This window comes from Hypanus sabinus, chromosome 22 (assembly GCF_030144855.1).
Source record: "Hypanus sabinus isolate sHypSab1 chromosome 22, sHypSab1.hap1, whole genome shotgun sequence".
Lineage (NCBI taxonomy): Eukaryota > Metazoa > Chordata > Chondrichthyes > Myliobatiformes > Dasyatidae > Hypanus > Hypanus sabinus.
This window is the reverse complement of record NC_082727.1, coordinates 612,322-756,500: the sequence shown is the minus strand read 5'-3', so window position 1 is coordinate 756,500 and position 144,179 is coordinate 612,322.

The window sequence follows — 144,179 nt, the reverse complement described above, 5'->3', positions numbered from 1 at the left end:
GCTACCTAAGGTTTAGAAGTTACTTTCAGTAACATCACATTATCTACTCAGTGTAACATTACAGTTTGCTGAAGTAAACCAACTCAATGGCTGTTGCAGTGTAAATGGTACCTGTTAAGTTACTGAATTCAGCTTGCATTAAAGTATTCCATGGCACTGAGCACTCTGCATGCAATATCCATAGTTCCAATGCACCCTGTGTTGTTATGAACACAACCTGATCACAAAATGCTTTGAATAGAAAGCAGAGCATTCAACTCAAAGGAGTGTACAGTTCAATTTTACCTAAAAGTAGTATGTGCTAACATGATGTAAACCTTATTATTATACTCACAATATGAATTAGAGTAATCTGCAATCAATAATATGAATGTGCTACCTAAGGTTTAGAAGTTACTTTCAGTAACATCACATCATCTACTCAGTTTAACATTACAGTTTGCTGAAGTAATCCAAGTCAATGGCTGTTCCACTGTAAATGGTACCTGTTAAGTTACTGAATTCAACTTGCATTAAAGTATTCCATGGCACTGAGCACTCTGCATGCAATATCCATACTGTTCCAATGCACCCTGTGTAGTTATGAACACAACCTTATCACAAAATGCTTTGAATAGAAAGCAGTGCATTCAACTCAATGGAGTTTACAGTTCAATTTTGCCTAAAAGTAGTATGTGCTAACATGATGTAAACCTCATTATTATACTCACAATATGATTTAGAGTAGTCTGCAATCAATTATATGAATGTGCTAGCTAAGGTTTAGAAGTTGCTTTCAGTAACATCATATTATCTACGCAGTGTAACATTACAGTTTGCTGAAGTAATCCAAGTCAATGGCTGTTCCACTGTAAATGGTACCTGTTAAGTTACTGAATTCAGCTTGCATTAAAGTATTCCATTGCACTGAGCACTCTGCATGCAATATCCATACTGTTCCAATGCACCCTGTGTAGTTATGAACACAACCTTATCACAAAATGCTTTGAATAGAAAGCAGTGCATTGAACTCAAAGGAGTGTACAATTCAATTTTACCTAAAAGTGGTATGTGCTAACATGATGTAAACCTTATTATTATACTCACAATATGAATTAGAGTAATCTGCAATCAATAATATGAATGTGCTACCTAAGGTTTAGAAGTTGCTTTCAGTAACATCATATTATCTACGCAGTGTAACATTACAGTTTGCTGAAGTAATCCAAGTCAATGGCTGTTCCACTGTAAATGGTACCTGTTAAGTTACTGAATTCAGCTTGCATTAAAGTATTCCATTGCACTGAGCACTCTGCATGCAATATCCATACTGTTCCAATGCACCCTGTGTAGTTATGAACACAATCTTATCACAAAATGCTTTGAATAGAAAGCAGTGCATTCAACTCAATGGAGTGTACAGTTCAATTTTGCCTAAAAGTAGTATGTGCTAACATGACTTAAACCTCATTATTACACTCACAATATGATTTAGAGTAGTATGCAATCAATAATATGAATGTGCTAGCTAAGGTTTAGAAGTTACTTCCAGTAACATCTCATTATCTACTCAGTGTAACATTACAGTTTTCTGAAGTGATCCAAGTCAATGGCTGTTCCACTGTAAATGGTACCTGTTAAGTTACTGAATTCAGCTTGCATTAAAGTATTCCATGGCACTGAGCACTCTGCATGCAATATCCATACTCTTCCAATGCACCCTGTGTAGTTATGAACACAACCTTATCACAAAATGCTTTGAATAGAAAGCAGTGCATTCAACTCAATGGAGTGTACAGTTCAATTTTGCCTAAAAGTAGTATGTGCTAACATGATGTAAACCTCATTATTATACTCACAATATGATTTAGAGTAATCTGCAATCAATTATATGAATGTGCTAGCTAAGGTTTAGAAGTTACTTCCAGTAACATCACATTATCTACTCAGTGTAACATTACAGTTTGCTGAAGTAAACCAAGTCAATGGCTGTTCCAGTGTAAATGGTACCTGTTAAGTTACTGAATTCAGCTTGCATTAAAGTATTCCATGGAACTGAGCACTCTGCATGCAATATCCATAGTTCCAATGCACCCTGTGTTGTTATGAACACAACCTTATCACAAAATGCTTTGAATAGAAAGCAGTGCATTCAACTCAAAGGAGTGTACAGTTCAATTTTGCCTAAAAGTAGTATGTGCTAACATGATGTAAACCTTATTATTATACTCACAACATGAATTAGAGTAATCTGCATCAATAATATGAATGTGCTACCTAAGGTTTAGAAGTTACTTTCAGTAACATCACATTATCTACTCAGTGTAACATTACAGTTTGCTGAAGTAAACCAACTCAATGGCTGTTGCAGTGTAAATGGTACCTGTTAAGTTACTGAATTCAGCTTGCATTAAAGTATTCCATGGCACTGAGCACTCTGCATGCAATATCCATAGTTCCAATGCACCCTGTGTTGTTATGAACACAACCTGATCACAAAATGCTTTGAATAGAAAGCAGAGCATTCAACTCAAAGGAGTGTACAGTTCAATTTTACCTAAAAGTAGTATGTGCTAACATGATGTAAACCTTATTATTATACTCACAATATGAATTAGAGTAATCTGCAATCAATAATATGAATGTGCTACCTAAGGTTTAGAAGTTACTTTCAGTAACATCACATCATCTACTCAGTTTAACATTACAGTTTGCTGAAGTAATCCAAGTCAATGGCTGTTCCACTGTAAATGGTACCTGTTAAGTTACTGAATTCAACTTGCATTAAAGTATTCCATGGCACTGAGCACTCTGCATGCAATATCCATACTGTTCCAATGCACCCTGTGTAGTTATGAACACAACCTTATCACAAAATGCTTTGAATAGAAAGCAGTGCATTCAACTCAATGGAGTTTACAGTTCAATTTTGCCTAAAAGTAGTATGTGCTAACATGATGTAAACCTCATTATTATACTCACAATATGATTTAGAGTAGTCTGCAATCAATTATATGAATGTGCTAGCTAAGGTTTAGAAGTTACTTTCAGTAACATCACATTATCTACTCAGTGTAACATTACAGTTTGCTGAAGTAATCCAAGTCAATGGCTGTTCCACTGTAAATGGTACCTGTTAAGTTACTGAATTCAGCTTGCATTAAAGTATTCCATGGCACTGAGCACACTGCATGCAATATCCATACTTTTCCAATGCACCCTGTGTAGTTATGAACACAACCTTATCACAAAATGCTTTGAATAGAAAGCAGTGCATTCAACTCAAAGGAGTGTACAGTTCAATTTTGCCTAAAAGTAGTATGTGCTAACATGATGTAAACCTCATTATTATACTCACAATATGATCTAGAGTAATCTGCAATCAATAATATGAATGTGCTACCTAAGGTTTAGAAGTTACTTTCAGTAACATCACATTATCTACTCAGTGTAACATTACAGTTTGCTGAAATAATCCAAGTCAATGGCTGTTCCACTGTAAATGGTACCTGTTAAGTTACTGAATTCAGCTTGCATTAAAGTATTCCATGGCACTGAGCACTCTGCATGCAATATCCATAGTTCCAATGCACCCTGTGTTGTTATGAACACAACCTTAACACAAAATGCTTTGAATAGAAAGCAGTGCATTCAACTCAATGGAGTGTACAGTTCAATTTTGTCTAAAAGTTGTATGTGCTAACATGATGTCAACCTTATTATTATACGCACAATATGAATTAGAGTAATCTGCAATCAACAATATGAATGTTCTACCTAAGGTTTAGAAGTTACTTTCAGTAACATCACATTATCTACTCAGTTTAACATTACAGTTTGCTGAAGTAATCCAAGTCAATGGCTGTTCCACTGTAAATGGTACCTGTTAAGTTACTGAATTCAGCTTGCATTAAAGTATTCCATGGCACTGAGCACTCTGCATGCAATATCCATAGTTCCAATGCACTCTGTGTTGTTATGAACACAACCTTATCACAAAATGCTTTGAATAGAAAGCAGTGTATTCAACTCAATGGAGTGTACAGTTCAATTTTGCCTAAAAGTAGTATGTGCTAACATGATGTAATCCTTATTATTATACTCACAATATGAATTAGAGTAATCTGCAATCAATAATATGAATATGCTACCTAAGGTTTAGGTTACTTTCAGTAACATCACATTATCTACTCAGTTTAACATTACAGTTTGCTGAAGTAATCCAAGTCAATGGCTGTTCCACTGTAAATGGTACCTGTTAAGTTACTGAATTCAGCTTGCATTAAAGTATTCCATGGCACTGAGCACTCTGCATGCAATATCCATACTTTGCCAATGCACCCTGTGTAGTTATGAACACAACCTTATCACAAAATGCTTTGAATAGAAAGCAGTGCATTCAACTCAAAGGAGTGTACAGTTCAATTTTGCCTAAAAGTAGTATGTGCTAACATGATGTAAACCTCATTATTATACTCACAATATGATCTAGAGTAATCTGCAATCAATAATATGAATGTGCTACCTAAGGTTTAGAAGTTACTTTCAGTAACATCACATTATCTACTCAGTGTAACATTACAGTTTGCTGAAATAATCCAAGTCAATGGCTGTTCCACTGTAAATGGTACCTGTTAAGTTACTGAATTCATCTTGCTTTAAAGTATTCCATGGCACTGAGCACTCTACATGCAATATCCATAGTTCCAATGCACCCTGTGTTGTTATGAACACAACCTTATCACAAAATGCTTTGAATAGAAAGCAGTGCATTCAACTCAATGGAGTGTACAGTTCAATTTTGTCTAAAAGTTGTATGTGCTAACATGATGTAAACCTTATTATTATACTCACAACATGAATTAGAGTAATCTGCAATCAATAATATGAATGTGCTACCTAAGGTTTAGAAGTTACTTCCAGTAACATCACATTATCTACTCAGTGTAACATTACAGTTTGCTGAAGTAATCCAAGTCAATGGCTGTTCCACTGTAAATGGTACCTGTTAAGTTACTGAATTCAGCTTGCATTAAAGTATTCCATGGCACTGAGCACTCTGCATGCAATATCCATACTGTTCCAATGCACCTTGTGTAGTTATGAACACAACCTTATCACAAAATGCTTTGAATAGAAAGTAGTACATTCAACTCAATGGAGTGTACAGTTCAATTTTGCCTAAAAGTAGTATGTGCTAACATGATGTAAACCTTATTATTATACTCACAATATGAATTAGAGTAATCTGCAATCAATAATATGAATGTGCTACCTAAGGTTTAGAAGTTACTTTCAGTAACATCATATTATCTTCTAAGTGTAACATTACAGTTTGCTGAAGTAATCCAAGTCAATGGCTGTTCCACTGTAAATGGTACCTGTTAAGTTACTGAATTCAGCTTGCATTAAAGTATTCCATGGCACTGAGCACTCTGCATGCAATATCCATACTGTTCCAATGCACCCTGTGTAGTTATGAACACAACCTTATCACAAAATGCTTTGAATATAAAGCAGTGCATTCAACTCAATGGAGTGTACAGTTCAATTTTGCCTAAAAGTAGTATGTGCTAACATGATGTAAACCTCATTATTATACTCACAATATGATTTAGAGTAGTCTGCAATCAATTATATGAATGTGCTAGCTAAGGTTTAGAAGTTACTTCCAGTAACATCACATTATCTACTCAGTGTAACATTACAGTTTGCTGAAGTAAACGAAGTCAATGGCTGTTGTAGAGTAAATGGTACCTGTTAAGTTACTGAATTCAGCTTGCATTAAAGTATTCCATGGCACTGAGCACTCTGCATGCAACATCCATACTCTTCCAATGCACCCTGTGTAGTTATGAACACAACCTTATCACAAAATGCTTTGAATAGAAAGCAGTGCATTCAACTCAATGGAGTGTACAGTTCAATTTTGCCTAAAAGTAGTATGTGCTAACATGATGTAAACCTCATTATTATACTCACAATATGATTTAGAGTAATCTGCAATCAATTATATGAATGTGCTAGCTAAGGTTTAGAAGTTACTTCCAGTAACATCACATTATCTACTCAGTGTAACATTACAGTTTGCTGAAGTAAACCAAGTCAATGGCTGTTCCAGTGTAAATGGTACCTGTTAAGTTACTGAATTCAGCTTGCATTAACGTATTCCATGGAACTGAGCACTCTGCATGCAATATCCATAGTTCCAATGCACCCTGTGTTGTTATGAACACAACCTTATCACAAAATGCTTTGAATAGAAAGCAGTGCATTCAACTCAAAGGAGTGTACAGTTCAATTTTGCCTAAAAGTAGTATGTGCTAACATGATGTAAACCTTATTATTATACTCACAACATGAATTAGAGTAATCTGCATCAATAATATGAATGTGCTACCTAAGGTTTAGAAGTTACTTTCAGTAACATCACATTATCTACTCAGTGTAACATTACAGTTTGCTGAAGTAAACCAAGTCAATGGCTGTTGCAGTGTAAATGGTACCTGTTAAGTTACTGAATTCAGCTTGCATTAAAGTATTCCATGGCACTGAGCACTCTGCATGCAATATCCATACTGTTCCAATGCACCCTGTGTAGTTATGAACACAACCTTATCACAAAATGCTTTGAATAGAAAGCAGTGCATTCAACTCAATGGAGTTTACAGTTCAATTTTGCCTAAAAGTAGTATGTGCTAACATGATGTAAACCTCATTATTATACTCACAATATGATTTAGAGTAGTCTGCAATCAATTATATGAATGTGCTAGCTAAGGTTTAGAAGTTACTTTCAGTAACATCACATTATCTACTCAGTGTAACATTACAGTTTGCTGAAGTAATCCAAGTCAATGGCTGTTCCACTGTAAATGGTACCTGTTAAGTTACTGAATTCAGCTTGCATTAAAGTATTCCATGGCACTGAGCACACTGCATGCAATATCCATACTTTTCCAATGCACCCTGTGTAGTTATGAACACAACCTTATCACAAAATGCTTTGAAAAGAAAGCAGTGCATTCAACTCAAAGGAGTGTACAGTTCAATTTTGCCTAAAAGTAGTATGTGCTAACTTGATGTAAACCTCATTATTATACTCACAATATGATCTAGAGTAATCTGCAATCAATAATATGAATGTGCTACCTAAGGTTTAGAAGTTACTTTCAGTAACATCACATTATCTACTCAGTGTAACATTACAGTTTGCTGAACTAATCCAAGTCAATGGCTGTTCCACTGTAAATGGTACCTGTTAAGTTACTGAATTCAGCTTGCATTAAAGTATTCCATGGCACTGAGCACTCTGCATGCAATATCCATAGTTCCAATGCACTCTGTGTTGTTATGAACACAACCTTATCACAAAATGCTTTGAATAGAAAGCAGTGTATTCAACTCAATGGAGTGTACAGTTCAATTTTGCCTAAAAGTAGTATGTGCTAACATGATGTAATCCTTATTATTATACTCACAATATGAATTAGAGTAATCTGCAATCAATAATATGAATGTGCTACCTAAGGTTTAGGTTACTTTCAGTAACATCACATTATCTACTCAGTTTAACATTACAGTTTGCTGAAGTAATCCAAGTCAATGGCTGTTCCACTGTAAATGGAACCTGTTCAGTTACTGAATTCAGCTTGCATTAAAGTATTCCATGTCACTGAGCACTCTGCATGCAATATCCATACTTTGCCAATGCACCCTGTGTAGTTATGAACACAACCTTATCACAAAATGCTTTGAATAGAAAGCAGTGCATTCAACTCAAAGGAGTGTACAGTTCAATTTTGCCTAAAAGTAGTATGTGCTAACATGATGTAAACCTCATTATTATACTCACAATATGATCTAGAGTAATCTGCAATCAATAATATGAATGTGCTACCTAAGGTTTAGAAGTTACTTTCAGTAACATCACATTATCTACTCAGTGTAACATTACAGTTTGCTGAAATAATCCAAGTCAATGGCTGTTCCACTGTAAATGGTACCTGTTAAGTTACTGAATTCAGCTTGCATTAAAGTATTCCATGGCACTGAGCACTCTGCATGCAATATCCATAGTTCCAATGCACCCTGTGTTGTTATGAACACAACCTTATCACAAAATGCTTTAAATAGAAAGCAGTGCATTCAACTCAATGGAGTGTACAGTTCAATTTTGTCTAAAAGTTGTATGTGCTAACATGATGTAAACCTTATTATTATACTCACAATATGAATTAGAGTAATCTGCAATCAATAATATGAATGTTCTACCTAAGGTTTAGAAGTTACTTTCAGTAACATCACATTATCTACTCAGTTTAACATTACAGTTTGCTGAAGTAATCCAAGTCAATGGCTGTTCCACTGTAAATGGTACCTGTTAAGTTACTGAATTCAGCTTGCATTAAAGTATTCCATGGCACTGAGCACTCTGCATGCAATATCCATACTGTTCAAATGCACCCTGTGTAGTTATGAACACAACCTTATCACAAAATGCTTTGAATAGAAAGCAGTGCATTCAACTCAATGGAGTGTACAGTTCAATTTTGCCTAAAAGTAGTATGTGCTAACATGATGTAAACCTCATTATTATACTCACAATATGATCTAGAGTAATCTGCAATCAATAATATGAATGTGCTACCTAAGGTTTAGAAGTTACTTTCAGTAACATCACATTATCTACTCAGTGTAACATTACAGTTTGCTGAAATAATCCAAGTCAATGGCTGTTCCACTGTAAATGGTACCTGTTAAGTTACTGAATTCAGCTTGCATTAAAGTATTCCATGGCACTGAGCACTCTGCATGCAATATCCATAGTTCCAATGCACCCTGTGTTGTTATGAACACAACCTTATCACAAAATGCTTTAAATAGAAAGCAGTGCATTCAACTCAATGGAGTGTACAGTTCAATTTTGTCTAAAAGTTGTATGTGCTAACATGATGTAAACCTTATTATTATACTCACAATATGAATTATTGTAATCTGCAATCAATAATATGAATGTTCTACCTAAGGTTTAGAAGTTACTTTCAGTAACATCACATTATCTACTCAGTTTAACATTACAGTTTGCTGAAGTAATCCAAGTCAATGGCTGTTCCACTGTAAATGGTACCTGTTAAGTTACTGAATTCAGCTTGCATTAAAGTATTCCATGGCACTGAGCACTCTGCATGCAATATCCATACTGTTCCAATGCACCCTGTGTAGTTATGAACACAACCTTATCACAAAATGCTTTGAATAGAAAGCAGTGCATTCAACTCAATGGAGTGTACAGTTCAATTTTGCCTAAAATTAGTATGTGCTAACATGATGTAAACCTCATTATTATACTCACAATATGATTTAGAGTAGTCTGCAATCAATTATATGAATGTGCTAGCTAAGGTTTAGAAGTTACTTCCAGTAACATCACATTATCTACTCAGTGTAACATTACAGTTTGCTGAAGTAAACCAAGTCAATGGCTGTTGCAGTGTAAATGGTACCTGTTAAGTTACTGAATTCAGCTTGCATTAAAGTATTCCATGGCACTGAGCACTCTGCATGCAATATCCGTAGTTCCAATGCACCCTGTGTTGTTATGAACACAACCTTATCACAAAATGCTTTGAATAGAAAGCAGTGCATTCAACTCAATGGAGTGTACAGTTCAATTTTGCCCTAAAGTAGTATGTGCTAACATGATGTAAACCTCATTATTATACTCACAATATGATTTAGAGTAGTCTGCAATCAATTATATGAATGTGCTAGCTAAGGTTTAGAAGTTACTTCCAGTAACATCACATTATCTACTCAGTGTAACATTACAGTTTGCTGAAGTAAACCAAGTCAATGGCTGTTGCAGTGTAAATGGTACCTGTTAAGTTGCTGAATTCAGCTTGCATTAAAGTATTCCATGGCACTGAGCACTCTGCATGCAATATCCGTAGTTCCAATGCACCCTGTGTTGTTATGAACACAACCTTATCACAAAATCCTTTGAATAGAAAGCAGTGCATTCAACTCAATGGAGTGTACAGTTCAATTTTGCCTAAAAGTAGTATGTGCTAACATGATGTAAACCTCATTATTATACTCACAATATGATTTAGAGTAGTCTGCAATCAATTATATGAATGTGCTAGCTAAGGTTTAGAAGTTACTTTCAGTAACATCAGATTATCTACTCAGTGTAACATTACAGTTTGCTGAAGTAAACCAAGTCAATGGCTGTTGCAGTGTAAATGGTACCTGTTAAGTTACTGAATTCAGCTTGCATTAAAGTATTCCATGGCACTGAGCACTCTGCATGCAATATCCATAGTTCCAATGCACCCTGTGTTGTTATGAACACAACCTTATCACAAAATGCTTTGAATAGAAAGCAGTGCATTGAACTCAAAGGAGTGTACAATTCAATTTTACCTAAAAGTGGTATGTGCTAACATGATGTAAACCTTATTATTATACTCACAATATGAATTAGAGTAATCTGCAATCAATAATATGAATGAGCTACCTAAGGTTTAGAAGTTGCTTTCAGTAACATCATATTATCTACGCAGTGTAACATTACAGTTTGCTGAAGTAATCCAAGTCAATGGCTGTTCCACTGTAAATGGTACCTGTTAAGTTACTGAATTCAGCTTGCATTAAAGTATCCCATTGCACTGAGCACTCTGCATGCAATATCCATACTGTTCCAATGCACCCTGTGTAGTTATGAACACAATCTTATCACAAAATGCTTTGAATAGAAAGCAGTGCATTGAACTCAATGGAGTGTACAGTTCAATTTTGCCTAAAAGTAGTATGTGCTAACATGACTTAAACCTCATTATTATACTCACAATATGATTTAGAGTAGTATGCAATCAATAATATGAATGTGCTAGCTAAGGTTTAGAAGTTACTTCCAGTAACATCACATTATCTACTCAGTGTAACATTACAGTTTTCTGAAGTGATCCAAGTCAATGGCTGTTCCACTGTAAATGGTACCTGTTAAGTTACTGAATTCTGCTTGCATTAAAGTATTCCATGGCACTGAGCACTCTGCATGCAATATCCATACTCTTCCAATGCACCCTGTGTAGTTATGAACACAACCTTATCACAAAATGCTTTGAATAGAAAGCAGTGCATTCAACTCAATGGAGTGTACAGTTCAATTTTGCCTAAAAGTAGTATGTGCTAACATGATGTAAACCTCATTATTATACTCACAATATGATTTAGAGTAGTCTGCAATCAATTATATGAATGTGCTAGCTAAGGTTTAGAAGTTACTTTCAGTAACATCACATTATCTACTCAGTGTAACATTACAGTTTGCTGAAGTAATCCAAGTCAATGGCTGTTCCACTGTAAATGGTACCTGTTAAGTTACTGAATTCAGCTTGCATTAAAGTATTCCATGGCACTGAGCACACTGCATGCAATATCCATACTTTTCCAATGCACCCTGTGTAGTTATGAACACAACCTTATCACAAAATGCTTTGAATAGAAAGCAGTGCATTCAACTCAAAGGAGTGTACAGTTCAATTTTCCCTAAAAGTAGTATGTGCTAACATGATGTAAACCTCATTATTATACTCACAATATGATCTAGAGTAATCTGCAATCAATAATATGAATGTGCTACCTAAGGTTTAGAAGTTACTTTCAGTAACATCACATTATCTACTCAGTGTAACATTACAGTTTGCTGAAATAATCCAAGTCAATGGCTGTTCCACTGTAAATGGTACCTGTTAAGTTACTGAATTCAGCTTGCATTAAAGTATTCCATGGCACTGAGCACTCTGCATGCAATATCCATAGTTCCAATGCACCCTGTGTTGTTATGAACACAACCTTATCACAAAATGCTTTGAATAGAAAGCAGTGCATTCAACTCAATGGAGTGTACAGTTCAATTTTGTCTAAAAGTTGTATGTGCTAACATGATGTCAACCTTATTATTATACTCACAATATGAATTAGAGTAATCTGCAATCAATAATATGAATGTTCTACCTAAGGTTTAGAAGTTACTTTCAGTAACATCACATTATCTACTCAGTTTAACATTACAGTTTGCTGAAGTAATCCAAGTCAATGGCTGTTCCACTGTAAATGGTACCTGTTAAGTTACTGAATTCAGCTTGCATTAAAGTATTCCATGGCACTGAGCACTCTGCATGCAATATCCATAGTTCCAATGCACCCTGTGTTGTTATGAACACAACCTGATCACAAAATGCTTTGAATAGAAAGCAGAGCATTCAACTCAAAGGAGTGTACAGTTCAATTTTACCTAAAAGTAGTATGTGCTAACATGATGTAAACCTTATTATTATACTCACAATATGAATTAGAGTAATCTGCAATCAATAATATGAATGTGCTACCTAAGGTTTAGAAGTTACTTTCAGTAACATCACATCATCTACTCAGTTTAACATTACAGTTTGCTGAAGTAATCCAAGTCAATGGCTGTTCCACTGTAAATGGTACCTGTTAGGTTACTGAATTCAACTTGCATTAAAGTATTCCATGGCACTGAGCACTCTGCATGCAATATCCATACTGTTCCAATGCACCCTGTGTAGTTATGAACACAACCTTATCACAAAATGCTTTGAATAGAAAGCAGAGCATTCAACTCAATGGAGTTTACAGTTCAATTTTGCCTAAAAGTAGTATGTGCTAACATGATGTAAACCTCATTATTATACTCACAATATGATTTAGAGTAGTCTGCAATCAATTATATGAATGTGCTAGCTAAGGTTTAGAAGTTACTTTCAGTAACATCACATTATCTACTCAGTGTAACATTACAGTTTGCTGAAGTAATCCAAGTCAATGGCTGTTCCACTGTAAATGGTACCTGTTAAGTTACTGAATTCAGCTTGCATTAAAGTATTCCATGGCACTGAGCACACTGCATGCAATATCCATACTTTTCCAATGCACCCTGTGTAGTTATGAACACAACCTTATCACAAAATGCTTTGAATACAAAGCAGTGCATTCAACTCAAAGGAGTGTACAGTTCAATTTTGCCTAAAAGTAGTATGTGCTAACATGATGTAAACCTCATTATTATACTCACAATATGATCTAGAGTAATCTGCAATCAATAATATGAATGTGCTACCTAAGGTTTAGAAGTTACTTTCAGTAACATCACATTATCTACTCAGTGTAACATTACAGTTTGCTGAAATAATCCAAGTCAATGGCTGTTCCACTGTAAATGGTACCTGTTAAGTTACTGAATTCAGCTTGCATTAAAGTATTCCATGGCACTGAGCACTCTGCATGCAATATCCATAGTTCCAATGCACCCTGTGTTGTTATGAACACAACCTGATCACAAAATGCTTTGAATAGAAAGCAGAGCATTCAACTCAAAGGAGTGTACAGTTCAATTTTACCTAAAAGTAGTATGTGCTAACATGATGTAAACCTTATTATTATACTCACAATATGAATTAGAGTAATCTGCAATCAATAATATGAATGTGCTACCTAAGGTTTAGAAGTTACTTTCAGTAACATCACATCATCTACTCAGTTTAACATTACAGTTTGCTGAAGTAATCCAAGTCAATGGCTGTTCCACTGTAAATGGTACCTGTTAGGTTACTGAATTCAACTTGCATTAAAGTATTCCATGGCACTGAGCACTCTGCATGCAATATCCATACTGTTCCAATGCACCCTGTGTAGTTATGAACACAACCTTATCACAAAATGCTTTGAATAGAAAGCAGAGCATTCAACTCAATGGAGTTTACAGTTCAATTTTGCCTAAAAGTAGTATGTGCTAACATGATGTAAACCTCATTATTATACTCACAATATGATTTAGAGTAGTCTGCAATCAATTATATGAATGTGCTAGCTAAGGTTTAGAAGTTACTTTCAGTAACATCACATTATCTACTCAGTGTAACATTACAGTTTGCTGAAGTAATCCAAGTCAATGGCTGTTCCACTGTAAATGGTACCTGTTAAGTTACTGAATTCAGCTTGCATTAAAGTATTCCATGGCACTGAGCACACTGCATGCAATATCCATACTTTTCCAATGCACCCTGTGTAGTTATGAACACAACCTTATCACAAAATGCTTTGAATAGAAAGCAGTGCATTCAACTCAAAGGAGTGTACAGTTCAATTTTGCCTAAAAGTAGTATGTGCTAACATGATGTAAACCGCATTATTATACTCACAATATGATCTAGAGTAATCTGCAATCAATAATATGAATGTGCTACCTAAGGTTTAGAAGTTACTTTCAGTAACATCACATTATCTACTCAGTGTAACATTACAGTTTGCTGAAATAATCCAAGTCAATGGCTGTTCCACTGTAAATGGTACCTGTTAAGTTACTGAATTCAGCTTGCATTAAAGTATTCCATGGCACTGAGCACTCTGCATGCAATATCCATAGTTCCAATGCACCCTGTGTTGTTATGAACACAACCTTATCACAAAATGCTTTGAATAGAAAGCAGTGCATTCAACTCAATGGAGTGTACAGTTCAATTTTGTCTAAAAGTTGTATGTGCTAACATGATGTCAACCTTATTATTATACTCACAATATGAATTAGAGTAATCTGCAATCAATAATATGAATGTTCTACCTAAGGTTTAGAAGTTACTTTCAGTAACATCACATTATCTACTCAGTTTAACATTACAGTTTGCTGAAGTAATCCAAGTCAATGGCTGTTCCACTGTAAATGGTACCTGTTAAGTTACTGAATTCAGCTTGCATTAAAGTATTCCATGGCACTGAGCACTCTGCATGCAATATCCATAGTTCCAATGCACTCTGTGTTGTTATGAACACAACCTTATCACAAAATGCTTTGAATAGAAAGCAGTGTATTCAACTCAATGGAGTGTACAGTTCAAATTTGCCTAAAAGTAGTATGTGCTAACATGATGTAATCCTTATTATTATACTCACAATATGAATTAGAGTAATCTGCAATCAATAATATGAATATGCTACCTAAGGTTTAGGTTACTTTCAGTAACATCACATTATCTACTCAGTTTAACATTACAGTTTGCTGAAGTAATCCAAGTCAATGGCTGTTCCACTGTAAATGGTACCTGTTAAGTTACTGAATTCAGCTTGCATTAAAGTATTCCATGGCACTGAGCACTCTGCATGCAATATCCATACTTTGCCAATGCACCCTGTGTAGTTATGAACACAACCTTATCACAAAATGCTTTGAATAGAAAGCAGTGCATTGAACTCAAAGGAGTGTACAATTCAATTTTACCTAAAAGTGGTATGTGCTAACATGATGTAAACCTTATTATTATACTCACAATATGAATTAGAGTAATCTGCAATCAATAATATGAATGTGCTACCTAAGGTTTAGAAGTTGCTTTCAGTAACATCATATTATCTACGCAGTGTAACATTACAGTTTGCTGAAGTAATCCAAGTCAATGGCTGTTCCACTGTAAATGGTACCTGTTAAGTTACTGAATTCAGCTTGCATTAAAGTATTCCATTGCACGGAGCACTCTGCATGCAATATCCATACTGTTCCAATGCACCCTGTGTAGTTATGAACACAACCTTATCACAAAATGCTTTGAATAGAAAGCAGTGCATTCAACTCAATGGAGTGTACAGTTCAATTTTACCTAAAAGTAGTATGTGCTAACATGATGTAAACCTTATATTACACTCACAATATGAATTAGAGTAATCTGCAATCAATAATATGAATGTGCTACCTAAGGTTTAGAAGTTACTTTCAGTAACATCACATTATCTACTCAGTTTAACATTACAGTTTGCTGAAGTAATCCAAGTCAATGGCTGTTCCACTGTAAATGGTACCTGTTAAGTTACTGAATTCAGCTTGCATTAAAGTATTCCATGGCACTGAGCACTCTGCATGCAATATCCATACTGTTCCAATGCACCCTGTGTAGTTATGAACACAACCTTATCACAAAATGCTTTGAATAGAAAGCAGTGCATTCAACTCAATGGAGTGTACAGTTCAATTTTGCCTAAAAGTAGTATGTGCTAACATGATGTAAATCTCATTATTATACTCACAATATGATCTAGAGTAATCTGCAATCAATTATATGAATGTGCTAGCTAAGGTTTAGAAGTTACTTCCAGTAACATCACATTATCTACTCAGTGTAACATTACAGTTTGCTGAAGTAAACCAAGTCAATGGCTGTTCCAGTGTAAATGGTACCTGTTAAGTTACTGAATTCAGCTTGCATTAACGTATTCCATGGAACTGAGCACTCTGCATGCAATATCCATAGTTCCAATGCACCCTGTGTTGTTATGAACACAACCTTATCACAAAATGCTTTGAATAGAAAGCACTGCATTCAACTCAAAGGAGTGTACAGTTCAATTTTGCCTAAAAGTAGTATGTGCTAACATGATGTAAACCTTATTATTATACTCACAACATGAATTGGAGTAATCTGCATCAATAATATGAATGTGCTACCTAAGGTTTAGAAGTTACTTTCAGTAACATCACATTATCTACTCAGTGTAACATTACAGTTTGCTGAAGTAAACCAAGTCAATGGCTGTTGCAGTGTAAATGGTACCTGTTAAGTTACTGAATTCAGCTTGCATTAAAGTATTCCATGGCACTGAGCACTCTGCATGCAATATCCATACTGTTCCAATGCACCCTGTGTAGTTATGAACACAACCTTATCACAAAATGCTTTGAATAGAAAGCAGTGCATTCAACTCAATGGAGTTTACAGTTCAATTTTGCCTAAAAGTAGTATGTGCTAACATGATGTAAACCTCATTATTATACTCACAATATGATTTAGAGTAGTCTGCAATCAATTATATGAATGTGCTAGCTAAGGTTTAGAAGTTACTTTCAGTAACATCACATTATCTACTCAGTGTAACATTACAGTTTGCTGAAGTAATCCAAGTCAATGGCTGTTCCACTGTAAATGGTACCTGTTAAGTTACTGAATTCAGCTTGCATTAACGTATTCCATGGCACTGAGCACACTGCATGCAATATCCATACTTTTCCAATGCACCCTGTGTAGTTATGAACACAACCTTATCACAAAATGCTTTGAATAGAAAGCAGTGCATTCAACTCAAAGGAGTGTACAGTTCAATTTTGCCTAAAAGTAGTATGTGCTAACATGATGTAAACCTCATTATTATACTCACAATATGATCTAGAGTAATCTGCAATCAATAATATGAATGTGCTACCTAAGGTTTAGAAGTTACTTTCAGTAACATCACATTATCTACTCAGTGTAACATTACAGTTTGCTGAACTAATCCAAGTCAATGGCTGTTCCACTGTAAATGGTACCTGTTAAGTTACTGAATTCAGCTTGCATTAAAGTATTCCATGGCACTGAGCACTCTGCATGCAATATCCATAGTTCCAATGCACTCTGTGTTGTTATGAACACAACCTTATCACAAAATGCTTTGAATAGAAAGCAGTGTATTCAACTCAATGGAGTGTACAGTTCAATTTTGCCTAAAAGTAGTATGTGCTAACATGATGTAATCCTTATTATTATACTCACAATATGAATTAGAGTAATCTGCAATCAATAATATGAATGTGCTACCTAAGGTTTAGGTTACTTTCAGTAACATCACATTATCTACTCAGTTTAACATTACAGTTTGCTGAAGTAATCCAAGTCAATGGCTGTTCCACTGTAAATGGTACCTGTTAAGTTACTGAATTCAGCTTGCATTAAAGTATTCCATGGCACTGAGCACTCTGCATGCAATATCCATACTTTGCCAATGCACCCTGTGTAGTTATGAACACAACCTTATCACAAAATGCTTTGAATAGAAAGCAGTGCATTCAACTCAATGGAGTGTACAGTTCAATTTTGCCTAAAAGTAGTATGTGCTAACATGATGTAAACCTCATTATTATACTCACAATATGATCTAGAGTAATCTGCAATCAATAATATGAATGTGCTACCTAAGGTTTAGAAGTTACTTTCAGTAACATCACATTATCTACTCAGTGTAACATTACAGTTTGCTGAAATAATCCAAGTCAATGGCTGTTCCACTGTAAATGGTACCTGTTAAGTTACTGAATTCAGCTTGCATTAAAGTATTCCATGGCACTGAGCACTCTGCATGCAATATCCATAGTTCCAATGCACCCTGTGTTGTTATGAACACAACCTTATCACAAAATGCTTTGAATAGAAAGCAGTGCATTCAACTCAATGGAGTGTACAGTTCAATTTTGTCTAAAAGTTGTATGTGCTAACATGATGTAAACCTTATTATTATACTCACAATATGAATTAGAGTAATCTGCAATCAATAATATGAATGTTCTACCTAAGGTTTAGAAGTTACTTTCAGTAACATCACATTATCTACTCAGTTTAACATTACAGTTTGCTGAAGTAATCCAAGTCAATGGCTGTTCCACTGTAAATGGTACCTGTTAAGTTACTGAATTCAGCTTGCATTAAAGTATTCCATGGCACTGAGCACTCTGCATGCAATATCCATAGTTCCAATGCACCCTGTGTTGTTATGAACACAACCTTATCACAAAATGCTTTGAATAGAAAGCAGTGCATTCAACTCAATGGAGTGTACAGTTCAATTTTGTCTAAAAGTTGTATGTGCTAACATGATGTCAACCTTATTATTATACTCACAATATGAATTAGAGTAATCTGCAATCAATAATATGAATGTTCTACCTAAGGTTTAGAAGTTACTTTCAGTAACATCACATTATCTACTCAGTTTAACATTACAGTTTGCTGAAGTAATCCAAGTCAATGGCTGTTCCACTGTAAATGGTACCTGTTAAGTTACTGAATTCAGCTTGCATTAAAGTATTCCATGGCACTGAGCACTCTGCATGCAATATCCATAGTTCCAATGCACTCTGTGTTGTTATGAACACAACCTTATCACAAAATGCTTTGAATAGAAAGCAGTGTATTCAACTCAATGGAGTGTACAGTTCAAATTTGCCTAAAAGTAGTATGTGCTAACATGATGTAATCCTTATTATTATACTCACAATATGAATTAGAGTAATCTGCAATCAATAATATGAATATGCTACCTAAGGTTTAGGTTACTTTCAGTAACATCACATTATCTACTCAGTTTAACATTACAGTTTGCTGAAGTAATCCAAGTCAATGGCTGTTCCACTGTAAATGGTACCTGTTAAGTTACTGAATTCAGCTTGCATTAAAGTATTCCATGGCACTGAGCACTCTGCATGCAATATCCATACTTTGCCAATGCACCCTGTGTAGTTATGAACACAACCTTATCACAAAATGCTTTGAATAGAAAGCAGTGCATTGAACTCAAAGGAGTGTACAATTCAATTTTACCTAAAAGTGGTATGTGCTAACATGATGTAAACCTTATTATTATACTCACAATATGAATTAGAGTAATCTGCAATCAATAATATGAATGTGCTACCTAAGGTTTAGAAGTTGCTTTCAGTAACATCATATTATCTACGCAGTGTAACATTACAGTTTTCTGAAGTAATCCAAGTCAATGGCTGTTCCACTGTAAATGGTACCTGTTAAGTTACTGAATTCAGCTTGCATTAAAGTATTCCATTGCACGGAGCACTCTGCATGCAATATCCATACTGTTCCAATGCACGCTGTGTAGTTATGAACACAACCTTATCACAAAATGCTTTGAATAGAAAGCAGTGCATTCAACTCAATGGAGTGTACAGTTGAATTTTACCTAAAAGTAGTATGTGCTAACATGATGTCAACCTTATATTACACTCACAATATGAATTAGAGTAATCTGCAATCAATAATATGAATGTGCTACCTAAGGTTTAGAAGTTACTTTCAGTAACATCACATTATCTACTCAGTTTAACATTACAGTTTGCTGAAGTAATCCAAGTCAATGGCTGTTCCACTGTAAATGGTACCTGTTAAGTTACTGAATTCAGCTTGCATTAAAGTATTCCATGGCACTGAGCACTCTGCATGCAATATCCATACTGTTCCAATGCACCCTGTGTAGTTATGAACACAACCTTATCACAAAATGCTTTGAATAGAAAGCAGTGCATTCAACTCAATGGAGTGTACAGTTCAATTTTGCCTAAAAGTAGTATGTGCTAACATGATGTAAACCTCATTATTATACTCACAATATGATTTAGAGTAATCTGCAATCAATTATATGAATGTGCTAGCTAAGGTTTAGAAGTTACTTCCAGTAACATCACATTATCTACTCAGTGTAACATTACAGTTTGCTGAAGTAAACCAAGTCAATGGCTGTTCCAGTGTAAATGGTACCTGTTAAGTTACTGAATTCAGCTTGCATTAACGTATTCCATGGAACTGAGCACTCTGCATGCAATATCCATAGTTCCAATGCACCCTGTGTTGTTATGAACATAACCTTATCACAAAATGCTTTGAATAGAAAGCACTGCATTCAACTCAAAGGAGTGTACAGTTCAATTTTGCCTAAAAGTAGTATGTGCTAACATGATGTAAACCTTATTATTATACTCACAACATGAATTAGAGTAATCTGCATCAATAATATGAATGTGCTACCTAAGGTTTAGAAGTTACTTTCAGTAACATCCCATTATCTACTCAGTGTAACATTACAGTTTGCTGAAGTAAACCAAGTCAATGGCTGTTGCAGTGTAAATGGTACCTGTTAAGTTACTGAATTCAGCTTGCATTAAAGTATTCCATGGCACTGAGCACTCTGCATGCAATATCCATACTGTTCCAATGCACCCTGTGTAGTTATGAACACAACCTTATCACAAAATGCTTTGAATAGAAAGCAGTGCATTCAACTCAATGGAGTTTACAGTTCAATTTTGCCTAAAATTAGTATGTGCTAACATGATGTAAACCTCATTGTTATACTCACAATATGATTTAGAGTAGTCTGCAATCAATTATATGAATGTGCTAGCTAAGGTTTAGAAGTTACTTTCAGTAACATCACATTATATACTCAGTGTAACATTACAGTTTGCTGAAGTAATCCAAGTCAATGGCTGTTCCACTGTAAATGGTACCTGTTAAGTTACTGAATTCAGCTTGCATTAAAGTATTCCATGGCACTGAGCACACTGCATGCAATATCCATACTTTTCCAATGCACCCTGTGTAGTTATGAACACAACCTTATCACAAAATGCTTTGAATAGAAAGCAGTGCATTCAACTCAAAGGAGTGTACAGTTCAATTTTCCCTAAAAGTAGTATGTGCTAACATGATGTAAACCTCATTATTATACTCACAATATGATCTAGAGTAATCTGCAATCAATAATATGAATGTGCTACCTAAGGTTTAGAAGTTACTTTCAGTAACATCACATTATCTACTCAGTGTAACATTACAGTTTGCTGAACTAATCCAAGTCAATGGCTGTTCCACTGTAAATGGTACCTGTTAAGTTACTGAATTCAGCTTGCATTAAAGTATTCCATGGCACTGAGCACTCTGCATGCAATATCCATAGTTCCAATGCACTCTGTGTTGTTATGAACACAACCTTATCACAAAATGCTTTGAATAGAAAGCAGTGTATTCAACTCAATGGAGTGTACAGTTCAATTTTGCCTAAAAGTAGTATGTGCTAACATGATGTAATCCTTATTATTATACTCACAATATGAATTAGAGTAATCTGCAATCAATAATATGAATGTGCTACCTAAGGTTTAGGTTACTTTCAGTAACATCACATTATCTACTCAGTTTAACATTACAGTTTGCTGAAGTAATCCAAGTCAATGGCTGTTCCACTGTAAATGGTACCTGTTAAGTTACTGAATTCAGCTTGCATTAAAGTATTCCATGGCACTGAGCACTCTTCATGCAATATCCATACTTTTCCAATGCACCCTGTGTAGTTATGAACACAACCTTATCACAAAATGCTTTGAATAGAAAGCAGTGCATTCAACTCAATGGAGTGTACAGTTCAAGTTTGCCTAAAAGTAGTATGTGCTAACATGATGTAAACCTCATTATTATACTCACAATATGATTTAGAGTAGTCTGCAATCAATTAAATGAATGTGCTAGCTAAGGTTTAGAAGTTACTTCCAGTAACATCACATTATCTACTCAGTTTAACATTACAGTTTGCTGAAGTAATCCAAGTCAATGGCTGTTCCACTGTAAATGGTACCTGTTAAGTTACTGAATTCAGCTTGCATTAAAGTATTCCATGGCACTGAGCACTCTGCATGCAATATCCATACTGTTCCAATGCACCCTGTGTAGTTATGAACACAACCTTATCACAAAATGCTTTGAAAAGAAAGCAGTGCATTCAACTCAATGGAGTGTACAGTTCAATTTTGCCTAAAAGTGGTATGTTCTAAGGTGATGTAAACCTTATTATTATACTCACAATATGAATTAGACTAATCTGCAATCAATAATATGAATGTGCTACCTAAGGTTTAGAAGTTACTTTCAGTAACATCACATTATCTACTCAGTGTAACATTACAGTTTGCTGAAGTAATCCAAGTCAATGGCTGTTCCACTGTAAATGGTACCTGTTAAATTACTGAATTCAGCTTGCATTAAAGTATTCCATGGCACTGAGCACTCTGCATGCAATATCCATAGTTCCAATGCACCCTGTGTAGTTATGAACGCAACCTTATCACAAAACGCTTTGAATAGAAAGCAGTGCATTCTACTCAATGGAGTGTACAGTTCAATTTTGCCTAAAAGTAGTATGTGGTAACATGATGTAAACCACATTATTATACTCACAATATGATTTAGAGTAGTATGCAATCAATTATCTGAATGTGCTAGCTAAGGTTTAGAAGTTACTTCCAGTAACATCACATTATCTACTCAGTGTAACATTACAGTTTGCTGAAGTAATCCAAGTCAATGGCTGTTCCACTGTAAATGGTACCTGTTAAGTTACTGAATTCAGCTTGCATTAAAGTATTCCATGGCACTGAGCACTCTGCATGCAATATCCATAGTTCCAATGCACTCTGTGTTGTTATGAACACAACCTTATCACAAAATGCTTTGAATAGAAAGCAGTGTATTCAACTCAATGGAGTGTACAGTTCAATTTTGCCTAAAAGTAGTATGTGCTAACATGATGTAATCCTTATTATTATACTCACAATATGAATTAGAGTAATCTGCAATCAATAATATGAATGTGCTACCTAAGGTTTAGGTTACTTTCAGTAACATCACATTATCTACTCAGTTTAACATTACAGTTTGCTGAAGTAATCCAAGTCAATGGCTGTTCCACTGTAAATGGTACCTGTTAAGTTACTGAATTCAGCTTGCATTAAAGTATTCCATGGCACTGAGCACTCTTCATGCAATATCCATACTTTTCCAATGCACCCTGTGTAGTTATGAACACAACCTTATCACAAAATGCTTTGAATAGAAAGCAGTGCATTCAACTCAATGGAGTGTACAGTTCAAGTTTGCCTAAAAGTAGTATGTGCTAACATGATGTAAACCTCATTATTATACTCACAATATGATTTAGAGTAGTCTGCAATCAATTAAATGAATGTGCTAGCTAAGGTTTAGAAGTTACTTCCAGTAACATCACATTATCTACTCAGTTTAACATTACAGTTTGCTGAAGTAATCCAAGTCAATGGCTGTTCCACTGTAAATGGTACCTGTTAAGTTACTGAATTCAGCTTGCATTAAAGTATTCCATGGCACTGAGCACTCTGCATGCAATATCCATACTGTTCCAATGCACCCTGTGTAGTTATGAACACAACCTTATCACAAAATGCTTTGAAAAGAAAGCAGTGCATTCAACTCAATGGAGTGTACAGTTCAATTTTGCCTAAAAGTGGTATGTTCTAAGGTGATGTAAACCTTATTATTATACTCACAATATGAATTAGACTAATCTGCAATCAATAATATGAATATGCTACCTAAGGTTTAGAAGTTACTTTCAGTAACATCACATTATCTACTCAGTGTAACATTACAGTTTGCTGAAGTAATCCAAGTCAATGGCTGTTCCACTGTAAATGGTACCTGTTAAATTACTGAATTCAGCTTGCATTAAAGTATTCCATGGCACTGAGCACTCTGCATGCAATATCCATAGTTCCAATGCACCCTGTGTAGTTATGAACGCAACCTTATCACAAAACGCTTTGAATAGAAAGCAGTGCATTCTACTCAATGGAGTGTACAGTTCAATTTTGCCTAAAAGTAGTATGTGGTAACATGATGTAAACCACATTATTATACTCACAATATGATTTAGAGTAGTATGCAATCAATTATCTGAATGTGCTAGCTAAGGTTTAGAAGTTACTTCCAGTAACATCACATTATCTACTCAGTGTAACATTACAGTTTGCTGAAGTAATCCAAGTCAATGGCTGTTCCACTGTAAATGGTACCTGTTAAGTTACTGAATTCAGCTTGCATTAAAGTATTCCATGGCGCTGAGCACTCTGCATGCAATATCCATACTGTTCCAATGCACCCTGTGTAGTTATGAACACAACCTTATCACAAAATGCTTTGAAAAGAAAGTAGTGCATTCAACTCAATGGAGTGTACAGTTGAATTTTGCCTAAAAGTAGTATGTGCTAACATGATGTAAACCTTATTATTATGCTCACAACATGAATTAGAGTAATCTGCAATCAATAATATGAATGTGCTACCTAAGGTTTAGAAGTTACTTTCAGTAACATCACATTATCTAAGTGTAACATTACAGTTTGCTGAACTAAACCAAGTCAATGGCTGTTGCAGTGTAAATGGTCCCTGTTAAGTTACTGAATTCAGCTTGCATTAAAGTATTCCATGGCACTGAGCACTCTGCATGCAATATCCATAGTTCCAATGCACCCTGTGTTGTTATGAACACAACCTTATCACAAAATGCTTTGAATAGAAAGCAGAGCATTCAACTCAAAGGAGTGTACAGTTCAATTTTACCTAAAAGTAGTATGTGCTAACATGATGTAAACCTTATTATTATACTCACAAAATGAATTAGAGTAATCTGCAATCAATAATATGAATGTGCTACCTAAGGTTTAGAAGTTGCTTTCAGTAACATCATATTATCTACGCAGTGTAACATTACAGTTTGCTGAAGTAATCGAAGTCAATGGCTGTTCCACTGTAAATGGTACCTGTTAAGTTACTGAATTCAGCTTGCATTAAAGTATTCCATGGCACTGAGCACTCTGCATGCAATATCCATAGTTCCAATGCACCCTGTGTTGTTATGAACACAAACTTATCACAAAATGCTTTGAATAGAAAGCAGTGCATTCAACTCAATGGAGTGTACAGTTCAATTTTGCCTAAAAGTAGTATGTGCTAACATGATGTAAGCCTCATTATTAAACTCACAATATGATCTAGAGTAATCTGCAATCAATAATATGAATGTGCTACCTAAGGTTTAGAAGTTACTTTCAGTAACATCACATTATCTACTCAGTGTAACATTACAGTTTGCTGAAATAATCCAAGTCAATGGCTGTTCCACTGTAAATGGTACCTGTTAAGTTACTGAATTCATCTTGCTTTAAAGTATTCCATGGCACTGAGCACTCTGCATGCAATATCCATAGATCCAATGCACCCTGTGTTGTTATGAACACAACCTTATCACAAAATGCTTTGAATAGAAAGCAGTGCATTCAACTCAATGGAGTGTACATTTCAATTTTGTCTAAAAGTTGTATGTGCTAACATGATGTAAACCTTATTATTATACTCACAATATGAATTAGAGTAATCTGCAATCAATAATATGAATGTGCTATCTAAGGTTTAGAAGTTACTTTCAGTAACATCACATTATCTACTCAGTTTAACATTACAGTTTGCTGAAGTAATCCAAGTCAATGGCTGTTCCACTGTAAATGGTACCTGTTAAGTTACTGAATTCAGCTTGCATTAAAGTATTCCATGGCACTGAGCACTCTGCATGCAATATCCATAGTTCCAATGCACTCTGTGTTGTTATGAACACAACCTTATAACAAAATGCTTTGAATAGAAAGCTGTGTATTCAACTCAATGGAGTGTACAGTTCAATTTTGCCTAAAAGTAGTATGTGCTAACATGATGTAATCCTTATTATTATACTCACAATATGAATTAGAGTAATCTGCAATCAATAATATGAATGTGCTACCTAAGGTTTAGGTTACTTTCAGTAACATCACATTATCTACTCAGTTTAACATTACAGTTTGCTGAAGTAATCCAAGTCAATGGCTGTTCCACTGTAAATGGTACCTGTTAAGTTACTGAATTCAGCTTGCATTAAAGTATTCCATGGCACTGAGCACTCTGCATGCAATATCCATAGTTCCAATGCACCCTGTGTTGTTATGAACACAACCTTATCACAAAATGCTTTGAATAGAAAGCAGTGCATTCAACTCAATGGAGTGTACAGTTCAATTTTGCCTAAAAGTAGTATGTGCTAACATGATGTAAACCTTATTATTATACTCACAATATGAATTAGAGTAATCTGCAATCAATAATATGAATGTGCTACCTAAGGTTTAGGTTACTTTCAGTAACATCACATTATCTACTCAGTTTAACATTACAGTTTGCTGAAGTAATCCAAGTCAATGGCTGTTCCACTGTAAATGGTACCTGTTAAGTTACTGAATTCAGCTTGCATTAAAGTATTCCATGGCACTGAGCACTCTGCATGCAATATCCATAGTTCCAATGCACCCTGTGTTGTTATGAACACAACCTTATCACAAAATGCTTTGAATAGAAAGCAGAGCATTCAACTCAATGGAGTGTACAGTTCGATTTTGCCTAAAAGTAGTATGTGCTAACATGATGTAAACCTTATTATTATACTCACAATATGAATTAGAGTAATCTGCAATCAATAATATGAATGTGCTACCTAAGGTTTAGGTTACTTTCAGTAACATCACATTATCTACTCAGTTTAACATTACAGTTTGCTGAAGTAATCCATGTCAATGGCTGTTCCACTGTAAATGGTACCTGTTAAGTTACTGAATTCAGCTTGCATTAAAGAATTCCATGGCACTGAGCACTCTGCATGCAATATCCATACTGTTCCAATGCACCTTGTGTAGTTATGAATACAACCTTATTACAAAATGCTTTGAATAGAAAGCAGTGCATTCAACTCAATGGAGTGTACAGTTCAATTTTGCCTAAAAGTAGTATGTGCTAACAGGATGTAAACCTCATTATTATACTCAGAAAATGAATTAGAGTAATCTGCAATCAATAATATGAATGTGCTATCTAAGGTTTAGAAGTTGCTTTCAGTAACATCATATTATCTACGCAGTGTAACATTACAGTTTGCTGAAGTAATCCAAGTCAATGGCTGTTCCACTGTAAATGGTACCTGTTAAGTTACTGAATTCAGCTTGCATTAAAGTATTCCATGGCACTGAGCACTCTGCATGCAATATCCATAGTTCCAATGCACCCTGTGTTGTTATGAACACAACCTTATCACAAAATGCTTTGAATAGAAAGCAGTGCATTCAACTCAATGGTGTGTACAGTTCAATTTTGCCTAAAAGTAGTATGTGCTAACATGATGTAAACCTCATTATTATACTCACAATATGATTTAGAGTAGTCTGCAAACAATTATATGAATGTGCTAGCTAAGGTTTAGAAGTTACTTCCAGTAACATCACATTATCTTCTCAGTTTAACATTACAGTTTGCTGAAGTAATCCAAGTCAATGGCTGTTCCACTGTAAATGGTACCTGTTAAGTTACTGAATTCAGCTTGCATTAAAGTATTCCATGGCACTGAGCACTCTGCATGCAATATCCATAGTTCGAATGCACCCTGTGTTGTTATGAACACAACCCTATCACAAAATGCTTTGAATAGAAAGCAGTGCATTCAACTCAATGGAGTGTACAGTTCAATTTTGCCTAAAAGTAGTATGTGCTAACATGATGTAAACATTATTATTATACTCACAATATGAATTAGAGTAATCTGCAATCAATAATATGAATGTGCTACCTAAGGTTTAGGTTACTTTCAGTAACATCACATTATCTACTCAGTTTAACATTACAGTTTGCTGAAGTAATCCAAGTCAATGGCTGTTCCACTGTAAATGGTACCTGTTAAGTTACTGAATTCAGCTTGCATTAAAGTATTCCATGGCGCTGAGCACTCTGCATGCAATATCCATAGTTCCAATGCACCCTGTGTTGTTATGAACGCAACCTTATCACAAAACGCTTTGAATAGAAAGCAGAGCATTCAACTCAATGGAGTGTACAGTTCAATTTTGCCTAAAAGTAGTATGTGCTAACATGATGTAAACCTTATTATTATGCTCACAACATGAATTAGAGTAATCTGCAATCAATAATATGAATGTGCTACCTAAGGTTTAGAAGTTACTTTCAGTAACATCACATTATCTAAGTGTAACATTACAGTTTGCTGAACTAAACCAAGTGAATGGCTGTTGCAGTGTAAATGGTCCCTGTTAAGTTACTGAATTCAGCTTGCATTAAAGTATTCCATGGCACTGAGCTCTCTGCATGCAATATCCATAGTTCCAATGCACCCTGTGTTGTTATGAACACAACCTTATCACAAAATGCTTTGAATAGAAAGCAGAGCATTCAACTCAAAGGAGTGTACAGTTCAATTTTACCTAAAAGTAGTATGTGCTAACATGATGTAAACCTTATTATTATACTCACAAAATGAATTAGAGTAATCTGCAATCAATAATATGAATGTGCTACCTAAGGATTAGAAGTTGCTTTCAGTAACATCATATTATCTACGCAGTGTAACATTACAGTTTGCTGAAGTAATCCAAGTCAATGGCTGTTCCACTGTAAATGGTACCTGTTAAGTTACTGAATTCAGCTTGCATTAAAGTATTCCATGGCACTGAGCACTCTGCATGCAATATCCATAGTTCCAATGCACCCTGTGTTGTTACGAACACAAACTTATCACAAAATGCTTTGATTAGAAAGCAGTGCATTCAACTCAATGGAGTGTACAGTTCAATTTTGCCTAAAAGTTGTATGTGCTAACATGATGTAAACCTCATTATTATACTCACAATATGATCTAGAGTAATCTGCAATCAATAATATGAATGTGCTACCTAAGGTTTAGAAGTTACTTTCAGTAACATCACATTATCTACTCAGTGTAACATTACAGTTTGCTGAAATAATCCAAGTCAATGGCTGTTCCACTGTAAATGGTACCTGTTAAGTTACTGAATTCAGCTTGCATTAAAGTATTCCATGGCACTGAGCACTCTGCATGCAATATCCATAGTTCCAATGCACCCTGTGTTGTTATGAACACAACCTTATCACAAAATGCTTTGAATAGAAAGCAGTGCATTCAACTCAATGGAGTGTACAGTTCAATTTTGTCTAAAAGTTGTATGTGCTAACATGATGTAAACCTTATTATTATACTCACAATATGAATTAGAGTAATCTGCAATCAATAATATGAATGTGCTACCTAAGGTTTAGAAGTTACTTTCAGTAACATCACATTATCTACTCAGTTTAACATTACAGTTTGCTGAAGTAATCCAAGTCAATGGCTGTTCCACTGTAAATGGTACCTGTTAAGTTACTGAATTCAGCTTGCATTAAAGTATTCCATGGCACTGAGCACTCTGCATGCAATATCCATAGTTCCAATGCACCCTGTGTTGTTATGAACACAACCTTATCACAAAATGCTTTGAATAGAAAGCAGTGCATTCAACTCAATGGAGTGTACAGTTCAATTTTGCCTAAAAGTAGTATGTGCTAACATGATGTAAACCTTATTATTATACTCACAATATGAATTAGAGTAATCTGCAATCAATAATATGAATGTGCTACCTAAGGTTTAGGTTACTTTCAGTAACATCACATTATCTACTCAGTTTAACATTACAGTTTGCTGAAGTAATCCAAGTCAATGGCTGTTCCACTGTAAATGGTACCTGTTAAGTTACTGAATTCAGCTTGCATTAAAGTATTCCATGGCACTGAGCACTCTGCATGCAATATCCATAGTTCCAATGCACCCTGTGTTGTTATGAACACAACCTTATCACAAAATGCTTTGAATAGAAAGCAGTGCATTCAACTCAATGGAGTGTACAGTTCGATTTTGCGTAAAAGTAGTATGTGCTAACATGATGTAAACCTTATTATTATACTCACAATATGAATTAGATTAATCTGCAATCAATAATATGAATGTGCTACCTAAGGTTTAGGATACTTTCAGTAACATCACATTATCTACTCAGTTTAACATTACAGTTTGCTGAAGTAATCCAAGTCAATGGCTGTTCCACTGTAAATGGTACCTGTTAAGTTACTGAATTCAGCTTGCATTAAAGAATTCCATGGCACTGAGCACTCTGCATGCAATATCCATACTGTTCCAATGCACCTTGTCTAGTTATGAACACAAACTTATCACAAAATGCTTTGAATAGAAAGCAGTGCATTCAACTCAATGGAGTGTACAGTTCAATTTTGCCTAAAAGTAGTATGTGCTAACAGGATGTAAACCTTATTATTATACTCACAAAATGAATTAGAGTAATCTGCAATCAATAATATGAATGTGCTATCTAAGGTTTAGAAGTTGCTTTCAGTAACATCATATTATCTACGCAGTGTAACATTACAGTTTGCTGAAGTAATCCAAGTCAATGGCTGTTCCACTGTAAATGGTACCTGTTAAGTTACTGAATTCAGCTTGCATTAAAGTATTCAATGGCACTGAGCACTCTGCATGCAATATCCATAGTTCCAATGCAGCCTGTGTTGTTATGAACACAACCTTATCACAAAATGCTTTGAATAGAAAGCAGTGCATTCAACTCAATGGAATGTACAGTTCAATTTTGCCTAAAAGTAGTATGTGCTAACATGATGTAAACCTCATTATTATACTCACAATATGATTTAGAGTAGTCTGCAAACAATTATATGAATGTGCTAGCTAAGGTTTAGAAGTTACTTCCAGTAACATCACATTATCTTCTCAGTTTAACATTACAGTTTGCTGAAGTAATCCAAGTCAATGGCTGTTCCACTGTAAATGGTGCCTGTTAAGTTACTGAATTCAGCTTGCATTAAAGTATTCCATGGCACTGAGCACTCTGCATGCAATATCCATAGTTCCAATGCACCCTGTGTAGTTATGAACGCAACCTTATCACAAAACGCTTTAAATAGAAAGCAGTGCATTCTACTCAATGGAGTGTACAGTTCAATTTTGCCTAAAAGTAGTATGTGGTAACATGATGTAAACCTCATTATTATACTCACAATATGATTTAGAGTAGTATGCAATCAATTATATGAATGTGCTAGCTAAGGTTTAGAAGTTACTTCCAGTAACATCACATTATCTACTCAGTGTAACATTACAGTTTGCTGAAGTAATCCAAGTCAATGGCTGTTCCACTGTAAATGGTACCTGTTAAGTTACTGAATTCAGCTTGCATTAAAGTATTCCATGGCGCTGAGCACTCTGCATGCAATATCCATACTGTTCCAATGCACCCTGTGTAGTTATGAACACAACCTTATCACAAAATGCTTTCAATAGAAAGTATTGCATTCAACTCAATGGAGTGTACAGTTCAATTTTGCCTAAAAGTAGTATGTGCTAACATGATGTAAACCTTATTATTATACTCACAATATGAATTAGAGTAATCTGCAATCAATAATATGAACGTGCTACCTAAGGTTTAGAAGTTACTTTCAGTAACATCATATTATCTACTCAGTGTAACATTACAGTTTGCTGAAGTAATCCAAGTCAATGGCTGTTCCACTGTAAATGGTACCTGTTAAGTTACTGAATTCAGCTTGCATTAAAGCATTCCATGGCACTGAGCACTCTGCATGCAATATCTATAGTTCCAATGCACCCTGTGTTGATATGAACACAACCTTATCACAAAATGCTTTGAACAGAAAGCAGTGCATTCAACTCAAAGGAGTGTACAGTTCAATTTTGCCTAAAAGTAGTATGTGCTAACATGATGTAAACCTTATTATTATACTCAAAACATGAATTAGAGTAATCTGCAATCAATAATATGAATGTGCTACCTAAGGTTTAGAAGTTACTTTCAGTAACATCACATTATCTACTCAGTGTAACATTACAGTTTGCTGAACTAAACCAAGTCAATGGCTGTTGCAGTGTAAATGGTCCCTGTTAAGTTACTGAATTCAGCTTGCATTAAAGTATTCCATGGCACTGAGCTCTCTGCATGCAATATCCATAGTTCCAATGCACCCTGTGTTGTTATGAACACAACCTTATCACAAAATGCTTTGAATAGAAAGCAGAGCATTCAACTCAAAGGAGTGTACAGTTCAATTTTACCTAAAAGTAGTATGTGCTAACATGATGTAAACCTTATTATTATACTCACAAAATGAATTAGAGTAATCTGCAATCAATAATATGAATGTGCTACCTAAGGTTTAGGTTACTTTCAGTAACATCACATTATCTACTCAGTTTAACATTACAGTTTGCTGAAGTAATCCATGTCAATGGCTGTTCCACTGTAAATGGTACCTGTTAAGTTACTGAATTCAGCTTGCATTAAAGAATTCCATGGCACTGAGCACTCTGCATGCAATATCCATACTGTTCCAATGCACCTTGTGTAGTTATGAATACAACCTTATTACAAAATGCTTTGAATAGAAAGCAGTGCATTCAACTCAATGGAGTGTACAGTTCAATTTTGCCTAAAAGTAGTATGTGCTAACAGGATGTAAACCTTATTATTATACTCAGAAAATGAATTAGAGTAATCTGCAATCAATAATATGAATGTGCTATCTAAGGTTTAGAAGTTGCTTTCAGTAACATCATATTATCTACGCAGTGTAACATTACAGTTTGCTGAAGTAATCCAAGTCAATGGCTGTTCCACTGTAAATGGTACCTGTTAAGTTACTGAATTCAGCTTGCATTAAAGTATTCCATGGCACTGAGCACTCTGCATGCAATATCCATAGTTCCAATGCACCCTGTGTTGTTATGAACACAACCTTATCACAAAATGCTTTGAATAGAAAGCAGTGCATTCAACTCAATGGTGTGTACAGTTCAATTTTGCCTAAAAGTAGTATGTGCTAACATGATGTAAACCTCATTATTATACTCACAATATGATTTAGAGTAGTCTGCAAACAATTATATGAATGTGCTAGCTAAGGTTTAGAAGTTACTTCCAGTAACATCACATTATCTTCTCAGTTTAACATTACAGTTTGCTGAAGTAATCCAAGTCAATGGCTGTTCCACTGTAAATGGTACCTGTTAAGTTACTGAATTCAGCTTGCATTAAAGTATTCCATGGCACTGAGCACTCTGCATGCAATATCCATAGTTCGAATGCACCCTGTGTTGTTATGAACACAACCCTATCACAAAATGCTTTGAATAGAAAGCAGTGCATTCAACTCAATGGAGTGTACAGTTCAATTTTGCCTAAAAGTAGTATGTGCTAACATGATGTAAACATTATTATTATACTCACAATATGAATTAGAGTAATCTGCAATCAATAATATGAATGTGCTACCTAAGGTTTAGGTTACTTTCAGTAACATCACATTATCTACTCAGTTTAACATTACAGTTTGCTGAAGTAATCCAAGTCAATGGCTGTTCCACTGTAAATGGTACCTGTTAAGTTACTGAATTCAGCTTGCATTAAAGTATTCCATGGCGCTGAGCACTCTGCATGCAATATCCATAGTTCCAATGCACCCTGTGTTGTTATGAACGCAACCTTATCACAAAACGCTTTGAATAGAAAGCAGAGCATTCAACTCAATGGAGTGTACAGTTCAATTTTGCCTAAAAGTAGTATGTGCTAACATGATGTAAACCTTATTATTATGCTCACAACATGAATTAGAGTAATCTGCAATCAATAATATGAATGTGCTACCTAAGGTTTAGAAGTTACTTTCAGTAACATCACATTATCTAAGTGTAACATTACAGTTTGCTGAACTAAACCAAGTGAATGGCTGTTGCAGTGTAAATGGTCCCTGTTAAGTTACTGAATTCAGCTTGCATTAAAGTATTCCATGGCACTGAGCTCTCTGCATGCAATATCCATAGTTCCAATGCACCCTGTGTTGTTATGAACACAACCTTATCACAAAATGCTTTGAATAGAAAGCAGAGCATTCAACTCAAAGGAGTGTACAGTTCAATTTTACCTAAAAGTAGTATGTGCTAACATGATGTAAACCTTATTATTATACTCACAAAATGAATTAGAGTAATCTGCAATCAATAATATGAATGTGCTACCTAAGGATTAGAAGTTGCTTTCAGTAACATCATATTATCTACGCAGTGTAACATTACAGTTTGCTGAAGTAATCCAAGTCAATGGCTGTTCCACTGTAAATGGTACCTGTTAAGTTACTGAATTCAGCTTGCATTAAAGTATTCCATGGCACTGAGCACTCTGCATGCAATATCCATAGTTCCAATGCACCCTGTGTTGTTACGAACACAAACTTATCACAAAATGCTTTGATTAGAAAGCAGTGCATTCAACTCAATGGAGTGTACAGTTCAATTTTGCCTAAAAGTTGTATGTGCTAACATGATGTAAACCTCATTATTATACTCACAATATGATCTAGAGTAATCTGCAATCAATAATATGAATGTGCTACCTAAGGTTTAGAAGTTACTTTCAGTAACATCACATTATCTACTCAGTGTAACATTACAGTTTGCTGAAATAATCCAAGTCAATGGCTGTTCCACTGTAAATGGTACCTGTTAAGTTACTGAATTCAGCTTGCATTAAAGTATTCCATGGCACTGAGCACTCTGCATGCAATATCCATAGTTCCAATGCACCCTGTGTTGTTATGAACACAACCTTATCACAAAATGCTTTGAATAGAAAGCAGTGCATTCAACTCAATGGAGTGTACAGTTCAATTTTGTCTAAAAGTTGTATGTGCTAACATGATGTAAACCTTATTATTATACTCACAATATGAATTAGAGTAATCTGCAATCAATAATATGAATGTGCTACCTAAGGTTTAGAAGTTACTTTCAGTAACATCACATTATCTACTCAGTTTAACATTACAGTTTGCTGAAGTAATCCAAGTCAATGGCTGTTCCACTGTAAATGGTACCTGTTAAGTTACTGAATTCAGCTTGCATTAAAGTATTCCATGGCACTGAGCACTCTGCATGCAATATCCATAGTTCCAATGCACCCTGTGTTGTTATGAACACAACCTTATCACAAAATGCTTTGAATAGAAAGCAGTGCATTCAACTCAATGGAGTGTACAGTTCAATTTTGCCTAAAAGTAGTATGTGCTAACATGATGTAAACCTTATTATTATACTCACAATATGAATTAGAGTAATCTGCAATCAATAATATGAATGTGCTACCTAAGGTTTAGGTTACTTTCAGTAACATCACATTATCTACTCAGTTTAACATTACAGTTTGCTGAAGTAATCCAAGTCAATGGCTGTTCCACTGTAAATGGTACCTGTTAAGTTACTGAATTCAGCTTGCATTAAAGTATTCCATGGCGCTGAGCACTCTGCATGCAATATCCATACTGTTCCAATGCACCCTGTGTAGTTATGAACACAACCTTATCACAAAATGCTTTCAATAGAAAGTATTGCATTCAACTCAAAGGAGTGTACAGTTCAATTTTGCCTAAAAGTAGTATGTGCTAACATGATGTAAACCTTATTATTATACTCACAATATGAATTAGAGTAATCTGCAATCAATAATATGAATGTGCTACCTAAGGTTTAGAAGTTGCTTTCAGTAACATCATATTATCTACGCAGTGTAACATTACAGTTTGCTGAAGTAATCCAAGTCAATGGCTGTTCCACTGTAAATGGTACCTGTTAAGTTACTGAATTCAGCTTGCATTAAAGTATTCCATGGCACTGAGCACTCTGCATGCAATATCCATAGTTCCAATGCACCCTGTGTTGTTATGAACACAAACTTATCACAAAATGCTTTGAATAGAAAGCAGTGCATTCAACTCAATGGAGTGTACAGTTCAATTTTGCCTAAAAGTAGTATGTGCTAACATGATGTAAACCTCATTATTATACTCACAATATGATTTAGAGTAGTCTGCAATCAATTATATGAATGTGCTAGCTAAGGTTTAGAAGTTACTTCCAGTAACATCACATTATCTACTCAGTTTAACATTACAGTTTGCTGAAGTAATCCAAGTCAATGGCTGTTCCACTGTAATTGGTACCTGTTAAGTTACTGAATTCAGCTTGCATTAAAGTATTCCATGGCACTGAGCACTCTGCATGCAATATCCATACTGTTCCAATGCACCCTGTGTAGTTATGAACACAATCTTATCACAAAATGCTTTGAATAGAAAGCAGTGCATTCAACTCAATGGAGTGTACAGTTCAATTTTGCCTAAAAGTAGTATGTGCTAACATGATGTAAACCTCATTATTATACACAATATGATTTAGAGTAGTATGCAATCAATAATATGAATGTGCTAGCTAAGGTTTAGAAGTTACTTCCACTAACATCACATTATCTACTCAGTGTGACTTTACAGTTTGCTGAAGTAAACCAAGTCAATGGCTGTTGCAGTGTAAATGGTACCTGTTAAGTTACTGAATTCAGCTTGCATTAAAGTATTCCATGGCACTGAGCAGTCTGCATGCAATATCCATACTTTTCCAATGCACCCTGTGTAGTTATGAACACAACCTTATCACAAAATGCTTTGAATACAAAGCAGTGCATTCAACTCAAAGGAGTGTACAGTTCAATTTTGCCTAAAAGTAGTATGTGCTAACATGATGTAAACCTCATTATTATACTCACAATATGATCTAGAGTAATCTGCAATCAATAATATGAATGTGCTACCTAAGGTTTAGAAGTTACTTTCAGTAACATCACATTATCTACTCAGTGTAACATTACAGTTTGCTGAAGTAATCCAAGTCAATGGCTGTTCCACTGTAAATGGTACCTGTTAAGTTACTGAATTCAGCTTGCATTAAAGTATTCCATGGCACTGAGCACTCTGCATGCAACATCCATACTTTTCCAATGCACCCTGTGTAGTTATGAACACAACCTTATCACAAAATGCTTTGAATAGAAAGCAGTGCATTCAACTCAATGGAGTGTACAGTTCAAGTTTGCCTAAAAGTAGTATGTGCTAACATGATGTAAACCTCATTATTATACTCACAATATGATTTAGAGTAGGCTGCAATCAATTAAATGAATGTGCTAGCTAAGGTTTAGAAGTTACTTCCAGTAACATCACATTATCTACTCAGTTTAACATTACAGTTTGCTGAAGTAATCCAAGTCAATGGCTGTTCCACTGTAAATGGTACCTGTTAAGTTACTGAATTCAGCTTGCATTAAAGTATTCCATGGCACTGAGCACTCTGCATGCAATATCCATACTGTTCCAATGCACCCTGTGTAGTTATGAACACAACCTTATCACAAAATGCTTTGAATAGAAAGCAGTGCATTCAACTCAATGGAGTGTACAGTTGAATTTTGCCTAAAAGTAGTATGTGCTAACATGATGTAAACCTTATTATTATGCTCACAACATGAATTAGAGTAATCTGCAATCAATAATATGAATGTGCTACCTAAGGTTTAGAAGTTACTTTCAGTAACATCACATTATCTAAGTGTAACATTAAAGTTTGCTGAACTAAACCAAGTCAATGGCTGTTCCACTGTAAATGGTACCTGTTAAGTTACTGAATTCAGCTTGCATTAAAGTATTCCATGGCACTGAGCACTCTGCATGCAATATCCATAGTTCCAATGCACCCTGTGTTGTTATGAACACAACCTTATCACAAAATGCTTTGAATAGAAAGCAGAGCATTCAACTCAAAGGAGTGTACAGTTCAATTTTACCTAAAAGTAGTATGTGCTAACATGATGTAAACCTTATTATTATACTCACAAAATGAATTAGAGTAATCTGCAATCAATAATATGAATGTGCTACCTAAGGTTTAGAAGTTGCTTTAAGTAACATCATATTATCTACGCAGTGTAACATTACAGTTTGCTGAAGTAATCCAAGTCAATGGCAGTTCCACTGTAAATGGTACCTGTTAAGTTACTGAATTCAGCTTGCATTAAAGTATTCCATGGCACTGAGCACTCTGCATGCAATATCCATAGTTCCAATGCACCCTGTGTTGTTATGAACACAAACTTATCACAAAATGCTTTGAATAGAAAGCAGTGCATTCAACTCAATGGAGTGTACAGTTCAATTTTGCCTAAAAGTAGTATGTGCTAACATGATGTAAACCTCATTATTATACTCACAATATGATCTAGAGTAATCTGCAATCAATAATATGAATGTGCTACCTAAGGTTTAGAAGTTACTTTCAATAACATCACATTATCTACTCAGTGTAACATTACAGTTTGCTGAAATAATCCAAGTCAATGGCTGTTCCACTGTAAATGGTACCTGTTAAGTTACTGAATTCAGCTTGCATTAAAGTATTCCATGGCACTGAGCACTCTGCATGCAATATCCATAGTTCCAATGCACCCTGTGTTGTTATGAACACAACCTTATCACAAAATGCTTTGAATAGAAAGCAGTGCATTCAACTCAATGGAGTGTACAGTTCAATTTTGTCTAAAAGTTGTATGTGCTAACATGATGTAAACCTTATTATTATACTCACAATATGAATTAGAGTAATCTGCAATCAATAATATGAATGTGCTACCTAAGGTTTAGGTAACTTTCAGTAACATCACATTATCTACTCAGTTTAACATTACAGTTTGCTGAAGTAATCCAAGTCAATGGCTGTTCCACTGTAAATGGTACCTGTTAAGTTACTGAATTCAGCTTGCATTAAAGTATTCCATGACACTGAGCACTCTGCATGCAATATCCATCGTTCCAATGCACCCTGTGTTGTTATGAACACAACCTTATCACAAAATGCTTTGAATAGAAAGCAGTGCATTCAACTCAATGGAGTGTACAGTTCAATTTTGCCTAAAAGTAGTATGTGCTAACATGATGTAAACCTTATTATTATACTCACAATATGAATTAGAGTAATCTGCAATCAATAATATGAATGCGCTACCTAAGGTTTAGGTTACTTTCAGTAACATCACATTATCTACTCAGTTTAACATTACAGTTTGCTGAAGTAATCCAAGTCAATGGCTGTTCCACTGTAAATGGTACCTGTTAAGTTACTGAATTCAGCTTGCATTAAAGTATTCCATGGCACTGAGCACTCTGCATGCAATATCCATAGTTCCAATGCACCCTGGGTTGTTATGAACACAACCTTATCACAAAATGCTTTGAATAGAAAGCAGTGCATTCAACTCAATGGAGTGTACAGTTCAATTTTGCCTAAAAGTAGTATGTGCTAACATGATGTAAACCTCATTATTATACTCACAATATGATCTAGAGTAATCTGCAATCAATAAAATGAATGTGCTACCTAAGGTTTAGAAGTTACTTTCAGTAACATCACATTATCTACTCAGTGTAACATTACAGTTTGCTGAAATAATCCAAGTCAATGGCTGTTCCACTGTAAATGGTACCTGTTAAGTTACTGAATTCAGCTTGCATTAAAGTATTCCATGGCACTGAGCACTCTGCATGCAATATCCATAGTTCCAATGCACCCTGTGTTGTTATGAACACAACCTTATCACAAAATGCTTTGAATAGAAAGCAGTGCATTCAACTCAATGGAGTGTACAGTTCAATTTTGCCTAAAAGTAGTATGTGCTAACATGATGTAAACCTCATTATTATACTCACAATATGATTTAGAGTAGTCTGCAAACAATTATATGAATGTGCTAGCTAAGGTTTAGAAGTTACTTCCAGTAACATCACATTATCTTCTCAGTTTAACATTACAGTTTGCTGAAGTAATCCAAGTCAATGGCTGTTCCACTGTAAATGGTACCTGTTAAGTTACTGAATTCAGCTTGCATTAAAGTATTCTATGGCACTGAGCACTCTGCATGCAATATCCATAGTTCCAATGCACCCTGTGTAGTTATGAACGCAACCTTATCACAAAACGCTTTGAATAGAAAGCAGTGCATTCTACTCAATGGAGTGTACAGTTCAATTTTGCCTAAAAGTAGTATGTGGTAACATGATGTAAACCTCATTATTATACTCACAATATGATTTAGAGTAGTATGCAATCAATTATATGAATGTGCTAGCTAAGGTTTAGAAGTTACTTCCAGTAACATCACATTATCTACTCAGTGTAACATTACAGTTTGCTGAAGTAATCCAAGTCAATGGCTGTTCCACTGTAAATGGTACCTGTTAAGTTACTGAATTCAGCTTGCATTAAAGTATTCCATGGCACTGAGCACTCTGCATGCAATATCCATAGTTCCAATGCACCCTGTGTTGTTATGAACACAACCTTATCACAAAATGCTTTGAATAGAAAGCAGTGCATTCAACTCAATGGAGTGTACAGTTCAATTTTGCCTAAAAGTAGTATGTGCTAACATGATGTAAACATTATTATTATACTCACAATATGAATTAGAGTAATCTGCAATCAATAATATGAATGTGCTACCTAAGGTTTAGGTTACTTTCAGTAACATCACATTATCTACTCAGTTTAACATTACAGTTTGCTGAAGTAATCCAAGTCAATGGCTGTTCCACTGTAAATGGTACCTGTTAAGTTACTGAATTCAGCTTGCATTAAAGTATTCCATGGCGCTGAGCACTCTGCATGCAATATCCATACTGTTCCAATGCACCCTGTGTAGTTATGAACACAACCTTATCACAAAATGCTTTGAATAGAAAGCAGTGCATTCAACTCAATGGAGTGTACAGTTCAATTTTGCCTAAAAGTAGTATGTGCTAACATGATGTAAACCTTATTATTATGCTCACAACATGAATTAGAGTAATCTGCAATCAATAATATGAATGTGCTACCTAAGGTTTAGAAGTTACTTTCAGTAACATCACATTATCTAAGTGTAACATTACAGTTTGCTGAACTAAACCAAGTCAATGGCTGTTGCAGTGTAAATGGTCCCTGTTAAGTTACTGAATTCAGCTTGCATTAAAGTATTCCATGGCACTGAGCTCTCTGCATGCAATATCCATAGTTCCAATGCACCCTGTGTTGTTATGAACACAACCTTATCACAAAATGCTTTGAATAGAAAGCAGTGCATTCAACTCAATGGAGTGTACAGTTCAATTTTGTCTAAAAGTTGTATGTGCTAACATGATGTAAACCTTATTATTATACTCACAATATGAATTAGAGTAATCTGCAATCAATAATATGAATGTGCTACCTAAGGTTTAGAAGTTACTTTCAGTAACATCACATTATCTACTCAGTTTAACATTACAGTTTGCTGAAGTAATCCAAGTCAATGGCTGTTCCACTGTAAATGGTACCTGTTAAGTTACTGAATTCAGCTTGCATTAAAGTATTCCATGGCACTGAGCACTCTGCATGCAATATCCATAGTTCCAATGCACTCTGTGTTGTTATGAACACAACCTTATCACAAAATGCTTTGAATAGAAAGCAGTGTATTCAACTCAATGGAGTGTACAGTTCAATTTTGCCTAAAAGTAGTATGTGCTAACATGATGTAATCCTTATTATTATACTCACAATATGAATTAGAGTAATCTGCAATCAATAATATGAATGTGCTACCTAAGGTTTAGGTTACTTTCAGTAACATCACATTATCTACTCAGTTTAACATTACAGTTTGCTGAAGTAATCCAAGTCAATGGCTGTTCCACTGTAAATGGTACCTGTTAAGTTACTGAATTCAGCTTGCATTAAAGTATTCCATGGCACTGAGCAGTCTGCATGCAATATCCATAGTTCCAATGCACCCTGTGTTGTTATGAACACAACCTTATCACAAAATGCTTTGAATAGAAAGCAGTGCATTCAACTCAATGGAGTGTACAGTTCAATTTTGCCTAAAAGTAGTATGTGCTAACATGATGTAAACCTTATTATTATACTCACAATATGAATTAGAGTAATCTGCAATCAATAATATGAATGTGCTACCTAAGGTTTAGGTTACTTTCAGTAACATCACATTATCTACTCAGTTTAACATTACAGTTTGCTGAAGTAATCCAAGTCAATTGCTGTTCCACTGTAAATGGTACCTGTTAAGTTACTGAATTCAGCTTGCATTAAAGTATTCCATGGCACTGAGCACTCTGCATGCAATATCCATAGTTCCAATGCACCCTGTGTTGTTATGAACACAACCTTATCAAAAAATGCTTTGAATAGAAAGCAGTGCATTCAACTCAATGGAGTGTACGGTTCAATTTTGTCTAAAAGTTGTATGTGCTAACATGATGTAAACCTTATTATTATACTCACAATATGAATTAGAGTAATCTGCAATCAATAATATGAATGTGCTAGCTAAGGTTTAGGTTACTTTCAGTAACATCACATTATCTACTCAGTTTAACATTACAGTTTGCTGAAGTAATCCAAGTCAATGGCTGTTCCACTGTAAATGGTACCTGTTAAGTTACTGAATTCAGCTTGCATTAAAGTATTCCATGACACTGAGCACTCTGCATGCAATATCCATAGTTCCAATGCACCCTGTGTTGTTATGAACACAACCTTATCACAAAATGCTTTGAATAGAAAGCAGTGCATTCAACTCAATGGAGTGTACAGTTCAATTTTGCCTAAAAGTAGTATGTGCTAACATGATGTAAACCTTATTATTATACTCACAATATGAATTAGAGTAATCTGCAATCAATAATATGAATGCGCTACCTAAGGTTTAGGTTACTTTCAGTAACATCACATTATCTACTCAGTTTAACATTACAGTTTGCTGAAGTAATCCAAGTCAATGGCTGTTCCACTGTAAATGGTACCTGTTAAGTTACTGAATTCAGCTTGCATTAAAGTATTCCATGGCACTGAGCACTCTGCATGCAATATCCATAGTTCCAATGCACCCTGTGTTGTTATGAACACAACCTTATCACAAAATGCTTTGAATAGAAAGCAGTGCATTCAACTCAATGGAGTGTACAGTTCGATTTTGCCTAAAAGTAGTATGTGGTAACATGATGTAAACCTTATTATTATACTCACAATATGAATTAGAGTAATCTGCAATCAATAATATGAATGTGCTACCTAAGGTTTAGGTTAATTTCACTAACATCACATTATCTACTCAGTTTAACATTACAGTTTGCTGAAGTAATCCAAGTCAATGGCTGTTCCACTGTAAATGGTACCTGTTAAGTTACTGAATTCAGCTTGCATTAAAGAATTCCATGGCACTGAGCACTCTGCATGCAATATCCATACTGTTCCAATGCACCTTGTGTAGTTATGAACACAACCTTATCACAAAATGCTTTGAATAGAAAGCAGTGCATTCAACTCAATGGAGTGTACAGTTCAATTTTGCCTAAAAGTAGTATGTGCTAACAGGATGTAAACCTTATTATTATACTCACAAAATGAATTAGAGTAATCTGCAATCAATAATATGAATGTGCTATCTAAGGTTTACAAGTTGCTTTCAGTAACATCATATTATCTAGGCAGTGTAACATTACAGTTTGCTGAAGTAATCCAAGTCAATGGCTGTTCCACTGTAAATGGTACCTGTTAAGTTACTGAATTCAGCTTGCATTAAAGTATTCCATGGCACTGAGCACTCTGCATGCAATATCCATAGTTCCAATGCACCCTGTGTTGTTATGAACACAACCTTATCACAAAATGCTTTGAATAGAAAGCAGTGCATTCAACTCAATGGAGTGTACAGTTCAATTTTGTCTAAAAGTAGTATGTGCTAACATGATGTAAACCTCATTATTATACTCACAATATGACTTAGAGTAGTCTGCAAACAATTATATGAATGTGCTAGCTAAGGTTTAGAAGTTACTTCCAGTAACATCACATTATCTTCTCAGTTTAACATTACAGTTTGCTGAAGTAATCCAAGTCAATGGCTGTTCCACTGTAAATGGTACCTGTTAAGTTACTGAATTCAGCTTGCATTAAAGTATTCTATGGCACTGAGCACTCTGCATGCAATATCCATAGTTCCAATGCACCCTGTGTAGTTATGAACACAACCTTATCACAAAATGCTTTGAATAGAAAGCAGTGCATTCAACTCAAAGGAGTGTACAGTTCAATTTTGCCTAAAAGTAGTATGTGCTAACATGATGTAAACCTCATTATTATACTCACAATATGATCTAGAGTAATCTGCAATCAATAATATGAATGTGCTACCTAAGGTTTAGAAGTTACTTTCAGTAACATCACATTATCTACTCAGTGTAACATTACAGTTTGCTGAAGTAATCCAAGTCAATGGCTGTTCCACTGTAAATGGTACCTGTTAAGTTACTGAATTCAGCTTGCATTAAAGTATTCCATGGCACTGAGCACTCTGCATGCAACATCCATACTTTTCCAATGCACCCTGTGTAGTTATGAACACAACCTTATCACAAAATGCTTTGAATAGAAAGCAGTGCATTCAACTCAATGGAGTGTACAGTTCAAGTTTGCCTAAAAGTAGTATGTGCTAACATGATGTAAACCTCATTATTATACTCACAATATGATTTAGAGTAGGCTGCAATCAATTAAATGAATGTGCTAGCTAAGGTTTAGAAGTTACTTCCAGTAACATCACATTATCTACTCAGTTTAACATTACAGTTTGCTGAAGTAATCCAAGTCAATGGCTGTTCCACTGTAAATGGTACCTGTTAAGTTACTGAATTCAGCTTGCATTAAAGTATTCCATGGCACTGAGCACTCTGCATGCAATATCCATACTGTTCCAATGCACCCTGTGTAGTTATGAACACAACCTTATCACAAAATGCTTTGAATAGAAAGCAGTGCATTCAACTCAATGGAGTGTACAGTTGAATTTTGCCTAAAAGTAGTATGTGCTAACATGATGTAAACCTTATTATTATGCTCACAACATGAATTAGAGTAATCTGCAATCAATAATATGAATGTGCTACCTAAGGTTTAGAAGTTACTTTCAATAACATCACATTATCTAAGTGTAACATTAAAGTTTGCTGAACTAAACCAAGTCAATGGCTGTTCCACTGTAAATGGTACCTGTTAAGTTACTGAATTCAGCTTGCATTAAAGTATTCCATGGCACTGAGCACTCTGCATGCAATATCCATAGTTCCAATGCACCCTGTGTTGTTATGAACACAACCTTATCACAAAATGCTTTGAATAGAAAGCAGAGCATTCAACTCAAAGGAGTGTACAGTTCAATTTTGCCTAAAAGTAGTATGTGCTAACATGATGTAAACCTTATTATTATACTCACAAAATGAATTAGAGTAATCTGCAATCAATAATATGAATGTGCTACCTAAGGTTTAGAAGTTGCTTTCAGTAACATCATATTATCTACGCAGTGTAACATTACAGTTTGCTGAAGTAATCCAAGTCAATGGCTGTTCCACTGTAAATGGTACCTGTTAAGTTACTGAATTCAGCTTGCATTAAAGTATTCCATGGCACTGAGCACTCTGCATGCAATATCCATAGTTCCAATGCACCCTGTGTTGTTATGAACACAAACTTATCACAAAATGCTTTGAATAGAAAGCAGTGCATTCAACTCAATGGAGTGTACAGTTCAATTTTGCCTAAAAGTAGTATGTGCTAACATGATGTAAACCTCATTATTATACTCACAATATGATCTAGAGTAATCTGCAATCAATAATATGAATGTGCTACCTAAGGTTTAGAAGTTACTTTCAGTAACATCACATTATCTACTCAGTGTAACATTACAGTTTGCTGAAATAATCCAAGTCAATGGCTGTTCCACTGTAAATGGTACCTGTTAAGTTACTGAATTCAGCTTGCATTAAAGTATTCCATGGCACTGAGCACTCTGCATGCAATATCCATAGTTCCAATGCACCCTGTGTTGTTATGAACACAACCTTATCACAAAATGCTTTGAATAGAAAGCAGTGCATTCAACTCAATGGAGTGTACAGTTCAATTTTGTCTAAAAGTTGTATGTGCTAACATGATGTGAACCTTATTATTATACTCACAATATGAATTAGAGTAATCTGCAATCAATAATATGAATGTGCTACCTAAGGTTTAGGTTACTTTCAGTAACATCACATTATCTACTCAGTTTAACATTACAGTTTGCTGAAGTAATCCAAGTCAATGGCTGTTCCACTGTAAATGGTACCTGTTAAGTTACTGAATTCAGCTTGCATTAAAGTATTCCATGACACTGAGCACTCTGCATGCAATATCCATAGTTCCAATGCACCCTGTGTTGTTATGAACACAACCTTATCACAAAATGCTTTGAATAGAAAGCAGTGCATTCAACTCAATGGAGTGTACAGTTCAATTTTGCCTAAAAGTAGTATGTGCTAACATGATGTAAACCTTATTATTATACTCACAATATGAATTAGAGTAATCTGCAATCAATAATATGAATGCGCTACCTAAGGTTTAGGTTACTTTCAGTAACATCACATTATCTACTCAGTTTAACATTACAGTTTGCTGAAGTAATCCAAGTCAATGGCTGTTCCACTGTAAATGGTACCTGTTAAGTTACTGAATTCAGCTTGCATTAAAGTATTCCATGGCACTGAGCACTCTGCATGCAATATCCATAGTTCCAATGCACCCTGTGTTGTTATGAACACAACCTTATCACAAAATGCTTTGAATAGAAAGCAGTGCATTCAACTCAATGGAGTGTACAGTTCGATTTTGCCTAAAAGTAGTATGTGCTAACATGATGTAAACCTTATTATTATACTCACAATATGAATTAGAGTAATCTGCAATCAATAATATGAATGTGCTACCTAAGGTTTAGGTTACTTTCACTAACATCACATTATCTACTCAGTTTAACATTACAGTTTGCTGAAGTAATCCAAGTCAATGGCTGTTCCACTGTAAATGGTACCTGTTAAGTTACTGAATTCAGCTTGCATTAAAGAATTCCATGGCACTGAGCACTCTGCATGCAATATCCATACTGTTCCAATGCACCTTGTGTAGTTATGAACACAACCTTATCACAAAATGCTTTGAATAGAAAGCAGTGCATTCAACTCAATGGAGTGTACAGTTCAATTTTGCCTAAAAGTAGTATGTGCTAACAGGATGTAATCCTTATTATTATACTCACAAAATGAATTAGAGTAATCTGCAATCAATAATATGAATGTGCTATCTAAGGTTTACAAGTTGCTTTCAGTAACATCATATTATCTAGGCAGTGTAACATTACAGTTTGCTGAAGTAATCCAAGTCAATGGCTGTTCCACTGTAAATGGTACCTGTTAAGTTACTGAATTCAGCTTGCATTAAAGTATTCCATGGCACTGAGCACTCTGCATGCAATATCCATAGTTCCAATGCACCCTGTGTTGTTATGAACACAACCTTATCACAAAATGCTTTGAATAGAAAGCAGTGCATTCAACTCAATGGAGTGTACAGTTCAATTTTGCCTAAAAGTAGTATGTGCTAACATGATGTAAACCTCATTATTATACTCACAATATGATTTAGAGTAGTCTGCAAACAATTATATGAATGTGCTAGCTAAGGTTTAGAAGTTACTTCCAGTAACATCACATTATCTTCTCAGTTTAACATTACAGTTTGCTGAAGTAATCCAAGTCAATGGCTGTTCCACTGTAAATGGTACCTGTTAAGTTACTGAATTCAGCTTGCATTAAAGTATTCTATGGCACTGAGCACTCTGCATGCAATATCCATAGTTCCAATGCACCCTGTGTAGTTATGAACGCAACCTTATCACAAAACGCTTTGAATAGAAAGCAGTGCATTCTACTCAATGGAGTGTACAGTTCAATTTTGCCTAAAAGTAGTATGTGGTAACATGATGTAAACCTCATTATTATACTCACAATATGATTTAGAGTAGTATGCAATCAATTATATGAATGTGCTAGCTAAGGTTTAGAAGTTACTTCCAGTAACATCACATTATCTACTCAGTGTAACATTACAGTTTGCTGAAGTAATCCAAATCAATGGCTGTTCCACTGTAAATGGTACCTGTTAAGTTACTGAATTCAGCTTGCATTAAAGTATTCCATGGCACTGAGCACTCTGCATGCAATATCCATAGTTCCAATGCACCCTGTGTTGTTATGAACACAACCTTATCACAAAATGCTTTGAATAGAAAGCAGTGCATTCAACTCAATGGAGTGTACAGTTCAATTTTGCCTAAAAGTAGTATGTGCTAACATGATGTAAACATTATTATTATACTCACAATATGAATTAGAGTAATCTGCAATCAATAATATGAATGTGCTACCTAAGGTTTAGGTTACTTTCAGTAACATCACATTATCTACTCAGTTTAACATTACAGTTTGCTGAAGTAATCCAAGTCAATGGCTGTTCCACTGTAAATGGTACCTGTTAAGTTACTGAATTCAGCTTGCATTAAAGTATTCCATGGCGCTGAGCACTCTGCATGCAATATCCATACTGTTCCAATGCACCCTGTGTAGTTATGAACACAACCTTATCACAAAATGCTTTGAATAGAAAGCAGTGCATTCAACTCAATGGAGTGTACAGTTCAATTTTGCCTAAAAGTAGTATGTGCTAACATGATGTAAACCTTATTATTATGCTCACAACATGAATTAGAGTAATCTGCAATCAATAATATGAATGTGCTACCTAAGGTTTAGAAGTTACTTTCAGTAACATCACATTATCTAAGTGTAACATTACAGTTTGCTGAACTAAACCAAGTCAATGGCTGTTGCAGTGTAAATGGACCCTGTTAAGTTACTGAATTCAGCTTGCATTAAAGTATTCCATGGCACTGAGCTCTCTGCATGCAATATCCATAGTTCCAATGCACCCTGTGTTGTTATGAACACAACCTTATCACAAAATGCTTTGAATAGAAAGCAGTGCATTCAACTCAATGGAGTGTACAGTTCAATTTTGTCTAAAAGTTGTATTTGCTAACATGATGTAAACCTTATTATTATACTCACAATATGAATTAGAGTAATCTGCAATCAATAATATGAATGTGCTACCTAAGGTTTAGAAGTTACTTTCAGTAACATCACATTATCTACTCAGTTTAACATTACAGTTTGCTGAAGTAATCCAAGTCAATGGCTGTTCCACTGTAAATGGTACCTGTTAAGTTACTGAATTCAGCTTGCATTAAAGTATTCCATGGCACTGAGCACTCTGCATGCAATATCCATAGTTCCAATGCACCCTGTGTTGTTATGAACACAACCTTATCACAAAATGCTTTGAATAGAAAGCAGTGCATTCAACTCAATGGAGTGTACAGTTCAATTTTGCCTTAAAGTAGTATGTGCTAACATGATGTAAACCTTATTATTATACTCACAATATGAATTAGAGTAATCTGCAATCAATAATATGAATGTGCTACCTAAGGTTTAGGTTACTTTCAGTAACATCACATTATCTACTCAGTTTAACATTACAGTTTGCTGAAGTAATCCAAGTCAATGGCTGTTCCACTGTAAATGGTACCTGTTAAGTTACTGAATTCAGCTTGCATTAAAGTATTCCATGGCACTGAGCACTCTGCATGCAATATCCATAGTTCCAATGCACCCTGTGTTGTTATGAACACAACCTTATCAAAAAATGCTTTGAATAGAAAGCAGTGCATTCAACTCAATGGAGTGTACAGTTCAATTTTGCCTAAAAGTAGTATGTGCTAACATGATGTAAACCTCATTATTATACTCACAATATGATTTAGAGTAGTCTGCAAACAATTATATGAATGTGCTAGCTAAGGTTTAGAAGTTACTTCCAGTAACATCACATTATCTTCTCAGTTTAACATTACAGTTTGCTGAAGTAATCCAAGTCAATGGCTGTTCCACTGTAAATGGTACCTGTTAAGTTACTGAATTCAGCTTGCATTAAAGTATTCCATGGCACTGAGCACTCTGCATGCAATATCCATAGTTCCAATGCACCCTGTGTAGTTATGAACGCAACCTTATCACAAAACGCTTTAAATAGAAAGCAGTGCATTCTACTCAATGGAGTGTACAGTTCAATTTTGCCTAAAAGTAGTATGTGGTAACATGATGTAAACCTCATTATTATACTCACAATATGATTTAGAGTAGTATGCAATCAATTATATGAATGTGCTAGCTAAGGTTTAGAAGTTACTTCCAGTAACATCACATTATCTGCTCAGTGTAACATTACAGTTTGCTGAAGTAATCCAAGTCAATGGCTGTTCCACTGTAAATGGTACCTGTTAAGTTACTGAATTCAGCTTGCATTAAAGTATTCCATGGCACTGAGCACTCTGCATGCAATATCCATAGTTCCAATGCACCCTGTGTTGTTATGAACACAACCTTATCACAAAATGCTTTGAATAGAAAGCAGTGCATTCAACTCAATGGAGTGTACAGTTCAATTTTGCCTAAAAGTAGTATGTGCTAACATGATGTAAACCTTATTATTATACTCACAATATGAATTAGAGTAATCTGCAATCAATAATATGAATGTGCTACCTAAGGTTTAGGTTACTTTCAGTAACATCACATTATCTACTCAGTTTAACATTACAGTTTGCTGAAGTAATCCAAGTCAATGGCTGTTCCACTGTAAATGGTACCTGTTAAGTTACTGAATTCAGCTTGCATTAAAGTATTCCATGGCACTGAGCACTCTGCATGCAATATCCATAGTTCCAATGCACCCTGTGTTGTTATGAACACAACCTTATCACAAAATGCTTTGAATAGAAAGCAGTGCATTCAACTCAATGGAGTGTACAGTTCGATTTTGCCTAAAAGTAGTATGTGCTAACATGATGTAAACCTTATTATTATACTCACAATATGAATTAGAGTAATCTGCAATCAATAAAATGAATGTGCTACCTAAGGTTTAGGTTACTTTCAGTAACATCACATTATCTACTCAGTTTAACATTACAGTTTGCTGAAGTAATCCAAGTCAATGGCTGTTCAACTGTAAATGGTACCTGTTAAGTTACTGAATTCAGCTTGCATTAAAGAATTCCATTGCACTGAGCACTCTGCATGCAATATCCATACTGTTCCAATGCACCTTGTCTAGTTATGAACACAAACTTATCACAAAATGCTTTGAATAGAAAGCAGTGCATTCAACTCAATGGAGTGTACAGTTCAATTTTGCCTAAAAGTAGTATGTGCTAACAGGATGTAAACCTTATTATTATACTCACAAAATGAATTAGAGTAATCTGCAATCAATAATATGAATGTGCTATCTAAGGTTTAGAAGTTGCTTTCAGTAACATCATATTATCTACGCAGTGTAACATTAAAGTTTGCTGAAGTAATCCAAGTCAATGGCTGTTCCACTGTAAATGGTACCTGTTAAGTTACTGAATTCAGCTTGCATTAAAGTATTCCATGGCACTGAGCACTCTGCATGCAATATCCATAGTTCCAATGCACCCTGTGTTGTTATGAACACAACCTTATCACAAAATGCTTTGAATAGAAAGCAGTGCATTCAACTCAATGGAGTGTACAGTTCAATTTTGCCTAAAAGTAGTATGTGCTAACATGATGTAAACCTCATTATTATACTCACAATATGATTTAGAGTAGTCTGCAAACAATTATATGAATGTGCTAGCTAAGGTTTAGAAGTTACTTCCAGTAACATCACATTATCTACTCAGTTTAACATTACAGTTTGCTGAAGTAATCCAAGTCAATGGCTGTTCCACTGTAAATGGTACCTGTTAAGTTACTGAATTCAGCTTGCATTAAGGTATTCCATGGCACTGAGCACTCTGCATGCAATATCCATAGTTCCAATGCACCCTGTGTAGTTATGAACACAACCTTATCACAAAATGCTTTCAATAGAAAGTAGTGCATTCAACTCAATGGAGTGTACAGTTCAATTTTGCCTAAAAGTAGTATGTGCTAACATGATGTAAACCTTATTATTATACTCACAATATGAATTAGAGTAATCTGCAATCAATAATATGAATGTGCTACCTAAGGTTTAGAAGTTACTTTCAGTAACATCATATTATCTACTCAGAGTAACATTACAGTTTGCTGAAGTAATCCAAGTCAATGGCTGTTCCACTGTAAATGGTACCTGTTAAGTTACTGAATTCAGCTTGCATTAAAGTATTCCATGGCACTGAGCACTCTGCATGCAATATCCATAGTTCCAATGCACCCTGTGTTGTTATGAACACAACCTTATCACAAAATGCTTTGAATAGAAAGCAGTGCATTCAACTCAATGGAGTGTACAGTTCGATTTTGCCTAAAAGTAGTATGTGCTAACATGATGTAAACCTTATTATTATACTCACAATATGAATTAGAGTAATCTGCAATCAATAATATGAATGTGCTACCTAAGGTTTAGGTTACTTTCAGTAACATCACATTATCTACTCAGTTTAACATTACAGTTTGCTGAAGTAATCCAAGTCAATGGCTGTTCCACTGTAAATGGTACCTGTTAAGTTACTGAATTCAGCTTGCATTAAAGAATTCCATTGCACTGAGCACTCTGCATGCAATATCCATACTGTTCCAATGCACCTTGTCTAGTTATGAACACAAACTTATCACAAAATGCTTTGAATAGAAAGCAGTGCATTCAACTCAATGGAGTGTACAGTTCAATTTTGCCTAAAAATAGTATGTGCTAACAGGATGTAAACCTTATTATTATACTCACAAAATGAATTAGAGTAATCTGCAATCAATAATATGAATGTGCTATCTAAGGTTGAGAAGTTGCTTTCAGTAACATCATATTATCTACGCAGTGTAACATTAAAGTTTGCTGAAGTAATCCAAGTCAATGGCTGTTCCACTGTAAATGGTACCTGTTAAGTTACTGAATTCAGCTTGCATTAAAGTATTCCATGGCACTGAGCACTCTGCATGCAATATCCATAGTTCCAATGCACCCTGTGTTGTTATGAACACAACCTTATCACAAAATGCTTTGAATAGAAAGCAGTGCATTCAACTCAATGGAGTGTACAGTTCAATTTTGCCTAAAAGTAGTATGTGCTAACATGATGTAAACCTCATTATTATACTCACAATATGATTTAGAGTAATCTGCAAACAATTATATGAATGTGCTAGCTAAGGTTTAGAAGTTACTTCCAGTAACATCACATTATCTTCTCAGTTTAACATTACAGTTTGCTGAAGTAATCCAAGTCAATGGCTGTTCCACTGTAAATGGTACCTGTTAAGTTACTGAATTCAGCTTGCATTAAAGTATTCCATGGCACTGAGCACTCTGCATGCAATATCCATAGTTCCAATGCACCCTGTGTAGTTATGAACGCAACCTTATCACAAAACGCTTTAAATAGAAAGCAGTGCATTCTACTCAATGGAGTGTACAGTTCAATTTTGCCTAAAAGTAGTATGTGGTAACATGATGTAAACCTCATTATTATACTCACAATATGATTTAGAGTAGTATGCAATCAATTATATGAATGTGCTAGCTAAGGTTTAGAAGTTACTTCCAGTAACATCACATTATCTACTCAGTGTAACATTACAGTTTGCTGAAGTAATCCAAGTCAATGGCTGTTCCACTGTAAATGGTACCTGTTAAGTTACTGAATTCAGCTTGCATTAAAGTATTCCATGGCGCTGAGCACTCTGCATGCAATATCCATACTGTTCCAATGCACCCTGTGTAGTTATGAACACAACCTTATCACAAAATGCTTTCAATAGAAAGTAGTGCGTTCAACTCAATGGAGTGTACAGTTCAATTTTGCCTAAAAGTAGTATGTGCTAACATGATGTAAACCTTATTATTATACTCACAATATGAATTAGAGTAATCTGCAATCAATAATATGAATGTGCTACCTAAGGTTTAGAAGTTACTTTCAGTAACATCATATTATCTACTCAGTGTAACATTACAGTTTGCTGAAGTAATCCAAGTCAATGGCTGTTCCACTGTAAATGGTACCTGTTAAGTTACTGAATTCAGCTTGCATTAAAGTATTCCATGGCACTGAGCACTCTGCATGCAATATCTATAGTTCCAATGCACCCTGTGTTGATATGAACACAACCTTATCACAAAATGCTTTGAACAGAAAGCAGTGCATTCAACTCAAAGGAGTGTACAGTTCAATTTTGCCTAAAAGTAGTATGTGCTAACATGATGTAAACCTTATTATTATACTCACAACATGAATTAGAGTAATCTGCAATCAATAATATGAATGTGCTACCTAAGGTTTAGAAGTTACTTCCAGTAACATCACATTATCTACTCAGTGTAACTTTACAGTTTGCTGAAGTAAACAAAGTCAATGGCTGTTGCAGTGTAAATGTTACCTGTTAAGTTACTAAATTCAGCTTGCATTAAAGTATTCCATGGCACTGAGCACTCTACATGCAATATCCATACAGTTTCAATGCACCCTGTGTAGTTATGAACACAACCTTATCACAAAACGCTTTGAATACAAAGCAGTGCATTCAACTCAATGGAGTGTACAGTTCAATTTTGCCTAAAAGTAGTATGTGCTAACATGATGTAAACCTCATTGTTATACTCACTATATGATTTAGAGTAATCTGCAATCAATTATATGAATGTGCTAGCTAAGGTTTAGAAGTTACTTCCAGTAATATCACATTATCTACTCAGTGTAACATTACAGTTTGCTGAAGTAAACCAAGTCAATGGCTGTTCCAGTGTAAATGGTACCTGTTAAGTTACTGAATTCAGCTTGCATTAAAGTATTCCATGGCACTGAGCACTCTGCATGCAATATCCATACTTTTCCAATGCACCCTGTGTAGTTATGAACACAACCTTATCACAAAATGCTTTGAATAGAAAGCAGTGCATTCAACTCAATGGAGTGTACAGTTCAATTTTGCCTAAAAGTAGTATGTGCTAACATGATGTAAACCTCATTATTATACTCACAATATGATTTAGAGTAGTCTGCAATCAATTATATGAATGTGCTAGCTAAGGTTTAGAAGTTACTTCCAGTAACATCACATTATCTACTCAGTTTAACATTACAGTTTGCTGAAGTAATCCAAGTCAATGGCTGTTCCACTGTAAATGGTACCTGTTAAGTTACTGAATTCAGCTTGCATTAAAGTATTCCATGGCACTGAGCACACTGCATGCAATATCCATACTGTTCCAATGCACCCTGTGTAGTTATGAACACAATCTTATCACAAAATGCTTTGAATAGAAAGCAGTGCATTCAACTCAATGGAGGGTACAGTTCAATTTTGCCTAAAAGTAGTATGTGCTAACATGATGTAAACCTTAATATTATACTCACAATATGAATTAGAGTAATCTGCAATCAATAATATGAATGTGCTACCTAAGGTTTAGGTTACTTTCAGTAACATCACATTATCTACTCAGTTTAACATTACAGTTTGCTGAAGTAATCCAAGTCAATGGCTGTTCCACTGTAAATGGTACCTGTTAAGTTACTGAATTCAGCTTGCATTAAAGTATTCCATGGCACTGAGCACTCTGCATGCAATATCCATAGTTCCAATGCACCCTGTGTTGTTATGAACACAACCTTATCACAAAATGCTTTGAATAGAAAGCAGTGCATTCAACTCAATGGAGTGTACAGTTCAATTTTGCCTAAAAGTAGTATGTGCTAACATGATGTAAACCTTATTATTATACTCACAATATGAATTAGAGTAATCTGCAATCAATAATATGAATGTGCTACCTAAGGTTTAGGTTACTTTCAGTAACATCACATTATCTACTCAGTTTAACATTACAGTTAGCTGAAGTAATCCAAGTCAATGGCTGTTCTACTGTAAATGGTACCTGTTAAGTTACTGAATTCAGCTTGCATTAAAGTATTCCATGGCACTGAGCACTCTGCATGCAATATCCATACTGTTCCAATGCACCCTGTGTAGTTATGAACACAATCTTATCACAAAATGCTTTGAATAGAAAGCAGTGCATTCAACTCAATGGAGTGTACAGTTCAATTTTTCCTAAAAGTAGTATGTGCTAACATGATGTAAACCTTATTATTATACTCACAATATGATTTAGAGTAGTCTGCAAACAATTATATGAATGTGCTAGCTAAGGTTTAGAAGTTACTTCCAGTAACATCACATTATCTACTCAGTTTAACATTACAGTTTGCTGAAGTAATCCAAGTCAATGGCTGTTCCACTGTAAATGGTACCTGTTAAGTTACTGAATTCAGCTTGCATTAATGTATTCCATGGCACTGAGCACTCTGCATGCAATATCCATAGTTCCAAAGCACCCTGTGTTGTTATGAACACAACCTTAGCACAAAATGCTTTGAATAGAAAGCAGTGCATTCAACTCAATGGAGTGTACAGTTCGATTTTGCCTAAAAGTAGTATGTGCTAACATGATGTAAACCTTATTATTATACTCACAATATGAATTAGAGTAATCTGCAATCAATAATATGAATGTGCTACCTAAGGTTTAGGTTACTTTCAGTAACATCACATTATCTACTCAGTTTAACATTACAGTTTGCTGAAGTAATCCAAGTCAATGGCTGTTCCACTGTAAATGGTACCTGTTAAGTTACTGAATTCAGCTTGCATTAAAGAATTCCATGGCACTGAGCACTCTGCATGCAATATCCATACTGTTCCAATGCACCTTGTGTAGTTATGAACACAACCTTATCACAAAATGCTTTGAATAGAAAGCAGTGCATTCAACTCAATGGAGTGTACAGTTCAATTTTGCCTAAAAGTAGTATGTGCTAACAGGATGTAAACCTTATTATTATACTCACAAAATGAATTAGAGTAATCTGCAATCAATAATATGAATGTGCTATCTAAGGTTTAGAAGTTGCTTTCAGTAACATCATATTATCTACGCAGTGTAACATTACAGTTTGCTGAAGTAATCCAAGTCAATGGCTGTTCCACTGTAAATGGTACCTGTTAAGTTACTGAATTCAGCTTGCATTAAAGTATTCCATGGCACTGAGCACTCTGCATGCAATATCCATAGTTCCAATGCACCCTGTGTTGTTATGAACACAACCTTATCACAAAATGCTTTGAATAGAAAGCAGTGCATTCAACTCAATGGAGTGTACAGTTCAATTTTGCCTAAAAGTAGTATGTGCTAACATGATGTAAACCTCATTATTATACTCACAATATGATTTAGAGTAGTCTGCAAACAATTATATGAATGTGCTAGCTAAGGTTTAGAAGTTACTTCCAGTAACATCACATTATCTTCTCAGTATAACATTACAGTTTGCTGAAGTAATCCAAGTCAATGGCTGTTCCACTGTAAATGGTACCTGTTAAGTTACTGAATTCAGCTTGCATTAAAGTATTCCATGGCACTGAGCACTCTGCATGCAATATCCATACTGTTCCAATGCACCCTGTGTAGTTATGAACACAATCTTATCACAAAATGCTTTGAATAGAAAGCAGTGCATTCAACTCAATGGAGGGTACAGTTCAATTTTGCCTAAAAGTAGTATGTGCTAACATGATGTAAACCTTATTATTATACTCACAATATGAATTAGAGTAATCTGCAATCAATAATACGAATGTGCTACCTAAGGTTTAGGTTACTTTCAGTAACATCACATTATCTACTCAGTTTAACATTACAGTTTGCTGAAGTAATCCAAGTCAATGGCTGTTCCACTGTAAATGGTACCTGTTAAGTTACTGAATTCAGCTTGCATTAAAGTATTCCATGGCACTGAGCACTCTGCATGCAATATCCATAGTTCCAATGCACCCTGTGTTGTTATGAACACAACCTTATCACAAAATGCTTTGAATAGAAAGCAGTGCATTCAACTCAATGGAGTGTACAGTTCAATTTTGCCTAAAAGTAGTATGTGCTAACATGATGTAAACCTCATTATTATACTCACAATATGATTTAGAGTAGTCTGCAAACAATTATATGAATGTGCTAGCTAAGGTTTAGACGTTACTTCCAGTAACATCACATTATCTTCTCAGTATAACATTACAGTTTGCTGAAGTAATCCAAGTCAATGGCTGTTCCACTGTAAATGGTACCTGTTAAGTTACTGAATTCAGCTTGCATTAAAGTATTCCATGGCACTGAGCACTCTGCATGCAATATCCATACTGTTCCAATGCACCCTGTGTAGTTATGAACACAATCTTATCACAAAATGCTTTGAATAGAAAGCAGTGCATTCAACTCAATGGAGGGTACAGTTCAATTTTGCCTAAAAGTAGTATGTGCTAACATGATGTAAACCTTATTATTATACTCACAATATGAATTAGAGTAATCTGCAATCAATAATATGAATGTGCTACCTAAGGTTTAGGTTACTTTCAGTAACATCACATTATCTACTCAGTTTAACATTACAGTTTGCTGAAGTAATCCAAGTCAATGGCTGTTCCACTGTAAATGGTACCTGTTAAGTTACTGAATTCAGCTTGCATTAAAGTATTCTATGGCACTGAGCACTCTGCATGCAATATCCATAGTTCCAATGCACCCTGTGTTGTTATGAACACAACCTTATCACAAAATGCTTTGAATAGAAAGCAGTGCATTCAACTCAATGGAGTGTACAGTTCAATTTTGCCTAAAAGTAGTATGTGCTAACATGATGTAAACCTTATTATTATACTCACAATATGAATTAGAGTAATCTGCAATCAATAATATGAATGTGCTACCTAAGGTTTAGGTTACTTTCAGTAACATCACATTATCTACTCAGTTTAACATTACAGTTAGCTGAAGTAATCCAAGTCAATGGCTGTTCTACTGTAAATGGTACCTGTTAAGTTACTGAATTCAGCTTGCATTAAAGTATTCCATGGCACTGAGCACTCTGCATGCAATATCCATACTGTTCCAATGCACCCTGTGTAGTTATGAACACAATCTTATCACAAAATGCTTTGAATAGAAAGCAGTGCATTCAACTCAATGGAGTGTACAGTTCAATTTTGCCTAAAAGTAGTATGTGCTAACATGATGTAAACCTTATTATTATACTCACAATATGATTTAGAGTAGTCTGCAAACAATTATATGAATGTGCTAGCTAAGGTTTAGAAGTTGCTTTCAGTAACATCATATTATCTACGCAGTGTAACATTACAGTTTGCTGAAGTAATCCAAGTCAATGGCTGTTCCACTGTAAATGGCACCTGTTAAGTTACTGAATTCAGCTTGCATTAAAGTATTCCATGGCACTGAGCACTCTGCATGCAATATCCATAGTTCCAATGCACCCTGTGTTGTTATGAACACAACCTTATCACAAAATGCTTTGAATAGAAAGCAGTGCATTCAACTCAATGGAGTGTACAGTTCAATTTTGCCTAAAAGTAGTATGTGATAACATGATGTAAACCTCATTATTATACTCACAATATGATTTAGAGTAGTCTGCAAACAATTATATGAATGTGCTAGCTAAGGTTTAGAAGTTACTTCCAGTAACATCACATTATCTTCTCAGTATAACATTACAGTTTGCTGAAGTAATCCAAGTCAATGGCTGTTCCACTGTAAATGGTACCTGTTAAGTTACTGAATTCAGCTTGCATTAAAGTATTCCATGGCACTGAGCACTCTGCATGCAATATCCATACTGTTCCAATGCACCCTGTGTAGTTAGGAACACAACCTTATCACAAAATGCTTTGAATAGAAAGCAGTGCATTCAACTCAATGGAGTGTACAGTTCAATTTTGCCTAAAAGTAGTATGTGCTAACATGATGTAAACCTTATTATTATACTCACAATATGAATTAGAGTAATCTGCAATCAATAATATGAATGTGCTACCTAAGGTTTAGAAGTTACTTTCAGTAACATCATATTATCTACTCAGTGTAACATTACAGTTTGCTGAAGTAATCCAAGTCAATGGCTGTTCCACTGTAAATGGTACCTGTTAAGTTACTGAATTCAGCTTGCATTAAAGTATTCCATGGCACTGAGCACTCTGCATGCAATATCCATAGTTCCAATGCACCCTGTGTTGTTATGAACACAACCTTATCACAAAATGATTTGAATAGAAAGCAGTGCATTCAACTCAATGGAGTGTACAGTTCAATTTTGCCTAAAAGTAGTATGTGCTAACATGATGTAAACCTTATTATTATACTCACAATATGAATTAGAGTAATCTGCAATCAATAATATGAATGTGCTACCTAAGGTTTAGGTTACTTTCAGTAACATCACATTATCTACTCAGTTTAACATTACAGTTAGCTGAAGTAATCCAAGTCAATGGCTGTTCTACTGTAAATGGTACCTGTTAAGTTACTGAATTCAGCTTGCATTAAAGTATTCCATGGCACTGAGCACTCTGCATGCAATATCCATACTGTTCCAATGCACCCTGTGTAGTTATGAACACAATCTTATCACAAAATGCTTTGAATAGAAAGCAGTGCATTCAACTCAATGGAGTGTACAGTTCAATTTTGCCTAAAAGTAGTATGTGCTAACATGATGTAAACCTTATTATTATACTCACAATATGATTTAGAGTAGTCTGCAAACAATTATATGAATGTGCTAGCTAAGGTTTAGAAGTTACTTCCAGTAACATCACATTATCTACTCAGTTTAACATTACAGTTTGCTGAAGTAATCCAAGTCAATGGCTGTTCCACTGTAAATGGTACCTGTTAAGTTACTGAATTCAGCTTGCATTAATGTATTCCATGGCACTGAGCACTCTGCATGCAATATCCATAGTTCCAAAGCACCCTGTGTTGTTATGAACACAACCTTAGCACAAAATGCTTTGAATAGAAAGCAGTGCATTCAACTCAATGGAGTGTACAGTTCGATTTTGCCTAAAAGTAGTATGTGCTAACATGATGTAAACCTTATTATTATACTCACAATATGAATTAGAGTAATCTGCAATCAATAATATGAATGTGCTACCTAAGGTTTAGGTTACTTTCAGTAACATCACATTATCTACTCAGTTTAACATTACAGTTTGCTGAAGTAATCCAAGTCAATGGCTGTTCCACTGTAAATGGTACCTGTTAAGTTACTGAATTCAGCTTGCATTAAAGTATTCCATGGCACTGAGCACTCTGCATGCAATATCCATAGTTCCAATGCACCCTGTGTTGTTATGAACACAACCTTATCACAAAATGCTTTGAATAGAAAGCAGTGCATTCAACTCAATGGAGTGTACAGTTCAATTTTGCCTAAAAGTAGTATGTGCTAACATGATGTAAACCTCATTATTATACTCACAATATGATTTATAGTAGTCTGCAAACAATTATATGAATGTGCTAGCTAAGGTTTAGAAGTTACTTCCAGTAACATCACATTATCTACTCAGTTTAACATTACAGTTTGCTGAAGTAATCCAAGTCAATGGCTGTTCCACTGTAAATGGTACCTGTTAAGTTACTGAATTCAGCTTGCATTAAAGTATTCCATGGCACTGAGCACTCTGCATGCAATATCCATACTGTTCCAATGCACCCTGTGTAGTTATGAACACAATCTTATCACAAAATGCTTTGAATAGAAAGCAGTGCATTCAACTCAATGGAGGGTACAGTTCAATTTTGCCTAAAAGTAGTATGTGCTAACATGATGTAAACCTTATTATTATACTCACAATATGAATTAGAGTAATCTGCAATCAATAATATGAATGTGCTACCTAAGGTTTAGGTTACTTTCAGTAACATCACATTATCTACTCAGTTTAACATTACAGTTTGCTGAAGTAATCCAAGTCAATGGCTGTTCCACTGTAAATGGTACCTGTTAAGTTACTGAATTCAGCTTGCATTAAAGTATTCCATGGCACTGAGCACTCTGCATGCAATATCCATAGTTCCAATGCACCCTGTGTTGTTATGAACACAACCTTATCACAAAATGCTTTGAATAGAAAGCAGTGCATTCAACTCAATGGAGTGTACAGTTCAATTTTGCCTAAAAGTAGTATGTGCTAACATGATGTAAACCTTATTATTATACTCACAATATGAATTAGAGTAATCTGCAATCAATAATATGAATGTGCTACCTAAGGTTTAGGTTACTTTCAGTAACATCACATTATCTACTCAGTTTAACATTACAGTTTGCTGAAGTAATCCAAGTCAATGGCTGTTCTACTGTAAATGGTACCTGTTAAGTTACTGAATTCAGCTTGCATTAAAGTATTCCATGGCACTGAGCACTCTGCATGCAATATCCATACTGTTCCAATGCACCCTGTGTAGTTATGAACACAATCTTATCACAAAATGCTTTGAATAGAAAGCAGTGCATTCAACTCAATGGAGTGTACAGTTCAATTTTGCCTAAAAGTAGTATGTGCTAACATGATGTAAACCTTATTATTATACTCACAATATGATTTAGAGTAGTCTGCAAACAATTATATGAATGTGCTAGCTAAGGTTTAGAAGTTACTTCCAGTAACATCACATTATCTACTCAGTTTAACATTACAGTTTGCTGAAGTAATCCAAGTCAATGGCTGTTCCACTGTAAATGGTACCTGTTAAGTTACTGAATTCAGCTTGCATTAATGTATTCCATGGCACTGAGCACTCTGCATGCAATATCCATAGTTCCAAAGCACCCTGTGTTGTTATGAACACAACCTTAGCACAAAATGCTTTGAATAGAAAGCAGTGCATTCAACTCAATGGAGTGTACAGTTCGATTTTGCCTAAAAGTAGTATGTGCTAACATGATGTAAACCTTATTATTATACTCACAATATGAATTAGAGTAATCTGCAATCAATAATATGAATGTGCTACCTAAGGTTTAGGTTACTTTCAGTAACATCACATTATCTACTCAGTTTAACATTACAGTTTGCTGAAGTAATCCAAGTCAATGGCTGTTCCACTGTAAATGGTACCTGTTAAGTTACTGAATTCAGCTTGCATTAAAGAATTCCATGGCACTGAGCACTCTGCATGCAATATCCATACTGTTCCAATGCACCTTGTGTAGTTATGAACACAACCTTATCACAAAATGCTTTGAATAGAAAGCAGTGCATTCAACTCAATGGAGTGTACAGTTCAATTTTGCCTAAAAGTAGTATGTGCTAACATGATGTAAACCTCATTATTATACTCACAATATGATTTAGAGTAGTCTGCAAACAATTATATGAATGTGCTAGCTAAGGTTTAGAAGTTACTTCCAGTAACATCACATTATCTTCTCAGTATAACATTACAGTTTGCTGAAGTAATCCAAGTCAATGGCTGTTCCACTGTAAATGGTACCTGTTAAGTTACTGAATTCAGCTTGCATTAAAGTATTCCATGGCACTGAGCACTCTGCATGCAATATCCATACTGTTCCAATGCACCCTGTGTAGTTATGAACACAATCTTATCACAAAATGCTTTGAATAGAAAGCAGTGCATTCAACTCAATGGAGGGTACAGTTCAATTTTGCCTAAAAGTAGTATGTGCTAACATGATGTAAACCTTATTATTATACTCACAATATGAATTAGAGTAATCTGCAATCAATAATATGAATGTGCTACCTAAGGTTTAGGTTACTTTCAGTAACATCACATTATCTACTCAGTTTAACATTACAGTTTGCTGAAGTAATCCAAGTCAATGGCTGTTCCACTGTAAATGGTACCTGTTAAGTTACTGAATTCAGCTTGCATTAAAGTATTCCATGGCACTGAGCACTCTGCATGCAATATCCATACTGTTCCAATGCACCCTGTGTAGTTATGAACACAATCTTATCACAAAATGCTTTAAATAGAAAGCAGTGCATTCAACTCAATGGAGTGTACAGTTCGATTTTGCCTAAAAGTAGTATGTGCTAACATGATGTAAACCTTATTATTATACTCACAATATGAATTAGAGTAATCTGCAATCAATAATATGAATGTGCTACCTAAGGTTTAGGTTACTTCCAGTAACATCACATTATCTACTCAGTTTAACATTACAGTTTGCTGAAGTAATCCAAGTCAATGGCTGTTCCACTGTAAATGGTACCTGTTAAGTTACTGAATTCAGCTTGCATTAAAGAATTCCATGGCACTGAGCACTCTGCATGCAATATCCATACTGTTCCAATGCACCTTGTGTAGTTATGAACACAACCTTATCACAAAATGCTTTGAATAGAAAGCAGTGCATTCAACTCAATGGAGTGTACAGTTCAATTTTGCCTAAAAGTAGTATGTGCTAACATGATGTAAACCTCATTATTATACTCACAATATGATTTAGAGTAGTCTGCAAACAATTATATGAATGTGCTAGCTAAGGTTTAGAAGTTACTTCCAGTAACATCACATTATCTTCTCAGTATAACATTACAGTTTGCTGAAGTAATCCAAGTCAATGGCTGTTCCACTGTAAATGGTACCTGTTAAGTTACTGAATTCAGCTTGCATTAAAGTATTCCATGGCACTGAGCACTCTGCATGCAATATCCATACTGTTCCAATGCACCCTGTGTAGTTATGAACACAATCTTATCACAAAATGCTTTGAATAGAAAGCAGTGCATTCAACTCAATGGAGGGTACAGTTCAATTTTGCCTAAAAGTAGTATGTGCTAACATGATGTAAACCTTATTATTATACTCACAATATGAATTAGAGTAATCTGCAATCAATAATATGAATGTGCTACCTAAGGTTTAGGTTACTTTCAGTAACATCACATTATCTACTCAGTTTAACATTACAGTTTGCTGAAGTAATCCAAGTCAATGGCTGTTCCACTGTAAATGGTACCTGTTAAGTTACTGAATTCAGCTTGCATTAAAGTATTCCATGGCACTGAGCACTCTGCATGCAATATCCATAGTTCCAATGCACCCTGTGTTGTTATGAACACAACCTTATCACAAAATGCTTTGAATAGAAAGCAGTGCATTCAACTCAATGGAGTGTACAGTTCAATTTTGCCTAAAAGTAGTATGTGCTAACATGATGTAAACCTTATTATTATACTCACAATATGAATTAGAGTAATCTGCAATCAATAATATGAATGTGCTACCTAAGGTTTAGGTTACTTTCAGTAACATCACATTATCTACTCAGTTTAACATTACAGTTAGCTGAAGTAATCCAAGTCAATGGCTGTTCTACTGTAAATGGTACCTGTTAAGTTACTGAATTCAGCTTGCATTAAAGTATTCCATGGCACTGAGCACTCTGCATGCAATATCCATACTGTTCCAATGCACCCTGTGTAGTTATGAACACAATCTTATCACAAAATGCTTTGAATAGAAAGCAGTGCATTCAACTCAATGGAGTGTACAGTTCAATTTTGCCTAAAAGTAGTATGTGCTAACATGATGTAAACCTTATTATTATACTCACAATATGATTTAGAGTAGTCTGCAAACAATTATATGAATGTGCTAGCTAAGGTTTAGAAGTTACTTCCAGTAACATCACATTATCTACTCAGTTTAACATTACAGTTTGCTGAAGTAATCCAAGTCAATGGCTGTTCCACTGTAAATGGTACCTGTTAAGTTACTGAATTCAGCTTGCATTAATGTATTCCATGGCACTGAGCACTCTGCATGCAATATCCATAGTTCCAAAGCACCCTGTGTTGTTATGAACACAACCTTAGCACAAAATGCTTTGAATAGAAAGCAGTGCATTCAACTCAATGGAGTGTACAGTTCGATTTTGCCTAAAAGTAGTATGTGCTAACATGATGTAAACCTTATTATTATACTCACAATATGAATTAGAGTAATCTGCAATCAATAATATGAATGTGCTACCTAAGGTTTAGGTTACTTCCAGTAACATCACATTATCTACTCAGTTTAACATTACAGTTTGCTGAAGTAATCCAAGTCAATGGCTGTTCCACTGTAAATGGTACCTGTTAAGTTACTGAATTCAGCTTGCATTAAAGTATTCCATGGCACTGAGCACTCTGCATGCAATATCCATAGTTCCAATGCACCCTGTGTTGTTATGAACACAACCTTATCACAAAATGCTTTGAATAGAAAGCAGTGCATTCAACTCAATGGAGTGTACAGTTCGATTTTGCGTAAAAGTAGTATGTGCTAACATGATGTAAACCTTATTATTATACTCACAATATGAATTAGAGTAATCTGCAATCAATAATATGAATGTGCTACCTAAGGTTTAGGTTACTTTCAGTAGCATCACATTATCTACTCAGTTTAACATTACAGTTTGCTGAAGTAATCCAAGTCAATGGCTGTTCCACTGTAAATGGTACCTGTTAAGTTACTGAATTCAGCTTGCATTAAAGTATTCCATGGCACTGAGCACTCTGCATGCAATATCCATAGTTCCAATCCACCCTGTGTTGTTATGAACACAACCTTATCACAAAATGCTTTGAATAGAAAGCAGTGCATTCAACTCAATGGAGTGTACAGTTCAATTTTGCCTAAAAGTAGTATGTGCTAACATGATGTAAACCTTATTATTATACTCACAATATGAATTAGAGTAATCTGCAATCAATAATATGAATGTGCTACCTAAGGTTTAGGTTACTTTCAGTAACATCACATTATCTACTCAGTTTAACATTACAGTTAGCTGAAGTAATCCAAGTCAATGGCTGTTCTACTGTAAATGGTACCTGTTAAGTTACTGAATTCAGCTTGCATTAAAGTATTCCATGGCACTGAGCACTCTGCATGCAATATCCATACTGTTCCAATGCACCCTGTGTAGTTATGAACACAATCTTATCACAAAATGCTTTGAATAGAAAGCAGTGCATTCAACTCAATGGAGTGTACAGTTCAATTTTGCCTAAAAGTAGTATGTGCTAACATGATGTAAACCTCATTATTATACTCACAATATGATTTATAGTAGTCTGCAAACAATTATATGAATGTGCTAGCTAAGGTTTAGAAGTTACTTCCAGTAACATCACATTATCTTCTCAGTATAACATTACAGTTTGCTGAAGTAATCCAAGTCAATGGCTGTTCCACTGTAAATGGTACCTGTTAAGTTACTGAATTCAGCTTGCATTAAAGTATTCCATGGCACTGAGCACTCTGCATGCAATATCCATACTGTTCCAATTGTGTAGTTATGAACACAACCTTATCACAAAATGCTTTGAATAGAAAGCAGTGCATTCAACTCAATGGAGTGTACAGCAATTTTGCCTAAAAGTGGTATGTTCTAAGGTGTTGTAAACCTTATTATTATACTCACAATATGAATTAGAGTAATCTGCAATCAATAATATGAATGTGCTACCTACGGTTTAGAAGTTACTTTCAGTAACATCACATTAGCTACTCAGTGTAACATTAGAGTTTGCTGAAGTAATCCAAGTCAATGGCTGTTCCACTGTAAATGGTACCTGTTAAGTTACTGAATTCAGCTTGCATTAAAGTATTCCATGGCACTGAGCACTCTGCATGCAATATCCATAGTTCCAATGCACCCTGTGTAGTTATGAACGCAACCTTATCACAAAACGCTTTGAATAGAAAGCAGTGCATTCTACTCAATGGAGTGTACAGTTCAATTTTGCCTAAAAGTAGTATGTGGTAACATGATGTAAACCTCATTATTATACTCACAATATGAATTAGAGTAATCTGCAATCAATAATATGAATGTGCTATCTAAGGTTTAGGTTACTTTCAGTAACATCACATTATTTACTCAGTTTAACATTACAGTTTGCTGAAGTAATCCAAGTCAATGGCTGTTCGACTGTAAATGGTACCTGTTAAGTTACTGAATACAGCTTGCATTAAAGTATTCCATGGCACTGAGCACTCTGCATGCAATATCCATAGTTCCAATGCACCCTGTGTTGTTATGAACACAACCTTATCACAAAATGCTTTGAATAGAAAGCAGTGCATTCAACTCAATGGAGTGTACAGTTCAATTTTGCCTAAAAGTAGTATGTGCTAACATGATGTAAACCTCATTATTATACTCACAATATGATTTAGAGTAGTCTGCAAACAATTATATGAATGTGCTAGCTAAGGTTTAGAAGTTACTTCCAGTAACATCACATTATCTTCTCAGTTTAACATTACAGTTTGCTGAAGTAATCCAAGTCAATGGCTGTTCCACTGTAAATGGTACCTGTTAAGTTACTGAATTCAGCTTGCATTAAAGTATTCCATGGCACTGAGCACTCTGCATGCAATATCCATACTGTTCCAATTGTGTAGTTATGAACACAACCTTATCACAAAATGCTTTGAATAGAAAGCAGTGCATTCAACTCAATGGAGTGTACAGCAATTTTGCCTAAAAGTGGTATGTTCTAAGGTGATGTAAACCTTATTATTATACTCACAATATGAATTAGAGTAATCTGCAATCAATAATATGAATGTGCTACCTACGGTTTAGAAGTTACTTTCAGTAACATCACATTAGCTACTCAGTGTAACATTAGAGTTTGCTGAAGTAATCCAAGTCAATGGCTGTTCCACTGTAAATGGTACCTGTTAAGTTACTGAATTCAGCTTGCATTAAAGTATTCCATGGCACTGAGCACTCTGCATGCAATATCCATAGTTCCAATGCACCCTGTATAGTTATGAACGCAACCTTATCACAAAACGCTTTGAATAGAAAGCAGTGCATTCTACTCAATGGAGTGTACAGTTCAATTTTGCCTAAAAGTAGTATGTGGTAACATGATGTAAACCTCATTATTATACTCACAATATGAATTAGAGTAATCTGCAATCAATAATATGAATGTGCTATCTAAGGTTTAGGTTACTTTCAGTAACATCACATTATCTACTCAGTTTAACATTACAGTTTGCTGAAGTAATCCAAGTGAATGGCTGTTCGACTGTAAATGGTACCTGTTAAGTTACTGAATACAGCTTGCATTAAAGTATTCCATGGCACTGAGCACTCTGCATGCAATATCCATAGTTCCAATGCACCCTGTGTTGTTATGAACACAACCTTATCACAAAATGCTTTGAATAGAAAGCAGTGCATTCAACTCAATGGAGTGTACAGTTCAATTTTGCCTAAAAGTAGTATGTGCTAACATGATGTAAACCTCATTATTATACTCACAATATGATTTAGAGTAGTCTGCAAACAATTATATGAATGTGCTAGCTAAGGTTTAGAAGTTACTTCCAGTAACATCACATTATCTTCTCAGTTTAACATTACAGTTTGCTGAAGTAATCCAAGTCAATGGCTGTTCCACTGTAAATGGTACCTGTTAAGTTACTGAATTCAGCTTGCATTAAAGTATTCCATGGCGCTGAGCACTCTGCATGCAATATCCATACTGTTCCAATGCACCCTGTGTAGTTATGAACACAACCTTATCACAAAATGCTTTCAATAGAAAGTAGTGCATTCAACTCAATGGAGTGTACAGTTCAATTTTGCCTAAAAGTAGTATGTGCTAACATGATGTAAACCTTATTATTATACTCACAATATGAATTAGAGTAATCTGCAATCAATAATATGAATGTGCTACCTAAGGTTTAGAAGTTACTTTCAGTAACATCATATTATCTACTCAGTGTAACATTACAGTTTGCTGAAGTAATCCAAGTCAATGGCTGTTCCACTGTAAATGGTACCTGTTAAGTTACTGAATTCAGCTTGCATTAAAGTATTCCATGGCACTGAGCACTCTGCATGCAATATCTATAGTTCCAATGCACCCTGTGTTGATATGAACACAACCTTATCACAAAATGCTTTGAACAGAAAGCAGTGCATTCAACTCAAAGGAGTGTACAGTTCAATTTTGCCTAAAAGTAGTATGTGCTAACATGATGTAAACCTTATTATTATACTCACAACATGAATTAGAGTAATCTGCAATCAATAATATGAATGTGCTACCTAAGGTTTAGAAGTTACTTCCAGTAACATCACATTATCTACTCAGTGTAACTTTACAGTTTGCTGAAGTAAACAAAGTCAAAGGCTGTTGCAGTGTAAATGTTACCTGTTAAGTTACTAAATTCAGCTTGCATTAAAGTATTCCATGGCACTGAGAACTCTACATGCAATATCCATACAGTTTCAATGCACCCTGTGTAGTTATGAACACAACCTTATCACAAAACGCTTTGAATACAAAGCAGTGCATTCAACTCAATGGAGTGTACAGTTCAATTTTGCCTAAAAGTAGTATGTGCTAACATGATGTAAACCTCATTATTATACTCACAATATGATTTAGAGTAGTATGCAATCAATTATATGAATGTGCTAGCTAAGGTTTAGAAGTTACTTCCAGTAACATCACATTATCTACTCAGTTTAACATTACAGTTTGCTGAAGTAATCCAAGTCAATGGCTGTTCCACTGTAAATGGTACCTGTTAAGTTACTGAATTCAGCTTGCATTAAAGTATTCCATGGCACTGAGCACTCTGCATGCAATATCCATACCTTTCCAATGCACCCTGTGTAGTTATGAACACAACCTTATCACAAAATGCTTTGAATAGAAAGCAGGGCATTCAACTCAATGGAGTGTACAGTTCAATTTTGCCTAAAAGTAGTATGTGCTAACATGATGTAAACCTTATTATTATACTCACAATATGAATTAGAGTAATCTGCAATCAATAATATGAATGTGCTACCTAAGGTTTAGAAGTTACTTTCAGTAACATCACATTATCTACTCAGTTTAACATTACAGTTTGCTGAAGTAATCCAAGTCAATGGCTGTTCCACTGTAAATGGTACCTGTTAAGTTACTGAATTCAGCTTGCATTAAAGTATTCCATGGCACTGAGCACTCTGCATGCAATATCCATAGTTCCAATGCACCCTGTGTTGTTATGAACACAACCTTATCACAAAATGCTTTGAATAGAAAGCAGTGCATTCAACTCAATGGAGTGTACAGTTCAATTTTGCCTAAAAGTAGTATGTGCTAACATGATGTAAACCTTATTATTATACTCACAATATGAATTAGAGTAATCTGCAATCAATAATATGAATGTGCTACCTAAGGTTTAGGTTACTTTCAGTAACATCACATTATCTACTCAGTTTAACATTACAGTTTGCTGAAGTAATCCAAGTCAATGGCTGTTCTACTGTAAATGGTACCTGTTAAGTTACTGAATTCAGCTTGCATTAAAGTATTCCATGGCACTGAGCACTCTGCATGCAATATCCATACTGTTCCAATGCACCCTGTGTAGTTATGAACACAATCTTATCACAAAATGCTTTGAATAGAAAGCAGTGCATTCAACTCAATGGAGGGTACAGTTCAATTTTGCCTGAAAGTAGTATGTGCTAACATGATGTAAACCTTATTATTATACTCACAATATGAATTAGAGTAATCTGCAATCAATAATATGAATGTGCTACCTAAGGTTTAGGTTACTTTCAGTAACATCACATTATCTACTCAGTTTAACATTACAGTTTGCTGAAGTAATCCAAGTCAATGGCTGTTCCACTGTAAATGGTACCTGTTAAGTTACTGAATTCAGCTTGCATTAAAGTATTCCATGGCACTGAGCACTCTGCATGCAATATCCATAGTTCCAATGCACCCTGTGTTGTTATGAACACAACCTTATCACAAAATGCTTTGAATAGAAAGCAGTGCATTCAACTCAATGGAGTGTACAGTTCAATTTTGCCTAAAAGTAGTATGTGCTAACATGATGTAAACCTTATTATTATACTCACAATATGAATTAGAGTAATCTGCAATCAATAATATGAATGTGCTACCTAAGGTTTAGGTTACTTTCAGTAACATCACATTATCTACTCAGTTTAACATTACAGTTTGCTGAAGTAATCCAAGTCAATGGCTGTTCTACTGTAAATGGTACCTGTTAAGTTACTGAATTCAGCTTGCATTAAAGTATTCCATGGCACTGAGCACTCTGCATGCAATATCCATACTGTTCCAATGCACCCTGTGTAGTTATGAACACAATCTTATCACAAAATGCTTTGAATAGAAAGCAGTGCATTCAACTCAATGGAGTGTACAGTTCAATTTTGCCTAAAAGTAGTATGTGCTAACATGATGTAAACCTTATTATTATACTCACAATATGATTTAGAGTAGTCTGCAAACAATTATATGAATGTGCTAGCTAAGGTTTAGAAGTTACTTCCAGTAACATCACATTATCTACTCAGTTTAACATTACAGTTTGCTGAAGTAATCCAAGTCAATGGCTGTTCTACTGTAAATGGTACCTGTTAAGTTACTGAATTCAGCTTGCATTAAAGTATTCCATGGCACTGAGCACTCTGCATGCAATATCCATACTGTTCCAATGCACCCTGTGTAGTTATGAACACAATCTTATCACAAAATGCTTTGAATAGAAAGCAGTGCATTCAACTCAATGGAGTGTACAGTTCAATTTTGCCTAAAAGTAGTATGTGCTAACATGATGTAAACCTTATTATTATACTCACAATATGAATTAGTGTAATCTGCAATCAATAATATGAATGTGCTAGCTAAGGTTTAGAAGTTACTTCCAGTAACATCACATTATCTACTCAGTTTAACATTACAGTTTGCTGAAGTAATCCAAGTCAATGGCTGTTCTACTGTAAATGGTACCTGTTAAGTTACTGAATTCAGCTTGCATTAAAGTATTCCATGGCACTGAGCACTCTGCATGCAATATCCATACTGTTCCAATGCACCCTGTGTAGTTATGAACACAATCTTATCACAAAATGCTTTGAATAGAAAGCAGTGCATTCAACTCAATGGAGTGTACAGTTCAATTTTGCCTAAAAGTAGTATGTGCTAACATGATGTAAACCTTATTATTATACTCACAATATGAATTAGTGTAATCTGCAATCAATAATATGAATGTGCTAGCTAAGGTTTAGAAGTTACTTCCAGTAACATCACATTATCTACTCAGTTTAACATTACAGTTTGCTGAAGTAATCCAAGTCAATGGCTGTTCCACTGTAAATGGTACCTGTTAAGTTACTGAATTCAGCTTGGATTAAAGAATTCCATGGCACTGAGCACTCTGCATGCAATATCCATACTGTTCCAATGCACCTTGTGTAGTTATGAACACAACCTTATCACAAAATGCTTTGAATAGAAAGCAGTGCATTCAACTCAATGGAGTGTACAGTTCAATTTTGCCTAAAAGTAGTATGTGCTAACAGGATGTAAACCTTATTATTATACTCACAAAATGAATTAGAGTAATCTGCAATCAATAATATGAATGTGCTACCTAAGGTTTAGAAGTTACTTTCAGTAACATCATATTATCTACTCAGTGTAACATTACAGTTTGCTGAAGTAATCCAAGTCAATGGCTGTTCCACTGTAAATGGTACCTGTTAAGTTACTGAATTCAGCTTGCATTAAAGTATTCCATGGCACTGAGCACTCTGCATGCAATATCTATAGTTCCAATGCACCCTGTGTTGATATGAACACAACCTTATCACAAAATGCTTTGAACAGAAAGCAGTGCATTCAACTCAAAGGAGTGTACAGTTCAATTTTGCCTAAAAGTAGTATGTGCTAACATGATGTAAACCTTATTATTATACTCACAACATGAATTAGAGTAATCTGCAATCAATAATATGAATGTGCTACCTAAGGTTTAGAAGTTACTTCCAGTAACATCACATTATCTACTCAGTGTAACTTTACAGTTTGCTGAAGTAAACAAAGTCAAAGGCTGTTGCAGTGTAAATGTTACCTGTTAAGTTACTAAATTCAGCTTGCATTAAAGTATTCCATGGCACTGAGCACTCTACATGCAATATCCATACAGTTTCAATGCACCCTGTGTAGTTATGAACACAACCTTATCACAATACGCTTTGAATACAAAGCAGTGCATTCAACTCAATGGAGTGTACAGTTCAATTTTGCCTAAAAGTAGTATGTGCTAACATGATGTAAACCTCATTATTATACTCACAATATGATTTAGAGTAGTATGCAATCAATTATATGAATGTGCTAGCTAAGGTTTAGAAGTTACTTCCAGTAACATCACATTATCTACTCAGTTTAACATTACAGTTTGCTGAAGTAATCCAAGTCAATGGCTGTTCCACTGTAAATGGTACCTGTTAAGTTACTGAATTCAGCTTGCATTAAAGTATTCCATGGCACTGAGCACTCTGCATGCAATATCCATACCTTTCCAATGCACCCTGTGTAGTTATGAACACAACCTTATCACAAAATGCTTTGAATAGAAAGCAGGGCATTCAACTCAATGGAGTGTACAGTTCAATTTTGCCTAAAAGTAGTATGTGGTAACATGATGTAAACCTCATTATTATACTCACAATATGATTTAGAGTAGTATGCAATCAATTATATGAATGTGCTAGCTAAGGTTTAGAAGTTACTTCCAGTAACATCACATTATCTACTCAGTGTAACATTACAGTTTGCTGAAGTAATCCAAGTCAATGGCTGTTCCACTGTAAATGGTACCTGTTGAGTTACTGAATTCAGCTTGCATTAAAGTATTCCATGGCGCTGAGCACTCTGCATGCAATATCCATACTGTTCCAATGCACCCTGTGTAGTTATGAACACAACCTTATCACAAAATGCTTTCAATAGAAAGTAGTGCATTCAACTCAATGGAGTGTACAGTTCAATTTTGCCTAAAAGTAGTATGTGCTAACATGATGTAAACCTTATTATTATACTCACAATATGAATTAGAGTAATCTGCAATCAATAATATGAATGTGCTACCTAAGGTTTAGAAGTTACTTTCAGTAACATCATATTATCTACTCAGTGTAACATTACAGTTTGCTGAAGTAATCCAAGTCAATGGCTGTTCCACTGTAAATGGTACCTGTTAAGTTACTGAATTCAGCTTGCATTAAAGTATTCTATGGCACTGAGCACTCTGCATGCAATATCTATAGTTCCAATGCACCCTGTGTTGATATGAACACAACCTTATCACAAAATGCTTTGAACAGAAAGCAGTGCATTCAACTCAAAGGAGTGTACAGTTCAATTTTGCCTAAAAGTAGTATGTGCTAACATGATGTAAACCTTATTATTATACTCACAACATGAATTAGAGTAATCTGCAATCAATAATATGAATGTGCTACCTAAGGTTTAGAAGTTACTTCCAGTAACATCACATTATTTACTCAGTGTAACTTTACAGTTTGCTGAAGTAAACAAAGTCAAAGGCTGTTGCAGTGTAAATGTTACCTGTTAAGTTACTAAATTCAGCTTGCATTAAAGTATTCCATGGCACTGAGCACTCTACATGCAATATCCATACAGTTTCAATGCACCCTGTGTAGTTATGAACACAACCTTATCACAAAACGCTTTGAATACAAAGCAGTGCATTCAACTCAATGGAGTGTACAGTTCAATTTTGCCTAAAAGTAGTATGTGCTAACATGATGTAAACCTCATTATTATACTCACAATATGATTTAGAGTAGTATGCAATCAATTATATGAATGTGCTAGCTAAGGTTTAGAAGTTACTTCCAGTAACATCACATTATCTACTCAGTTTAACATTACAGTTTGCTGAAGTAATCCAAGTCAATGGCTGTTCCACTGTAAATGGTACCTGTTAAGTTACTGAATTCAGCTTGCATTAAAGTATTCCATGGCACTGAGCACTCTGCATGCAATATCCATACCTTTCCAATGCACCCTGTGTAGTTATGAACACAACCTTATCACAAAATGCTTTGAATAGAAAGCAGGGCATTCAACTCAATGGAGTGTACAGTTCAATTTTGCCTAAAAGTAGTATGTGCTAACATGATGTAAACCTCATTGTTATACTCACTATATGATTTAGAGTAATCTGCAATCAATTATATGAATGTGCTAGCTAAGGTTTAGAAGTTACTTCCAGTAATATCACATTATCTACTCAGCGTAACATTACAGTTTGCTGAAGTAAACCAAGTCAATGGCTGTTCCAGTGTAAATGGTACCTGTTAAGTTACTGAATTCAGCTTGCATTAAAGTATTCCATGGCACTGAGCACTCTGCATGCAATATCCATACTTTTCCAAAGCACCCTGTGTAGTTATGAACACAACCTTATCACAAAATGCTTTGAATAGAAAGCAGTGCATTCAACTCAATGGAGTGTACAGTTCAATTTTGCCTAAAAGTAGTATGTGCTAACATGATGTAAACCTCATTATTATACTCACAATATGATTTAGAGTAGTCTGCAATCAATTATATGAATGTGCTAGCTAAGGTTTAGAAGTTACTTCCAGTAACATCACATTATCTTCTCAGTATAACATTACAGTTTGCTGAAGTAATCCAAGTCAATGGCTGTTCCACTGTAAATGGTACCTGTTAAGTTACTGAATTCAGCTTGCATTAAAGTATTCCATGGCACTGAGCACTCTGCATGCAATATCCATACTGTTCCAATGCGCCCTGTGTAGTTATGAACACAATCTTATCACAAAATGCTTTGAATAGAAAGCAGTGCATTCAACTCAATGGAGGGTACAGTTCAATTTTGCCTGAAAGTAGTATGTGCTAACATGATGTAAACCTTATTATTATACTCACAATATGAATTAGAGTAATCTGCAATCAATAATATGAATGTGCTACCTAAGGTTTAGGTTACTTTCAGTAACATCACATTATCTACTCAGTTTAACATTACAGTTTGCTGAAGTAATCCAAGTCAATGGCTGTTCCACTGGAAATGGTACCTGTTAAGTTACTGAATTCAGCTTGCATTAAAGTATTCCATGGCACTGAGCACTCTGCATGCAATATCCATAGTTCCAATGCACCCTGTGTTGTTATGAACACAACCTTATCACAAAATGCTTTGAATAGAAAGCAGTGCATTCAACTCAATGGAGTGTACAGTTCAATTTTGCCTAAAAGTAGTATGTGCTAACATGATGTAAACCTTATTATTATACTCACAATATGAATTAGAGTAATCTGCAATCAATAATATGAATGTGCTACCTAAGGTTTAGGTTACTTTCAGTAACATCACATTATCTACTCAGTTTAACATTACAGTTTGCTGAAGTAATCCAAGTCAATGGCTGTTCTACTGTAAATGGTACCTGTTAAGTTACTGAATTCAGCTTGCATTAAAGTATTCCATGGCACTGAGCACTCTGCATGCAATATCCATACTGTTCCAATGCACCCTGTTTAGTTATGAACACAATCTTATCACAAAATGCTTTGAATAGAAAGCAGTGCATTCAACTCAATGGAGTGTACAGTTCAATTTTGCCTAAAAGTAGTGTGTGCTAACATGATGTAAACCTTATTATTATACTCACAATATGATTTAGAGTAGTCTGCAAACAATTATATGAATGTGCTAGCTAAGGTTTAGAAGTTACTTCCAGTAACATCACATTATCTACTCAGTTTAACATTACAGTTTGCTGAAGTAATCCAAGTCAATGGCTGTTCTACTGTAAATGGTACCTGTTAAGTTACTGAATTCAGCTTGCATTAAAGTATTCCATGGCACTGAGCACTCTGCATGCAATATCCATACTATTCCAATGCACCCTGTGTAGTTATGAACACAATCTTATCACAAAATGCTTTGAATAGAAAGCAGTGCATTCAACTCAATGGAGTGTACAGTTCAATTTTGCCTAAAAGTAGTATGTGCTAACATGATGTAAACCTTATTATTATACTCACAATATGAATTAGTGTAATCTGCAATCAATAATATGAATGTGCTAGCTAAGGTTTAGAAGTTACTTCCAGTAACATCACATTATCTACTCAGTTTAACATTACAGTTTGCTGAAGTAATCCAAGTCAATGGCTGTTCTACTGTAAATGGTACCTGTTAAGTTACTGAATTCAGCTTGCATTAAAGTATTCCATGGCACTGAGCACTCTGCATGCAATATCCATACTGTTCCAATGCACCCTGTGTAGTTATGAACACAATCTTATCACAAAATGCTTTGAATAGAAAGCAGTGCATTCAACTCAATGGAGTGTACAGTTCAATTTTGCCTAAAAGTAGTATGTGCTAACATGATGTAAACCTTATTATTATACTCACAATATGAATTAGTGTAATCTGCAATCAATAATATGAATGTGCTAGCTAAGGTTTAGAAGTTACTTCCAGTAACATCACATTATCTACTCAGTTTAACATTACAGTTTGCTGAAGTAATCCAAGTCAATGGCTGTTCCACTGTAAATGGTACCTGTTAAGTTACTGAATTCAGCTTGCATTAAAGTATTCCATGGCACTGAGCACTCTGCATGCAATATCCATACTGTTCCAATGCACCTTGTGTAGTTATGAACACAACCTTATCACAAAATGCTTTGAATAGAAAGCAGTGCATTCAACTCAATGGAGTGTACAGTTCAATTTTGCCTAAAAGTAGTATGTGCTAACAGGATGTAAACCTTATTATTATACTCACAAAATGAATTAGAGTAATCTGCAATCAATAATATGAATGTGCTACCTAAGGTTTAGAAGTTACTTTCAGTAACATCATATTATCTACTCAGTGTAACATTACAGTTTGCTGAAGTAATCCAAGTCAATGGCTGTTCCACTGTAAATGGTACCTGTTAAGTTACTGAATTCAGCTTGCATTAAAGTATTCCATGGCACTGAGCACTCTGCATGCAATATCTATAGTTCCAATGCACCCTGTGTTGATATGAACACAACCTTATCACAAAATGCTTTGAACAGAAAGCAGTGCATTCAACTCAAAGGAGTGTACAGTTCAATTTTGCCTAAAAGTAGTATGTGCTAACATGATGTAAACCTTATTATTATACTCACAACATGAATTAGAGTAATCTGCAATCAATAATATGAATGTGCTACCTAAGGTTTAGAAGTTACTTCCAGTAACATCACATTATCTACTCAGTGTAACTTTACAGTTTGCTGAAGTAAACAAAGTCAAAGGCTGTTGCAGGGTAAATGTTACCTGTTAAGTTACTAAATTCAGCTTGCATTAAAGTATTCCATGGCACTGAGCACTCTACATGCAATATCCATACAGTTTCAATGCACCCTGTGTAGTTATGAACACAACCTTATCACAAAACGCTTTGAATACAAAGCAGTGCATTCAACTCAATGGAGTGTACAGTTCAATTTTGCCTAAAAGTAGTATGTGCTAACATGATGTAAACCTCATTGTTATACTCACTATATGATTTAGAGTAATCTGCAATCAATTATATGAATGTGCTAGCTAAGGTTTAGAAGTTACTTCCAGTAATATCACATTATCTACTCAGTGTAACATTACAGTTTGCTGAAGTAAACCATGTCAATGGCTGTTCCAGTGTAAATGGTACCTGTTAAGTTACTGAATTCAGCTTGCATTAAAGTATTCCATGGCACTGAGCACTCTGCATGCAATATCCATACTTTTCCAATGCACCCTGTGTAGTTATGAACACAACCTTATCACAAAATGCTTTGAATAGAAAGCAGTGCATTCAACTCAATGGAGTGTACAGTTCAATTTTGCCTAAAAGTAGTATGTGCTAACATGATGTAAACCTCATTATTATACTCACAATATGATTTAGAGTAGTCTGCAATCAATTATATGAATGTGCTAGCTAAGGTTTAGAAGTTACTTCCAGTAACATCACATTATCTACTCAGTATAACATTACAGTTTGCTGAAGTAATCCAAGTCAATGGCTGTTCCACTGTAAATGGTACCTGTTAAGTTACTGAATTCAGCTTGCATTAAAGTATTCCATGGCACTGAGCACTCTGCATGCAATATCCATACTGTTCCAATGCACCCTGTGTAGTTATGAACACAATCTTATCACAAAATGCTTTGAATAGAAAGCAGTGCATTCAACGCAATGGAGGGTACAGTTCAATTTTGCCTAAAAGTAGTATGTGCTAACATGATGTAAACCTTATTATTATACTCACAATATGATTTAGAGTAATCTGCAATCAATAATATGAATGTGCTACCTAAGGTTTAGGTTACTTCCAGTAACATCACATTATCTACTCAGTTTAACATTACAGTTTGCTGAAGTAATCCAAGTCAATGGCTGTTCCACTGTAAATGGTACCTGTTAAGTTACTGAATTCAGCTTGCATTAAAGTATTCCATGGCACTGAGCACTCTGCATGCAATATCCATAGTTCCAATGCACCCTGTGTTGTTATGAACACAACCTTATCACAAAATGCTTTGAATAGAAAGCAGTGCATTCAACTCAATGGAGTGTACAGTTCAATTTTGCCTAAAAGTAGTATGTGCTAACAGGATGTAAACCTCATTATTATACTCACAAAATGAATTAGAGTAATCTGCAATCAATAATATGAATGTGCTATCTAAGGTTTAGAAGTTGCTTTCAGTAACATCATATTATCTACTCAGTGTAACATTACAGTTTGCTGAAGTAATCCAAGTCAATGGCTGTTCCACTGTAAATGGTACCTGTTAAGTTACTGAATTCAGCTTGCATTAAAGTATTCCATGGCACTGAGCACTCTGCATGCAATATCCATAGTTCCAATGCACCCTGTGTTGTTATGAACACAACCTTATCACAAAATGCTTTGAATAGAAAGCAGTGCATTCAACTCAATGGAGTGTACAGTTCAATTTTGCCTAAAAGTAGTATGTGCTAACATGATGTAAACCTCATTATTATACTCACAATATGATTTAGAGTAGTCTGCAAACAATTATATGAATGTGCTAGCTAAGGTTTAGAAGTTACTTCCAGTAACATCACATTATCTTCTCAGTATAACATTACAGTTTGCTGAAGTAATCCAAGTCAATGGCTGTTCCACTGTAAATGGTACCTGTTAAGTTACTGAATTCAGCTTGCATTAAAGTATTCCATGGCACTGAGCACTCTGCATGCAATATCCATAGTTCCAATGCACCCTGTGTAGTTATGAACACAAACTTATCACAAAATGCTTTGAATAGAAAGCAGTGCATTCAACTCAATGGAGGGTACAGTTCAATTTTGCCTAAAAGTAGTATGTGCTAACATGATGTAAACCTTATTATTATACTCACAATATGAATTAGAGTAATCTGCAATCAATAATATGAATGTGCTACCTAAGGTTTAGGTTACTTTCAGTAACATCACATTATCTACTCAGTTTAACAATACAGTTTGCTGAAGTAATCCAAGTCAATGGCTGTTCCACTGTAAATGGTACCTGTTAAGTTACTGAATTCAGCTTGCATTAAAGTATTCCATGGCACTGAGCACTCTGCATGCAATATCCATAGTTCCAATGCACCCTGTGTTGTTATGAACACAACCTTATCACAAAATGCTTTGAATAGAAAGCAGTGCATTCAACTCAATGGAGTGTACAGTTCAATTTTGCCTAAAAGTAGTATGTGCTAACATGATGTAAACCTTATTATTATACTCACAATATGAATTAGAGTAATCTGCAATCAATAATATGAATGTGCTACCTAAGGTTTAGGTTACTTTCAGTAACATCACATTATCTACTCAGTTTAACATTACAGTTTGCTGAAGTAATCCAAGTCAATGGCTGTTCTACTGTAAATGGTACCTGTTAAGTTACTGAATTCAGCTTGCATTAAAGTATTCCATGGCACTGAGCACTCTGCATGCAATATCCATACTGTTCCAATGCACCCTGTGTAGTTATGAACACAATCTTATCACAAAATGCTTTGAATAGAAAGCAGTGCATTCAACTCAATGGAGTGTACAGTTCAATTTTGCCTAAAAGTAGTATGTGCTAACATGATGTAAACCTTATTATTATACTCACAATATGATTTAGAGTAGTCTGCAAACAATTATATGAATGTGCTAGCTAAGGTTTAGAAGTTACTTCCAGTAACATCACATTATCTACTCAGTTTAACATTACAGTTTGCTGAAGTAATCCAAGTCAATGGCTGTTCCACTGTAAATGGTACCTGTTAAGTTACTGAATTCAGCTTGCATTAATGTATTCCATGGCACTGAGCACTCTGCATGCAATATCCATAGTTCCAAAGCACCCTGTGTTGTTATGAACACAACCTTAGCACAAAATGCTTTGAATAGAAAGCAGTGCATTCAACTCAATGGAGTGTACAGTTCGATTTTGCCTAAAAGTAGTATGTGCTAACATGATGTAAACCTTATTATTATACTCACAATATGAATTAGAGTAATCTGCAATCAATAATATGAATGTGCTACCTAAGGTTTAGGTTACTTTCAGTAACATCACATTATCTACTCAGTTTAACATTACAGTTTGCTGAAGTAATGCAAGTCAATGGCTGTTCCACTGTAAATGGTACCTGTTAAGTTACTGAATTCAGCTTGCATTAAAGAATTCCATGGCACTGAGCACTCTGCATGCAATATCCATACTGTTCCAATGCACCTTGTGTAGTTATGAACACAACCTTATTACAAAATGCTTTGAATAGAAAGCAGTGCATTCAACTCAATGGAGTGTACAGTTCAATTTTGCCTAAAAGTAGTATGTGCTAACAGGATGTAAACCTTATTATTATACTCACAAAATGAATTAGATAAATCTGCAATCAATAATATGAATGTGCTATCTAAGGTTTAGAAGTTGCTTTCAGTAACATCATATTATCTACGCAGTGTAACATTACAGTTTGCTGAAGTAATCCAAGTCAATGGCTGTTCCACTGTAAATGGTACCTGTTAAGTTACTGAATTCAGCTTGCATTAAAGTATTCCATGGCACTGAGCACTCTGCATGCAATATCCATAGTTCCAATGCACCCTGTGTTGTTATGAACACAACCTTATCACAAAATGCTTTGAATAGAAAGCAGTGCATTCAACTCAATGGAGTGTACAGTTCAATTTTGCCTAAAAGTAGTATGTGCTAACATGATGTAAACATTATTATACTCACAATATGATTTAGAGTAGTCTGCAAACAATTATATGAATGTGCTAGCTAAGGTTTAGAAGTTACTTCCAGTAACATCACATTATCTTCTCAGTATAACATTACAGTTTGCTGAAGTAATCCAAGTCAATGGCTGTTCCTCTGTAAATGGTACCTGTTAAGTTACTGAATTCAGCTTGCATTAAAGTATTCCATGGCACTGAGCACTCTGCATGCAATATCCATACTGTTCCAATTGTGTAGTTATGAACACAACCTTATCACAAAATGCTTTGAATAGAAAGCAGTGCATTCAACTCAATGGAGTGTACAGCAATTTTGCCTAAAAGTGGTATGTTCTAAGGTGATGTAAACCTTATTATTATACTCACAATATGAATTAGAGTAATCTGCAATCAATAATATGAATGTGCTACCTAAGGTTTAGAAGTTACTTTCAGTAACATCACATTAGCTACTCAGTGTAACATTAGAGTTTGCTGAAGTAATCCAAGTCAATGGCTGTTCCACTGTAAATGGTACCTGTTAAGTTACTGAATTCAGCTTGCATTAAAGTATTCCATGGCACTGAGCACTCTGCATGCAATATCCGTAGTTCCAATGCACCCTGTGTAGTTATGAACGCAACCTTATCACAAAACGCTTTGAATAGAAAGCAGTGCATTCTACTCAATGGAGTGTACAGTTCAATTTTGCCTAAAAGTAGTATGTGGTAACATGATGTAAACCTTATTATTATACTCACAATATGAATTAGAGTAATCTGCAATCAATAATATGAATGTGCTATCTAAGGTTTAGGTTACTTTCAGTAACATCACATTATCTACTCAGTTTAACATTACAGTTTGCTGAAGTAATCCAAGTCAATGGCTGTTCGACTGTAAATGGTACCTGTTAAGTTACTGAATACAGCTTGCATTAAAGTATTCCATGGCACTGAGCACTCTGCATGCAATATCCATAGTTCCAATGCACCCTGTGTTGTTATGAACACAACCTTATCACAAAATGCTTTGAATAGAAAGCAGTGCATTCAACTCAATGGAGTGTACAGTTCAATTTTGCCTAAAAGTAGTATGTGCTAACATGATGTAAACCTCATTATTATACTCACAATATGATTTAGAGTAGTCTGCAAACAATTATATGAATGTGCTAGCTAAGGTTTAGAAGTTACTTCCAGTAACATCACATTATCTTCTCAGTTTAACATTACAGTTTGCTGAAGTAATCCAAGTCAATGGCTGTTCCACTGTAAATGGTACCTGTTAAGTTACTGAATTCAGCTTGCATTAAAGTATTCCATGGCACTGAGCACTCTGCATGCAATATCCATAGTTCCAAAGCACCCTGTGTTGTTATGAACACAACCTTATCACAAAATGCTTTGAATAGAAAGCAGTGCATTCAACTCAATGGAGTGTACAGTTCAATTTTGCCTAAAAGTAGTATGTGGTAACATGATGTAAACCTTATTATTATACTCACAATATGAATTAGAGTAATCTGCAATCAATAATATGAATGTGCTACCTAAGGTTTAGGTTACTTTCAGTAACATCACATTATCTACTCAGTTTAACATTACAGTTTGCTGAAGTAATCCAAGTCAATGGCTGTTCCACTGTAAATGGTACCTGTTAAGTTACTGAATTCAGCTTGCATTAAAGTATTCCATGGCACTGAGCACTCTGCATGCAATATCCATAGTTCCAATGCACCCTGTGTTGTTATGAACACGACCTTATCACAAAATGCTTTGAATAGAAAGCAGTGCATTCAACTCAATGGAGTGTACAGTTCAATTTTGCCTAAAAGTAGTATGTGCTAACATGATGTAAACCTCATTATTATACTCACAATATGATTTAGAGTAGTCTGCAAACAATTATATGAATGTGCTAGCTAAGGTTTAGAAGTTACTTCCAGTAACATCACATTATCTTCTCAGTTTAACATTACAGTTTGCTGAAGTAATCCAAGTCAATGGCTGTTCCACTGTAAATGGTACCTGTTAAGTTACTGAATTCAGCTTGCATTAAAGTATTCCATGGCACTGAGCACTCTGCATGCAATATCCATACTGTTCCAATGCACCCTGTGTGGTTATGAACACAACCTTATCACAAAATGCTTTGAATAGAAAGCAGTGCATTCAACTCAATGGAGTGTACAGCAATTTTGCCTAAAAGTGGTATGTTCTAAGGTGATGTAAACCTTATTATTATACTCACAATATGAATTAGAGTAATCTGCAATCAATAATATGAATGTGCTACCTAAGGTTTAGAACTTACTTTCAGTAACATCACATTATCTACTCAGTGTAACATTAGAGTTTGCTGAAGTAATCCAAGTCAATGGCTGTTCCACTGTAAATGGTACCTGTTAAGTTATTGAATTCAGCTTGCATTAAAGTATTCCATGGCACTGAGCACTCTGCATGCAATATCCATACTTTTCCAATGCACCCTGTGTAGTTATGAACGCAACCTTATCACAAAACGCTTTGAATAGAAAGCAGTGCATTCTACTCAATGGAGTGTACAGTTCAATTTTGCCTAAAAGTAGTATGTGGTAACATGATGTAAACCTGATTATTATACTCACAATATGATTTAGAGTAGTATGCAATCAATTACATGAATGTGCTAGCTAAGGTTTAGAAGTTACTTCCAGTAACATCACATTATCTACCCAGTGTAACATTACAGTTTGCTGAAGTAATCCAAGTCAATGGCTGTTCCACTGTAAATGGTACCTGTTAAGTTACTGAATTCAGCTTGCATTAAAGTATTCCATGGCACTGAGCACACTGCATGCAATATCCATAGTTCCAATGCACCCTGTGTTGTTATGAACACAACCTTATCACAAAATGCTTTGAATAGAAAGCAGTGCATTCAACTCAATGGAGTGTACAGTTCAATTTTGCCTAAAAGTAGTATGTGCTAACACGATGTAAACATTATTATTATACTCACAATATGAATTAGAGTAATCTGCAATCAATAATATGAATGTGCTACCTAAGGGTTAGGTTACTTTCAGTAACATCACATTATCTACTCAGTTTAACATTACAGTTTGCTGAAGTAATCCAAGTCAATGGCTGTTCCACTGTAAATGGTACATGTTAAGTTACTGAATTCAGCTTGCATTAAAGTATTCCATGGCGCTGAGCACTCTGCATGCAATATCCATACTGTTCCAATGCACCCTGTGTAGTTATGAACACAACCTTATCACAAAACGCTTTGAATACAAAGCAGTGCATTCAACTCAATGGAGTGTACAGTTCAATTTTGCCTAAAAGTAGTATGTGCTAACATGATGTAAACCTTATTATTATACTCACAACATGAATTAGAGTAATCTGCAATCAATAATATGAATGTGCTACCTAAGGTTTAGAAGTTACTTTCAGTAACATCACATTATCTACTCAGTGTAACATTACAGTTTGCTGAAGTAATCCTAGTCAATGGCTGTTCCACTGTAAATGGTACCTGTTAAGTTACTGAATTCAGCTTGCATTAAAGTATTCCATGGCACTGAGCACTCTGCATGCAATATCCATACTGTTCCAATGCACCTTGTGTAGTTATGAACACAACCTTATCACAAAATGCTTTGAATAGAAAGTAGTGCATTCTACTCAATGGAGTGTACAGTTCAATTTTGCCTAAAAGTAGTATGTGCTAACATGATGTAAACCTTATTATTATACTCACAATATGAATTAGAGTAATCTGCAATCAATAATATGAATGTGCTACCTAAGGTTTAGAAGTTACTTTCAGTAACATCATATTATCTACTCAGTGTAACATTACAGTTTGCTGAAGTAATCCAAATCAATGGCTGTTCCACTGTAAATAGTACCTGTTAAGTTACTGAATTCAGCTTGCAATAAAATATTCCATGGCACTGAGCACTCTGCATGCAATATCCATAGTTCCAATGCACCCTGTGTTGTTATGAACACAACCTTATCACAAAATGCTTTGAATAGAAAGCAGTGCATTCAACTCAATGGAGTGTACAGTTCAATTTTGCCTAAAAGTAGTATGTGCTAACATGAAGTAAACCTCATTATTATACTCACAATATGATTTAGAGTAGTCTGCAAACAATTATATGAATGTGCTAGCTAAGGTTTAGAAGTTACTTCCAGTAACATCACATTATCTACTCAGTTTAACATTACAGTTTGCTGAAGTAATCCAAGTCAATGGCTGTTCCACTGTAAATGGTACCTGTTAAGTTACTGAATTCAGCTTGCATTAAAGTATTCCATGGCACTGAGCACTCTGCATGCAATATCCATAGTTCCAAAGCACCCTGTGTTGTTATGAACACAACCTTATCACAAAATGCTTTGAATAGAAAGCAGTGCATTCAACTCAATGGAGTGTACAGTTCAATTTTGCCTAAAAGTAGTATGTGGTAACATGATGTAAACCTTATTATTATACTCACAATATGAATTAGAGTAATCTGCAATCAATAATATGAATGTGCTACCTAAGGTTTAGGTTACTTTCAGTAACATCACATTATCTACTCAGTTTAACATTACAGTTTGCTGAAGTAATCCAAGTCAATGGCTGTTCCACTGTAAATGGTACCTGTTAAGTTACTGAATTCAGCTTGCATTAAAGTATTCCATGGCACTGAGCACTCTGCATGCAATATCCATAGTTCCAATGCACCCTGTGTTGTTATGAACACGACCTTATCACAAAATGCTTTGAATAGAAAGCAGTGCATTCAACTCAATGGAGTGTACAGTTCAATTTTGCCTAAAAGTAGTATGTGCTAACATGATGTAAACCTCATTATTATACTCACAATATGATTTAGAGTAGTCTGCAAACAATTATATGAATGTGCTAGCTAAGGTTTAGAAGTTACTTCCAGTAACATCACATTATCTTCTCAGTTTAACATTACAGTTTGCTGAAGTAATCCAAGTCAATGGCTGTTCCACTGTAAATGGTACCTGTTAAGTTACTGAATTCAGCTTGCATTAAAGTATTCCATGGCACTGAGCACTCTGCATGCAATATCCATACTGTTCCAATGCACCCTGTGTAGTTATGAACACAACCTTATCACAAAATGCTTTGAATAGAAAGCAGTGCATTCAACTCAATGGAGTGTACAGCAATTTTGCTAAAAGTGGTATGTTCTAAGGTGATGTAAACCTTATTATTATACTCACAATATGAATTAGAGTAATCTGCAATCAATAATATGAATGTGCTACCTAAGGTTTAGAACTTACTTTCAGTAACATCACATTATCTACTCAGTGTAACATTAGAGTTTGCTGAAGTAATCCAAGTCAATGGCTGTTCCACTGTAAATGGTACCTGTTAAGTTATTGAATTCAGCTTGCATTAAAGTATTCCATGGCACTGAGCACTCTGCATGCAATATCCATACTTTTCCAATGCACCCTGTGTAGTTATGAACGCAACCTTATCACAAAACGCTTTGAATAGAAAGCAGTGCATTCTACTCAATGGAGTGTACAGTTCAATTTTGCCTAAAAGTAGTATGTGGTAACATGATGTAAACCTGATTATTATACTCACAATATGATTTAGAGTAGTATGCAATCAATTACATGAATGTGCTAGCTAAGGTTTAGAAGTTACTTCCAGTAACATCACATTATCTACCCAGTGTAACATTACAGTTTGCTGAAGTAATCCAAGTCAATGGCTGTTCCACTGTAAATGGTACCTGTTAAGTTACTGAATTCAGCTTGCATTAAAGTATTCCATGGCACTGAGCACACTGCATGCAATATCCATAGTTCCAATGCACCCTGTGTTGTTATGAACACAACCTTATCACAAAATGCTTTGAATAGAAAGCAGTGCATTCAACTCAATGGAGTGTACAGTTCAATTTTGCCTAAAAGTAGTATGTGCTAACACGATGTAAACATTATTATTATACTCACAATATGAATTAGAGTAATCTGCAATCAATAATATGAATGTGCTACCTAAGGTTTAGGTTACTTTCAGTAACATCACATTATCTACTCAGTTTAACATTACAGTTTGCTGAAGTAATCCAAGTCAATGGCTGTTCCACTGTAAATGGTACATGTTAAGTTACTGAATTCAGCTTGCATTAAAGTATTCCATGGCGCTGAGCACTCTGCATGCAATATCCATACTGTTCCAATGCACCCTGTGTAGTTATGAACACAACCTTATCACAAAACGCTTTGAATACAAAGCAGTGCATTCAACTCAATGGAGTGTACAGTTCAATTTTGCCTAAAAGTAGTATGTGCTAACATGATGTAAACCTTATTATTATACTCACAACATGAATTAGAGTAATCTGCAATCAATAATATGAATGTGCTACCTAAGGTTTAGAAGTTACTTTCAGTAACATCACATTATCTACTCAGTGTAACATTACAGTTTGCTGAAGTAATCCTAGTCAATGGCTGTTCCACTGTAAATGGTACCTGTTAAGTTACTGAATTCAGCTTGCATTAAAGTATTCCATGGCACTGAGCACTCTGCATGCAATATCCATACTGTTCCAATGCACCTTGTGTAGTTATGAACACAACCTTATCACAAAATGCTTTGAATAGAAAGTAGTGCATTCAACTCAATGGAGTGTACAGTTCAATTTTGCCTAAAAGTAGTATGTGCTAACATGATGTAAACCTTATTATTATACTCACAATATGAATTAGAGTAATCTGCAATCAATAATATGAATGTGCTACCTAAGGTTTAGAAGTTACTTTCAGTAACATCATATTATCTACTCAGTGTAACATTACAGTTTGCTGAAGTAATCCAAGTCAATGGCTGTCCACTGTAAATCGTACCTGTTAAGTTACTGAATTCAGCTTGCATTAAAGTATTCCATGGCACTGAGCACTCTGCATGCAATATCCATACTGTTCCAATGCACCCTGTGTAGTTATGAACACAACCTTACCACAAAATGCTTTGAATAGAAAGCAGTGCATTCAACTCAATGGAGTGTACAGTTCAATTTTGCCTCAAAGTAGTATGTGCTAACATGATGTAAACCTCATTATTATACTCACAATATGATTTAGAGTAGTCTGCAATCAATTATATGCATGTGCTAGCTAAGGTTTAGTAGTTACTTCCAGTAACATCACATTATCTACTCAGTGTAACATTACAGTTTGCTGAAGTAAACGAAGTCAATGGCTGTTGTAGTGTAAATGGTCCCTGTTAAGTTACTGAATTCAGCTTGCATTAAAGTATTCCATTGCACTGAGCACTCTGCATGCAATATCCATTCTGTTCCAATGCACCCTGTGTAGTTATGAACACAATCTTATCACAAAATGCTTTGAATAGAAAGCAGTGCATTCAACTCAATGGAGTGTACAGTTCAATTTTGCCTAAAAGTAGTATGTGCTAACATGATGTAAACCTCATTATTATACTCACAATATGATTTAGAGTAGTATGCAATCAATAATATGAATGTGCTAGCTAAGGTTTAGAAGTTACTTCCAGTAACATCACATTATCTACTCAGTGTAACTTTACAGTTTGCTGAAGTAAACCAAGTCAATGGCTGTTGCAGTGTAAATGTTACCTGTTAAGTTACTAAATTCAGCTTGCATTAAAGTATTCCATGGCACTGAGCACTCTACATGCAATGTCCATACAGTTTCAATGCACCCTGTGTAGTTATGAACACAACCTTATCACAAAACGCTTTGAATACAAAGCAGTGCATTCAACTCAATGGAGTGTACAGTTCAATTTTGCCTAAAAGTAGTATGTGCTAACATGATGTAAACCTCATTATTATACTCACAATATGATTTAGAGTAGTATGCAATCAATTATATGAATGTGCTAGCTAAGGTTTAGAAATTACTTCCAGTAACATCACATTATCTACTCAGTGTAACATTACAGTTTTCTGAAGTGATCCAAGTCAATGGCTGTTCCACTGTAAATGGTACCTGTTAAGTTACTGAATTCAGCTTGCATTAAAGTATTCCATGGCACTGAGCACTCTGCATGCAATATCCATACTCTTCCAATGCACCCTGTGTAGTTATGAACACAACCTTATCACAAAATGCTTTGAATAGAAAGCAGTGCATTCAACTCAATGGAGTGTACAGTTCAATTTTGCCTAAAAGTAGTATGTGCTAACATGATGTAAACCTCATTATTATACTCACAATATGATTAAGAGTAATCTGCAATCAATTATATGAATGTGCTAGATAAGGTTTAGAAGTTACTTCCAGTAACATCACATTATCTACTAAGTGTAACATTACAGTTTGCTGAAGTAAACCAAGTCAATGGCTGTTCCAGTGTAAATGGTACCTGTTAAGTTACTGAATTCAGCTTGCATTAAAGTATTCCATGGCGCTGAGCACTCTGCATGCAATATCCATACTGTTCCAATGCACCCTGTGTAGTTATGAACACAACCTTATCACAAAATGCTTTGAATAGAAAGCAGTGCATTCAACTCAATGGAGTGTACAGTTCAATTTTGCCTAAAAGTAGTATGTGCTAACATGATGTAAACCTTATTATTATACTCACAACATGAATTAGAGTAATCTGCAATCAATAATATGAATGTGCTACCTAAGGTTTAGAAGTTACTTTCAGTAACATCACATTATCTACTCAGTGTAACATTACAGTTTGCTGAAGTAATCCAAGTCAATGGCTGTTCCACTGTAAATGGTACCTGTTAAGTTACTGAATTCAGCTTGCATTAAAGTATTCCATGGCACTGAGCACTCTGCATGCAATATCCATACTGTTCCAATGCACATTGTGTAGTTATGAACACAACCTTATCACAAAATGCTTTGAATAGAAAGTAGTGCATTCAACTCAATGGAGTGTACAGTTCAATTTTGCCTAAAAGTAGTATGTGCTAACATGATGTAAACCTTATTATTATACTCACAATATGAATTAGAGTAATCTGCAATCAATAATATGAATGTGCTACCTAAGGTTTAGAAGTTACTTTCAGTAACATCATATTATCTACTCAGTGTAACATTACAGTTTGCTGAAGTAATCCAAGTCAATGGCTGTCCACTGTAAATCGTACCTGTTAAGTTACTGAATTCAGCTTGCATTAAAGTATTCCATGGCACTGAGCACTCTGCATGCAATATCCATACTGTTCCAATGCACCCTGTGTAGTTATGAACACAACCTTATCACAAAATGCTTTGAATTGAAAGCAGTGCATTCAACTCAATGGAGTGTACAGTTCAATTTTGCCTCAAAGTAGTATGTGCTAACATGATGTAAACCTCATTATTATACTCACAATATGATTTAGAGTAGTCTGCAATCAATTATATGAATGTGCTAGCTAAGGTTTAGTAGTTACTTCCAGTAACATCACATTATCTACTCAGTGTAACATTACAGTTTGCTGAAGTAAACGAAGTCAATGGCTGTTGTAGTGTAAATGGTCCCTGTTAAGTTACTGAATTCAGCTTGCATTAAAGTATTCCATGGCACTGAGCACTCTGCATGCAATATCCATTCTGTTCCAATGCACCCTGTGTAGTTATGAACACAATCTTATCACAAAATGCTTTGAATAGAAAGCAGTGCATTCAACTCAATGGAGTGTACAGTTCAATTTTGCCTAAAAGTAGTATGTGCTAACATGATGTAAACCTCATTATTATACTCACAATATGATTTAGAGTAGTATGCAATCAATAATATGAATGTGCTAGCTAAGGTTTAGAAGTTACTTCCAGTAACATCACATTATCTACTCAGTGTAACTTTACAGTTTGCTGAAGTAAACCAAGTCAATGGCTGTTGCAGTGTAAATGTTACCTGTTAAGTTACTAAATTCAGCTTGCATTAAAGTATTCCATGGCACTGAGCACTCTACATGCAATATCCATACAGTTTCAATGCACCCTGTGTAGTTATGAACACAACCTTATCACAAAACGCTTTGAATACAAAGCAGTCCATTCAACTCAATGGAGTGTACAGTTCAATTTTGCCTAAAAGTAGTATGTGCTAACATGATGTAAACCTCATTATTATACTCACAATATGATTTAGAGTAGTATGCAATCAATTATATGAATGTGCTAGCTAAGGTTTAGAAATTACTTCCAGTAACATCACATTATCTACTCAGTGTAACATTACAGTTTTCTGAAGTGATCCAAGTCAATGGCTGTTCCACTGTAAATGGTACCTGTTAAGTTACTGAATTCAGCTTGCATTAAAGTATTCCATGGCACTGAGCACTCTGCATGCAATATCCATACTCTTCCAATGCACCCTGTGTAGTTATGAACACAACCTTATCACAAAATGCTTTGAATAGAAAGCAGTGCATTCAACTCAATGGAGTGTACAGTTCAATTTTGCCTAAAAGTAGTATGTGCTAACATGATGTAAACCTCATTATTATACTCACAATATGATTTAGAGTAATCTGCAATCAATTATATGAATGTGCTAGCTAAGGTTTAGAAGTTACTTCCAGTAACATCACATTATCTACTCAGTGTAACATTACAGTTTGCTGAAGTAAACCAAGTCAATGGCTGTTCCAGTGTAAATGGTACCTGTTAAGTTACTGAATTCAGCTTGCATTAAAGTATTCCATGGCACTGAGCACTCTGCATGCAATGTCCATACTTTTCCAATGCACCCTTTGTAGTTATGAACACAACCTTATCACAAAATGCTTTGAATAGAAAGCAGTGCATTCAACTCAATGGAGTGTACAGTTCAATTTTGCCTAAAAGTAGTATGTGCTAACATGATGTAAACCTCATTATTATACTCACAATATGATTTAGAGTAGTCTGCAATCAATTATATGAATGTGCTAGCTAAGGTTTAGAAGTTACTTCCAGTAACATCACATTATCTACTCAGTGTAACATTACAGTTTGCTGAAGTAAACCAAGTCAATGGCTGTTGCAGTGTAAATGGTACCTGTTAAGTTACTGAATTCAGCTTGCATTAAAGTATTCCATGGAACTGAGCACTCTGCATGCAATATCCATAGTTCCAATGCACCCTGTGTTGTTATGAACACAACCTTATCACAAAATGCTTTGAATAGAAAGCAGTGCATTCAACTCAAAGGAGTGTACAGTTCAATTTTGCCTAAAAGTAGTATGTGCTAACATGATGCAAACCTTATTGTTATACTCACAACATGAATTAGAGTAATCTGCATCAATAATATGAATGTGCTACCTAAGGTTTAGAAGTTACTTTCAGTAACATCACATTATCTACTCAGTGTAACATTACAGTTTGCTGAAGTAATCCAAGTCAATGGCTGTTCCACTGTAAATGGTACCTGTTAAGTTACTGAATTCAGCTTGCATTAAAGTATTCCATGGCACTGAGCACTCTGCAAGCAATATCCATACTTTTCCAATGCACCCTGTGTAGTTATGAACACAACCTTATCACAAAATGCTTTGAATAGAAAGCAGTGCATTCAACTCAAAGGAGTGTACAGTTCAATTTTGCCTAAAAGTAGTATGTGCTAACATGATGTAAACCTCATTATTATACTCACAATATGATCTAGAGTAATCTGCAATCAATAATATGAATGTGCTACCTAAGGTTTAGAAGTTACTTTCAGTAACATCACATTATCTACTCAGTGTAACATTACAGTTTGCTGAAATAATCCAAGTCAATGGCTGTTCCACTGTCAATGGTACCTGTTAAGTTACTGAATTCAGCTTGCATTAAAGTATTCCATGGCACTGAGCACTCTGCATGCAATATCCATAGTTCCAATGCACCCTGTGTTGTTATGAACACAACCTTATCACAAAATGCTTTGAATAGAAAGCAGTGCATTCAACTCAATGGAGTGTACAGTTCAATTTTGTCTAAAAGTTGTATGTGCTAACATGATGTAAACCTTATTATTATACTCACAATATGAATTAGAGTAATCTGCAATCAATAATATGAATGTTCTACCTAAGGTTTAGAAGTTACTTTCAGTAACATCACATTATCTACTCAGTTTAACATTACAGTTTGCTGAAGTAATCCAAGTCAATGGCTGTTCCACTGTAAATGGTACCTGTTAAGTTACTGAATTCAGCTTGCATTAAAGTATTCCATGGCACTGAGCACTCTGCATGCAATATCCATAGTTCCAATGCACCCTGTGTTGTTATGAACACAACCTTATCACAAATTGCTTTGAATAGAAAGCAGTGCATTCAACTCAATGGAGTGTACAGTTCAATTTTGCCTAAAAGTAGTATGTGCTAACATGATGTAAACCTCATTATTATACTCACAATATGATTTAGAGTAATCTGCAATCAATTATATGAATGTGCTAGCTAAGGTTTAGAAGTTACTTCCAGTAACATCACATTATCTACTCAGTGTAACATTACAGTTTGCTGAAGTAAACCAAGTCAATGGCTGTTCCAGTGTAAATGGTACCTGTTAAGTTACTGAATTCAGCTTGCATTAAAGTATTCCATGGCACTGAGCACTCTGCATGCAACATCCATACTTTTCCAATGCACCCTGTGTAGTTATGAACACAACCTTATCACAAAATGCTTTGAATAGAAAGCAGTGCATTCAACTCAATGGAGTGTACAGTTCAATTTTGCCTAAAAGTAGTATGTGCTAACATGATGTAAACCTCATTATTATACTCACAATATGATTTAGAGTAGTCTGCAATCAATTAAATGAATGTCCTAGCTAAGGTTTAGAAGTTACTTCCAGTAACATCACATTATCTACTCAGTGTAACATTACAGTTTGCTGAAGTAATCCAAGTCAATGGCTGTTCCACTGTAAATGGTACCTGTTAAGTTACTGAATCCAGCTTGCATTAAAGTATTCCATGGCACTGAGCACTCTGCATGCAATATCCATAGTTCCAATGCACCCTGTGTTGTTATGAACACAACCTTATCACAAAATGCTTTGAATAGAAAGCAGTGCATTCAACTCAATGGAGTGTACAGTTCAATTTTGCCTAAAAGTACTATGTGCTAACATGATGTAAACCTCATTATTATACTCACAATATGATTTAGAGTAGTCTGCAATCAATTATATGAATGTGCTAGCTAAGGTTTAGAAGTTACTTTCAGTAACATCACATTATCTACTCAGTGTAACATTACAGTTTTCTGAAGTGATCCAAGTCAATGGCTGTTCCACTGTAAATGGTACCTGTTAAGTTACTGAATTCAGCTTGCATTAAAGTATTCCATGGCACTGAGCACTCTGCATGCAATATCCATACTCTTCCAATGCACCCTGTGTAGTTATGAACACAACCTTATCACAAAATGCTTTGAATAGAAAGCAGTGCATTCAACTCAATGGAGTGTACAGTTCAATTTTGCCTAAAAGTAGTATGTGCTAACATGATGTAAACCTTATTATTATACTCACTACATGAATTAGAGTAATCTGCAATCAATAATATGAATGTGCTACCTAAGGTTTAGAAGTTACTTTCAGTAACATCACATTATCTACTCAGTGTAACATTACAGTTTGCTGAAGTAATCCAAGTCAATGGCTGTTCCACTGTAAATGGTACCTGTTAAGTTACTGAATTCAGCTTGCATTAAAGTATTCCATGGCACTGAGCACTCTGCATGCAATATCCATACTGTTCCAATGCACCTTGTGTAGTTATGAACACAACCTTATCACAAAATGCTTTGAATAGAAAGTAGTGCATTCAACTCAATGGAGTGTACAGTTCAATTTTGCCTAAAAGTAGTATGTGCTAACATGATGTAAACCTTATTATTATACTCACAATATGATTTAGAGTAGTCTGCAAACAATTATATGAATGTGCTAGCTAAGGTTTAGAAGTTACTTCCAGTAACATCACATTATCTACTCAGTTTAACATTACAGTTTGCTGAAGTAATCCAAGTCAATGGCTGTTCCACTGTAAATGGTACCTGTTAAGTTACTGAATTCAGCTTGCATTAAAGTATTCCATGGCACTGAGCACTCTGCATGCAATATCCATAGTTCCAATGCACCCTGTGTTGTTATGAACACAACCTTATCACAAAATGCTTTGAATAGAAAGCAGTGCATTCAACTCAATGGAGTGTACAGTTCAATTTTGTCTAAAAGTTGTATGTGCTAACATGATGTAAACCTTATTATTATACTCACAATATGAATTAGAGTAATCTGCAATCAATAATATGAATGTTCTACCTAAGGTTTAGAAGTTACTTTCAGTAACATCACATTATCTACTCAGTTTAACATTACAGTTTGCTGAAGTAATCCAAGTCAATGGCTGTTCCACTGTAAATGGTACCTGTTAAGTTACTGAATTCAGCTTGCATTAAAGTATTCCATGGCACTGAGCACTCTGCATGCAATATCCATAGTTCCAATGCACCCTGTGTTGTTATGAACACAACCTTATCACAAAATGCTTTGAATAGAAAGCAGTGCATTCAACTCAATGGAGTGTACAGTTCAATTTTGCCTAAAAGTAGTATGTGCTAACATGATGTAAACCTCATTATTATACTCACAATATGATTTAGAGTAATCTGCAATCAATTATATGAATGTGCTAGCTAAGGTTTAGAAGTTACTTCCAGTAACATCACATTATCTACTCAGTGTAACATTACAGTTTGCTGAAGTAAACCAAGTCAATGGCTGTTCCAGTGTAAATGGTACCTGTTAAGTTACTGAATTCAGCTTGCATTAAAGTATTCCATGGCACTGAGCACTCTGCATGCAACATCCATACTTTTCCAATGCACCCTGTGTAGTTATGAACACAACCTTATCACAAAATGCTTTGAATAGAAAGCAGTGCATTCAACTCAATGGAGTGTACAGTTCAATTTTGCCTAAAAGTAGTATGTGCTAACATGATGTAAACCTCATTATTATACTCACAATATGATTTAGAGTAGTCTGCAATCAATTAAATGAATGTCCTAGCTAAGGTTTAGAAGTTACTTCCAGTAACATCACATTATCTACTCAGTGTAACATTACAGTTTGCTGAAGTAATCCAAGTCAATGGCTGTTCCACTGTAAATGGTACCTGTTAAGTTACTGAATCCAGCTTGCATTAAAGTATTCCATGGCACTGAGCACTCTGCATGCAATATCCATAGTTCCAATGCACCCTGTGTTGTTATGAACACAACCTTATCACAAAATGCTTTGAATAGAAAGCAGTGCATTCAACTCAATGGAGTGTACAGTTCAATTTTGCCTAAAAGTACTATGTGCTAACATGATGTAAACCTCATTATTATACTCACAATATGATTTAGAGTAGTCTGCAATCAATTATATGAATGTGCTAGCTAAGGTTTAGAAGTTACTTTCAGTAACATCACATTATCTACTCAGTGTAACATTACAGTTTTCTGAAGTGATCCAAGTCAATGGCTGTTCCACTGTAAATGGTACCTGTTAAGTTACTGAATTCAGCTTGCATTAAAGTATTCCATGGCACTGAGCACTCTGCATGCAATATCCATACTCTTCCAATGCACCCTGTGTAGTTATGAACACAACCTTATCACAAAATGCTTTGAATAGAAAGCAGTGCATTCAACTCAATGGAGTGTACAGTTCAATTTTGCCTAAAAGTAGTATGTGCTAACATGATGTAAACCTTATTATTATACTCACTACATGAATTAGAGTAATCTGCAATCAATAATATGAATGTGCTACCTAAGGTTTAGAAGTTACTTTCAGTAACATCACATTATCTACTCAGTGTAACATTACAGTTTGCTGAAGTAATCCAAGTCAATGGCTGTTCCACTGTAAATGGTACCTGTTAAGTTACTGAATTCAGCTTGCATTAAAGTATTCCATGGCACTGAGCACTCTGCATGCAATATCCATACTGTTCCAATGCACCTTGTGTAGTTATGAACACAACCTTATCACAAAATGCTTTGAATAGAAAGTAGTGCATTCAACTCAATGGAGTGTACAGTTCAATTTTGCCTAAAAGTAGTATGTGCTAACATGATGTAAACCTTATTATTATACTCACAATATGAATTAGAGTAATCTGCAATCAATAATATGAATGTGCTACCTAAGGTTTAGAAGTTACTTTCAGTAACATCATATTATCTACTCAGTGTAACATTACAGTTTGCTGAAGTAATCCAAGTCAATGGCTGTCCACTGTAAATCGTACCTGTTAAGTTACTGAATTCAGCTTGCATTAAAGTATTCCATGGCACTGAGCACTCTGCATGCAATATCCATACTGTTCCAATGCACCCTGTGTAGTTATGAACACAACCTTATCACAAAATGCTTTGAATAGAAAGCAGTGCATTCAACTCAATGGAGTGTACAGTTCAATTTTGCCTCAAAGTAGTATGTGCTAACATGATGTAAACCTCATTATTATACTCACAATATGATTTAGAGTAGTCTGCAATCAATTATATGAATGTGCTAGCTAAGGTTTAGTAGTTACTTCCAGTAACATCACATTATCTACTCAGTGTAACATTACAGTTTGCTGAAGTAAACGAAGTCAATGGCTGTTGTAGTGTAAATGGTCCCTGTTAAGTTACTGAATTCAGCTTGCATTAAAGTATTCCATGGCACTGAGCACTCTACATGCAATATCCATACAGTTTCAATGCACCCTGTGTAGTTATGAACACAACCTTATCACAAAACGCTTTGAATACAAAGCAGTGCATTCAACTCAATGGAGTGTACAGTTCAATTTTGCCTAAAAGTAGTATGTGCTAACATGATGTAAACCTCATTATTATACTCACAATATGATTTAGAGTAGTATGCAATCAATTATATGAATGTGCTAGCTAAGGTTTAGAAATTACTTCCAGTAACATCACATTATCTACTCAGTGTAACATTACAGTTTTCTGAAGTGATCCAAGTCAATGGCTGTTCCACTGTAAATGGTACCTGTTAAGTTACTGAATTCAGCTTGCATTAAAGTATTCCATGGCACTGAGCACTCTGCATGCAATATCCATACTCTTCCAATGCACCCTGTGTAGTTATGAACACAATCTTATCACAAAATGCTTTGAATAGAAAGCAGTGCATTCAACTCAATGGAGTGTACAGTTCAATTTTGCCTAAAAGTAGTATGTGCTAACATGATGTAAACCTCATTATTATACTCACAATATGATTTAGAGTAGTCTGCAATCAATTATATGAATGTGCTAGCTAAGGTTTAGAAGTTACTTTCAGTAACATCACATTATCTACTCAGTGTAACATTACAGTTTTCTGAAGTGATCCAAGTCAATGGCTGTTCCACTGTAAATGGTACCTGTTAAGTTACTGAATTCAGCTTGCATTAAAGTATTCCATGGCACTGAGCACTCTGCATGCAATATCCATACTCTTCCAATGCACCCTGTGTAGTTATGAACACAACCTTATCACAAAATGCTTTGAATAGAAAGCAGTGCATTCAACTCAATGGAGTGTACAGTTCAATTTTGCCTAAAAGTAGTATGTGCTAACATGATGTAAACCTTATTATTATACTCACTACATGAATTAGAGTAATCTGCAATCAATAATATGAATGTGCTACCTAAGGTTTAGAAGTTACTTTCAGTAACATCACATTATCTACTCAGTGTAACATTACAGTTTGCTGAAGTAATCCAAGTCAATGGCTGTTCCACTGTAAATGGTACCTGTTAAGTTACTGAATTCAGCTTGCATTAAAGTATTCCATGGCACTGAGCACTCTGCATGCAATATCCATACTGTTCCAATGCACCTTGTGTAGTTATGAACACAACCTTATCACAAAATGCTTTGAATAGAAAGTAGTGCATTCAACTCAATGGAGTGTACAGTTCAATTTTGCCTAAAAGTAGTATGTGCTAACATGATGTAAACCTTATTATTATACTCACAATATGAATTAGAGTAATCTGCAATCAATAATATGAATGTGCTACCTAAGGTTTAGAAGTTACTTTCAGTAACATCATATTATCTACTCAGTGTAACATTACAGTTTGCTGAAGTAATCCAAGTCAATGGCTGTCCACTGTAAATCGTACCTGTTAAGTTACTGAATTCAGCTTGCATTAAAGTATTCCATGGCACTGAGCACTCTGCATGCAATATCCATACTGTTCCAATGCACCCTGTGTAGTTATGAACACAACCTTATCACAAAATGCTTTGAATAGAAAGCAGTGCATTCAACTCAATGGAGTGTACAGTTCAATTTTGCCTCAAAGTAGTATGTGCTAACATGATGTAAACCTCATCATTATACTCACAATATGATTTAGAGTAGTCTGCAATCAATTATATGAATGTGCTAGCTAAGGTTTAGTAGTTACTTCCAGTAACATCACATTATCTACTCAGTGTAACATTACAGTTTGCTGAAGTAAACGAAGTCAATGGCTGTTGTAGTGTAAATGGTCCCTGTTAAGTTACTGAATTCAGCTTGCATTAAAGTATTCCATGGCACTGAGCACTCTACATGCAATATCCATACAGTTTCAATGCACCCTGTGTAGTTATGAACACAACCTTATCACAAAACGCTTTGAATACAAAGCAGTGCATTCAACTCAATGGAGTGTACAGTTCAATTTTGCCTAAAAGTAGTATGTGCTAACATGATGTACACCTCATTATTATACTCACAATATGATTTAGAGTAGTATGCAATCAATTATATGAATGTGCTAGCTAAGGTTTAGAAATTACTTCCAGTAACATCACATTATCTACTCAGTGTAACATTACAGTTTTCTGAAGTGATCCAAGTCAATGGCTGTTCCACTGTAAATGGTACCTGTTAAGTTACTGAATTCAGCTTGCATTAAAGTATTCCATGGCACTGAGCACTCTGCATGCAATATCCATACTCTTCCAATGCACCCTGTGTAGTTATGAACACAACCTTATCACAAAATGCTTTGAATAGAAAGCAGTGCATTCAACTCAATGGAGTGTACAGTTCAATTTTGCCTAAAAGTAGTATGTGCTAACATGATGTAAACCTCATTATTATACTCACAATATGATTTAGAGTAATCTGCAATCAATTATATGAATGTGCTAGCTAAGGTTTAGAAGTTACTTCCAGTAACATCACATTATCTACTCAGTGTAACATTACAGTTTGCTGAAGTAAACCAAGTCAATGGCTGTTCCAGTGTAAATGGTACCTGTTAAGTTACTGAATTCAGCTTGCATTAAAGTATTCCATGGCACTGAGCACTCTGCATGCAATATCCATACTTTTCCAATGCACCCTGTGTAGTTATGAACACAACCTTATCACAAAATGCTTTGAATAGAAAGCAGTGCATTCAACTCAATGGAGTGTACAGTTCAATTTTGCCTAAAAGTAGTATGTGCTAACATGATGTAAACCTCATTATTATACTCACAATATGATTTAGAGTAGTCTGCAATCAATTATATGAATGTGCTAGCTAAGGTTTAGAAGTTACTTCCAGTAACATCACATTATCTACTCAGTGTAACATTACAGTTTGCTGAAGTAAACCAAGTCAATGGCTGTTGCAGTGTAAATGGTACCTGTTAAGTTACTGAATTCAGCTTGCATTAAAGTATTCCATGGAACTGAGCACTCTGCATGCAATATCCATAGTTCCAATGCACCCTGTGTTGTTATGAACACAACCTTATCACAAAATGCTTTGAATAGAAAGCAGTGCATTCAACTCAAAGGAGTGTACAGTTCAATTTTGCCTAAAAGTAGTATGTGCTAACATGATGCAAACCTTATTGTTATACTCACAACATGAATTAGAGTAATCTGCATCAATAATATGAATGTGCTACCTAAGGTTTAGAAGTTACTTTCAGTAACATCACATTATCTACTCAGTGTAACATTACAGTTTGCTGAAGTAATCCAAGTCAATGGCTGTTCCACTGTAAATGGTACCTGTTAAGTTACTGAATTCAGCTTGCATTAAAGTATTCCATGGCACTGAGCACTCTGCATGCAATATCCATACTTTTCCAATGCACCCTGTGTAGTTATGAACACAACCTTATCACAAAATGCTTTGAATAGAAAGCAGTGCATTCAACTCAAAGGAGTGTACAGTTCAATTTTGCCTAAAAGTAGTATGTGCTAACATGATGTAAACCTCATTATTATACTCACAATATGATCTAGAGTAATCTGCAATCAATAATATGAATGTGCTACCTAAGGTTTAGAAGTTACTTTCAGTAACATCACATTATCTACTCAGTGTAACATTACAGTTTGCTGAAATAATCCAAGTCAATGGCTGTTCCACTGTCAATGGTACCTGTTAAGTTACTGAATTCAGCTTGCATTAAAGTATTCCATGGCACTGAGCACTCTGCATGCAATATCCATAGTTCCAATGCACCCTGTGTTGTTATGAACACAACCTTATCACAAAATGCTTTGAATAGAAAGCAGTGCATTCAACTCAATGGAGTGTACAGTTCAATTTTGTCTAAAAGTTGTATGTGCTAACATGATGTAAACCTTATTATTATACTCACAATATGAATTAGAGTAATCTGCAATCAATAATATGAATGTTCTACCTAAGGTTTAGAAGTTACTTTCAGTAACATCACATTATCTACTCAGTTTAACATTACAGTTTGCTGAAGTAATCCAAGTCAATGGCTGTTCCACTGTAAATGGTACCTGTTAAGTTACTGAATTCAGCTTGCATTAAAGTATTCCATGGCACTGAGCACTCTGCATGCAATATCCATAGTTCCAATGCACTCTGTGTTGTTATGAACACAACCTTATCACAAAATGCTTTGAATAGAAAGCAGTGTATTCAACTCAATGGAGTGCACAGTTCATTTTTGCCAAAAAGTAGTATGTGCTAACATGATGTAATCCTTATTATTATACTCACAATATGAATTAGAGTAATCTGCAATCAATAATATGAATGTGCTACCTAAGGTTTAGGTTACTTTCAGTAACATCACATTATCTACTCAGTTTAACATTACAGTTTGCTGAAGTAATCCAAGTCAATGGCTGTTCCACTGTAAATGGTACCTGTTAAGTTACTGAATTCAGCTTGCATTAAAGTATTCCATGGCACTGAGCACTCTGCATGCAATATCCATACTTTTCCAATGCACCCTGTGTAGTTATGAACACAACCTTATCACAAAATGCTTTGAATAGAAAGCAGTGCATTCAACTCAATGGAGTGTACAGTTCAATTTTGCCTAAAAGTAGTATGTGCTAACATGATGTAAACCTTATTATTATACTCACAATATGAATTAGAGTAATCTGCAATCAATAATATGAATGTGCGACCTAAGGTTTAGAAGTTACTTTCAGTAACATCACATTATCTACTCAGTGTAACATTACAGTTTGCTGAAGTAATCCAAGTCAATGGCTGTTCCACTGTAAATGGTACCTGTTAAGTTACTGAATTCAGCTTGCATTAAAGTATTCCACTGCACTGAGCACTCTGCATGCAATATCCATAGTTCCAATGCACCCTGTGTTGTTATGAACACAACCTTATCACAAAATGCTTTGAATAGAAAGCAGTGCATTCAACTCAATGGAGTGTACAGTTCAATTTTGTCTAAAAGTTGTATGTGCTAACATGATGTAAACCTTATTATTATACTCACAATATGAATTAGAGTAATCTGCAATCAATAATATGAATGTTCTACCAAAGGTTTAGAAGTTACTTTCAGTAACATCACATTATCTACTCAGTTTAACATTACAGTTTGCTGAAGTAATCCAAGTCAATGGCTGTTCCACTGTAAATGGTACCTGTTAAGTTACTGAATTCAGCTTGCATTAAAGTATTCCATGGCACTGAGCACTCTGCATGCAATATCCATAGATCCAATGCACTCTGTGTTGTTATGAACAAAACCTTATCACAAAATGCTTTGAATAGAAAGCAGTGTATTCAACTCAATGGAGTGTACAGTTCAATTTTGCCTAAAAGTAGTATGTGCTAACATGATGTAATCCTTATTATTATACTCACAATATGAATTAGAGTAATCTGCAATCAATAATATGAATGTGCTACCTAAGGTTTAGGTTACTTTCAGTAACATCACATTATCTACTCAGTTTAACATTACAGTTTGCTGACGTAATCCAAGTCAATGGCTGTTCCACTGTAAATGGTACCTGTTAAGTTACTGAATTCAGCTTGCATTAAAGTATTCCATGGCACTGAGCACTCTGCATGCAATATCCATACTTTTCCAATGCACCCTGTGTAGTTATGAACACAACCTTATCACAAAATGCTTTGAATAGAAAGCAGTGCATTCAACTCAATGGAGTGTACAGTTCAATTTTGCCTAAAAGTAGTATGTGCTAACATGATGTAAACCTTATTATTATACTCACAATATGAATTAGAGTAATCTGCAATCAATAATATGAATGTGCTACCTAAGGTTTAGAAGTTACTTTCAGTAACATCACATTATCTACTCAGTGTAACATTACAGTTTGCTGAAGTAATCCAAGTCAATGGCTGTTCCACTGTAAATGGTACCTTTTAAGTTACTGAATTCAGCTTGCATTAAAGTATTCCATGGCACTGAGCACTCTGCATGCAATATCCATAGTTCCAATGCACACTGTGTTGTTATGAACACAACCTTATCACAAAATGCTTTGAATAGAAAGCAGTGCATTCAACTCAATGGAGTGTACAGTTCAATTTTGCCTAAAAGTAGTATGTGCTAACATGATGTAAACCTCATTATTATACTCACAATATGAATTAGAGTAATCTGCAATCAATAATATGAATGTGCTACCTAAGGTTTAGGTTACTTTCAGTAACATCACATTATCTACTCAGTTTAACATTACAGTTTGCTGAAGTAATCCAAGTCAATGGCTGTTCCACTGTAAATGGTACCTGTTAAGTTACTGAATTCAGCTTGCATTAAAGTATTCCATGGCGCTGAGCACTCTGCATGCAATATCCATACTGTTCCAATGCACCCTGTGTAGTTATGAACACAACCTTATCACAAAATGCTTTGAATAGAAAGCAGTGCATTCAACTCAATGGAGTGTACAGTTCAATTTTGCCTAAAAGTAGTATGTGCTAACATGATGTAAACATTATTATACTCACAATATGAATTAGAGTAATCTGCAATCAATAATATGAATGTGCTACCTAAGGTTTAGAAGTTACTTCCAGTAACATCACATTATCTACTCAGTGTAACATTACAGTTTGCTGAAGTAATCCAAGTCAATGGCTGTTCCACTGTAAATGGTACCTGTTAAGTTACTGAATTCAGCTTTCATTAAAGTATTCCATGGCACTGAGCACTCTGCATGCAATATCCATACTGTTCCAATGCACCCTGTGTAGTTATGAACACAAACTTATCACAAAATGCTTTGAATAGAAAGCAGTGCATTCAACTCAATGGAGTGTACAGTTCAATTTTGCCTAAAAGTAGTATGTGCTAACATGATGTAAACCTCATTATTATACTCACAATATGATTTAGAGTAGTCTGCAATCAATTATATGAATGTGCTAGCTAAGGTTTAGAAGTTACTTCCAGTAACCTCACATTATCTACACAGTGTAACATTACAGTTTGCTGAAGTAAACCAAGTCAATGGCTGTTCAACTGTAAATGGTACCTGTTAAGTTACTGAATTCAACTTGCATTAAAGTATTCCATGGCACTGAGCACTCTGCATGCAATATCCGTAGTTCCAATGCACCCTGTGTTGTTATGAACACAACCTTATCACATAATGCTTTGAATAGAAAGCAGTGCATTCAACTCAATGGAGTGTACAGTTCAATTTTGCCTATAAGTAGTATGCGCTAACATGATGTAAACCTCATTATTATACTCACAATATGATTTACAGTAGTCTGCAATCAATTATATGAATGTGCTAGCTAAGGTTTAGAAGTTACTTCCAGTAACATCACATTATCCACTCAGTGTAACATTACAGTTTGCTGAAGTAAACCAAGTCAATGGCTGTTGCAGTGTAAATGGTACCTGTTAAGTTACTGAATTCAGCTTGCATTAAAGTATTCCATGGCACTGAGCACTCTGCATGCAATATCCATAGTTCCAATGCACCCTGTGTTGTTATGAACACAACCTTATCAAAAATGCTTTGAATAGAAAGCAGTGCATTCAACTCAAAGGAGTGTACAGTTCAATTTTGCCTAAAAGTAGTATGTGCTAACATGATGTAAACCTTATTATTATACTCACAATATGAATTAGAGTAATCTGCAATCAATAATATGAATGTGCTACCTAAGGTTTAGAAGTTACTTTCAGTAACATCACATTATATACTCAGTGTAACTTTACAGTTTGCTGAAGTAATCCAAGTCAATGGCTGTTCCACTGTAAATGGTACCTGTTAAGTTACTGAATTCAGCTTGCATTAAAGTATTCCATGGCACTGAGCACTCTGCATGCAATATCCATACTGTTCCAATGCACCATGTGTAGTTATGAACACAACCTTATCACAAAATGCTTTGAATAGAAAGCAGTGCATTCAACTCAATGGAGTGTACAGTTCAATTTTGCCTAAAAGTAGTATGTGCTAACATGATGTAAACCTTATTATTATACTCACAATATGAATTAGAGTAATCTGCAATCAATAATATGAATGTGCTACCTAAGGTTTAGAAGTTACTTTCAGTAACATCATATTATCTACTCAGTGTAACATTACAGTTTGCTGAAGTAATCCAAGTCAATGGCTGTTCCACTGTAAATGGTACCTGTTAAGTTACTGAATTCAGCTTGCATTAAAGTATTCCATGGCACTGAGCACTCTGCATGCAATATCCATACTGTTCCAATGCACCCTGTGTTGTTATGAACACAACCTTATCACAAAATGCTTTGAATAGAAAGCAGTGCATTCAACTCAATGGAGTGTACAGTTCAATTTTGCCTAAAAGTAGTATGTGCTAACATGATGTAAACCTCATTATTATACTCACAATATGATTTAGAGTAGTCTGCAATCAATTATATGAATGTGCTAGCTAAGGTTTAGAAGTTACTTCCAGTAACATCACATTATCTACTCAGTGCAACATTACAGTTTGCTGAAGTAAACCAAGTCAATGGCTGTTGCAGTGTAAATGGTACCTGTTAAGTTACTGAATTCAGCTTGCATTAAAGTATTCCATGGCACTGAGCACTCTGCATGCAATATCCATAGTTCCAATGCACCCTGTGTTGTTATGAACACAACCTTATCACAAAATGCTTTGAATAGAAAGCAGTGCATTCAACTCAATGGAGTGTACAGTTCAATTTTGCCTAAAAGTAGTATGTGCTAACATGATGTAAACCTTATTATTATACTCACAATATGAATTAGAGTAATCTGCAATCAATAATATGAATGTGCTACCTAAGGTTTAGAAGTTACTTTCAGTAACATCATATTATCTACTCAGTGTAACATTACAGTTTGCTGAAGTAATCCAAGTCAATGGCTGTTCCACTGTAAATGGTACCTGTTAAGTTACTGAATTCAGCTTGCATTAAAGTATTCCATGGCACTGAGCACTCTGCATGCAATATCCATACTGTTCCAATGCACCCTGTGTTGTTATGAACACAACCTTATCACAAAATGCTTTGAATAGAAAGCAGTGCATTCAACTCAATGGAGTGTACAGTTCAATTTTGCCTAAAAGTAGTATGTGCTAACATGATGTAAACCTCATTATTATACTCACAATATGATTTAGAGTAGTCTGCAATCAATTATATGAATGTGCTAGCTAAGGTTTAGAAGTTACTTCCAGTAACATCACATTATCTACTCAGTGCAACATTACAGTTTGCTGAAGTAAACCAAGTCAATGGCTGTTGCAGTGTAAATGGTACCTGTTAAGTTACTGAATTCAGCTTGCATTAAAGTATTCCATGGCACTGAGCACTCTGCATGCAATATCCATAGTTCCAATGCACCCTGTGTTGTTATGAACACAACCTTATCACAAAATGCTTTGAATAGAAAGCAGTGCATTCAACTCAAAGGAGTGTACAGTTCAATTTTAACTAAACGTAGTATGTGCTAACAGGATGTAAACCTTATTATTATACTCACAATATGAATTAGAGTAATCTGCAATCAATAATATGAATGTGCTACCTAAGGTTTAGAAGTTACTTTCAGTAACATCACATTATCAACTCAGTTTAACATTACAGTTTGCTGAAGAAATCCAAGTGAATGGCTGTTGCAGTGTAAATGGTACCTGTTAAGTTACTGAATTCAGCTTGCATTAAAGTATTCCATGGCACTGAGCACTCTGCATGCAATATCCGTAGTTCCAATGCACCCTGTGTTGTTATGAACACAACCTTATCACAAAATGCTTTGAATAGAAAGCAGTGCATTCAACTCAATGGAGTGTACAGTTCAATTTTGCCTAAAAGTAGTATGTGCTAACATGATGTAAACCTCATTATTATACTCACAATATGATTTAGAGTAGTCTGCAATCAATTATATGAATGTGCTAGCTAAGGTTTAGAAGTTACTTCCAGTAACATCACGTTATCTACTCAGTGTAACATTACAGTTTGCTGAAGTAAACCAAGTCAATGGCTGTTGCAGTGTAAATGGTACCTGTTAAGTTACTGAATTCAGCTTGCATTAAAGTATTCCATGGCACTGAGCACTCTGCATGCAATATCCATACTTTTCCAATGCACCCTGTGTAGTTATGAACACAACCTTATCACAAAATGCTTTGAATAGAAAGCAGTGCATTCAACTCAATGGAGTGTATAGTTCAATTTTGTCTAAAAGTAGTATGTGCTAACATGATGTAAACCTCATTATTATACTCACAATATGATTTAGAGTAGTCTGCAATCAATTATATGAATGTGCTAGCTAAGGTTTAGAAGTTACTTCCAGTAACCTCACATTATCTACACAGTGTAACATTACAGTTTGCTGAAGTAAACCAAGTCAATGGCTGTTCCACTGTAAATGGTACCTGTTAAGTTACTGAATTCAACTTGCATTAAAGTATTCCATGGCACTGAGCACTCTGCATGCAATATCCGTAGTTCCAATGCACCCTGTGTTGTTATGAACACAACCTTATCACATAATGCTTTGAATAGAAAGCAGTGCATTCAACTCAATGGAGTGTACAGTTCAATTTTGCCTATAAGTAGTATGCGCTAACATGATGTAAACCTCATTATTATACTCACAATATGATTTACAGTAGTCTGCAATCAATTATATGAATGTGCTAGCTAAGGTTTAGAAGTTACTTCCAGTAACATCACATTATCCACTCAGTGTAACATTACAGTTTGCTGAAGTAAACCAAGTCAATGGCTGTTGCAGTGTAAATGGTACCTGTTAAGTTACTGAATTCAGCTTGCATTAAAGTATTCCATGGCACTGAGCACTCTGCATGCAATATCCATAGTTCCAATGCACCCTGTGTTGTTATGAACACAACCTTATCAAAAATGCTTTGAATAGAAAGCAGTGCATTCAACTCAAAGGAGTGTACAGTTCAATTTTGCCTAAAAGTAGTATGTGCTAACATGATGTAAACCTTATTATTATACTCACAATATGAATTAGAGTAATCTGCAATCAATAATATGAATGTGCTACCTAAGGTTTAGAAGTTACTTTCAGTAACATCACATTATATACTCAGTGTAACTTTACAGTTTGCTGAAGTAATCCAAGTCAATGGCTGTTCCACTGTAAATGGTACCTGTTAAGTTACTGAATTCAGCTTGCATTAAAGTATTCCATGGCACTGAGCACTCTGCATGCAATATCCATACTGTTCCAATGCACCATGTGTAGTTATGAACACAACCTTATCACAAAATGCTTTGAATAGAAAGCAGTGCATTCAACTCAATGGAGTGTACAGTTCAATTTTGCCTAAAAGTAGTATGTGCTAACATGATGTAAACCTTATTATTATACTCACAATATGAATTAGAGTAATCTGCAATCAATAATATGAATGTGCTACCTAAGGTTTAGAAGTTACTTTCAGTAACATCATATTATCTACTCAGTGTAACATTACAGTTTGCTGAAGTAATCCAAGTCAATGGCTGTTCCACTGTAAATGGTACCTGTTAAGTTACTGAATTCAGCTTGCATTAAAGTATTCCATGGCACTGAGCACTCTGCATGCAATATCCATACTGTTCCAATGCACCCTGTGTTGTTATGAACACAACCTTATCACAAAATGCTTTGAATAGAAAGCAGTGCATTCAACTCAATGGAGTGTACAGTTCAATTTTGCCTAAAAGTAGTATGTGCTAACATGATGTAAACCTCATTATTATACTCACAATATGATTTAGAGTAGTCTGCAATCAATTATATGAATGTGCTAGCTAAGGTTTAGAAGTTACTTCCAGTAACATCACATTATCTACTCAGTGCAACATTACAGTTTGCTGAAGTAAACCAAGTCAATGGCTGTTGCAGTGTAAATGGTACCTGTTAAGTTACTGAATTCAGCTTGCATTAAAGTATTCCATGGCACTGAGCACTCTGCATGCAATATCCATAGTTCCAATGCACCCTGTGTTGTTATGAACACAACCTTATCACAAAATGCTTTGAATAGAAAGCAGTGCATTCAACTCAAAGGAGTGTACAGTTCAATTTTAACTAAAAGTAGTATGTGCTAACATGATGTAAACCTTATTATTATACTCACAATATGAATTAGAGTAATCTGCAATCAATAATATGAATGTGCTACCTAAGGTTTAGAAGTTACTTTCAGTAACATCACATTATCAACTCAGTTTAACATTACAGTTTGCTGAAGAAATCCAAGTGAATGGCTGTTGCAGTGTAAATGGTACCTGTTAAGTTACTGAATTCAGCTTGCATTAAAGTATTCCATGGCACTGAGCACTCTGCATGCAATATCCGTAGTTCCAATGCACCCTGTGTTGTTATGAACACAACCTTATCACAAAATGCTTTGAATAGAAAGCAGTGCATTCAACTCAATGGAGTGTACAGTTCAATTTTGCCTAAAAGTAGTATGTGCTAACATGATGTAAACCTCATTATTATACTCACAATATGATTTAGAGTAGTCTGCAATCAATTATATGAATGTGCTAGCTAAGGTTTAGAAGTTACTTCCAGTAACATCACGTTATCTACTCAGTGTAACATTACAGTTTGCTGAAGTAAACCAAGTCAATGGCTGTTGCAGTGTAAATGGTACCTGTTAAGTTACTGAATTCAGCTTGCATTAAAGTATTCCATGGCACTGAGCACTCTGCATGCAATATCCATACTTTTCCAATGCACCCTGTGTAGTTATGAACACAACCTTATCACAAAATGCTTTGAATAGAAAGCAGTGCATTCAACTCAATGGAGTGTATAGTTCAATTTTGCCTAAAAGTAGTATGTGCTAACATGATGTAAACCTCATTATTATACTCACAATATAATCTAGAGTAATCTGCAATCAATAATATGAATGTGCTACCTAATGTTTAGAAGTTACTTTCAGTAACATCACATTATCTACTCAGTGTAACATTACAGTTTGCTGAAGTAAACCAAGTCAATGGCTGTTCCACTGTAAATGGTACCTGTAAGTTACTGAATTCAGCTTGCATTAAAGTATTCCATGGCACTGAGCACTCTGCATGCAATATCCATAGTTCCAATGCACCCTGTGTTGTTATGAACACAATCTTATCACAAAATGCTTTGAATAGAAAGCAGTGCATTCAACTCAATGGAGTGTACAGTTCAATTTTGCCTAAAAGTCGTATGTGCTAACATGATGTAAACCTCATTATTATACTCACAATATGATTTAGAGTAGTCTGCAAACAATTATATGAATGTGCTAGCTAAGGTTTAGCAGTTACTTCCAGTAACATCAAATTATCTACTCAGTTGAACATTACAGTTTGCTGAAGTAATCCAAGTCAATGGCTGTTCCACTGTAAATGGTACCTGTTAAGTTACTGAATTCAGCTTGCATTAAAGTATTCCATGGCACTGAGCACTCTGCATGCAATATCCATACTGTTCCAATGCACCCTGTGTAGTTATGAACACAACCTTATCACAAAATGCTTTGAATAGAAAGCAGTGCATTCAACTCAATGGAGTGTACAGTTCAATTTTGCCTAAAAGTAGTATGTGCTAACATGATGTAAACCGCATTATTATACTCACAATATGATTTAGAGTAGTCTGCAATCAATTATATGAATGTGCTAGCTAAGGTTTAGAAGTTCCTTCCAGTAACATCACTTTATCCACTCAGTGTAACATTACAGTTTGCTGAAGTAAACCAAGTCAATGGCTGTTGCAGTGTAAATGGTACCTGTTAAGTTACTGAATTCAGCTTGCATTAAAGTATTCCATGGCACTGAGCACTCTGCATGCAATATCCATAGTTCCAATGCACCCTGTGTTGTTATGAACACAACCTTATCAAAAATGCTTTGAATAGAAAGCAGTGCATTCAACTCAAAGGAGTGTACAGTTCAATTTTGCCTAAAAGTAGTAGGTGCTAACATGATGTAAACCTTATTATTATACTCACAATATGAATTAGAGTAATCTGCAATCAATAATATGAATGTGCTACCTAAGGTTTAGAAGTTACTTTCAGTAACATCACATTATCTACTCAGTGTAACTTTACAGTTTGCTGAAGTAATCCAAGTCAATGGCTGTTCCACTGTAAAGGGTACCTGTTAAGTTACTGAATTCAGCTTGCATTAAAGTATTCCATGGCACTGAGCACTCTGCATGCAATATCCATACTGTTCCAATGCACCATGTGTAGTTATGAACACAACCTTATCACAAAATGCTTTGAATAGAAAGCAGTGCATTCAACTCAATGGAGTGTACAGTTCAATTTTGCCTAAAAGTAGTATGTGCTAACATGATGTAAACCTTATTATTATACTCACAATATGAATTAGAGTAATCTGCAATCAATAATATGAATGTGCTACCTAAGGTTTAGAAGTTACTTTCAGTAACATCATATTATCTACTCAGTGTAACATTACAGTTTGCTGAAGTAATCCAAGTCAATGGCTGTTCCACTGTAAATGGAACCTGTTAAGGTACTGAATTCAGCTTGCATTAAAGTATTCCATGGCACTGAGCACTCTGCATGCAATATCCATACTGTTCCAATGCACCCTGTGTTGTTATGAACACAACCTTATCACAAAATGCTTTGAATAGAAAGCAGTGCATTCAACTCAATGGAGTGTACAGTTCAATTTTGCCTAAAAGTAGTATGTGCTAACATGATGTAAACCTCATTATTATACTCACAATATGATTTAGAGTAGTCTGCAATCAATTATATGAATGTGCTAGCTAAGGTTTAGAAGTTACTTCCAGTAACATCACATTATCTACTCAGTGCAACATTACAGTTTGCTGAAGTAAACCAAGTCAATGGCTGTTGCAGTGTAAATGGTACCTGTTAAGTTACTGAATTCAGCTTGCATTAAAGTATTCCATGGCACTGAGCACTCTGCATGCAATATCCATACTGTTCCAATGCACCATGTGTAGTTATGAACACAACCTTATCACAAAATGCTTTGAATAGAAAGCAGTGCATTCAACTCAATGGAGTGTACAGTTAAATTTTGCCTAAAAGTAGGATGTGCTAACATGATGTAAACCTTATTATTATACTCACAATATGAATTAGAGTAATCTGCAATCAATAATATGAATGTGCTACCTAAGGTTTAGAAGTTACTTTCAGTAACATCATATTATCTACTCAGTGTAACATTACAGTTTGCTGAAGTAATCCAAGTCAATGGCTGTTGCAGTATAAATGGTACCTGTTAAGTTACTGAATTCAGCTTGCATTAAAGTATTCCATGGCACTGAGCACTCTGCATGCAATATCCATAGTTCCAATGCACCCTGTGTTGTTATGAACACAACCTTATCACAAAATGCTTTGAATAGAAAGCAGTGCATTCAACTCAAAGGAGCGTACAGTTCAATTTTAACTAAAAGTAGTATGTGCTAACATGATGTAAACCTTATTATTATACTCACAATATGAATTAGAGTAATCTGCAATCAATAATATGAATGTGCTACCTAAGGTTTAGAAGTTACTTTCAGTAACATCACATTATCAACTCAGTTTAACATTACAGTTTGCTGAAGAAATCCAAGTGAATGGCTGTTGCAGTGTAAATGGTACCTGTTAAGTTACTGAATTCAGCTTGCATTAAAGTATTCCATGGCACTGAGCACTCTGCATGCAATATCCATAGTTCCAATGCACCCTGTGTTGTTATGAACACAACCTTATCACAAAATGCTTTGAATAGAAAGCAGTGCATTCAACTCAATGGAGTGTACAGTTCAATTTTGCCTAAAAGTAGTATGTGCTAACATGATGTAAACCTCATTATTATACTCACAATATGATTTAGAGTAGTCTGCAATCAATTATATGAATGTGCTAGCTAAGGTTTAGAAGTTACTTCCAGTAACATCACATTATCTACTCAGTGCAACATTACAGTTTGCTGAAGTAAACCAAGTCAATGGCTGTTGCAATGTAAATGGTACCTGTTAAGTTACTGAATTCAGCTTGCATTAAAGTATTCCATGGCACTGAGCACTCTGCATGCAATATCCATACTGTTCCAATGCACCATGTGTAGTTATGAACACAACCTTATCACAAAATGCTTTGAATAGAAAGCAGTGCATTCAACTCAATGGAGTGTACAGTTAAATTTTGCCTAAAAGTAGGATGTGCTAACATGATGTAAACCTTATTATTATACTCACAATATGAATTAGAGTAATCTGCAATCAATAATATGAATGTGCTACCTAAGGTTTAGAAGTTACTTTCAGTAACATCATATTATCTACTCAGTGTAACATTACAGTTTGCTGAAGTAATCCAAGTCAATGGCTGTTGCAGTATAAATGGTACCTGTTAAGTTACTGAATTCAGCTTGCATTAAAGTATTCCATGGCACTGAGCACTCTGCATGCAATATCCATAGCTCCAATGCACCCTGTGTTGTTATGAACACAACCTTATCACAAAATGCTTTGAATAGAAAGCAGTGCATTCAACTCAAAGGAGTGTACAGTTCAATTTTAACTAAAAGTAGTATGTGCTAACATGATGTAAACCTTATTATTATACTCACAATATGAATTAGAGTAATCTGCAATCAATAATATGAATGTGCTACCTAAGGTTTAGAAGTTACTTTCAGTAACATCACATTATCAACTCAGTTTAACATTACAGTTTGCTGAAGAAATCCAAGTGAATGGCTGTTGCAGTGTAAATGGTACCTGTTAAGTTACTGAATTCAGCTTGCATTAAAGTATTCCATGGCACTGAGCACTCTGCATGCAATATCCATAGTTCCAATGCACCCTGTGTTGTTATGAACACAACCTTATCACAAAATGCTTTGAATAGAAAGCAGTGCATTCAACTCAATGGAGTGTACAGTTCAATTTTGCCTAAAAGTAGTATGTGCTAACATGATGTAAACCTCATTATTATACTCACAATATGATTTAGAGTAGTCTGCAATCAATTATATGAATGTGCTAGCTAAGGTTTAGAAGTTACTTCCAGTAACATCACGTTATCTACTCAGTGTAACATTACAGTTTGCTGAAGTAAACCAAGTCAATGGCTGTTGCAGTGTAAATGGTACCTGTTAAGTTACTGAATTCAGCTTGCATTAAAGTATTCCATGGCACTGAGCACTCTGCATGCAATATCCATACTTTTCCAATGCACCCTGTGTAGTTATGAACACAACCTTATCACAAAATGCTTTGAATAGAAAGCAGTGCATTCAACTCAATGGAGTGTATAGTTCAATTTTGCCTAAAAGTAGTATGTGCTAACATGATGTAAACCTCATTATTATGCTCACAATATAATCTAGAGTAATCTGCAATCAATAATATGAATGTGCTACCTAAGGTTTAGAAGTTACTTTCAGTAACATCACATTATCTACTCAGTGTAACATTACAGTTTGCTGAAGTAAACCAAGTCAATGGCTGTTCCACTGTAAATGGTACCTGTAAGTTACTGAATTCAGCTTGCATTAAAGTATTCCATGGCACTGAGCACTCTGCATGCAATATCCATAGTTCCAATGCACCCTGTGTTGTTATGAACACAACCTTATCACAAAATGCTTTGAATAGAAAGCAGTGCATCCAACTCAATGGAGTGTACAGTTCAATTTTGCCTAAAAGTAGTATGTGCTAACATGATGTAAACCTCATTATTATACTCACAATATGATTTAGAGTAGTCTGCAAACAATTATATGAATGTGCTAGCTAAGGTTTAGAAGTTACTTCCAGTAACATCACATTATCTACTCAGTTGAACATTACAGTTTGCTGAAGTAATCCAAGTCAATGGCGGTTCCACTGTAAATGGTACCTGTTAAGTTACTGAATTCAGCTTGCATTAAAGTATTCCATGGCACTGAGCACTCTGCATGCAATATCCATACTGTTCCAATGCACCCTGTGTAGTTATGAACACAACCTTATCACAAAATGCTTTGAATAGAAAGCAGTGCATTCAACTCAATGGAGTGTACAGTTCAATTTTGCCTAAAAGTAGTATGTGCTAACATGATGTAAACCGCATTATTATACTCACAATATGATTTAGAGTAGTCTGCAATCAATTATATGAATGTGCTAGATAAGGTTTAGAAGTTCCTTCCAGTAACATCACATTATCTACTTAGTGTAACATTACAGTTTGCTGAAGTAAACCAAGTCAATGGCTGTTGCAGTGTAAATGGTACCTGTTAAGTCACTGAATTCAGCTTGCATTAAAGTATTCCATGGCACTGAGCACTCTGCATGCAATATCCATAGTTGCAATGCACCCTGTGTTGTTATGAACACAACCATATCACAAAATGCTTTGAATAGAAAGCAGTGCATTCAACTCAAAGGAGTGTAGAGTTCAATTTTACCTAAAAGCAGTATGTGCTAACATGATGTAAACCTTATTATTATACTCACAATATGAATTAGAGTAATCTGCAATCAATAATATGAATGTGCTAGCTAAGGTTTAGAAGTTAATTTCAGTAACATCACATTATCTACTCAGTTTAACATTACAGTTTGCTGAAGTAATCCAAGTCAATGGCTGTTCCACTGTAAATGGTACCTGTTAAGTTACTGAATTCAGCTTGCATTAAAGTATTCCATGGCACTGAGCACTCTGCATGCAATATCCATACTGCTCCAATGCACCTTGTGTAGTTATGAACACAACCTTATCACAAAATGCTTTGAATAGAAAGCAGTGCATTCAACTCAATGGAGTGTACAGTTCAATTTTGCCTAAAAGTTGTATGTGCTAACAGGATGTAAACCTTATTATTATACTCACAATATGAATTAGAGTAATCTGCAATCAATAATATGAATGTGCTACCTAAGGTTTAGAAGTTACTTTCAGTAACATCATATTATCTACTCAGTGTAACATTACAGTTTGCTGAAGTAATCCAAGTCAATGGCTGTTCCACTGTAAATGGTACCTGTTAAGTTACTGAATTCAGCTTGCATTAAAGTATTCCATGGCACTGAGCACTCTGCATGCAATATCCATACTGTTCCAATGCACCCTGTGTAGTTATGAACACAACCTTATCACAAAATGCTTTGAATAGAAAGCAGTGCATTCAACTCAATGGAGTGTACAGTTCAATTTTGCCTAAAAGTAGTATGCGCTAACATGATGCAAACCTCATTATTATACTCACAATATGATTTAGAGTAGTCTGCAATCAATTATATGAATGTGCTAGCTAAGGTTTAGAAGTTATTTCCAGTAACATCACATTATCTACTCAGTGTAACATTACAGTTTGCTGAAGTAAACCAAGTAAATGGCTGTTGCAGTGTAAATGGTACCTGTTAAGTTACTGAATTCAGCTTGCATTAAAGTATTCCATGGCACTGAGCACTCTGCATGCAATATCCATAGTTCCAATGCACCCTGTGTTGTTATGAACACAACCTTATTACAAAATGCTTTGAATAGAAAGCAGTGCATTCAACTCAATGGAGTGTACAGTTCAATTTTGCCTAAAAGTAGTATGTGCTAACATGATGTAAACCTCATTATTATACTCACAATATGATTTAGAGTAGTCTGCAAACAATTATATGAATGTGCTAGCTAAGGTTTAGAAGTTACTTCCAGTAACATCACATTATCTACTCAGTTTAACATTACAGTTTGCTGAAGTAATCCAAGTCAATGGCTGTTCCACTGTAAATGGTACCTGTTAAGTTACTGAATTCAGCTTGCATTAAAGTATTCCATGGCACTGAGCACTCTGCATGCAATATCTATACTGCTCCAATGCACCTTGTGTAGTTATGAACACAACCTTATCACAAAATGCTTTGAATAGAAAGCAGTGCATTCAACTCAATGGAGTGTACAGTTCAATTTTGCCTAAAAGTTGTATGTGCTAACAGGATGTAAACCTTATTATTATACTCACAATATGAATTAGAGTAATCTGCAATCAATAATATGAATGTGCTACCTAAGGTTTAGAAGTTACTTTCAGTAACATCATATTATCTACTCAGTGTAACATTACAGTTTGCTGAAGTAATCCAAGTCAATGGCTGTTCCACTGTAAATGGTACCTGTTAAGTTACTGAATTCAGCTTGCATTAAAGTATTCCATGGCACTGAGCACTCTGCATGCAATATCCATACTGTTCCAATGCACCCTGTGTTGTTATGAACACAACCTTATTACAAAATGCTTTGAATAGAAAGCAGTGCATTCAACTCAATGGAGTGTACAGTTCAATTTTGCCTAAAAGTAGTATGTGCTAACATGATGTAAACCTCATTATTATACTCACAATATGATTTAGAGTAGTCTGCAAACAATTATATGAATGTGCTAGCTAAGGTTTAGAAGTTACTTCCAGTAACATCACATTATCTACTCAGTTTAACATTACAGTTTGCTGAAGTAATCCAAGTCAATGGCTGTCCCACTGTAAATGGTACCTGTTAAGTTACTGAATTCAGCTTGCATTAAAGTATTCCATGGCACTGAGCACTCTGCATGCAATATCCATACTGTTCCAATGCACCCTGTGTAGTTATGAACACAAACTTATCACAAAATGCTTTGAATAGAAAGCAGTGCATTCAACTCAATGGAGTGTACAGTTCAATTTTGCCTAAAAGTAGTATGTGCTAACATGATGTAAACCGGATTATTATACTCACAATATGATTTAGAGTAGTCTGCAATCAATAATCTGAATGTGCTAGCTAAGGTATAGAAGTTCCTTCCAGTAACATCACATTATCTACTCAGTGTAACATTACAGTTTGCTGAAGTAAACCAAGTCAATGGCTGTTCCACTGTAAATGGTACCTGTTAAGTTACTGAATTCAGGTTGCATTAAAGTATTCCATGGCACTGTGCAGTCTGCATGCAATATCCATAGTTCCAATGCACCCTGTGTTGTTATGAACACAACCTTATAACAAAATGCTTTGAATAGAAAGCAGTGCATTGAACTCAATGGAGTGTACAGTTCAATTTTGCCTAAAAGTAGTATGTGCTAACATGATGTAAACCGCATTATTATACTCACAATATGATTTAGAGTAGTCTGCAATCAATTATATGAATGTGCTAGCTAAGGTTTAGAAGTTACTTCCAGTAACATCACATTAGCTACTCAGTGTAACATTACAGTTTGCTGAAGTAAACCAAGTCAATGGCTGTTGCAGTGTAAATGGTACCTGTTAAGTTACTGAATTCAGCTTGCATTAAAGTATTCCATGGCACTGAGCACTCTGCATGCAATATCCATAGTTCCAATGCACCCTGTGTTGTTATGAACACAACCTTATCACAAAATGCTTTGAATAGAAAGCAGTGCATTCAACTCAATGGAGTGTACAGTTCAATTTTGCCTAAAAGTAGTATGTGCTAACATGATGTAAACCGCATTATTATACTCACAATATGATTTAGAGTAGTCTGCAATCAATTATATGAATGTGCTAGCTAAGGTTTAGAAGTTCCTTCCAGTAACATCACATTATCTACTCAGTGTAACATTACAGTTTGCTGAAGTAAACCAAGTCAATGGCTGTTGCAGTGTAAATGGTACCTGTTAAGTTACTGAATTCAGCTTGCATTAAAGTATTCCATGGCACTGAGCACTCTGCATGCAATATCCATAGTTCCAATGCACCCTGTGTTGTTATGAACACAACCATATCACAAAATGCTTTGAATAGAAAGCAGTGCATTCAACTCAAAGGAGTGTAGATTTCAATTTTACCTAAAAGCAGTATGTGCTAACATGATGTAAACCTTATTATTATACTCACAATATGAATTAGAGTAATCTGCAATCAATAATATGAATGTGCTACCTAAGGTTTAGAAGTTACTTTCAGTAACATCACATTATCTACTCAGTTTAACATTACAGTTTGATGAAGTAATCCAAGTCAATGGCTGTTCCACTGTAAATGGTACCTGTTAAGTTACTGAATTCAGCTTGCATTAAAGTATTCCATGGCACTGAGCACTCTGCATGCAATATCCATACTGTTCCAATGCACCCTGTGTAGTTATGAACACAACCTTATCACAACATGCTTTGAATAGAAAGCAGTGCATTCAACTCAAAGGAGTGTACAGTTCAATTTTGCCAAAAAGTAGTATGCGCTAACATGATGCAAACCTCATTATTATACTCACAATATGATTTAGAGTAGTCTGCAATCAATTATATGAATGTGCTAGCTAAGGTTTAGAAGTTACTTCCAGTAACATCACATTATCTACTCAGTGTATCATTACAGTTTGCTGAAGTAAACCAAGTCAATGGCTGTTGCAGTGTAAATGGTACCTGTTAAGTTACTGAATTCAGCTTGCATTAAAGTATTCCATGGCACTGAGCACTCTGCATGCAATATCCATACTGTTCCAATGCACCTTGTATAGTTATGAACACAACCTTATCACAAAATGCTTTGAATAGAAAGCAGTGCATTCAACTCAATGGAGTGTACAGTTCAATTTTGCCTAAAAGTTGTATGTGCTAACAGGATGTAAACCTTATTATTATACTCACAATATGAATTAGAGTAATCTGCAATCAATAATATGAATGTGCTACCTAAGGTTTAGAAGTTACTTTCAGTAACATCATATTATCTACTCAGTGTAACATTACAGTTTGCTGAAGTAATCCAAGTCAATGGCTGTTCCACTGTAAATGGTACCTGTTAAGTTACTGAATTCAGCTTGCATTAAAGTATTCCATGGCACTGAGCACTCTGCATGCAATATCCATACTGTTCCAATGCACCCTGTGTAGTTATGAACACAACCTTATCACAAAATGCTTTGAATAGAAAGCAGTGCATTCAACTCAACGGAGTGTACAGTTCAATTTTGCCTAAAAGTAGTATGCGCTAACATGATGCCAACCTCATTATTATACTCACAATATGATTTAGAGTAGTCTGCAATCAATTATATGAATGTGCTAGCTAAGGTTTAGAAGTTACTTCCAGTAACATCACATTAGCTACTCAGTGTAACATTACAGTTTGCTGAAGTAAACCAAGTCAATGGCTGTTGCAGTGTAAATGGTACCTGTTAAGTTACTGAATTCAGCTTGCATTAAAGTATTCCATGGCACTGAGCACTCTGCATGCAATATCCATAGTTCCAATGCACCCTGTGTTGTTATGAACACAACCTTATTACAAAATGCTTTGAATAGAAAGCAGTGCATTGAAATCAAAGGAGTGTACAGTTCAATTTTGCCTAAAAGTAGTATGTGCTAACATGATGTAAACCTCATTATTATACTCACAATATGATTTAGAGTAGTCTGCAAACAATTATATGAATGTGCTAGCTAAGGTTTAGAAGTTACTTGCAGTAACATCACATTATCTACTCAGTTTAACATTACAGTTTGCTGAAGTAATCCAAGTCAATGGCTGTTCCACTGTAAATGGTACCTGTTAAGTTACTGAATTCAGCTTGCATTAAAGTATTCCATGTCACTGAGCACTCTGCATGCAATATCCATACTGTTCCAATGCACCCTGTGTAGTTATGAACACAACCTTATCACAAAATGCTTTGAATAGAAAGCAGTGCATTCAACTCAATGGAGTGTATAGTTCAATTTTGCCTAAAACTAGTATGTGCTAACATGATGTAATCCGCATTATTATACTCACAATATGATTTAGAGTAGTCTGCAATCAATTATATGAATGTGCTAGCTAAGGTTTAGAAGTTCCTTCCAGTAACATCACATTATCTACTCAGTGTAACATTACAGTTTGCTGAAGTAAACCAAGTCAATGGCTGTTCCACTGTAAATGGTACCTGTTAAGTTACTGAATTCAGCTTGCATTAAAGTATTCCATGGCACTGAGCACTCTGCATGCAATATCCATAGTTCCAATGCACCCTGTGTTGTTATGAACACAACCATATCACAAAATGCTTTGAATAGAAAGCAGTGCATTCAACTCAAAGGAGTGTAGAGTTCAATTTTACCTAAAAGTAGTATGTGCTAACATGATGTAAACCTTATTATTATACTCACAATATGAATTAGAGTAATCTGCAATCAATAATATGAATGTGCTACCTAAGGTTTAGAAGTTACTTTCAGTAACATCATATTATCTTCTCACTGTAACATTACAGTTTGCTGAAGTAATCCAAGTCAATGGCTGTTCCACTGTAAATGGTACCTGTTAAGTTACTGAATTCAGCTTGCATTAAAGTATTCCATGGCACTGAGCACTCTGCATGCAAAATCCATACTGTTCCAATGCACCCTGTGTAGTTATGAACACAACCTTATCACAAAATGCTTTGAATAGAAAGCAGTGCATTCAACTCAATGGAGTGTACAGTTCAATTTTGCCTAAAAGTAGTATGCGCTAACATGATGCAAACCTCATTATTATACTCACAATATGAATTAGAGTAATCTGCAATCAATTATATGAATGTGCTAGCTAAGGTTTAGAAGTTACTTCCTGTAACATCATATTATCTACTCAGTGTAACATTACAGTTTGCTGAAGTAAACCAAGTGAATGGCTGTTGCAGTGTCAATGGTACCTGTTAAGTTACTGAATTCAGCTTGCATTAAAGTATTCCATGGCACTGAGCACTCTGCATGCAATATCCATAGTTCCAATGCACCCTGTGTAGTTATGAACACAACCTTATCACAAAATGCTTTGAATAGAAAGCAGTGCATTCAACTCAATGGAGTCTACAGTTCAATTTTGCCTAAAAGTAGTATGTGCTAACATGATGTAAACCTTATTATTATACTCACAAGATGAATTAGAGTATTCTGCAATCAATAATATGAATGTGCTACCTAAGGTTTAGAAGTTACTTTCAGTAACATCACATTATCTACTCAGTGTAACATTACAGTTTGCTGAAGTAATCCAAGTCAATGGGTGTTCCACTGTAAATGGTACCTGTTAAGTTACTGAATTCAGCTTGCATTAAAGTATTCCATGGCACTGAGCACTCTGCATGCAATATCTATAGTTGCAATGCAGCCTGTGTAGTTATGAACACAACCTTATCACAAAATGCTTTGAATAGAAAGCAGTGCATTCAACTCAATGGAGTGTACAGTTCAATTTTGCCTAAAAGTAGTATGTGCTAACATGATGTAAACCTTATTATTATACTCACAATATGAATTAGAGTAATCTGCAATCAATAATATGAATGTGCTACCTAAGGTTTAGAAGTTACTTTCAGTAACATCACATTATCTACTCAGTGTAACATTACAGTTTGCTGAAGTAATCCAAGTCAATGGGTGTTCCACTGTAAATGGTACCTGTTAAGTTACTGAATTCAGCTTGCATTAAAGTATTCCATGGCACTGAGCACTCTGCCTGCAATATCCATACTGTTCCAATGCACCTTGTGTAGTTATGAACACAACCTTATCACAAAATGCTTTGAATAGAAAGCTGTGCATTCAACTCAATGGAGTGTACAGTTCAATTTTGCCTAAAAGTAGTATGTGCTAACAGGATGTAAACCTTATTATTATACTCACAATATGAATTAGAGTAATCTGCAATCAATAATATGAATGTGCTACCTAAGGTTTAGAAGTTACTTTCAGTAACATCATATTATCTACTCAGTGTAACATTACAGTTTGCTGAAGTAATCCAAGTCAATGGCTGTTCCACTGTAAATGGTACCTGTTAAGTTACTGAATTCAGCTTGCATTAAAGTATTCCATGGCACTGAGCACTCTGCATGCAATATCCATACTGTTCCAATGCACCCTGTGTAGTTATGAACACAACCTTATCACAAAATGCTTTGAATAGAAAGCAGTGCATTCAACTCAATGGAGTGTACAGTTCAATTTTGCCTAAAAGTAGTATGCGCTAACATGATGCAAACCTCATTATTATACTCACAATATGATTTAGAGTAGTCTGCAATCAATTATATGAATGTGCTAGCTAAGGTTTAGAAGTTCCTTCCAGTAACATCACATTATCTACTCAGTGTAACATTACAGTTTGCTGAAGTAATCCAAGTCAATGGCTGTTCCACTGTAAATGGTACCTGTTAAGTTACTGAATTCAGCTTGCATGAAAGTATTCCATGGCACTGAGCACTCTGCATGCAATATCCATAGTTCCAATGCACCCTGTGTTGTTATGAACACAACCTTATCACAAAATGCTTTGAATAGAAAGCAGTGCATTCAACTCAATGGAGTGTACAGTTCAATTTTGCCTAAAAGTAGTATGTGCTAACATGATGTAAACCTTATTATTATTCTCACAATATGAATTAGAGTAATCTGCAATCAATAATATGAATGTGCTACCTAAGGTTTAGGTTACTTTCAGTAACATCACATTATCTACTCAGTTTAACATTACAGTTTGCTGAAGTAATCCAAGTCAATGGCTGTTCCACTGTAAATGGTACCTGTTAAGTTACTGAATTCAGCTTGCATTAAAGTATTCCATGGCACTGAGCACTCTGCATGCAATATCCATAGTTGCAATGCACCCTGTGTTGTTATGAACACAACCTTATCACAAAATGCTTTGAATAGAAAGCAGTGCATTCAACTCAATGGAGTGTACAGTTCGATTTTGCCTAAAAGTAGTATGTGCTAACATGATGTAAACCTTATTATTACACTCACAATATGAATTAGAGTAATCTGTAATCAATAATATGAATGTGCTACCTAAGGTTTAGGTTACTTTCAGTAACATCACATTATCTACTCAGTTTAACATTACAGTTTGCTGAAGTAATCCAAGTCAATGGCTGTTCCACTGTAAATGGTACCTGTTAAGTTACTGAATTCAGCTTGCATTAAAGAATTCCATTGCACTGAGCACTCTGCATGCAATATCCATAGTTCCAATGCACCCTGTGTTGTTATGAACACAACCTTATCACAAAATGCTTTGAATAGAAAGCAGTGCATTCAACTCAATGGAGTGTACAGTTCGATTTTGCCTAAAAGTAGTATGTGCTAACATGATGTAAACCTTATTATTACACTCACAATATGAATTAGAGTAATCTGTAATCAATAATATGAATGTGCTACCTAAGGTTTAGGTTACTTTCAGTAACATCACATTATCTACTCAGTTTAACATTACAGTTTGCTGAAGTAATCCAAGTCAATGTCTGTTCCACTGTAAATGGTACCTGTTAAGTTACTGAATTCAGCTTGCATTAAAGTATTCCATGGCACTGAGCACTCTGCATGCAATATCCATAGTTCCAATGCACCCTGTGTTGTTATGAACACAACCATATCACAAAATGCTTTGAATAGAAAGCAGAGCATTCAACTCAAAGCAGTGTAGATTTCAATTTTACCTAAAAGCAGTATGTGCTAACATGATGTAAACCTTATTATTATACTCACAATATGAATTAGAGTAATCTGCAATCAATAATATGAATGTGCTACCTAAGGTTTAGAAGTTACTTTCAGTAACATCACATTATCTACTCAGTTTAACATTACAGTTTGATGAAGTAATCCAAGTCAATGGCTGTTCCACTGTAAATGGTACCTGTTAAGTTACTGAATTCAGCTTGCATTAAAGTATTCCATGGCACTGAGCACTCTGCATGCAATATCCATACTGTTCCAATGCAACCTGTGTAGTTATGAACACAACCTTATCACAAAATGCTTTGAATAGAAAGCAGTGCATTCAACTCAATGGAGTGTACAGTTCAATTTTGCCTAAAAGTTGTATGTGCTAACAGGATGTAAACCTTATTATTATACTCACAATATGAATTAGAGTAATCTGCAATCAATAATATGAATGTGCTACCTAAGGTTTAGAAGTTACTTTCAGTAACATCATATTATCTACTCAGTGTAACATTACAGTTTGCTGAAGTAATCCAAGTCAATGGCTGTTCCACTGTAAATGGTACCTGTTAAGTTACTGAATTCAGCTTGCATTAAAGTATTCCATGGCACTGAGCACTCTGCATGCAATATCCATACTGTTCCAATGCACCCTGTGTAGTTATGAACACAACCTTATCACAAAATGCTTTGAATAGAAAGCAGTGCATTCAACTCAATGGAGTGTACAGTTCAATTTTGCCTAAAAGTAGTATGCGCTAACATGATGCCAACCTCATTATTATACTCACAATATGATTTAGAGTAGTCTGCAATCAATTATATGAATGTGCTAGCTAAGGTTTAGAAGTTACTTCCAGTAACATCACATTAGCTACTCAGTGTAACATTACAGTTTGCTGAAGTAAACCAAGTCAATGGCTGTTGCAGTGTAAATGGTACCTGTTAAGTTACTGAATTCAGCTTGCATTAAAGTATTCCATGGCACTGAGCACTCTGCATGCAATATCCATAGTTCCAATGCACCCTGTGTTGTTATGAACACAACCTTATTACAAAATGCTTTGAATAGAAAGCAGTGCATTGAACTCAAAGGAGTGTACAGTTCAATTTTGCCTAAAAGTAGTATGTGCTAACATGATGTAAACCTCATTATTATACTCACAATATGATTTAGAGTGGTCTGCAAACAATTATATGAATGTGCTAGCTAAGGTTTAGAAGTTACTTCCAGTAACGTCACATTATCTACTCAGTTTAACATTACAGTTTGCTGAAGTAATCCAAGTCAATGGCTGTTCCACTGTAAATGGTACCTGTTAAGTTACTGAATTCAGCTTGCATTAAAGTATTCCATGGCACTGAGCACTCTGCATGCAATATCCATACTGTTCCAATGCACCCTGTGTAGTTATGAACACAACCTTATCACAAAATGCTTTGAATAGAAAGCAGTGCATTCAACTCAATGGAGTCTACAGTTCAATTTTGCCTAAAAGTAGTATGTGCTAACATGATGTAAACCTTATTATTATACTCACAAGATGAATTAGAGTATTCTGCAATCAATAATATGAATGTGCTACCTAAGGTTTAGAAGTTACTTTCAGTAACATCACATTATCTACTCAGTGTAACATTACAGTTTGCTGAAGTAATCCAAGTCAATGGGTGTTCCACTGTAAATGGTACCTGTTAAGTTACTGAATTCAGCTTGCATTAAAGTATTCCATGGCACTGAGCACTCTGCATGCAATATCCATAGTTGCAATGAAGCCTGTGTAGTTATGAACACAACCTTATCACAAAATGCTTTGAATACAAAGCAGTGCATTCAACTCAATGGAGTGTACAGTTCAATTTTGCCTAAAAGTAGTATGTGCTAACATGATGTAAACCTTATTATTATACTCACAATATGAATTAGAGTAATCTGCAATCAATAATATGAATGTGCTACCTAAGGTTTAGAAGTTACTTTCAGTAACATCACATTATCTACTCAGTGTAACATTACAGTTTGCTGAAGTAATCCAAGTCAATGGGTGTTCCACTGTAAATGGTACCTGTTAAGTTACTGAATTCAGCTTGCATTAAAGTATTCCATGGCACTGAGCACTCTGCCTGCAATATCCATACTGTTCCAATGCACCTTGTGTAGTTATGAACACAACCTTATCACAAAATGCTTTGAATAGAAAGCTGTGCATTCAACTCAATGGAGTGTACAGTTCAATTTTGCCTAAAAGTAGTATGTGCTAACAGGATGTAAACCTTATTATTATACTCACAATATGAATTAGAGTAATCTGCAATCAATAATATGAATGTGCTACCTAAGGTTTAGAAGTTACTTTCAGTAACATCATATTATCTACTCAGTGTAACATTACAGTTTGCTGAAGTAAACCAAGTCAATGGCTGTTGCAGTGTAAATGGTACCTGTTAAGTTACTGAATTCAGCTTGCATTAAAGTATTCCATGGCACTGAGCACTCTGCATGCAATATCCATAGTTCCAATGCACCCTGTGTTGTTATGAACACAACCTTATTACAAAATGCTTTGAATAGAAAGCAGTGCATTGAACTCAAAGGAGTGTACAGTTCAATTTTGCCTAAAAGTAGTATGTGCTAACATGATGTAAACCTCATTATTATACTCACAATATGATTTAGAGTAGTCTGCAAACAATTATATGAATGTGCTAGCTAAGGTTTAGAAGTTACTTCCAGTAACATCACATTATCTACTCAGTTTAACATTACAGTTTGCTGAAGTAATCCAAGTCAATGGCTGTTCCACTGTAAATGGTACCTGTTAAGTTACTGAATTCAGCTTGCATTAAAGTATTCCATGTCACTGAGCACTCTGCATGCAATATCCATACTGTTCCAATGCACCCTGTGTAGTTATGAACACAACCTTATCACAAAATGCTTTGAATAGAAAGCAGTGCATTCAACTCAATGGAGTGTATAGTTCAATTTTGCCTAAAACTAGTATGTGCTAACATGATGTAATCCGCATTATTATACTCACAATATGATTTAGAGTAGTCTGCAATCAATTATATGAATGTGCTAGCTAAGGTTTAGAAGTTCCTTCCAGTAACATCACATTATCTACTCAGTGTAACATTACAGTTTGCTGAAGTAAACCAAGTCAATGGCTGTTCCACTGTAAATGGTACCTGTTAAGTTACTGAATTCAGCTTGCATTAAAGTATTCCATGGCACTGAGCACTCTGCATGCAATATCCATAGTTCCAATGCACCCTGTGTTGTTATGAACACAACCATATCACAAAATGCTTTGAATAGAAAGCAGTGCATTCAACTCAAAGGAGTGTAGAGTTCAATTTTACCTAAAAGTAGTATGTGCTAACATGATGTAAACCTTATTATTATACTCACAATATGAATTAGAGTAATCTGCAATCAATAATATGAATGTGCTACCTAAGGTTTAGAAGTTACTTTCAGTAACATCATATTATCTTCTCACTGTAACATTACAGTTTGCTGAAGTAATCCAAGTCAATGGCTGTTCCACTGTAAATGGTACCTGTTAAGTTACTGAATTCAGCTTGCATTAAAGTATTCCATGGCACTGAGCACTCTGCATGCAAAATCCATACTGTTCCAATGCACCCTGTGTAGTTATGAACACAACCTTATCACAAAATGCTTTGAATAGAAAGCAGTGCATTCAACTCAATGGAGTGTACAGTTCAATTTTGCCTAAAAGTAGTATGCGCTAACATGATGCAAACCTCATTATTATACTCACAATATGAATTAGAGTAATCTGCAATCAATTATATGAATGTGCTAGCTAAGGTTTAGAAGTTACTTCCTGTAACATCATATTATCTACTCAGTGTAACATTACAGTTTGCTGAAGTAAACCAAGTGAATGGCTGTTGCAGTGTCAATGGTACCTGTTAAGTTACTGAATTCAGCTTGCATTAAAGTATTCCATGGCACTGAGCACTCTGCATGCAATATCCATAGTTCCAATGCACCCTGTGTTGTTATGAACACAACCTTATCACAAAATGCTTTGAACAGAAAGCAGTGCATTCAACTCAAAGAGTGTACAGTTCAATTTTACCTAAAAGTACTATGTGCTAACATGATGTAAACCTTATTATTATACTCACAATATGAATTAGAGTAATCTGCAATCAATAATATGAATGTGCTACCTAAGGTTTAGAAGTTACTTTCAGTAACATCACATTATCTACTCAGTTTAAGATTACAGTTTGCTGAAGTAATCCAAGTCAATGGCTGTTCCACTGTAAATGGTACCTGTTAAGTTACTGAATTCAGCTTGCATTAAAGTATTCCATGGCACTGAGCACTCTGCATGCAATATCCATACTGTTCCAATGCACCCTGTGTAGTTATGAACACAACCTTATCACAAAATGCTTTGAATAGAAAGCAGTGCATTCAACTCAATGGAGTCTACAGTTCAATTTTGCCTAAAAGTAGTATGTGCTAACATGATGTAAACCTTATTATTATACTCACAAGATGAATTAGAGTATTCTGCAATCAATAATATGAATGTGCTACCTAAGGTTTAGAAGTTACTTTCAGTAACATCACATTATCTACTCAGTGTAACATTACAGTTTGCTGAAGTAATCCAAGTCAATGGGTGTTCCACTGTAAATGGTACCTGTTAAGTTACTGAATTCAGCTTGCATTAAAGTATTCCATGGCACTGAGCACTCTGCATGCAATATCCATAGTTCCAATGCACCCTGTGTTGTTATGAACACAACCATATCACAAAATGCTTTGAATAGAAAGCAGTGCATTCAACTCAAAGGAGTGTAGATTTCAATTTTACCTAAAAGCAGTATGTGCTAACATGATGTAAACCTTATTATTATACTCACAATATGAATTAGAGTAATCTGCAATCAATAATATGAATGTGCTACCTAAGGTTTAGAAGTTACTTTCAGTAACATCACATTATCTACTCAGTTTAACATTACAGTTTGATGAAGTAATCCAAGTCAATGGCTGTTCCTCTGTAAATGGTACCTGTTAAGTTACTGAATTCAGCTTGCATTAAAGTATTCCATGGCACTGAGCACTCTGCATGCAATATCCATACTGTTCCAATGCACCCTGTGTAGTTATGAACACAACCTTATCACAAAATGCTTTGAATAGAAAGCAGTGCATTCAACTCAATGGAGTGTACAGTTCAATTTTGCCAAAAAGTAGTATGCGCTAACATGATGCAAACCTCATTATTATACTCACAATATGATTTAGAGTAGTCTGCAATCAATTATATGAATGTGCTAGCTAAGGTTTAGAAGTTACTTCCAGTAACATCACATTATCTACTCAGTGTAACATTACAGTTTGCTGAAGTAAACCAAGTCAATGGCTGTTGCAGTGTAAATGGTACCTGTTAAGTTACTGAATTCAGCTTGCATTAAAGTATTCCATGGCACTGAGCACTCTGCATGCAATATCCATACTGTTCCAATGCACCTTGTGTAGTTATGAACACAACCTGATCACAAAATGCTTTGAATAGAAAGCAGTGCATTCAACTCAATGGAGTGTACAGTTCAATTTTGCCTAAAAGTTGTATGTGCTAACAGGATGTAAACCTTATTATTATACTCACAATATGAATTAGAGTAATCTGCAATCAATAATATGAATGTGCTACCTAAGGTTTAGAAGTTACTTTCAGTAACATCATATTATCTACTCAGTGTAACATTACAGTTTGCTGAAGTAATCCAAGTCAATGGCTGTTCCACTGTAAATGGTACCTGTTAAGTTACTGAATTCAGCTTGCATTAAAGTATTCCATGGCACTGAGCACTCTGCATGCAATATCCATACTGTTCCAATGCACCCTGTGTAGTTATGAACACAACCTTATCACAAAATGCTTTGAATAGAAAGCAGTGCATTCAACTCAATGGAGTGTACAGTTCAATTTTGCCTAAAAGTACTATGCGCTAACATGATGCCAACCTCATTATTATACTCACAATATGATTTAGAGTAGTCTGCAATCAATTATATGAATGTGCTAGCTAAGGTTTAGAAGTTACTTCCAGTAACATCACATTATCTACTCAGTGTAACATTACAGTTTGCTGAAGTAATCCAAGTCAATGGCTGTTCCACTGTAAATGGTACCTGTTAAGTTACTGAATTCAGCTTGCATTAAAGTATTCCATGGCACTGAGCACTCTGCATGCAAAATCCATACTGTTCCAATGCACCCTGTGTAGTTATGAACACAACCTTATCACAAAATGCTTTGAATAGAAAGCAGTGCATTCAACTCAATGGAGTGTACAGTTCAATTTTGCCTAAAAGTTGTATGTGCTAACAGGATGTAAACCTTATTATTATACTCACAATATGAATTAGAGTAATCTGCAATCAATAATATGAATGTGCTACCTAAGGTTTAGAAGTTACTTTCAGTAACATCATATTATCTACTCAGTGTAACATTACAGTTTGCTGAAGTAATCCAAGTCAATGGCTGTTCCACTGTAAATGGTACCTGTTAAGTTACTGAATTCAGCTTGCATTAAAGTATTCCATGGCACTGAGCACTCTGCATGCAATATCCATACTGTTCCAATGCACCCTGTGTAGTTATGAACACAACCTTATCACAAAATGCTTTGAATAGAAAGCAGTGCATTCAACTCAATGGAGTGTACAGTTCAATTTTGCCTAAAAGTACTATGCGCTAACATGATGCCAACCTCATTATTATACTCACAATATGATTTAGAGTAGTCTGCAATCAATTATATGAATGTGCTAGCTAAGGTTTAGAAGTTACTTCCAGTAACATCACATTATCTACTCAGTGTAACATTACAGTTTGCTGAAGTAAACCAAGTCAATGGCTGTTGCAGTGTAAATGGTACCTGTTAAGTTACTGAATTCAGCTTGCATTAAAGTATTCCATGGCACTGAGCACTCTGCATGCAATATCCATAGTTCCAATGCACCCTGTGTTGTTATGAACACAACCATATCACAAAATGCTTTGAATAGAAAGCAGTGCATTCAACTCAAAGGAGTGTAGATTTCAATTTTACCTAAAAGCAGTATGTGCTAACATGATGTAAACCTTATTATTATACTCACAATATGAATTAGAGTAATCTGCAATCAATAATATGAATGTGCTACCTAAGGTTTAGAAGTTACTTTCAGTAACATCACATTATCTACTCAGTTTAACATTACAGTTTGATGAAGTAATCCAAGTCAATGGCTGTTCCTCTGTAAATGGTACCTGTTAAGTTACTGAATTCAGCTTGCATTAAAGTATTCCATGGCACTGAGCACTCTGCATGCAATATCCATACTGTTCCAATGCACCCTGTGTAGTTATGAACACAACCTTATCACAAAATGCTTTGAATAGAAAGCAGTGCATTCAACTCAATGGAGTGTACAGTTCAATTTTGCCAAAAAGTAGTATGCGCTAACATGATGCAAACCTCATTATTATACTCACAATATGATTTAGAGTAGTCTGCAATCAATTATATGAATGTGCTAGCTAAGGTTTAGAAGTTACTTCCAGTAACATCACATTATCTACTCAGTGTAACATTACAGTTTGCTGAAGTAAACCAAGTCAATGGCTGTTGCAGTGTAAATGGTACCTGTTAAGTTACTGAATTCAGCTTGCATTAAAGTATTCCATGGCACTGAGCACTCTGCATGCAATATCCATACTGTTCCAATGCACCTTGTGTAGTTATGAACACAACCTTATCACAAAATGCTTTGAATAGAAAGCAGTGCATTCAACTCAATGGAGTGTACAGTTCAATTTTGCCTAAAAGTTGTATGTGCTAACAGGATGTAAACCTTATTATTATACTCACAATATGAATTAGAGTAATCTGCAATCAATAATATGAATGTGCTACCTAAGGTTTAGAAGTTACTTTCAGTAACATCATATTATCTACTCAGTGTAACATTACAGTTTGCTGAAGTAATCCAAGTCAATGGCTGTTCCACTGTAAATGGTACCTGTTAAGTTACTGAATTCAGCTTGCATTAAAGTATTCCATGGCACTGAGCACTCTGCATGCAATATCCATACTGTTCCAATGCACCCTGTGTAGTTATGAACACAACCTTATCACAAAATGCTTTGAATAGAAAGCAGTGCATTCAACTCAATGGAGTGTACAGTTCAATTTTGCCTAAAAGTACTATGCGCTAACATGATGCCAACCTCATTATTATACTCACAATATGATTTAGAGTAGTCTGCAATCAATTATATGAATGTGCTAGCTAAGGTTTAGAAGTTACTTCCAGTAACATCACATTATCTACTCAGTGTAACATTACAGTTTGCTGAAGTAATCCAAGTCAATGGCTGTTCCACTGTAAATGGTACCTGTTAAGTTACTGAATTCAGCTTGCATTAAAGTATTCCATGGCACTGAGCACTCTGCATGCAAAATCCATACTGTTCCAATGCACCCTGTGTAGTTATGAACACAACCTTATCACAAAATGCTTTGAATAGAAAGCAGTGCATTCAACTCAATGGAGTGTACAGTTCAATTTTGCCTAAAAGTTGTATGTGCTAACAGGATGTAAACCTTATTATTATACTCACAATATGAATTAGAGTAATCTGCAATCAATAATATGAATGTGCTACCTAAGGTTTAGAAGTTACTTTCAGTAACATCATATTATCTACTCAGTGTAACATTACAGTTTGCTGAAGTAATCCAAGTCAATGGCTGTTCCACTGTAAATGGTACCTGTTAAGTTACTGAATTCAGCTTGCATTAAAGTATTCCATGGCACTGAGCACTCTGCATGCAATATCCATACTGTTCCAATGCACCCTGTGTAGTTATGAACACAACCTTATCACAAAATGCTTTGAATAGAAAGCAGTGCATTCAACTCAATGGAGTGTACAGTTCAATTTTGCCTAAAAGTACTATGCGCTAACATGATGCCAACCTCATTATTATACTCACAATATGATTTAGAGTAGTCTGCAATCAATTATATGAATGTGCTAGCTAAGGTTTAGAAGTTACCTCCAGTAACATCACATTATCTACTCAGTGTAACATTACAGTTTGCTGAAGTAAACCAAGTCAATGGCTGTTGCAGTGTAAATGGTACCTGTTAAGTTACTGAATTCAGCTTGCATTAAAGTATTCCATGGCACTGAGCACTCTGCATGCAATATCCATAGTTCCAATGCACCCTGTGTTGTTATGAACACAACCTTATTACAAAATGCTTTGAATAGAAAGCAGTGCATTCAACTCAAAGGAGTGTACAGTTCAATTTTGCCTAAAAGTAGTATGTGCTAACATGATGTAAACCTCATTATTATAGTCACAATATGATTTAGAGTAGTCTGCAAACAATTATATGAATGTGCTAGCTAAGGTTTAGAAGTTACTTCAGTAACATCACATTATCTACTCAGTTTAACATTACAGTTTGCTGAAGTAATCCAAGTCAATGGCTGTTCCACTGTAAATGGTACCTGTTAAGTTACTGAATTCAGCTTGCATTAAAGTATTCCATGTCACTGAGCACTCTGCATGCAATATCCATGCTGTTCCAATGCACCCTGTGTAGTTATGAACACAACCTTATCACAAAATGCTTTGAATAGAAAGCAGTGCATTCAACTCAATGGAGTGTATAGTTCAATTTTGCCTAAAACTAGTATGTGCTAACATGATGTAAACCGCATTATTATACTCACAATATGATTTAGAGTAGTCTGCAATCAATTATATGAATGTGCTAGCTAAGGTTTAGAAGTTCCTTCCAGTAACATCACATTATCTACTCAGTGTAACATTACAGTTTGCTGAAGTAAACCAAGTCAATGGCTGTTCCACTGTAAATGGTACCTGTTAAGTTACTGAATTCAGCTTGCATTAAAGTAATCCATGGCACTGAGCACTCTGCATGCAATATCCATAGTTCCAATGCACCCTGTGTTGTTATGAACACAACCTTATCACAAAATGCTTTGAACAGAAAGCAGTGCATTCAACTCAAAGAGTGTACAGTTCAATTTTACCTAAAAGTACTATGTGCTAACATGATGTAAACCTTATTATTATACTCACAATATGAATTAGAGTAATCTGCAATCAATAATATGAATGTGCTACCTAAGGTTTAGAAGATACTTTCAGTAACATCACATTATCTACTCAGTTTAAGATTACAGTTTGCTGAAGTAATCCAAGTCAATGGCTGTTCCACTGTAAATGGTACCTGTTAAGTTACTGAATTCAGCTTGCATTAAAGTATTCCATGGCACTGAGCACTCTGCATGCAATATCCATACTGTTCCAATGCACCCTGTGTAGTTATGAACACAACCTTATCACAAAATGCTTTGAATAGAAAGCAGTGCATTCAACTCAATGGAGTCTACAGTTCAATTTTGCCTAAAAGTAGTATGTGCTAACATGATGTAAACCTTATTATTATACTCACAACATGAATTAGAGTAATCTGCAATCAATAATATGAATGTGCTACCTAAGGTTTAGAAGTTACTTTCAGTAACATCACATTATCTACTCAGTGTAACATTACAGTTTGCTGAAGTAATCCAAGTCAATGGGTGTTCCACTGTAAATGGTACCTGTTAAGTTACTGAATTCAGCTTGCATTAAAGTATTCCATGGCACTGAGCACTCTGCATGCAATATCCATAGTTGCAATGCAGCCTGTGTAGTTATGAACACAACCTTATCACAAAATGCTTTGAATAGAAAGCAGTGCATTCAACTCAATGGAGTGTACAGTTCAATTTTGCCTAAAAGTAGTATGTGCTAACATGATGTAAACCTTATTATTATACTCACAATATGAATTAGAGTAATCTGCAATCAATAATATGAATGTGCTACCTAAGGTTTAGAAGTTACTTTCAGTAACATCACATTATCTACTCAGTGTAACATTACAGTTTGCTGAAGTAATCCAAGTCAATGGGTGTTCCACTGTAAATGGTACCTGTTAAGTTACTGAATTCAGCTTGCATTAAAGTATTCCATGGCACTGAGCACTCTGCCTGCAATATCCATACTGTTCCAATGCACCTTGTGTAGTTATGAACACAACCTTATCACAAAATGCTTTGAATAGAAAGCTGTGCATTCAACTCAATGGAGTGTACAGTTCAATTTTGCCTAAAAGTAGTATGTGCTAACAGGATGTAAACCTTATTATTATACTCACAATATGAATTAGAGTAATCTGCAATCAATAATATGAATGTGCTACCTAAGGTTTAGACGTTACTTTCAGTAACATCATATTATCTACTCAGTGTAACATTACAGTTTGCTGAAGTAATCCAAGTCAATGGCTGTTCCACTGTAAATGGTACCTGTTAAGTTACTGAATTCAGCTTGCATTAAAGTATTCCATGGCACTGAGCACTCTGCATGCAATATCCATACTGTTCCCATGCACCCTGTGTAGTTATGAACACAACCTTATCACAAAATGCTTTGAATAGAAAGCAGTGCATTCAACTCAATGGAGTGTACAGTTCAATTTTGCCTAAAAGTAGTATGCGCTAACATGATGCAAACCTCATTATTATACTCACAATATGATTTAGAATAGTCTGCAATCAATTATATGAATGTGCTAGCTAAGGTTTAGAAGTTCCTTCCAGTAACATCACATTATCTACTCAGTGTAACATTACAGTTTGCTGAAGTAATCCAAGTCAATGGCTGTTCCACTGTAAATGGTACCTGTTAAATTACTGAATTCAGCTTGCATGAAAGTATTCCATGGCACTGAGCACTCTGCATGCAATATCCATAGTTCCAATGCACCCTGTGTTGTTATGAACACAACCTTATCACAAAATGCTTTGAATAGAAAGCAGTGCATTCAACTCAATGGAGTGTACAGTTCAATTTTGCCTAAAAGTAGTATGTGCTAACATGATGTAAACCTTATTATTATACTCACAATATGAATTAGAGTAATCTGCAATCAATAATATGAATGTGCTACCTAAGGTTTAGGTTACTTTCAGTAACATCACATTATCTACTCAGTTTAACATTACAGTTTGCTGAAGTAATCCAAGTCAATGGCTGTTCCACTGTAAATGGTACCTGTTAAGTTACTGAATTCAGCTTGCATTAAAGTATTCCATGGCACTGAGCACTCTGCATGCAATATCCATAGTTCCAATGCACCCTGTGTTGTTATGAACACAACCTTATCACAAAATGCTTTGAATAGAAAGCAGTGCATTCAACTCAATGGAGTGTACAGTTCGATTTTGCCTAAAAGTAGTATGTGCTAACATGATGTAAACCTTATTATTACACTCACAATATGAATTAGAGTAATCTGTAATCAATAATATGAATGTGCTACCTAAGGTTTAGATTACTTTCAGTAACATCACATTATCTACTCAGTTTAACATTACAGTTTGCTGAAGTAATCCAAGTCAATGGCTGTTCCACTGTAAATGGTACCTGTTAAGTTACTGAATTCAGCTTGCATTAAAGAATTCCATTGCACTGAGCAGTCTGCATGCAATATCCATAGTTCCAATGCACCCTGTGTTGTTATGAACACAACCTTATCACAAAATGCTTTGAATAGAAAGCAGTGCATTCAACTCAATGGAGTGTACAGTTCAATTTTGCCTAAAAGTAGTATGTGCTAACATGATGTAAACCGCATTATTATACTCACAATATGATTTAGAGTAGTCTGCAATCAATTATATGAATGTGCTAGCTAAGGTTTAGAAGTTCCTTCCAGTAACATCACATTATCTACTCAGTGTAACATTACAGTTTGCTGAAGTAAACCAAGTCAATGACTGTTGCAGTGTAAATGGTACCTGTTAAGTTACTGAATTCAGCTTGCATTAAAGTATTCCATGGCACTGAGCACTCTGCATGCAATATCCATAGTTCCAATGCACCCTGTGTTGTTATGAACACAACCATATCACAAAATGCTTTGAATAGAAAGCAGTGCATTCAACTCAAAGCAGTGTAGATTTCAATTTTACCTAAAAGCAGTATGTGCTAACATGATGTAAACCTTATTATTATACTCACAATATGAATTAGAGTAATCTGCAATCAATAATATGAATGTGCTACCTAAGGTTTAGAAGTTACTTTCAGTAACATCACATTATCTACTCAGTTTAACATTACAGTTTGATGAAGTAATCCAAGTCAATGGCTGTTCCACTGTAAATGGTACCTGTTAAGTTACTGAATTCAGCTTGCATTAAAGTATTCCATGGCACTGAGCACTCTGCATGCAATATCCATACTGTTCCAATGCACCCTGTGTAGTTATGAACACAACCTTATCACAAAATGCTTTGAATGGAAAGCAGTACATTCAACTCAATGGAGTGTACAGTTCAATTTTGCCAAAAAGTAGTATGCGCTAACATGATGCAAACCTCATTATTATACTCACAATATGATTTAGAGTAGTCTGCAATCAATAATATGAATGTGCTACCTAAGGTTTAGAAGTTACTTTCAGTAACATCATATTATCTACTCAGTGTAACATTACAGTTTGCTGAAGTAATCCAAGTCAATGGCTGTTCCACTGTAAATGGTACCTGTTAAGTTACTGAATTCAGCTTGCATTAAAGTATTCCATGGCACTGAGCACTCTGCATGCAATATCCATACTGTTCCAATGCACCCTGTGTAGTTATGAACACAACCTTATCACAAAATGCTTTGAATAGAAAGCAGTGCATTCAACTCAATGGAGTGTACAGTTCAATTTTGCCTAAAAGTAGTATGCGCTAACATGATGCCAACCTCATTATTATACTCACAATATGATTTAGAGTAGTCTGCAATCAATTATATGAATGTGCTAGCTAAGGTTTAGAAGTTACTTCCAGTAACATCACATTATCTACTCAGTGTAACATTACAGTTTGCTGAAGTAAACCAAGTCAATGGCTGTTGCAGTGTAAATGGTACCTGTTAAGTTACTGAATTCAGCTTGCATTAAAGTATTCCATGGCACTGAGCACTCTGCATGCAATATCCATAGTTCCAATGCACCCTGTGTTGTTATGAACACAACCTTATTACAAAATGCTTTGAATAGAAAGCAGTGCATTCAACTCAAAGGAGTGTACAGTTCAAATTTGCCTAAAAGTAGTATGTGCTAACATGATGTAAACCTCATTATTATACTCACAATATGATTTAGAGTAGTCTGCAAACAATTATATGAATGTGCTAGCTAAGGTTTAGAAGTTACTTCCAGTAACATCACATTATCTACTCAGTTTAACATTACAGTTTGCTGAAGTAATCCAAGTCAATGGCTGTTCCACTGTAAATGGTACCTGTTAAGTTACTGAATTCAGCTTGCATTAAAGTATTCCATGTCACTGAGCACTCTGCATGCAATATCCATACTGTTCCAATGCACCCTGTGTCGTTATGAACACAACCTTATCACAAAATGCTTTGAATAGAAAGCAGTGCATTCAACTCAATGGAGTGTATAGTTCAATTTTGCCTAAAACTAGTATGTGCTAACATGATGTAAACCGCATTATTATACTCACAATATGATTTAGAGTAGTCTGCAATCAATTATATGAATGTGCTAGCTAAGGTTTAGAAGTTCCTTCCAGTAACATCACATTATCTACTCAGTGTAACATTACAGTTTGCTGAAGAAAACCAAGTCAATGGCTGTTCCACTGTAAATGGTACCTGTTAAGTTACTGAATTCAGCTTGCATTAAAGTATTCCATGGCACTGAGCACTCTGCATGCAATATCCATACTGTTCCAATGCACCCTGTGTAGTTATGAACACAACCTTATCACAAAATGCTTTGAATAGAAAGCAGTGCATTCAACTCAATGGAGTGTACAGTTCAATTTTGCCTAAAAGTAGTATGCGCTAACATGATGTAAACCTCATTATTATACTCACAATATGATTTAGAGTAGTCTGCAATCAATTATATGAATGTGCTAGCTAAGGTTTAGAAGTTACTTCCAGTAACATCACATTATCTACTCAGTGTAACATTACAGTTTGCTGAAGTAAACCAAGTCAATGGCTGTTGTAGTGTAAATGGTACCTGTTAATTTACTGAATTCAGCTTGCATTAAAGTATTCCATGGCACTGAGCACTCTGCATGCAATATCCATAGTTCCAATGCACCCTGTGTTGTTATGAACACAACCTTATCACAAAATGCTTTGAATAGAAAGCAGTGCATTCAACTCAATGAGGTGTACAGTTCAATTTTGCCTAAAAGTAGTATGTGCTAACATGATGTAAACCTCATTATTATACTCACAATATGAATTAGAGTAATCTGCAATCAATAATATGAATGTGCTACCTAAGGATTAGAAGTTACTTTCAGTAACATCACATTATCTACTCAGTGTAACATTACAGTTTGCTGAAGTAATCCAAGTCAATGGCTGTTCCACTGTAAATGGTACCTGTTAAGTTACTGAATTCAGCTTGCATTAAAGTATTCCATGGCACTGAGCACTCTGCATGCAATATCCATACTGTTCCAATGCACCCTGTGTAGTTATGAACACAATCTTATCACAAAATGCTTTGAATAGAAAGCAGAGCTTTCAACTCAATGGAGTGTACAGTTCAATTTTGCCTAAAAGTGGTATGTTCTAAGGTGATGTAAACCTAATTATTATACTCACAATATGAATTAGAGTAATCTGCAATCAATAATATGAATGTGCTACCTAAGGTTTAGAAGTTACTTTCAGTAACATCACATTATCTACTCAGTGTAACATTACAGTTTGCTTAAGTAATCCAAGTCAATGGCTGTTCCACTGTAAATGGTACCTGTTAAGTTACTGAATTCAGCTTGCATAAAAGTATTCCATGGCACTGAGCACTCTGCATGCAATATCCATACTGTTCCAATGCACCTTGTGTAGTTATGAACACAACCTTATCACAAAATGCTTTGAATAGAAAGCAGTGCCTTCAACTCAATGGAGTGTACAGTTCAATTTTGCCTAAAAGTAGTATGTGCTAACATGATGTAAACCTTATTATTATACTCACAATATGAATTAGAGAAATCTGCAATCAATAATATGAATGTGCTACCTAAGGTTTAGAAGTTACTTTCAGTAACATCACATTATCTACTCAGTGTAACATTACAGTTTGCTTAAGTAATCCAAGTCAATGGCTGTTCCACTGTAAATGGTACCTGTTAAGTTACTGAATTCAGCTTGCATAAAAGTATTCCATGGCACTGAGCACTCTGCATGCAATATCCATACTGTTCCAATGCACCTTGTGTAGTTATGAACACAACCTTATCACAAAATGCTTTGAATAGAAAGCAGTGCCTTCAACTCAATGGAGTGTACAGTTCAATTTTGCCTAAAAGTAGTATGTGCTAACATGATGTAAACCTTATTATTATACTCACAATATGAATTAGAGAAATCTGCAATCAATAATATGAATGTGCTACCTAAGGTTTAGAAGTTAC